Source organism: Nicotiana tomentosiformis, chromosome 6 (genome assembly GCF_000390325.3).
Source record: "Nicotiana tomentosiformis chromosome 6, ASM39032v3, whole genome shotgun sequence".
In the NCBI taxonomy this organism is placed as follows: Eukaryota; Viridiplantae; Streptophyta; class Magnoliopsida; order Solanales; family Solanaceae; genus Nicotiana; species Nicotiana tomentosiformis.
Window position 1 is genome coordinate 116,510,177 of NC_090817.1, and position 130,165 is coordinate 116,640,341.

Sequence of the window (130,165 nt, forward strand, 5' to 3'; positions counted from 1 at the left end):
AGTATTTTTAGTAATTTGAGATAATTTTTAATTATGTGGAAAATTAATTAATTATTGATTTAATAGGAGATTAACCATGTAATTAAGGATTTGTTGATAATTAGTAGGTGGGAAAAAAGCCTCCCCCCCCCCCCCCCCACACATGTGGCAGCAAGTGGAAAAAGATCTAATAGTGACTCTTGACTTTAGGCAATTAAGTTACGAAGACACATGGACAATATTCTTAGTCATTCCTTGCAAACACGTAGAAAGGGAAGTTTATATGAGTCATCCTTACACTTTATCTTCAATTGAATCAAGAATTTATTTGGGGGGAGTTATAGAAAGGGAAAATCAAAGGACGAAAAGGTGAGGGATTTTGAAATTCATACGAGACTCCATATTGTAATTGCAATGGGAGTTCTTGGATTAGCAAAGGAATTCATACGAAATTATACTGCGTAATAGCAACGGGATTTTAGGATTCGAAGAGAGTACGGTGCAATCTTTCTCAAGAATATCATACGGATTTTCCCCTACTTCGATCTGCCGTTACGTGTTATCACAATTAACGGGTGTTAAAGGGATTGTCAAGAGAATCGGTTCAGGTATGTTAAGGCTATCCTTTCTTCTTTTTTTGGCATGATCCATACGAAAAAACAAAACGAGTAAACGCACAATTTTCATAAACGACTCTATTCATAGAAGTACTAGAGGTGTCTATATTCTTGATTACCCATGTGAATTATTATTATATCTTCTGTTCATGGGTTTAAGAAAAATACGTATTTGATAAAGTTTATCCGAAAGGTATATTGATCTTATAACGTTCCGAGAAATCTTATTAACGTATTTCTTATGCATTGCATTCATTTAAACATGTACATTGACCCATGACCAGATGGCGTTATATACGCGTATATATATATATATATATATATATATATATATATATATATATATATATATATATATATATATATGGGACATGGGAAAGGGTTACGGCTTTATATACGCACCACCACCTCATCAGTTGGTATACGTTGATGATTTGACCACAGTGGCCAAGAAGATATGATGGGATGCCCTTAGAGGTTTGATGATGTTATGTACGCATATACCTATGCATGGTATGACATTTATATGCATATACATGGTATTGTAAATATTAATGATTCACAGAGGTATTTAGACTTACATGTTGAGTCTTTTACTCCATGTTTCTCTCATGTCTATTATTTACTGATTTTCATTCCTTACATACTCGGTACATTATTTGTACTGACGTCCCTGTTGCCTGGGGATGGTGCGTTTCATGCTCGCAGGTCCCGATAGCCAGGTCAAGAGTCCTCCAAGTAGGTTATCAGCTCAGCGGAAGGTGTTGGTGCGCTCCAATTGCTCCGTAGTTTCTATTTGGTCAATATGATTAAGATATGTATTGATTGGTATGGCGGGGCTCTGTCCCGACCTTTATGACAATTATGTATTCTTAGAGGCTTGTAGACAGATATCATGTATATGAAAGATTGTATGGCCTTGTCGGCCTATGTTCAGTGTACGAGTGCTCATTGTGGCCTTATAAGCCTGTATGTCAAATGTATAAGTTTTTATATCAGATTGGGTCGTCTTATATTGAGTATTCTCTTATGTTTATTATGGTTAGCCCATGACGACCTGTTTGGCCCATTTTCCAATGACAGTACAATAAGAATGACATGTAATGTTGGTACTTAGTTGAGTAAGGTACCGAGTTCCCGTCATGGCCCATCGGTTTGGGTCGTGACAAAAGTGGTATTAGAGCAGTTATGTCCTAAGGAGTCTACAAGCCATGTCTAGTAGAGTTTTGTTTATGGGTGTGATATGCACCACACTTAAAAGTAGGAGGCTACAGGGCATTTAGGACTGTCACTCTTTCTTCTTACTCTAGATCGTGTGGTAGAGCTCAGTTGTAAGAACACAATTTCCTAAACTCTATCTTATTCATAATACGACGATGCATGCATCCATAAAGACAGTTGATAAGAAATTAAATGAGGTCATAGAAGAGTTAAGTCAGAGGAACTCGATTTTGCATCATGCTTATGATGAGTAATGTAAGGTCTTCAGTAGAACATGAATATGAGAAATTGAATGTAACTGTGGAAGAATTAAGTCAGAGGAACTCGATTTCATCATGCTTATGATGAGTAAATGTAAGGTCTTCAATAGATCATGTGTGTACTAAGATGTGTAAGCCTCTTGATTAGGAATCTTAAGGCAAGAATATCTATCCACCCCTATGGTGAAAGGCAATGAGAGATTCAGAAGATAGATACAAGTTTGAACAAGTAAAAGAAGCAAGATGAAGAAGAGTACGAGGTGCCCAGTTAATGAAGACTATCAGTATTTACGATTCAGGCAGAGGAATATAAGCCTTTTGAGTTACCTTCAACAATAACAGAGATATGTACAATTGGCCACACTCATCTCATTTATGCCCTATGGAAGCTAACAGAAGTAGTATAAGAGAAGGCAGGATATCAGGATCTAGCTGGGGTTAGTGTAACCAAAATAGTGGATGGATTGTTAGCGTTAGCTGACATTTCCAAAGGATATTGCAAATGTGCTAATATATCTCCTTGTGAGATGCCCAGATGGTGCACTCTAAAATAGTACAACTAGATATGAGTACTACAAAGATAGGCACTGGAATCCTGAAGGGATAAATATTATCTTAGTGTGACTCCCGTCCCTAGTAGAGAGAGAATATTAGGTAACCCGAAGAGCCAGTGGATGGAGCAAGGGGGCTAAAAGCAAAAGAATGTCTTGTTCGAGTTTTCAGAATAAAGTTATAGACATAAATGTTAGCGAGAAATAAGAAGAGAGTTAATGAAGCATTATGAGTAAGATGTGATATATGTATGACAACGGTAGATCAAAAAGATGACAGTATTACAAAGTCTATAGTCAAGTGAAGGAAAGGATGAGAGGTGACAGGCCTTGATACAACAAAAGAGTATAGGCCATAAAGTCATATCCTCATTTCGAGAAATAAGTTTGTGACTCCAACGCGACTACCAAAAGGAAAAGTTAGACCCTAGAGTAATAAGAAATCAGCATGGACTGATGAACAAGATAAACTAAACATGAACTAGGGACTAAGTAATAGTCGGCATCATGAGAATTTCAGAGATTGCATTCCATCTATAATAGAATGGACGACAGAAGAATACCCTTTAAAGGTCATTTAGGAAGACGCTTCCCTAAAGCAAGCAAGGCGAGCAAAGTTAAGCTTAAGGGACTGTATGTGCCAGTTTCACTAAGTGTCACCCTCGCGAGTAAGGAATTTCATTATCCTTGGTACAAAAGGATTACCGCGAAGCGAGTAAGGATCATCGATGATGTCGAAAGATGCCAAAGAGGAAGAGGTAAAAACATCTATACATAGATTATCGTAGCACTAAATCTTTGTACTCCCCTAAAGGGGGGAATATGGAGTGATGTGGCATTAAGTCAGAATTAAGTGGTTCTAGTAACTATGGAATAGTAAAGGAAGAATGCGATAAAAATAAGAAAGGAATGAGATTGCACTTATCCAAATCCTACAGATATGCTATGATTCTAGAACATTATGCAAACACGACGTCAAGGAGAGAAAGTAAGGGTTCCTGCCTGAGATGTTATTGATAAAGAAGGAGCATGTGCAAGACGTAAGTTAAGATAAAGGAGATAACCCAAGAAGATTACGCAGAATATTGATATGAGAATGGGCCAACGAGTAGTTAGTAGTTGATCCAGGAAGAGCCTAGTTATTGCTAAACAAGAGGACACAGACAAATAAACAGATTGTGTAAGATGAACATAGTGAACCCCAACATGGGGAATTCAATCTCGCAGATATGATATCGTGATCCTTGAGATATATTCAGATAGGAGTTGGAGTAGTTAAAGGTAAATAAAAAAGAATTCCACTGGGAAGACAATCAAAATATTATTTCAGAAGCAACCCTACAAGCACAAGGGCGTGGAAATAAGTAACTACGGATAATTATAGGCAGGAAAGAACATCAAAAATTCTGTCAAGTATGTGATGTGATAAGCTTGTAACTTTACAAGAGCCAGAAGGTCTCCCTAAATACTACAACGAAAGACTAGCTGAGGAAATAAGGAAGAAGGTTTCAACCTAAGCACAGTGACCCAAAGAGGAAATGGTCTTGTAACAACAGTCTCAGAACAACATTGTATGCACTCCATAAGAAAGTGGTACCTAGAATGTCTAATGAGCGGGAAATGAAACCAAAAGTAATATTCGAGATCATATGAGTTGCACGAAAACTCCGGCATGCGTGGGAACTAAGATAAGCTAAATATGCATGCAACAAGGGGCAGGAAGACCAGGGCAGGAAGACCAGGAAAGGTAATAGCTTACGTACAAAAGGAGTTATTCGATCAATGATCCAGAGTTAGTTACGTTATGAACGCAATTAAGAGTCCGGAGTATTATTCATGCAACATATATATTGACATTCATACAGTCGTAGAAGACTCCGGTATAAGTTAAAAGAAAGAATTGAACCCAGGGCATAGACAAAGGATTGAATTGTTAGAAGATTGTATCATGGATATTCCACAGCGCCCATGAAAGGCTAAAGTAATACTCCCTCCGTTTCAATTTATGTGAACCCATTTGACTGAGCACGGAGTTTAAGAAAAGAGAGAAGACTTTTGAACTTGTGGTGTAAAATGAGGCACATATATTTTGTGTGGCTATAAATCATTGCATAAAGGTAAATTATTTCCAAATAAGGAAAGTGGTCATTCTTTTTGGCATGGACTAAAAAGGAAATAGGTTCACATAAATTGAAACGGAGGGAGTAACTAATACCAGGAGCCGCAAATCGGAAGATAGCTTAAGCCTACATAAAGGCTGGTCAGAAGGAAGAGGAAACTAAAGAGTTTAATCAACTAAGTAAATTAAGAGTCTGATTATTGGACCCAAAAAATAACACGAATCGTGATTGAGAACATAGCATAATCACTTTTAATATCAGAGGTACAAGAGAGATAGTATAACAACCATATTCTATAACCGCTCTACGATAAAGCCAGTTAGAAGAGTACCAGCCTCATAAGAAGTCAGTATGAAGCTTTCACCGGATCGTGTATGCACCAGAGGTGCCAGTATTATAATAGAGCTTCAAGTCGTAAATGTGAATTATACCTATGTGGAAGAGAGGTCATGAAATAAATAGAAGATGTGATATGAGATTTTAAGATAAGTAAGGTAAAGGTGAACAACGTACAAGATACTCAAGTGTAGAAGGTTGTGAATAGTCCATACTTCGGATAAAAAGCTAGAAGCGCGGGGATTCAGTATCCAGGAATGATAGCAATGTCGTCAGTGGCACAACTTCCAGCCTATGGTTTCTAGGTATCGAGAAGCCTAATTAAGAGGGTAAAGAAGAGTTAGAGACGATGTGATGTCTCACTTGATGTTCCAGGATGACATAAGGAAATCTATGATGCAAGCAAGTTGAAGAAGGTTCTAATAGTATAAATAGATATATATAGGTCGCAAGATAAAGTATGGTAAAACGACAAGGTTTTAGGAAGAGAGGAGTAAGGAAAAAAAAAAGGGGGCGAGTGAGAAGGTGACGAGAATGAATAAGTCCTCAGGATTAAGCCCATGAAAATAAGAGAGCTAATGGTTTCTCTAAGTTATCGAAAGCTCAGTATAGCTTTAATGAACTCAAGGGAGTCTAAGACTAATAGCATTTAGAAGAGATGGAATGTTGCCCTAGTAGTAGAATGAGGATGTAATTGTGAGAAATGAAGGATGACGTTTGGGCCTTCGTTTGAGTTATGATTTGAAGAAAAAAGGGGATTTCATGAGTTGTACGGGATTAGAATAACCCCCATAAGATGAATCATGTTGGGATGCTATGAAATATGATTATGGAAGCATGGTATCGCCCTAGCGGTAGTGTTACATAAGAGGTCAAGTTATCAGTGGTAGATTATAGATCAACATTAAGGTGAATCAACAATGGATGGATAAAAGTTACCAAGTATAAGATGAGATTAGGCCATCATTCTTAAGATGAAAAGTAATGAAGAAGCATTAAAGGGCTTAGATTTATACATATAGGATAAGCAACGAGAGTAACCTGGAGCTTGGTAGCAGACCTCAGTAACGATAAATCGAAGTAAGAGTTATGGTATAGTATTGTCACGCCCCGAACCTAGGAGCGAGACAAGCATTCGGTGCCTCACCTAACCTGGCGTACCAAATTGCGACTAAGGGACTCTGAACACATAATGTCATACTTTGGCCATGGGGCCACCTTGCAAGACAATTTGCGAAGCAAAATATAAAACTGAATGGAAACTAGCGCTAACTAAACATCAATATAAAGCTAGGCTGAAAAGGCCGTCATAGCTACTACAGCTGACAAACCACCAAATTATACATACCAGGCCTACAAACCCAACATACTGCACTAACCAACAGGATATGTCTACAAGCCTCTACTGATAGATATATTGTGATCGGAACAGGGCCCCGACCTACCCATATTATATATATAAATACATACATAAGATGCACACAAAAACCTAGACCCGATAACTCCGAAGGTTGTGGAGCTTACCGATCAGGCTAAACTCTGGAAACACCTACTGAGGAGGTCTACTCGTCTGTCTATCTGAACCTGCATGCATGAAATGCAGCGTCCCCGGAAAAGGGACGTCAGTACGAAATAATGTACCGAGTATGTAAGGCAATAACATAACTGAAAATCGAAACTGAACTGATAATATAATAACTGGAAGTAACTGGGAGTCAAAGATGATCTGGAGATATACTTACCTGCTGATACTGACTCAACTCCTTCAATATAGTAAGTAAAATAATTGTACGGCCTTATAAGGCTTGGTATATATAACTGCTCTGCCATAGTAGGCTCGCTCATAGGCGCTCGGCCATACTAGGCTATGTATCTCGACCATGCTGGGCTCGCTCATAGGCGCTCGGCCATAGTAGGCTCGGTATATAACTTTCCATCTGATCAGAGGTTGCCCAATAGGGGCCTGCCCATCGATTATAGCTCGATGGTAATGAAAATACTGTAATACTGTATATATAGGCTTGCTTCTCTCTTGACTGGAAGAAAACAATACTAAAATTGAATATAAAGTCTCGATAAGGAATAATATTGTAACTTATGAGACTAGAATAGTGTGAATAAATTCATGAATATGAACTTCTCTTTTTGTCTCATTACTAACACATGTAGCTACGAGATCATGCCAAAATGAAGGAAGGCTTAGCCTTAATATACCTTATCACAATCTTTCCAATCACCAAGTTGAACTCACCTCTTCGCACCTTAATCTTATTTGTTGGATAACTCAGCTCTTATCTTGGTTCTTCAAACTCTAGGTTTTACCTCCAATTGGAACTTGAAAGGGAGAGAAAATCAATTAGGGTTTGTGGGAAATTTTGGGAGGATTCTTTGCAGAGCTTATGTCTGGTTATTATGCTCTATTTTAAGTCTAATATATGAAGAAAATAGGCCCTTAAAAGGCCTCTTTGGATGACCCGAAATGGCCCATTTTTTTGGGCTCTCATTTAAGCAAGTAGGTGACACACCTACTTGTCACCTAGCAGCTTGCGCAGTATCGCACAAATGCCCATATCTTTCTACTCCGATGTCGTATTGACAAATGGTTTAATGCGTTGGAAAATAGACTCATAGATCTTTAATTTGATGGGTGGAACACCCCATAACTCTAAGTATATTGGGAGAAAATTGCAGTTACATTTGACCCAAAGTTTCAGTAAAACTTATGAATGTAACTTGTGATGACTTTCATCGACTTTTGTTCCACAACTCGCTTGACTTCAAAACATAACACACGGATGTCATACGACTAATATAAATCATAACATAATCTCCTTATCATGTTAAGCACCCTAGTCTCACCCCAAAGGTATATGTTATAACATTCCCAACTTGTCGACTTTCGACGAAACATTATTTTCTTCAATTGCTTTAGCTTCTGAACCGTCCAACCCTCTTTGTACTTGTTGTTCATGATCTTCAATATTTGTAACCTCAGAGGTAACATGATTAAATTACTTTATATACTTTTAAATATTATCTCATTTTTGGTCCTACATTAGTTTGCTTACGATGCATTTTTACGTACGAAAATATAGGGTGTAACAAGTATGACCTACCTAAATGCAGTAAAGTTATACGGATGGATAACCGGGTCTATGAAATAAGATATAGCAATATCCATAAGTCCAACAAAGTACCAAGCGAAGAACTTCAGTATACCCATAGATGCCCAGAGGGACACCTTATCAAGCTATGTATATGTTTACAAAGTGAGGCCTAGAGATTGGCTAAAAGCCTGAGGAAAAAGGAGAGAAGAATCGCATAGGCTTACAAGGTCAGAGTCGTACAGGCTGCATGACAGAAGGTAGCAACAGTTAGGAGATTGGAAGAATTCCGACCACAAGTCATGGTGTGAGAAAGAGGCCTAAAGGGTGGAATGCCCTGGCCTTTGGATTTATTCACAGAACAGTTGCCTAGATGGCAAGGAGAGTACTAAAGTGTTCAGAAGACATAAGTTATGAAAATAATAAATGCATCAGTCAATATTTGAGGACGAATGTTCCAAAGGGGGGAATGATGTTACGCCCCGCAGTATTACGTCGATGTTACGCTCCACAGTATTATATTACGATGATGTTATACCCTGTAGTATTATACGTTGAATTTGTCGTAAGATAATTGATATCAGTTCAAGGACAAGAATATTTGGAGATTATAAGTATTATGATATTTCAAACAAGTGATATGTAAATTCGTGAAGGTGAAAGGGTAAACGAATCAAAGAAAATGAGTTTCGTTGAAGGTTGTCAATTTGGGATATAATTCGATCCGAGCGATAATACCCGGTATTTATGGACTTGTGCCATACAAGGTACCACATGACCATGATAGTATGAAGTATAAAGTGTGTTAAAAATGAGTAGTATTTTTTAGTAATTTGAGATAATTCTTAATTATATGGGAAATTAGTTAATTATTAGTTTAATGGGAGATTAACCATGTAATTAAGGACTTGTGAATAATTAGTAGGTGGGGACAAAGCCCTCCCCCCCCCCTCCATGGCAGCAAGTGGAGAAAGATCTAATAGTGACTCTTGACTTTAGGCAATTAATTTAGGAAGACACATGGACAATATTCTTAGACATCCCTTGCAAACATGTAGAAAGGGAAGTTTATATGAGTCATCCTTACATTTTATCTTTAATTGATATCAAGAATTCATTTGGGAGGAGTTAAAGAAAGGGAAAAGCCAAGGATGAAAAGGTGAGGGATTTTGAAATTCCTACGAGACTACATATTGTAATAGCAACGGGAGTTCTTGGATTAGCAAAGGAATTCATACGAAATTATATTGCGTAATAGCAACGGGATTTTGCGATTCTAAGAGAGTACGGTGCAATCTTTCTCAAGAATATCATACAAATTTTTCCCTATTTCGATCTGCCATTACGTGTTGTCGCAATCAACGGGTGTTAAAGGGATTGCCAAGAGAATCGGTTCAGGTATGTTAAGGCTATCCCTTCTTTCTTTTTGGCATGGCCATACGATACAAACAAAACGGGTAAATGTACAATTTTCATAAATGACTCTATTCATAGAAGTAGTAGGGTGTCTATATTCTTGATTCCCCGTGTGAATTATTATTATATCTTCTGTTCATGGGTCTCAGAAAAATACGTATTTGATAAAGTTTATCCGAAAGGTATATTGATCTTATAACGTTTCGAGAAATCTTATTAATGTATTTCTTATGCATTGCATTCATTTATACATGTACATTGACCCATGACCAGATGACGTTATATACGCGTATATATATGTATATAGGACATGGGAAAAGGTTACAGCGTTATATACGTACCACTACCTGATCAGCTCGTATACGTTGATGATTTGCCCACAGTGGCCTAGAAGATATGATGGGATGCCCTCAGAGGCTTGATGATGTTATTTACGCATATACCTATGCATGGTATATCATTTATACGCATATACATGGCATTGTAAATACTAATGATTCACACAGTTATTCAGACTTACATGTTGAGTCTTTTACTCTACGTTTCTCTCATGTCTATTATTTACTAATTTGCATTCCTTACACACTCTGTACATTATTTGTATTGACATCCCTTTTGCCTGGGGACACTGTATTTCATGCCCGCAGGTCCCGATAGCCAGGTCGAGAGTCCTCCAAGTAGGCTATCAGCTCAGCGGAAGGTGTCGGTGTGCTCCAATTTCTCCGGAGTTACTATTTGGTCTATATGATTAAGATATGTATTGATTGGTATGGCGGGGCTCTGTCCCGATCTTTATGACAATTATGTATTCTTAGAGGCTTGTAGACAGATGTCATGTATATGAAAGATTGTATGGCCTTGTCGGCCTATGTTCAGTGTACGAGTGCTCATTGTGGCCTTATAGGGCCGTATGTCAAATGTATAAGTTTTTATATCAGATTGGGTCGTCTTATATTGAGTATCCCCTTATGTTTATTCTAATTAGCCCATAACGGATCGTTTGACCCATTTGCCAATGACAGTACGATAAGAATGACATGTAATATTGGTACTCGGTTGAGTAAGGCAGCGGGTGCCCGTCGCGGACCATCGGTTTGGGTCGTGACAACACCTAACACCGAGGTATTAAAACATTCCAAAAATCGAGATTTTTACCATTTTCAAGTTAGAGCTCGGCCTAGAGACGATTTTGAAGAGGTTTTTCATCCCAACTTCATTGGTTAGAAGATTTTAACTTGTTTTATTATATTTTCATAAACACTTATTGATTTTAACCTTTATTCTAGAATTTATTTTGTGAAAATTAGGGATTTGGGTAAAAATAGAGGATTGTGTAAAATTGAGATTTAGACCTCAAATTGAGGTAGGATTTTAAAACTAATCGCATAATCGGGATCGGGGGTGAATGGGTAATTGGATTTTGATCTGAACCTCGAATTTTGACCAAGCGAGCCCAGAGTTGACTTTTGTTGACTTTTCCAAAATCACTAAAGATTGAATCTTTTTCACTAGTAGGTAGTTTCTAAAGCCTATTTTGAATTATTTGAACTATATTTGGTTAGATTTGATTGGTTTGGAAGCTAATTCTAAAGAAAAAGTCGTGGTTGTGCCTTGATTTGGTTGTGGAGTGAGGTAAGTATCGTGGTTAACCTTGACTTGAGAGATTATGACTTGTTAGTCTATTTACTGCGTGTATTATGTGTGGTTATGACGTATATATGAGGTGACGAGTATATATGCGTTGTTATTGGGTTAAAGCATGCGGGTGGAAATTATTTCTTTGTACTAGGTTGTCTCATTGACTATATTTTCCATGATAAGATAGATTAATGCTTCCTTAATTATTTGTCTCATTTTTATTATTTATTTTGAAGATGTTGGAAATTTTGGAAGTTGAGTTTGTTATCATGGCACTATAATTGATGTGAGTTGCTTCGCGCCTTGCATTGTAATTTTGAATTGTATTGTTGCTTGGTGAGTAAGAGTGAAAAGCACGAAGGGTGTTGTCGTGCCTTATTTTTATTCATTATCATTTATTGAGAGGTTGTGAGGATTAAAGCACGAAAGGTTATGTCGTGCATTTGATTACTTATCATCATTTATCATATTATGAGAGGTTGGGAGTAAAAGCACGAAGGGTGATGTCGTGCTATTTTATTTATGATATTACATGGTGAGGATGAGAGTAAAAGCACGAAGGGTTATGCCGTGCCATTTTTATTTCATTGCCTTATTTAAATTCAAGATTGGTGATTTACTTGGTTACATTGTTGCTTATTTCAAAAGATGTTATTTGGTGATTTCGTACTTGTCGTTCTTATGATATTTCCCCTTTCGTAAGTCCCCTCCCAATTAATATTTTAATTATTCTACTTGTTATTTGGTTGCTTTATGTATATATCTATTCATGATTTTATGTAGATGTCTTGTCATAGCCTTGACACTACCTCGTCGAGGTTAGGCTCGACACTACTTCTTGTGCATATATTGGTCTTGATCCCAACGGCGTCTAGTGGTGTTCTACTCAAATTCAGCTACATTCGGAGACTTGAAGTATAGTTGCACAACGTCCGCATGTCACGGCCCCAAATTTCCTCCGTAGGATATCGTGACAACACCTATTCTCTAAGACTAGGTAAGCCTAATAATATGCGGAATCATTAAATGAGAGATTAAAACTTGAATATCCCAATAATTTCATAAATAGAATCTACCAAAACTCAATACGTACAATCCCAAAACTTGGTGAGATATAAGTCACAAGCTCTAGATACAGTACCGAACAATCCTATACATCACTGTCTATAAAATATGTAAAGAAATAAGGAAGGACATGGTAAAAGGGGACTCTGAGGCCTGCGAACGCGGGCAGATGTACCTTGAAGTCTCCAAAAAAATAAGCAACTCAGCTCGCTAATACCGGGGCTGATAGGATATACCCGGATCTGCATAAAAACATGTGCAAAAGTGTAGTATGAGTACACCATAATGGTACCCAGTAAGTGCCAAGCCTAACCTTGGTAGAATAGTGACGAGGCCAGGTCAAGGCCCTACTAGAGATAATAAGAAATAGGACAGAAAACATAATGATATAATGATAAAGACAAAGAAAGTGAAACAATAAAGAATTTATGGAAAGTTAACAATACGGAATCAAGGCAGTTAATGCAACACGAAAGGAAGACAGGGATTTTACATGTTCAGGAAACAACAACCAAACAAATATAGTAAATAGAGAAAAGATCAACAGGGGCACTCCCGAGGTACCGCCTCGTAGTCCCAAATCATAAAAGTAACTCACAATCTTTCCTTGTATCACCGCGGGGGCCTTTACATTTAGTTTTAAAAATTATTTTTTCCGAAATAACACCTCGCGTTTTAGCCCACCTTATCATACCGCATGGCTTATAGTAGTTCCCCTATTAGCCACACGTATCAAGTCCACCTTATCTCACCACATCCGTTTTAACACCCAGACTTTATACCACCGCATGTGTATCAATAATAACAACGGTATGATAGAAACTTCGTGTAAATAGCAACAACAGTACGGCAGAAACCTCGTGCAAACAACCAAACAATCACCTCAACAATAACACAAACGCCAAACATAACAACTAAGTAAAATGACATTTCACAACGTATACCTTCCCTCAGTAGAAACCACGGTATTTGCAACTTAACATCAAAATCAACAGCAAGTTATTTCAAGTAAAGAATTCTACAGTTAAAAAATAAATACGAAATTAAGAAAGCAAGTAATTCAACTAAACATGAAGTGCAAATTGCAAATAAGAGATAAGACAATTAGACATGTGAAGTTAGGTAAACATGATGACTATAACCTGCTAAAGTAACTCAAATAAGGCATGAAAAGGAAACTACGTAGCTATATCCGTAATTTTAACATTTAGCACATGTACGCACTCATCACCTTGCGTACACGGCCTCCACATATCATAATTATCACAACAATACCAAATCCTAAGAGAAATTTTTCCCACACAAGGTTAGACAAGTCACTTACCTCAAACCACACTAAATCAATCAACTAGAAGGTCTTTCCCTCAATTTTCCGACTCTGAACGGCTCGAATCTAGCCAATACAATTTCATACTATAAATATAATTATAGGAAACTAATTTAAATAATAAAATTATGATCTTAGCAAACAATTTTGACCTGGGCCTGTGCCTCAGAACCCGACCAAATTATAAAATTCGAACACCCATTCGATATCGAGTCCAACCATATAAGAATTATCCAAATCCGATCTCATTTCGCCTTTCAAAACCCAAACATTTAGCATAAGGAGATTCTACCATTTTTCCCAAATTTTAAACTCCAAAACACTAATTAAAAGATGTAATTAACAGTAGATTCATTGGGATTAATCAAAAACTAGTCAAGAATCCTTACCCCAACAATTCTTCTGAAAATCCCGCAAAGGTTTGCCTCAAATCGAGCTCTCAAAATATCAAAATGAAAATGAATCAAAACCCTTGAAAAAAACCCTTTTTCTGCCCTGTAACGTCGTACCTGCGACCACACTGCCGCATCTGCGGCTACGCACCTGCGGAAAAACCATCCTAGGTGCGGACTTCACTTAATCACCAAGAATTTGCTTCTGCGGAAAAAGGCACGCACCTGCGCATGCGCACCTACGGCTCACGCGTCGCACCTGTGCTTATGGACGCACCCGCGATCCTTTCCATCGCAGAAGCGAAGCCGTTTCTGCGGAACCGTTTTCGCACCTGTGAGCCCAGGCCTGGGCAGCCTTCTCCTCTTCTGCTCTCCCCCACATGCACACACGAGTCCGCACCTGCGGTCATTTTCTCCGCAGGTGCGATGACACCAGAAGCCGGGAATTTTCAGAAATTGCACAAGTCCAAAAATGATCTGATATCGATCCGAATCACACCCGGGGGCCCCGGGACCCTGTTCGAATATACCAAGCAGCTCCAAAACACCTAACGGACCTACTCAAGACCAAAAACCACATCTAACAACAAGAATTCAACGAATCGCAACCCAAATTCAAGCCTATGAACTATGAACTTCCAAATTTTGAAACCAACGCCGATTCATACCAAAATAACTCTGATTGATACCAAATTTTGCACATAAATCATAATTGACATTACTGACCTATTTCAACTTCCGGAATCGAAATCCGATCCCGATATCAAAAAGTCCACTCCCGGACAAACTTTTCAAAATCTTCCAACTTTCGTCAATTTACGCTGAAATGACCTAAGTACCTCCAAAAAAATATCTGAATAAGCTCCTAAGTCCAAAATTACCCTACGGAGCTATTGGAATCGTTAAAACTCCATTCCAGAGTCATCTTCACACAAGTCAAACTACGGTCAACTCCAACGACTTCAACTTCCAACTTAGGGACTCTATGTGTCTCATTTCTCTCTGAAACTCACCCGAAACCAAAACCAAATACTCCGGCGAGTCACGTAACCACAGTATAACATAGAGGAAGCATAACTTAGGGGATCGGGGCTAAAATACTCAAAACGACCGGATGGGACATTACATTGCATCCCTAAAGTCTGTTTCTTTATCTATCCTACTATTTATCTAGTTTTAAACATTTGTATTTGCTTCAAACCATATATGTAGTAATCTAGTTGCTCATGTATTTGTGATTCCGGATTCTGTGAGATATTTAGATATCGTCATATGTATTTTATTATTCCATTTCAGACTATTTCGATTATTTTTATTAATGTTTTATTTTGAATTGTTAAAATTAGTTAAATAATTTAGCTTGTATTGGCTTGCCTAGCAAGTGAAATGATAGGCGCTATCACGGTCCCGGGGGTGAGTTTCCGGGTCATGATATTTTGTCCACTATAAACACTATTTTAAAGGATAAAAAAGGTGAACGTCATTTTAATAAGGGTTTTTGTGCTTTTAATATAGCATAGATATAAATATAGATAGATAATAGAACCTAGATATAGAGCCAGATTTACAAAGGGATTTAAAAATTTGAACTTGTGATCTAAAATAATTTTTGAACTTCTTTGCCATTATAAGCAGATTCAGAAATTAACAAACATATGAATTTTATTTACCTTATTTGCGCAATATTATTTTTCAACGAAAGGGATTGAATTGAACCCCTTGGCTGTAAATCCGCCACTTGATATAAGTTTACAAATAATCAATGACGGATCTAGATGTGTTGTTATTGGGTTCCCGATAACCTAGTAACTTTTGTATAAATGTTATATTTCTATTAAAAAATCCACTAAAAATTTATAAATATCTATTTGTGAATCTAGTTATTATTGTATATTACATTTGAAATTATAGTAGGAACTCATAACTTCAAATCTTGAATCCGCCTTTGCAAATGACTTTGAATGGAGTTGATCTTAAACTTTTGACCTTTAGGGCAAGCCACCTGATCAATGGGAAAACTTCAAGAAGAATACCATATAATTTCAGTAACTATCTGTCGTGAGTAGGGATGGCAAACGGTGTGGTGCGATGCGGTTGCCGTACAAACCCGCATAAACCCTCAAAAATTTCAACCTGCCCAGCCCCACCCTGCATAGCATTTGCACCCGTATCCACCCGTCCCACACCCACACCCACACCCACGTCCACCTGCCCTGCATAATTTTTTTATTTTTTTTTTCATTTTGCTAGTTTGTTTTAATTAATTTTGTTGCTGGATTTTCGATTTCATCAATCAACTGAATTGTTCAATTAGATTTGAGGATTTTGGAATTCATGATTGGATTACAATTCTGGTTGGCTGCTAGTATTTAGTTGTATGATTTTTTAAGTGACAAAAATTAAAATATTGTTTTTTGTGTAACAAACCTTCATTAGATGATTAAGTGATAAATGTTAATAATTTAATCATAAAAATATTTGCATAAACTACATTTTATATTCCCTTAAATGTCTAACTTTTTTATTTTATTCAAAATTTCTAACTTAATTAACATTTCACTAATTAAAAGGTGTACTTGAAAAAAAAAAGAAATTATAAATGATTTAGTTTGTTTTTACGAAGTATCAAATATTTAAACAAATATTCTGCTATTTAAGCTTTGTCGCAGACCTTGCTCATGAGTCATGTCTTAGTGGGTAATACAATAGGCCAAATCTAGTAAATTTGTGCAAACCCGTGAAAACCCGCAACCGACCCGCAACCGCATCGGCCTTTTAAAAAATTATTTCAACCCGTCCCGCACTGCGTAGCTTTAAATCCGCTCAGCCCCGCCCCGCATAGCCTTAAACCCGCCCCCGCACCGCCCCATTTGCCCTTCCTAGTCGTGAGCAATAATCTTGAACTCTATGCGATGCCTTGAAGTGGTGAGAATGCATATTATAAGTTCCATATTTGCAGTGGAGTGAACTGAGTAGGATCAATAATGCCCTTAAAGTTTGCGAAGAGGTGCGTAATTGCCATCGTCTGTTAAATGAATAATCTAATTAGGCGAATTAGTCATATAATGATTCTCAATTATTTACCGTTAAAATTAAGGATATTTTTGGACATTGTGACGGTAAGGGCGAGCCTAGTCCATAGTGATAACGAAAGGCAAATGCCTTAAATTTGCACACTTAAGGGGCAATTTTGGCACTTTACCATAAAGTAAAACAAAGAAGAAACAATAATAATTCGAAATTCTCTCTGTTTAATTTAAACTCAACTACCACAATATATAAATTAGTAGTAGATTTTTTGAAACCGTAGCTAAAGACAGGGACAGGAGAGGCCGTACAGCATAGGATGGTGCAGGCGCAACAGGAAGAGGGGTTAGAAGGGAACAAACCAAAGAATGTCAAATTATTTAACCATCATTACACTATCATTCATTCTCGATATACGAACTCTTACACACATATGTCCAAATCTTGCATGTTGGATTTTGATGTTCCGAAACAAGTTTATTTGTCAGATGTGTATAGAGACGTATGTGCGTAGATGTAGAGCTCTATTTTGTGGGATAGTGACTAGTGATTTAAGCTATGTAATTTTTTTTTTGACGCCTTGTTTTCACCTCCTTCTGCACCCCTACGTACTATCCTTGAAATGGGGGGATACGGGGTTCGGGGATGTGTGGGCTTTGGCCTTTGAGACTTCTGTTCTTCTTACCTTTCTTGTTCATAAATATTTGCAGACGGGGGCTTTTTAGTAGCTCGAGACACTTTTTTGCATGAATAAAGTTGTTTGATTTTTGGGGACCCCTTTGTAAAAAGGCTGAATAATGCAACTTTGATAACAATGCTTCATCCTTTTTCGTCTTTCCCATGGTCAAATTTTCTAAAAAAAATTCACACTTTTTTTCTAATTCTAGTTCTAGCTCAATAATTGTAGGGTGATGTTTAAACTTTCTTACGAATTGTTGAATTTGATAACCAACACAATGTTATATGCCATTAAAGGCGAATCTGAGATTTGAAGGTTATGGTCTTTGTTCAAAAGTAATATTAGTTTTTATATATTATACAAAAATTTTAAGACAAATATAAAGTTTGAACCAAAACTGAGTTTTACATCATTTAACTCTGACATCCACATATCCGCTCCTGTATGCAACTAAGTACCATAGCAGCGTATTAAAAAATTATATATGTGTATGCATACATTAGATGAGTTTGAGAAACGAATTTACAATCTACACTAAGTATTTGCATAAAATATGACCTCAAATACCCAAATTCTGACCCTCTATTTTTATTGTGTATTCATTTTTGCCTTTTTCGATATCAAATTTCAAAGACTTACAAAAGTCAGATATTTTTTTTTCCAAAACGAATAGTGTTTAGAGTGTTAGGATATTGACGGTAAAAAGCTAGCATGATTATGAGCAGACAATTAGTTACTACTAGCTTACAAATGCACTACTTTAATTTCCCAAAGTAGATTTAGGTAATAGTAGTTGATCTTAGCAGTTTTGCTTTTTGAATCTAAGGTCCAAAATTATATTGGGGTTTTGCATGTCTTGTCACGTTAATTTTTGTTTGCTACCTTGTATTAGTGCAAATAATTTAAGTTGACAACTTGGAATCTTTACCCCTCTACTAATTAAGGTGATTATCAAACACATCTTTTGACTTTTACACCCATTCAATAAATGTTTCCTAACTTTTAATCTGGACATGTATCTTCAAATGCCAGAAAGCATATCGATTATTGAAATCTAATTAAATCCAATGGACCACTGATTTGTCTATATCAGAGTTTGCATGAATCTGGTTGAAAAATTGTCGCAATAAAAACTGCAAATGACAGTAATATCATTAATAACAATTGCAACACTTTAACATTTACTGTCTGTAAGTTGGACATGGAGCAATTACGAACAACTTTTATAGTTGATTTGTTTGTTAAATAATACCAGTCCAAAAAAAATAATTCACTTCGTTAAAAGCCTCTTAAACTAAACAACTCAAAAATAATACTTTGAGGCTTATTCCTACTCTACATGCAGCTCAAATTTAGTTTTCTGCTATAACGAAAAAGAGCATATATGTGATTTTTAATGATTATTTAGCAATTTACTCTCTATCTTATCACTTAGCTTAATAATCGATCGTGTTAAGTTAAAATGGAGTAATTTATTTTAAAATAGGAAGAGTAGAAAGAGACAATAAAAGGTGGGGTATAAGTGCAAACAGAAAGAAAACAAAACCACAATACAGTAGTGCTAGTATTTGTAGTATCTCTCTCTTACAAAGAAACGCATAATATAAGGCGTGATTTTCGCAGGTGAATCAATGCCAAGGATATCATTCTTTCATCAGATACATATATACAAATTCATAGGTATGTGGTGAGAGAGTGAGAGAAAGCAAAAGACATATGGACTAAAGATAAAATAAGAAGATATATTGAAAGAACAAGACACAGTTAGATGCAAGCGACTTGTCAATGGACAGAAATGTTAAAAATAGCGAATACTGTCCAACTGGGGTCGTCCATGTATAACACATAATCGATATATCTTTGAATTCATTGACGGAAAGAATTTACATTATTAGTGTCATTTATACTATAAGTTGTCATTTTTATGGGATTACCTATTAGTACCATAGAAAGGGAGCCTTCAAGCAACAAAAAGAATTTTTCGTTTGTCCTATAGGTCATGAATTCGAGCCAAGGAATTAGCCATTTATACTTGCATTAGGGTAGACTGTCTACGTCACACTCATTGAGGTGCGGCTCTTCCTCGGACCTGTGTGAATGCGGGATACCTTGTTATAACGATCCGACCGATCGTTTTGAGCATTTATACTTCGCTTGATAGTTTTCGGGCATGAGTAGCTCCGTATGATGTATTATGACTTATGTGAATCGTCGATTTTGGTTTTCAGGTTATTCGGAATTGATTTGGAAGAAAGATTCTCAGCTAGAAGCTTTAAATTTGAAAGGGTTGACCAAGTTTGACTTTTTAATATTTGACCCCGGATTAGATTTTTGATGGTTCTGTTAGCTCCGTTGGGCGATTTTGGATTTAGGAGCGCGTCCGGATTGTAGTTTGTAGATCAATAGTAGAGTTTAGCTCGAGATGGCGAAAGTTGAAATTTGAAAAGATTGACCGGGAGTTGACTTTTTGATATCGGGGTCGGATTCTGATTCCGAAAGTTGGATCAGGTCCGTAACATCGAATGTGACTTGTGTGCAAAATTTGATGTCAATCGGACTTGATTTGGTAGGTTTTGGCGTCGTTTGTGGAATTCAAAAATTTCTAAGTTCATTAGGCTTGAATCCGTGTGTAATTCGTATTTTTGGTTTTGTTGAAGGTGATTTGAAAGTTCGACTAAGTTCATATGATGTTATGGGACGCGTTGGTATGTTTGGTTGAGGTTCCGAGGGTCTCGGGTGAGTTTCGGGTGGTTAACGGTTCATTTTTCGCCTTGGTGAGATAGCTTATCTCCTGTTGTATTTTGGTTCTGGTTTCCTCTTACGCGTTCGCGAGAGGGGCCTCGCGTTCGCGAAGAGTGTTTCTAAGATTATGAATTTTTGTTCTACGCGTTCGCGAAGGTGAGGACGCAAACGCGAAGGGTAGGGCAGTGTGTGCATCGCGAACGTGTGAGTGGCGTCGCGTTCACGAAGAGGAGTAAGGTTGTTGGGGACCCCAAGTCCTTAGTCTACGCGTTCGCGAGGTGAGGCTCACGTTCGCGAAGGTTTGAGCTGGTAAGGCATCACATTCGTGAAGCAGTTGTCGCGTTCGCGAAGAGTAAAGCGGAGAGGCAGTCTGAGTTGGTCTACGCGAACGCTAGAGGACGGCCGCATTCGCGAAGAAGAAATCTGGGCAGGCACTGTTAAATTCAAAAATCGAGGGTTTGAGCTCATTTTTCATATTTTGAGCTAGAGATCACGGATTTTGGCGATTCTTGAAGGGATTTTAGCGGAGTTGATTGGGGTAAATGTTTCTCACTTGGTTTTGGTTAAATTTCGTGATTATATCTTGATTTTTATCATCTAAATTGTGATTTGGGGTGAAAAATTGGGAAAAAAGTGGAAGAGTTCTTGAGATGGAATTTTGAGGTTTTGAAGAGGATTTTGTTGTCGGATCTTGGTAAATTTAGTATGAATAGACTCGTGAGTGAATGGGTTGTCGGATTTTGGGAGTTTTATCAGGTTCCGTGGTGCGGGCCCGGGTGTGATTTTTGGCCGGATTTGGGATTTGATTTAGGATTCGATCTTTATCATTTGGAAATTATTTTCTTGGGCTTTATTTGATGTATTTGAGTTGCTTTTGGCTAGTTTTGAGCCGTTGGGAGGTCGCTACGCGCGTGATGGCATCCTTGGAACATCGCTTGGCTTGCTCGGTATTAGAATTGGCTTGTTCGAGGTAAGTAACTCTTCTAAACTTAGTGCTGAGGGTATGAAACCCTAAATTTCGTGTTGTGTGATTGGTATTGAGAAGACACACACGCTAGGTGACGGGCGTGTGGGCATGCACCCTGTGAATTGTGACTCTGTTGTTTCCATGGCACTGTATAGTGGCCCTATCTTGTTGATATCTGTGTTTTCACCATGTGATAAAGTAACTGAGCTGTCAATCATGCTAGATACCATGTTTAGGCTTTATGCTGATATTGTTAGGACCCATAGTGGTCGTTACTTGCTGTCATCTCACTGATTTTATTGATATTTCATACTCAGTCATATTCATGCATTCATATTATATCTCAATCTCAGTTGTTATTTATTGATACATCATATCATTGTTTCCGGTTAGCTTTCATGACATTGAGAGCCCGTGGGTGAGACTGGAGATATTGATGACTGAGTGAGGCCAATCATGCTAGATACCATGTTTAGGCTTTATGCTGATATTGTTAGGACCCATAGTGGTCGTTACTTGCTGTCATCTCACTGATTTTATTGATATTTCATACTCAGTCATATTCATGCATTCATATTATATCTCAATCTCAGTTGTTATTTATTGATACATCATATCATTGTTTCCGGTTAGCTTTCATGACATTGAGAGCCCGTGGGTGAGACTGGAGATATTGATGACTGAGTGAGGCCAAGAGCCTGATTATGAGTGACAGTTATGGGATTGGGCTGCACGCTGCAATGGTTATATTGATGATTATGATAACGCTTGGGCTGTAGGAGCCCCTCCAGAATCTGTAACACACCCCCAGTAAACGCGGATGATATTATTGAGAGATGGATTTCCCTGGACATGGATTTGTCCGAAGTATTTGATACTTGGAGATGGATTTCTCCACAGGGCTGGATTGCCCTTTTTCCTTGGTACTGGTTGACTTATAGTCAGTGTTGTATATGTTCCGGGATGGATTTTCCTGGGCCATATGGGCCATATACAGTACCGAGTGGTTGAGCGTGATGAGTGGAAAGTGTGAAACAGTGAGATTGAGTACTCTGAAAGTGTGAGTACATGATTCATCTCTGAGATACATGGCATTTGCATGCACACATGACATACATACACAGAGATGCATTTTTTCTCATGCAATATGGTATCACGTTATTCATGACTTATTATACATTGATATGTGGGCATAGAGAGGGATTTTATACTTGTTATTTGGAGAGAAAAATGAAATATTTTATTTATTGTGGAAAGGCTATTTGGAAAAAAAAAGATTACAGTTTTCAAACTTGCTCGTATTTTTGCCATTTTTGGTAAAAGATTTGGATTTTCTCACTGAGATACTTGAAAGCATGACCATTTTTTGGAACTGTAAACGAGCTGAGCACTCTTACTACTTCAGAGATACCTTTTATTACTTGTATTATGTTGTTATGAACTGTTATAGAATACGGGTATTGGACCCGACTTTGTGATAGCTCGTCACTGCTTTCAACCTAAGGTTAGGTTTGTTACTTACTCAGTACATGGGGTCGGTTGTACTGATACTACACTTCCGCACATTGCGTGCAGATGTTGGCTGTTGTTATTGCTGTGCTCGATGGTTGCCGGATTTGAAGATGTACCTGCATCCCGGTTGTAGCTGCCTCTTGTTCGTGGTAGCCTTAGATCTATAAAACTCTGTTTATGTACTTTTCAAACAGACTATGTATTTATTTCATTTCCGCTTTGTAAACTCTACTCTTATAAGCTCATGATTTGTACTACCAGTCCTTGGGGAATGTATAAGATTTAGATAAATCGTTTACTTAATTGTCTTATTAATATTAGTGAAATTAGATGGTTCTTAGTTGGCTTATCTAGCAGGTTGGGTTAGGTGCCATCACGACTGGTGAATTTTAGGTCGTGACACTTGTGCGCACGAGGCTGCCTTTTTTTTTTTTTACCTATTAGTACTAGCTAGTAATTAATAAACAATTTATCGGTAACTACTTTAAAAATGACTTAGTTATTTAAATATTTCTTAATCGTCACTATAATTATATAAGTAGAACTTATAGAGGGGGTACGTACAAATAGATGTGTATTCAAACCATATTGCAGAAGCAGTCCAGTCTGCAACAACTGCTCCAAAGTCTGAAAACGAAAGAATGGGATTTTGATTTTACTGTAGTATATAGTATTATTACCCAAGTCTCTCTCTCTCAGCTCTCTCTTTCCTCATTGATTAAAGACAAACAGAGAAAGGGACCAAATATCATTCAATGATTTTCCAATCCATTGCTTTATGATTGACGCCTCGCTGACCTGACACACTGACCACTTTCCCCTTAACCTACCCACTCAACCCACCCCCAACCTCTTCACTGTTTCACTGACTCGTTAAGCCACTGTCCTCTGTAGTCGTTCTGTATCATGCACATTTATTCATTCTCATGTATAGAATATGCGTACAATATATTCATACGTGTATTTATTCCCTGTATGCATGAATTATCCCATACAGATACAGGCATTACTGTGGAGTATTTCACATCTGGCTAGGTAGAGAGGGCCCATGCATGGGCGGAGCTACGGGTGGGAATTTATGTGTACCTATTTGATTGACACAGAGTTTTAAAAAAAAAACTTTTGCATTTGTGATGTAAATCAGACACATATATTTTGTGTGTCATAAATCAATGCATAAAGGTAAATAGTTTTTTTAATATGAAAAGGGACTGTTCTTTTTGGCATGCACAGATTAAAAAGGAAATAGATTCACATAAATTAAAATGAAAGGAGTATTAGATGTTAAATCCCTTTACTTTTTCTATTTTTAAATTTATTAGTGAAAATCATGCCTTCACCACTAAGAACCTCGTTAAGCTTTGAAGTACTACGTGTCTTGTAGCACCACTAGCAGTCAACAAAGCGGATCAAAATTTGGAATACAAGGGTTCAAATTCGACGGAAAATACTAGGTGATATATTAATTTCTATATGCTTAAGTGTTGATGGACAGGGTTACTGATATATACGTGTCGTATTAGGAGGTAACATATAGTATTCAATTAATATACGTAGTTGATATTATACGCACAAGCAAGCGGAGCAATAGGGATGTTATTTAAAAATAGGACAATGTTACTGTGTATGAGGAGCAGACAATGGATGGCAGTGGTGAGTGATAGAGACCATACTTCCTCTCATTACTGCATAGTCTGTGTCACCCCTTCCTAAAATCAGTGCTGTCTTTGTCTGCCCGGCATTCAAGGCGGGCTCTCTCTCTATCTTACCCCATACTATATGTTACTACCTACTTAGTAATTTATTACTATATCAATATGTACTTCTGTTTTTTCACTTTCTTCATTCGTCTTTCTGTTTGTCCTCATCTTCTCACACTGTACCCTTCTGCTTCCCCACCCACTGGAGCAAAGGTGAGCTCACAACCATAACAGAAAAAGGGGATAAAGAAAAATTTAGTGAAGGAACCATATTTTAAGTTGAATTATGCATTTGCATGTGTACAAGATTGTATACCTATAATAACTAAAAGTGCTGCAGCTCAGAGCTCCTCTTTTATAAGAAAAACAAAAAAAAGGTATTTAAATGTAGTTTGATGGTTATAACAGGTAATTAATTTATCATACTTTTTAGGTTACTAGTCCTTGCTTACTCCATCTGTAGATAGTTTTTTAAATAACTTTGACCTGCAAATAACACAGGGAATGGTTACATCAAGATGCAATTCTGTATTTGGCTTACTGGCAACTTGACTTCTACTAGCAATTGTGTTAGACATTATGCTCCACTAATAGAGGACTGTATTGGCGGTAAGAGATGTGAATCCGCTTGTCTAATAGATTTTTTAAGTGCCCAAGTTTATTTATGGCATGAAACAATTCTCGGTATGGGTCTAGCTTATTGATACGTATAAAAAAAACTCTACTTGAATCCATTTAACTTTTTTATCGACAAACCCGTGCTCGAAAATCAAAATGTATTGGAGAATCAATGAACCTTGAATCTGAAATTTTGCCAGGAATCAGTCCACAAATGCATACAGCCCAATTTTGATGTTTGGTAACTGATGGGCAGCCCATGCCGAGGGAGAGACCATGGGCTTTTTGTCAATTTTCTGATTTCCTTAAACTGCAGGGGGAGAAATTCAAAAATAGCCAGATTTATAAGTGGTAATTGAAAAATAGTCATAATTTTTAAAGTAATCGAAATTTAGCCACTTTTCATGTAAAGATAAATCTGAACGAAAATATTGTTCAAAATCCGAAAAATATTCCAGCATAATATACTGGAGTTCCAGTATAATATATCGGTCCAGCATAATATGCTGGAAGTTCATACACAGGTGCTCCAATCTCCAGTATATTATGCTGGAACTTTCCGCGTGTTGGAGTTCCAACATAATATGCTGGAAGTTCATACACAGGTGCACCAATCTCCAGTATATTATGCTGGACCGGTCCGTGTTGCAGTAAAATAGTGGCTATTTTTCAATGACTTTATAAACGGTGGCTATTTTTGAACTACCAGACTGAAAACTGGCTAGCCCGTGCTATTTTTACAATTGATGGGCAAGTTACACATTGGCGGGCGGTCAAAAATAAATTTCATTCGCTAGCCAATTATACAATATATATATATATATATATATATATATATATATATATATATATATATTTCCAGCTGGATATTGATATCCTTAACATGTTTGAAGGATGCTCTTAAGACCAATTGGCTAATTATCTATAATTTGGATGGCCACAACTTTTTAGTACAGATCACTAGTGTCACTCTTTCAGCAGTAAGGGACACGGTGTGTAATTTATGGGCCAAATCCAAGATTGATACAGCTTATTGGGTCTCTATTGGGCCATCGTTATGTCTCTCCACAACAATGATTGCGTTCGAATAAGGCTTAACTGGACTTGAAACTCTTAGGCTCCCAGGTTAAGAATTGCGGAAATGACGCCCTCCAAAAATTTTATTAGCTCATGTTATCCTCATTGACCCGAAATAGTAAAGAAATTCAAAAATAACCAGATTTACAAGTGGTAATTGACAAATAGCCACAGTTTCAAAAGTAATCGAAATTTAGTCACTTTTTATGTAAAGATAAATCTGAACGAAAACACTGTTCAAAATCCAGAAAATACTCTAACATAATATACTGGAGTTCCAGTATAATATACTGGAACTCCAGCATATTATACGGGAGTTCCAGTATACTATACCAGTTCAGCATAATATGCTGGAAGTTCATACACATGTGCTCAAATCTCCAGTATATTATGCTGGAACTTTCCGCGTGTTGGAGTTCCAGCATAATACGCTGGAAGTTCATACACAGGTGCACCAATCTCCAGTATATTATGATGGACCGGTCCGTGTTGCAGCAAAATAGTGGCTATTTTTCAATGACTTTGCAAACGCTAACTATTTTTTAATTACCAGTCCGAAAACTAGTTAGCCCGAAATAGCCTTTAGGCCCAATTTATTGACAAGTTGTAGCCACTTTTCTCAATACATAGATTTTTCTCCTCTTGGACCCCTGATTTTTCTCTACCCAAGGTATAGTTCCCTTCCCAATGTAATTTTTTTTTTCTTTCTACATCTCTCAAGGTATAGTTCCCTTCCCCAGAACTTTTTCTTTTCCCCACACATTTTACTTTTCTCTCTCTTTCATTTGTATTTATATTTTATTTATTTATTTAGTAGTTAGCAAGTGGGTTTTACAAAGACACTTGTATAAACCTGGACATGCATTTTTCCACCAGCACAATTCATTTAACATCCTCCCATTTCCTTATATTCATTTCTTTTCTTATTGATTCATTTTGTAATTTTGAGCTATTACTTTAAAAAATGGAGAAACACAATAATTTTGCTTCTTATTATTATGTACAAATGTTTGCTTCTTCGTCTTATTTTTGTTTATGTGATTGCTTGTTCTTTATCATCTTCTTTTTCGGGTTCTAATGATGTTTTATAAGTACATGTCTTTTGAAGTAGGTATTGGTGGTAGTTAAAATTTTAACGGTGTTCGGAAGATACAATGTAATTTCATATAAAAGTTTTATATACACTGCGTATAAAAATTATATATGCACCGTTATATATATATATATATATATATATATATATATATATATATATATAATTACATTATTTATAATAATATTATTATAAAAATTATATATAGATTGTTTTACAATGTATAAAAATTATATATACACTATTACATTGTATAAATTTTGTATATAAAGTGTATCCTGTAATTTTTAGTGTATATTATAAAAATTATATATAAACTGTTATAAAATGTATAAAAATTATATATATATATATATATATATATATATATATATATATATATATATATATATATATATATATATACTATACATTGTATAAATTTTGTATATAAAGTATATCCTCTATATTTTAGTGTATCCCTAATGTATCGTTAGTGTATATTCGTGGCTCTGACTTCTTTGCAGCGACCTTACAAATTTATGTATAATGTATATATGTTATATAATAGGTGTATATGCACGATTATATAATTTCTAAACATAATTTATACAATGTAAATGTTGTTGGTCGTTTAATGGTGTTTTACTGGCCATTTTGGAGTGAACTCCATAAGTCTTTTGGGTTGAATTTTTGTGCATTTGTTATGAAAAAGTGAAGGGTGAAGTGTATTTGTGCAGGTAGTTATTGCTGCTATGGATTCTAAAGGTCTTTGTATATGAGATGTATAATTAGTGTATCTCATATACAATAAATTCATATTTAGTGTATCTTTTGTATAATTTGTGTATCTGTATACATTTTGAGTTTTTATAAAGTATACACTAACTATATATATATATATATATATATATATATATATATATATATATATATACAAATTATATATATAATTTATACATGATTGATACATATTGTGCAAATGTATAAAAATTGTATATAACCCATTATATGTGTATAGAAGATGTATATTTACAGTTATACAGTATTTTAAAAGTTTTATATATAGTATTTTCTGAGTTTGACAATGTAATCTTAGTGTATTCCGAGCGTGTTGTATATTTTAAGTGTATAAAAAATATATATATTGTTCAACAATGTATAAAAAAGAGTCTATATACTCTATACTAGTGTATAATATGTATAGTACGTGTACAATCTATACATCATCTTCTTCCTCTTCTTGTTATATCATGGGTGTTTTTGCTAATGCAGTATTATATTTTTCTAGATTGGATCACTAAAAATATAATTTTTTTTTGTAAAAGATAAAAAGGGAATTGTAATTTGTGTATAATAGGAAGAAGTTTGGTGGTTATGGAGAAGACAGTTGGGTTTCTCTTTTTTGATGAATTTTTTTTTTGTTTTTCTCTTTTGAAAAATATTTTATTTTTTTGAATTCATCAGCTCTTTGGACTTTTGACCGAATTGTTCTGTTTGTGTAATTGAAAAAAACTTATTTGATTGAAATAGTTTTATACTTTACATTGCTTTGGCCTAAAGATATATTTTTTATTACTGTAAATGAGATTTCTAAGATCAAAAATCACTTGAAATACTTGACATGAGTATAGAATGTGACTAGTGAGATTTTTATTTCACTGGCTAGCTATTATAATTAGTTTTTAGGTTCAACTTGCATAATAGATTTGTGGGCTAGAAATTGTCAAAAGTTTTAGCCGAACGGCTAAAAGTGAAATTGCCTCTTAAGAATTTTACCACGGGTAAAATACAAAATTGATTGGTCGGTCGAAACTAATTGCATTCGCTAGTCAAAAAATATATAATATATATATATATATACAAAAATATATTTTATCGGTTATTATTTTCGGGACCAGCTAAATATACACATTTCTCTTTTACCATTACTGTTGCTTATCTTGTTGAATCTCACCAGATGAAATAAGAAGAAGAATTAGCCACTTCATCTTTGGGGAGTTTCTTATAGTTTAACAAAAGGGTTGTTGCTCTTATTTTCAGGTCACCTCAACTTTCGTCGGAAGCAATATCCTTTTTTAAAAAAAATTTATATTGAAAGATCATCACTGCCAATATCCTTGGTTTCAATATTAATTATTAACCGTATATAGCTAAGTAGCATCTTGAGCCTTTGTTTAATGAGTTTCAGTTTTATGTAATGATAGTGAAAATTTTGTTTACATAATGATGTTATTAAAAATCAATTACATATAACTCTAATTAATATCGCTAATCGGCAACCTAGAGTAAATTGTAAGTTACTCGTTATAACATATCAAGTTACACTAGTAGTACAACTTAAATCTTTACTTAATTTTCGGAAATATATATGGATGGTTGATCTAATAATATTGTGAAATAATATGTATCATTCAAAACGTAAAACAACTTTTATGTAACTGATACCCTAAAATGGTGTCACAAGGTACATGGTTATGGCGTACAACAAGAATATTTGAATAAAACTAAACTTTTAAACTGATAGAATATAAAAGACCAACTCGTAAACAAAAACTATATATGTCACGCCTTTTGACCTATAAAAACATGATGAAAAAGATCCAATACTCCAACCAACATTTCACAATCATCATGTCACCAACATAAATCATTAGAAAAATATTATCAAATGAGATCCGTTCCATAGAAACTAACGATTATCAACGTCCATCAGACGACAACATTCAGGAATTCTCACAATACAGAGACAGCACAAAGACAAAAAAGAATCTGCCATACAAAACAAAAGCCTAAGAAATGACCTTCGCAATGACGAAGAATCCAAGAAAACAGCTAAACTACAAAGGGGAAACAACATACTTTCCTATTTTGACTAAAATGGATGAAGACAATGTTCTGCTTGGATTATCATAGAAAACGAAAAACCAGCAATAATGCGTTTAAAAGGATTTCGATATCTAAAGACAAACCAACTAGTCGGTATTAAAGTTTTGTCGTTGTTGATACACTTACATTAGAGATTGTATGTTAGTATAAGGATATGTATTAGATACTGTTGTTATTGTTATTATTTTACTTGCACTTAGTTTTAAGTTGTATGCGTCTTAGACATGTTAATGGCACAACCGGAAAAGTCACGATTTCAATAAGTATCATTTTTTAGGATTATTAAGGTAACAATTGTAAAAGAAAATTAAGCGGCTGTAAGTGTTAAAACATTGGAAGTGTCGAACAACTTTTTTGTTTTCTCCTTTGTGTTTTATTGTTGTCAAGAATTATTATATAAATTCTATAATTAGTATCCAGGATAGCACTAGACTGGCTAATGGACACTCAGGTTAACATGAAATCATCGTTTCTTTTGTCTCAACTCAAAATTTAGCTTGTTGACACTTGACAGATAAAACGAAAACAAAGCAAAAGACAAAAGATTCATACATTATATATACTGAATACAACAGCTTCTATTTTGTGTGTCAAGGCATCAAGCAAAGATAGAAGAGTACTGAGCTTTTCTTATTCATATCTATTTGGAAGTTGAAACAGAAATGGATTTGAATACAAGTATTAAATCTGAGATGGCGAGCCCTGGAAAAAGAAGCATATCCATGGTGGATTATGACATTCCAGAGACGACGAAACGTGTGAAAAGACGGAGAAGGTCTCCCCCTGCAATTGAACTGAATGAGAACATTGGCCAACAAGGTGAAAAACAGAAGATGGACTCATCTAAAGTTGATCAAAATATTGCTCAGACACCTACTGTGAAGAGAAGTTCAAGATTCAGAGGAGTTAGCAAGTAGTACTAAATTAAAAATGTTAAGGACATTTTCTGGTCCCTTTTCCCCCTTTTGAGTTATATAGGTTTAAGAAACTAATTCTTGATTACCTTGGATTTTAGGCATCGATGGACGGGGCGTTATGAGGCTCATTTGTGGGACAAGAGTTCTTGGAATGTAACTCAGAAAAAGAAAGGAAAACAAGTATATCTTGGTGAGTACTGCACTTGGTGCTATAGATCAATATTTGATTCAAGAATTGAATTTTGGGTGATAAAAAAATTTACTTGTATGTTATGTTTTAAATTGTGCAGGAGCATATGATGAAGAAGAATCTGCAGCAAGAGCATATGATTTGGCTGCAATCAAGTACTGGGGTACATCAACTTTCACTAATTTTCCGGTATGATCACCTCAGCTGACTCAAAACTTGTGTATACTTGCTATTTTCATAGTCCTTTTGCTTTTAATTCTTTCTATTTGATTGAAAATTCTGTCTTAAACTCTTTCCTACAGATATCTGATTATGAGAAAGAAATTGAAATAATGCAAACTGTGACTAAGGAGGAGTACTTAGCCTCTTTAAGAAGGTATTTGTTCAACTTGATTTTCAATCAGATAAAGACAATCTTTTCATCAAAAACACAAAACTTACCGTAGTTTTTTGCTGTTCTAATGCAGGAGAAGCAGTGGTTTCGCCCGGGGTGTATCTAAATACAGAGGAGTAGCAAGGTAAATAAATTCATTTCACCTTGATAATCAAGGCCACTGTTCTAAAACTTTACTATATGTTGATCATAATTAGTAACAAAAGATTTTGCATTGATATAACTTGCAGGCATCATCACAATGGCAGATGGGAAGCAAGAATAGGTAGAGTTTTCGGGAACAAATACCTCTACTTAGGTACTTACAGTAAGTACTTTCACCCCATAATTTTGAGAACTGATCAAATCAAGACTGTTAAAACAGGCTGCCAACTCGAATCTTGTGTTTGTTTTTTGTAGGCACTCAAGAGGAAGCAGCTCGAGCTTATGACATTGCTGCAATTGAATACAGAGGGATTAATGCTGTGACTAACTTTGACTTAAGCACCTATATTAGATGGCTAAAACCAGGTGCCAATTCTCAGATGTCATTCCAAGACATAAGATCAGAAAATCAGGCTATACAAATGAACACTAACGATATGATTAACCCGATAAATGATCCTAAATTCCCCTTCAGCTCCAATTATTTTACCACAACTAGAGAAACTCTGCCGCCTATTCCTCAGAGCCAAGAACCTATTGAAAGAAAAATGCCCTTAAGTCCGTGCAACAAGTCGTCTTCCCCTACAGCTCTCAGCCTTCTGCTTCGCTCCTCCATGTATCGTGAGCTTGTGGAGAAGAATTCTACCACTACTGCTAGTGAAAAGGAAGGGCCAAACATGAAGAATAAAATACAAACAAACACAGAAGATGAGTTTGTGTTTTACACAAGTGATAAGTTGCCTCCATTGGAGTCTTTGGAGAAGGGTACTTCTTCTCGTCTGTGTGATAGAGCAGGGCAGTCCTTTTGGAATGCGATGCCTTAAATTACTTAACAGTTTAACAATTTGCAGTGAAGAATAACTGAAACTTGGTAGTCATCTAGGAATAGATGAGAAGTAGTTTCATCATAGGAGATAGGACTGTACATAAAATGAACAGAGAGTGAAAATCTCTCTTTTTGCAAAGAAATCAGATCTATCAAATGCTTTTGGACTTGAGAGATACAAAGTTGCAATTTCAAAGAATGGATTACGAGTATTGGCCTGCATTCAACAATAATTGAGTTTTAATTATATGCACTAATGGTGTAAAAGATATTTGCACAACTAAGTAACTTAAAAGGCAATTTTACGTGATCTCCCATAATTAACATTTATTGATAACCTTGAATATTGTATTGCGATCGGGAAGCTATTTGCAGGTTTCAAACTATTGGTAGCACTGCTTGAAATATCATTGTTCAACAACTCTCATTCTATTCGTAGACTTTATTGCTGAATCGTGATTCATGAATAACATAGAAAAAGATACCCCACTACACAACTAAAGAGGAACCATCGACCTCTAATAATTATCAAGATACAGGCTAATGACAGGGGCCTATTCCCTTTTCTATCTAAAGACAACAGATGTTCCTAAAGAAACTACAAACACAAAATAGAGCTTGTTGTCTGTATGTTTTCACTACTAGAAGGCTGAAGGTATCTAGGATTTTCAGATCATAGTAAACATATGAATAGAGAAAAATTTATGTGACACGAGCTGTTCAAGTGGGAAAGAGTTCAAACAGCTAGCAGCAGGCTTAGCCTGGCTGTATCATGCCTTCTTCTTTTTGGACTTGAGCATTACATATCCAATAAACATGCTCAGCAAGCAGATGAGTGCCATTCCAGCAAATACAGGAATAAGAATCGCATACTCTTGAGGTAGAAAATAGTTGTGCACAAAATGATCAGTATCAACCAATGGCTGAAAGAGAAAAAGCATATATCAACCCCATATAATAACGTAGGTCGCAAAAAGTCACTACATCAGGGCAAGATAGAAGAACTGACCAGAATGATGACCCAGAAGGTATAATATGTGAAAATAAACAAACTAGTTACTGTCAAAAGCAGCCCAATCGTTCTGTCTGCTAATTCCATCGTGACTCTTTTGCTTGTGCAGACTCTAAATGTGGAATGCCAAATTAAATTACAAAGAAAAACACGGAGGCAAAACAAAATCACTGCCCTAGGCAGAAGTATGTAAATGAATTCCAAAGAAATGAAAGCAGGAAAAGCAAACAGAGAGAAGGGGGAGGGAATGCACATGGAACACTCAAGATGTGACATTACACGACCAAACGTTATGCATCATTCAAGACAATACAGATGACATACATTCTTTCTCAAGAACAGAACTGTAAGACCAACTCAGTAGCTGAAAAGTTGAATATCCCTCTGATGTACCAAAGAATACAATGATTGCTGATGAAAAAGCACTACTAATCCACTATATGTTTAGCTACCTTATAATTTCCAACTATTTACCTGGTTTTATTGCACCAATGCACAATATATGACTTAATTACCCTTGGTATCTATACAATCATATATTTCCAAGAAAACTGCCAAAACCACATAGCAGTCCTCTATCCAGACCACACAAAAATTTTAACAACAAAGAGGAGAGGAGTGACGTTTCAATAACAAAATGTTCCCAATAAAAACAAATCTGGAAAGAAACATACCAGCTCCAGGAGAAAAAGGGATAGAACTGAAGAAACCCGAAAATATTAGACCTAGTTTATATTTCTCAGAATGTAATGGTTTGTCTACCAAGGTGCACATCTATGCTTTTATAATGCTGGTAGCCTAAAGCATGATGGTGCTACCTCTTAATATCTGTGAGAGTATAAGGTGTATTTACATCAGCATATCATGCTAATAGGTATGTGTTTCCTTCTGGTACCATCACCGTATATTTTGCAAACAAATATTTGACCCAAACACGTGAATCTTGTTTCAATAATCTCCAAAGTCGCACATACACATCCAAATGTGTGACCTAGTGGTCAATGAAGTGGCTCGGACACCACGGTTATAAAAAGAATCGCACATACAGTAGTTTCATTTGAAGCAACACTTAAGGAGATTAGGGGGCACTTAAAGAGATTGACAGTCTACTCTATGATCCTCTATGCTAGCTACACAAATAAGGAGGAAATTATCGGATATTAAAGCTAAAATAATTACATAAACGCTGGACATCAGCATACAGCTGTAAAATAAATTCAGATTGCACTTACCTACGCGATTAGCCTGAAAACTGAGAAACAAACAACGTAAATGCTACAAATTAATCAGAAAATTCAAAGGCGCAAATATATGCATTGAAGAGGTTTTCGCTGATAGGCAAAAAACATTATACACACAAACATCGATTATCCCCATAAACGAACTTCAATTCCTTAATTTTCACGGTAAGTTCCAATATTTCACATTTAAGGGAGAAATTACCTTGAATTTTTTATTATTTGGCGTTAAATACTTTCGTTTCAGAGCACGAAGATCGTTATCATCTTCCAAATCGACATTGATTCCTTTGTGCTTCCATTAGTTTCATTAGTTCTCTCTTGAGAGCTTCAGAGAGGAGAATCCTGAATAAATGGGCCATCAGCTTTTTCTCATATGGGCCAAAATGAAGACAGAAATGGGCCCCGTAAGGGCTGGTGTTCTTAGCCGAATGATCCAAATTGGCGGTATTTAAAAAATGGCCCCTTGAGCCGTACTTAGTGTGTTTACCGAATTGGTAGAGTTTATGCTATATTTAAAAGTGTTAGCCGAATGATCTAAATTGGTGGTATTTAAAAAATGGCTCCTTGACCCGTACTCGGTGTGTTTACTGGGATTGTTTATCAAAGTCTATCAGGTTGACATGATTTTGCTTTTCAGTAATTTCTCTACCGGATTAATATAATTTATACTATATTTACTCTATCTATTTATTAAGTTTTTCATCGAAGTCTACTCGATTGGCATAATTTTTGTGTGTTGTTTCAACAAAATATTCTTTGAATTCACAACTTCAATTTCGATCAAAACACTCCAAATCTGTTCCAAATGATCTCAAATTTAAAATAAACCTTCTAAATACCAACACAAAAAATTCTCAATCACCAATTTAGCCAAGTAACACCAAATCAAAAAAGATCCACTTTATCTTCTACAACACTTTTGTATACGGTCGAAATAGATTTCGACCTTCATACGTTCGATCGAGTTCGAATGGTAAGCAACCGGAGTGGGATTTTGGGACGAGTTCCGAAGACAGTACAAACGAGTTTCGAGTCCGAAGGCTGATCGAGGAGTCGGCTCGATACTATTATCGAGCCCATAACCAAATCGATCTGCATGGCAACATAAGGATGGTCAGAAATGCGCTACACCCACCCCGAAGGTCGAACTCAAGCCAAAGCTGAGGGCTCGACCCAATAACGAGTTCGAGCCAGTATCGAGCTCGCAGACAAGAGCCGTTACAACCGCACTAAGGGAGAGAATCTTGGCGGGAATCGAAAAAGAGACAATTCATCATGGGACCTCCACTATATGTTTTATTTTATTATAAATAAAGTAGGATCCCCCTACTATAAAAGGATGAATCCTTGTAAGCATAGAGGCAGCTCAGACATTGTAACAAAAAGATCACTTCTCATATTGAAAGATATCACCTTGTGCTTGTTTTACTTTATCTTATTCATTCTTTTTGCTCACTATTCTTATAGTCAAGAATATACATATTTCTATTTCTCCATACGATTTATATCAAATTGTAACGCATAACGTTATCTGATTTTTCGGATAAACAGTTTGGTGCCCACCGTGGGGCTAAGGATAACAATGGTTATTTGATACGAATCTGAAAAAACATGCCATTGTGTTTTGCGCTTGTCTCCAAAAATATCTTAAATTTCGGATTAGCTATGACTAACCATCAATCAAATGGCTTCACCAATCGACAACGGGGCCGATCTTCAAGACGAAAATAACAACTTGACACCCGGTATTGAAAACCACTTATAAACGCCGTTGGAGCTCGAATCGGAGCGCCAATAGACATCAATTCGCATATAGCCATTGAGGCGAACCTACATGCTGAACCCGAGAATATCATCCATGGTGGCACTCGGTCTGCGGCTCGAGATACCCACAACGTCGAGGAAAATGGCATTAGCTTGCGTGTGATTTTCGAAATGTTGCAAGCCCAATAGGCAGCAATAGCTCAGTTGCAAAGCCAAACCCAGCTACAAAGCAGGCCGGAGCCCAATCCGCCTTAAGAAATCACCCGCAGAACGGAGCCAGCCATAGTGAAATCAAATGAGCAAGAATCGGGGACTACTCCCGAAATTGCTAAATTGCTCGAGAAACTCACAAAGCGAGTCAAAGCCAATGATAAAAAAGTAGAAACTTATAACTCTAGGGTCGATCAGATCCCGGGAGTTCCACCAATGATAAAAGGGTTGGATTCGAAAAAAATTGTGCAAAAACCTTTTCCCTCGAGCGCAGCCCCAAAACCAATACCCAAAAAATTCCGTATGCCCGAAATTTCCAAATATAACGGAACGACTGATCCCAACGAGCACGTCACTTCTTACACATGCGCCATCAAGGGCAATGATTTAGAAGACGATGAAATCAAATCTGTGCTGTTAAAAAAATTCGGAGAGACCCTCTCGTAAGGGGCAATGATTTGGCGTCACAACCTACCACCAAATTACATCGACTCATTCGCCATGTTAGCAGATTCTTTTGTGAAAGCACATGTCGGCGCCATAAAAGTCACAACAAGGAAATCGGACCTCTTCAAGGTAAAGCAAAAGGATAACGAGATGCTGGGGTAGTTCATATCTCATTTTCAAATGGAACGAATGGACTTACTATCAGTCACAGACGATTGGGCTGTTCAAGCTTTCACTCAAGGTTTGAACGAACGAAGTTCGACGGTCTCACGGCGATTAAAGCATAACCTGATCGAATACCCAGCCATTACGTAGGCCGACGTGCACAATCGGTATCAATCAAAAATTAGGGTCGAAGATGATCAATTGGGGCCTGAACCTGTTGTTCGAAGGGATACTAATCGAGAACGAGGTCCGATCGGGGATCGATACCAACCGTACAACGGAAGCCACAGAGTCAGTGAATCGAGACATAACCTCAGGCAAAATAACAAAAGAAATGATCGAGGTTAAGGGTCCCGGGGGCTGATGAACAGAAGTAGGTTCGATAGGCCTGCCGAATCTAAGGAAGCACCTCAGTTATCGGAGTATAACTTCAGCATTGATGCATCCGCCATCGTATCGGCTATCGGACGCATAAAAGACACTAAATGGCCTCGACCCATGCAGACAGATCCTGCCCAAAGGAATCCCAACCAAAGGTGTGAATATCATGGCACCCATGGCCACAAGACGAAAGATTGCAGGTAACTAAGAGAGGAAGTAGCCCGGTTATTCAACAAAGGGCACCTTCGAGAATTTTTGAGCGATAGGGCGAAGAACCATTTTGAAAATAGGGATCTCGTCAAGCACATCGGATAAGAAGAACCACAACATCATTCACATGATCATCGGCAGAGCCGATACCCCTCAGGGACCAGTGCTTGAACGCACTAAGACATCAATTGTGAGAGAAAAGTGATCTCGAACTCAAGATTACACACCCATAGGAACGTTGTCCTTCAATGATGAAGATGCAGAAGGAGTCATACAACCTCATAACGATGCACTGGTAATATCCGTACTCAAGAATAAAACTAAAATTAAGCGTGTGTTGATTGATCCAGGTAGTTCGGCCAACATCATCAGATTGAGGGTCGTAAAACAGCTCGGCATGTAGGACCAGATCATACCCGCAACCTTGGTTATAAACGGATTCAATATGGCATGTGAAACCACCAAAGGCGAGATAAATCTACCAATAAACGTGGCCGGGACCATCCAAAAAATGAGGTTTCATGTAATCGAAGGCGACATGAGATACAACACCCTTTTCGGAAGGCCATGGATCCACAACATGAGAGTTGTACCTTCGACCCTACACCAGGTCCTCAAATTCCCAACATCGAGAGGAGTCAAAATGGTGTACGGAGAACAACCAACCGTGAGAGAAATATTCGCCGTCGAGGAAGTGAAACCAATATCCTCATCTTCGCCAGCAAAGGGATCAGGCTCAGAAGGGGAACGAGATACCAAATAGCAATCACAGACATCGGCTTTGACCCAACCAGATAACCAGAAGATCGAAGAGGATGATGATCAGAGGATCCATCGATCCTTCATGATTCCCGATGACTCCGACGCCACCAAATCAATGATTGAGGAACTGGAGCAAGTCATACTAATCGAACACTGGCCCGAACGGAAGGTATACCTGGGAACGAGGTTGAACCCCGAACTCAGGAAGAAACTTATTCAATTTCTTATCGATAACATTGATTTCTTTGCCTGGTCCCATTTAGATATAACAGGGATCCCACCGGACATAACGACGCATCGGCTAAGCTTGGACCCTAGGTTCAGACCGGTAAAGCAAAAGAGAAGACCCCAGTCCGAGATAAAGCACGTATTCTTAAAGAACGAGGTAACCAAACTCCTCAAGATAGGATCCATTCGGGAGGTAAAATATCCTGAATGGCTAGATAATGTAGTTGTAGTGCCTAAAAAGGGAACAAACTTAGAATGTGTGTGGACTATAAGGATTTGAACAAAGCATGCCCCAAAGATTCTTTTTCGCTGCCCAACATCAATCGCATGATCGATGCCATGGCCGGCCACGAGATCCTCACTTTTCTCGATGCCTACTCCGGGTATAATCAAATCCAGATGATCCCGGAAGACCAGGAAAAAACTTCATTTATCACCAAACATGGAACATATTGTTATAATGTGATGCCCTTCGGGTAAAGAATGCAGGGGCTACTTACCAACGCCCAGTGAATAAAATGTTTGAAGAACAAATAGGTAAATCAATGGAAGTTTATATTGATGATATGCTAGTTAAGTCCCTGCGCGCAGAGGACCATTTGACCCATTTGCAGGAAACGTTCGAGATTTTGAGGAAATACAACATGAAGCTCAACCCCGAAAAATGTGCTTTCGGGGTCGGTTCGGGCAAGTTCCTCAGCTTCATGGTGCCAAATCGGGGAATCGAGATTAACCCCAATAAAATCAAGGTCATCGAAGACATCACCATCATGGACAGCGTAAAAGTTGTACAAAGGCTAACGGGACGAATTGCGGCCTTAGGCCGATTCATTTCGAGATCATCAGATCGAAGTCACAAATTTTTCTCCCTACTAAAAAAGAAGAATGATTTCGCTTGGACCCTGGAATGCCAACAGGCATTGAAGGAACTAAAACAATATTTGTCGAGCCCATCACTACTTCACACTCCAAAAACAGACAAAAAACTTATCTTATACTTAGCAGTATCAGAAATCGCAGTAAGATGTGTCCTAGTTCGGGAAGAGCAAGGTACGCAATTTTTCATTTATTATATAAGTCGAACCTTAGGAGAAGCAGAAGCTAGATATCCGCACCTAGAAAAATTGGCACTTGCACTGATAAGCACCTCTAGAAAGTTACGACCGTACTTTCAATCTCACCACATATGTGTATTAACAACTTACCCACTTCGTAATATTTTGCACAAGCCCGAACTATCAGGCCGGTTGGCCAAATGGGCCGTTAAACTCAGTGGGTACGATATCGAATATCAACCCTGTGCGACCATCAAGTCTCAAATTTTAACAGACTTTGTGGCCGATTTCACGCCAACCCTCGTACCCGAAGTCGAAAAAGAAATCCTGCTGAAATCGGGTACGTCCTCGAGGGTATGGACCCTTTTTACGGATGGGGCTTCGAACGTAAAGGGGTCCGGGCTAGGCATAGTTTTAAAGCCACCCACAGGTAACATTATTAGGCAATCTATTAAAACTACCAGGTTGACTAACAACGAGGTCGAGTATGAGGCCATGATTGCAGGTCTCGAGCTAGCTAAAAACTTGGGAGCAGAAGTCATTGAAGCCAATTGTGACTCTTTCCTGGTGTAAGTCAAGTAAACAAAACCTTTGAAGTTTGAGAAGATATGCAATGGTATTTGGACAAACTACATGTCACTTTGCACCATTTCAAATAATGGACTTTACAGCATGTTCCACAAGAGCAAAATAGTGAGGCTGATGCATTTGCGAATTTAGGATCGTCGGTCGAGGAAGGTGACTTGAGCTCGGGGACTGTCGTTCAACTCTCAAGATCCATGATCGAAGAAGGTCACGCCGAGATAAATTCTACAAGCTTAACCTGGGATTGGAGAAATAAGTATATTGAATACTTAAAGAGCAAAAAGCTCCCATCGGACCTAAAGATTCAAGGTCCCTACGGACTAAAGCTGCTCGATTCACGTTGGCTTCAGATGGAACGCTATACCGAAGGACATTCGATGGACCATTGGCAGTATGCTTGGGTCCGGGAGATACCAATTACATCCTACGCAAAGTGCACGAGGGCACTTGTGGGAATCACTCTGACGCCGATACATTAGTCCGAAAAATAATCAGAGCAGGGTATTAATGGATCGATATGGGCAAAAATGCGAAGGAATTTATTCGAAAATATGACAAATGTCAAAGGTTTGCACCAATGATCCATCAACCCGGAGAGCAACTTCACTCAGTCCTATCCCCATGGCCGTTCATGAAGTGAGGAATGAATATCGCCGGCCCTCTGCCATTGACCCCAAGTAAAGCCAAATTTATTTTATTTATGACTGATTATTTCTCTAAATGGGTTGAAGTGCAGGCGTTCGATAAAATAAGAGAGAGAGAAGTTATAGACTTTATCTGGGATCATATCGTATGCCGATTAGGGATACCCGCCGAAATAGTATGTGACAATGGAAAACAATTCGTTGGCAGCAAAGTGACGAAATTCTTCGAAGATCATAAAATAAGAAGGATATTATCAACACTGTACCACCCCAGTGGGAACGGACATGCCGAATCAAAGAACAAAACTATCATTCAAAACCTAAAAAAGAGGTTGAACGACACTAAATGAAAGTGGAGAGAAATCCTACCCGAAGTCCTTTAGGAATATCGAACAACGTCAAAATCTAGTACATGGGCAACCCCGTTCTCCTTAGTATATGGGTCCGAAGCATTGATACTAGTCGAAGTCGGCGAACCCAATGCCAGATTTTAATACACGACAGAAGAATCAAATAACGAGGCTATGAACACTAGCCTCGAATTATCGGACGAAAAATGAGAAGTTGCTCTCGTCCAATTGGCCGCCCAAAATCAATGAATCGAAAGATACTATAATCAAAGAATCAAGCTCCACCATTTTAAGCCTGGGGACTTAGTGCTAAGGAAAGTCATCCTGAATACTCGAAATCCGAATGAAGGAAAACTAAGACCTAACTGGGAAGGACCATACCAGGTTCTCGAGAATGACGGAAAGGGATCATACAAGCTCGGCATTATAAACGGCAAACAGCTATCAAGCAATCGGAATGTGTCACATCTAAAATGATACTACTGCTAAGGTACGACCCTTCCATATTCATTTATATTTCAAAATTGACCCCTGCAGAAGTCCGAACATGAGCTAAGATGGATCCTTCGCCATAGATCTGAAAGCACGCGTTGCACTCTTTTTCCCTTAGACCGGTTTTATCCCAAATGGGTTTTTTGGCAAGGTTTTTAACGAGGTAACCAAAGATCGTGTTGCACTTACAACAGTATCCGAGGCGCCCTCAATTATATCAAGTTCTGATGCAAGAAAGTTATTTCGCAACAACGGGGTTCCAGTAGGAAAAGTTGTAAGAGCCAAATGGTCAAAACGAACCATGCTCATGTAGTTGCCCCGAACCCAGGCGCGAAACATGAACACATGTATAGTGACTTGCAAAGAAAGTTCTCCTCTTTACCGACATCTTATATCCAAGAAAAAATCCTATATTTGAAGATTTATTACACAAACAGAGTTAAGATAAATTCGACCACTAAGCCTACAGGCTACTTTATTACTATTACACCTACGGGCTGTATTACTTCGAGTTCGAATCATTCACTCGACTACTAAGCCCACGGGCTACTTTATTTCGAGTTCGAGCAAGCACTCACTCGACCATTACACCTATAGGCTACATTACTTCGAGTTTGAATCATTCACTTGACTACTAAGCCTACGGGCTACTTTCATTTCGAGTTCAAGCAAGCACTCACTCGACCATTACACCTACGAGCTACTTTTATTTCGAGTTCAAGCAAGCACTCACTCGACCATTACACCTACGGGCCACTTTATCTTGAGTTCGAATCATTCACTCGACTACTAAGCCCACTTGCTACTTTATTTTGAGTTCGAACAAGCACTCACTCGACCATTATGCCTACGGGCTACATTACTTCTAGTTCGAATCATTCACTCGACTACTAAGCTCACGGGCTACTTTATTTTGAGTTCGAGCAAGCATTGGCTTCGACTTCTATGTACGCCGAGCGCTCATGGAGCGATTTTTCAAAGGGCCAATGGGAGGCCAAAATTATGGTAATCTCCTTTCCCACATCATTGATAGTTCGAACTGTTTTCCATACACTCAAATCAATTTTCCTGTGTATAGGTCTGGGAAAGGATGCAGTTTTGAGACCCCTGTCCGGCGAGGAGGAAACTTTGGCCCCAGTTTCTAAACCGGCGAAGGACAATAAGAGAAAAGGGCCTCTACTTCTGAAAAACCAAAATCGAAGGCTCGTAAGTCGAGGAAGAATACTATCCCTTTAACCTTAGAATCAGTTCGGCATCTAAGGGATGAAGATGAGGAAGAATAAGAAGAAGACGGGTTCGTACTGGTGGCCCGAGTAAAGAAAACCATCGATGCCCCACAGGCAGCTGGATCGATGATGGTTTACAAGGCTCCGCCTCGAACTGAGGGTATATCGGAGAAAGATTCGAGCAAAGTCCCAAAGCCGTTGGAGATCGAGGATATCTCCAATCGAAGTCAGCGGATGGTGGATATGTTTGGAGGGGCCATCCCTGAATCTCTTCGAACCAAAGAGAACACCCCAAGCGACTCTTGGGGCAGTAGTAATCGGAGACTCACCTACTTTCCTTGCTTTTTCCGAAGGCGCGATTCGGAAAGCCCAAGCTTTGGGGGCCCTCGAGGTAGATGTATCTCATGAGGGAGAAGACATTTTTTGTGATTTGTTTACCGATGCCGAGGACATTGCTGGCACTAGTGATGCATCAGATCTTTTCCTCGGAGTGCAGTAGGCTTTGAATCGAGTAATCCTTAACTTACTTCGTTGGTATTACCTTTATGATTATTTTTCTTTTCTAACTTCGTTTCTTCTTTCTTTGCAGGCCACAACAATTCATCGAGAAGCAAGTTCTCGGTCTCGAGCCGAGTTGCATCGATACGAGGCCGACCTTCAACGGGTCATGGAGGAGAGGAACGCCCTTAAAATCCTTTTAGGGCAAATGGGAGAGGAAATCAAAGACCTCCGAGCTGAGTTGGCCAAGGCTCACCAAGATCAGACCGATCGTCCGAGCAGGTAATGATACTATTAAAAGCCTATGGGCTCGATATCGGAATGATGACTAATATTTTGGTCTCACAGCTGCAACAAAAACTTGAGATGATCGGGAAACTCCGTGAGGAGGTTGATGTGATAAAGGCGGAGTCCTTGAAGTGGAAATAAATTATGGGCCGCTTTGCTGCAAAAAAAGAGGCTATTCGAGCCCAATTATCATCAGCCGAAAACCAACTTCAGAGAATGAAGGAGAAAAGTTCGGTTCAGGTAAGAAGAATAGAGGAGTTCGAGGCTCGGTTGGCCTCCGAACTTGTCAAGGCTAAATCTGATGCTGAAAAGGCAAAGGCCGATGCGGATGCATTCGTGGTCGTCTATCGGGCCGATGCTGAAGCTTCTCAGGCATAAGCAAGAGAGGCAGCCGAAACCGCCAACACTCGAGCACATTAGGTTGCTGAACTTGCTAAGTGCCGATCTCGGAGGGATACCCTCGAGAAGATCCATGCTCGAGGTTTGGATTTCACCGAAGAGATAAAAAGGGCTAAAGAGCTCGAAGCCGATACTGAAGTCTTGGCTTTCGATGATGATGATGGTGACGCTGATGATGATGGTAATGATGGTAGCAAGAGTGGGTCCGAGAGCAGGGATGTGCCCGATGGAGAAGAGACTGCCCCCATAGATAACCAAGAAACTTAGCCCTTAGTTTTCATTTTGATTTTTTGTGTAGGGTCCTGTTCGTACATTGTAAACATTCTTGTATATATATATATAAAGATCTTTTCTTTTCTAGACTTTCATCTGTTTTATTCTCTGCCTCGTGAAAATTTTGTTTCATTCATGCATTATGAAGATTTTCATAAGGTTTTAGGCAATTTGATCGTATTTGGACCTTGTAGCCTTTATAACCGAGTGAGTGCTTGCTCAAACTCAAAATAAGATAGCCCGTAGGCTTAGTAGTCGAGTGAGTGATTGCTCAAACTTGAAGTAATATAGCCCGTAGGCTTATTAGTTGAGTGAGTGATTCGAACTCGAAGTAATATAGCCCATAGGCTTAATGATCGAGTGAGTGATTTGAACTCGAAGTAATGTAGCTCGTAGGCTTAGTAGTCGAGTGAGTGCTTGCTCGAACTCGAAGTGATGTAGCCCGTAGACTTTATTAGTCGAGTGAGTGATTCGAACTCGAAGTAATGTAGCTCGTAGGCTTAATGATCGAGTGAGTGATTCGAACTCGAAATAATTTAGCCTGTAGGCTTAATGGCCAAGTGAGTATTTGCTCAAACTCGAAATAAGAGTAGCCCGTAGGCTTAGTAGTTGAGTGAGTGCTTGCTCGAACTTGAAGTGATGTAGCACATAGGCTTAATGGTCGAGTGAGTATTTGCTCGAACTCGAAATAAGAGCAGCCCGTAGGCTTAGTAGTCGAGTGAGTGCTTGCTCGAATTCGAAGTGATGTAGCCCGTAGGCTTTATGGTCAAGTGAGTATTTGCTCGAACTCGAAATAAGAGTAGCCCGTAGGCTTAGTAGTCGAGTGAGTGCTTGCTCGAACTCGAAGTGATGTAGCCCGTAGGCTTTATTAGTCGAGTGAGTGATTCGAACTCAAAGTAATATAGCCCGTAGGCTTAATGATCGAGTGAGTAATTCGAACTTGAAGTAATGTAGCCCATAGGCTTAATGGTCAAGTGGCAGTCCCCGATTTGTGGGGTAATCATCGGCCCTTAAGCGTGTTTACGTAATAGATCATGAAATAGAGGATGGGTTGTGAGACATGAGATATGGGCAAAGAAGTTTCTTTTCATGTCGTTATACATGTGTTTATATTTTGTACCAGTGATCGAGCAATCTACATGAGCATGGTTCGTTTTGACCATTTGGCTCTTACAATATTTTCTATCGGAACCCTGTTGTTATGAAGTAACTTTCTTGCATCGAACTTGATATATTTGAGGGTAATGCCCCACCAGTATTCAAGGTTGATTGTAAAGAGGTATCGGATACTGTTAAATTGTTCTAAGTTAGCACGATCAATGGTTGCCTCATTAAAAACCTTACTGAAAAACCCATTTGGGATAAAATCAGTCTAAGGGAAAAAGAGTGCAACGCATGCTTTCAGACCTAAGGCTTCATGTTGAATGATCCATCATTGTTCTTGATTGAACTCCTGCAAGGGTTAGTTTCAAAATATAAATGAACATGGGAGGGTCGTACCTTAGTAGTAGTATCATTTTAGGTGTGACATGTTCCAATTTCTTGGTAGTTGTTTGCCATTTATAATACCAAGTTTGTAGGATCCTTTACCGACGTTTTCGAGTACTTTATACGATCCTTCCCAGTTCGGACCCAGTTTTTCTTCGTTTGGATTTCGGGTGCTGAGGGTGACTTTCCTTAGCACCAAGTCCCCGATTTTAAAATGGCAAAGATTGGTTCTTCGATTATAGTATCTTTCGATCTGCTACTTTTAGGCGGCCAATTGGACGAGAGCGGCTTATCATTTTTCATCCAATAATTCGAGGTTAGTATTCATAGCCTCGTGATTTGACTCTTCTGTTGTATATAGATACGTGGCACTGGGTTCCCCGACTTCGACTGGAATCAAGGCTTCGAAGCCATATACTAAGGAGAACGGGGTTGCCCCCGTACTAGATTTTGGTGTTATTTGATATGCCCAAAGAACTTCGGGTAGGATTTCTCTCCATTTTCCCTTAGCGTTGTTCAACTTTTTCTTTAGGCTTTGAATGATAGTCTTGTTCAATGATTCGGCCTGTCCGTTCCCACTATGGTGATACGGTGTCGATAATATCCTTTTTATTTTGTGGTCTTCGAGGAATTTCGTCACTTTGCTGCCGATAAATTATTTCCCATTGTCACACACAATTTCGGCGGGTATCCCAAATCGACATATGATATGATCCCAGATGAAGTCTATAACCTCTTTCTCTCTTCCTTTCTCAAATGCCTGTGCTTCAACTCATTTAGATAAATATTCAGTCATAAATAAAATAAACTTAGCTTTACATGGGGCCGATGGAGAGGGCCGACGATATCCATTCCCTATTTCATGAATGTCCATGGGGATAGGACTGAGTGAAGTTGCTCTCCGGGCCGATGGATCATCGGTGCAAACCTTTGACATTTGTCACATTTTCGAACAAACTCCTTTGCATCTTTGTCCATATCGATCCAATAATATCCTGCTCTGATTATTTTCGGACTAATTAATCGGCAGCAGAATGATTTCCACAAGTACCCTCGTGAATCTCACGTATGATGTAGTCAGTGTCTCTTGGACCTAAACATACTGCCAATGGTCCATTGAATGTCCTTCGGTATAGTGTTCCATCTGCAGTCAATGTGAATCAAGCAATTTTGATTCGCAGTGCCCTCAAATATTTACGGTCCGATGTGAGTTTTCCGTTCACCAAGTATTCAATATACTTATTCCTCCAATCCTAGGTTAAGCTTGTAGAATTTATCTCGGCATGGCCTTCTTCGATCACGTACCTCGAGATTTGAATGACAGTCCCCGAGTTGATCTCATCTTTCTCGACTGATGATCCTAAATTTGCAAGTGCATCGGCCTCACTGTTTTATTCTCTAGGATATGTTGTAAAGTCCATTCTTTAAAGCGGTGCAAAGTTACCTGTAGTTTGTCCAAATACCTTTGCATTCTATCCTCTCAAACTTCGAAGGTTTTGTTTACTTGATTTACCAACAGTAAAGAGTCACACTTGGCTTCAATGACTATTGCTCCGAAGCTTTTAGCTAACTCGAAACATGCAATCATGGCCTCATACTCGGCCTCGTTGTTAGTTAATCTAGTAGTTTTGATAGATTGCCTAATAGTGCTACCCGTGGGTAGCTTTAAAACGATGCCTAGCCCCGACCCTTTTAGGTTCGAAGCCCCGTTTGTGAAAATGGTCCATACCCTCGATGATGTACCCGATTTCAACAAGAGTTCTTTTTTGACTTCAAGTACGAGGGTTGGCGTGAAATCGGCCACAAAGTCCGCTAAAATTTGAGACTTGATGGCCGTCCGGGGTTGATATTCGATATCATACCCACTGAGTTTGGCGACCAATTTGGCCAATTGGCCTGATAGTTCGAGCTTGTGTAAAATATTACGAAGTAGGTAAGTAGTTAATACGCATATGAGGTGACATTGAAAGTATGGTCTTAACTTTCTAGAGGCGCTTATCAGTGCTAGTGCCAATTTCTCTAAGTGTGGATATCTAGTTTCTACTTCCCCTAAAGTTCGACTTACATAATAAATGGGAAATTGCGTACCTTGCTCTTCTCGAACTAGGACACCACTTACCGTGATTTCCGATACTGTCAAGTATAAGCAAAGTTTCTCGTTTGCATTTGGAGTGTGCATCAGTGGTGGGCTCGATAGGTATCGTTTCAATTTCTCTAATGTCTGTTGGCATTCCGGGGTCCAGGCGAAATCGTTCTTCTTTTTTAGCAGAGAGAAAAATATGTGACTTCGATTCGACGACCTTGAAATTAATTGGCCTAAGGCAGCAATCCGTCCTGTTAGCCTCTACACGGCTTTTACACTGTCCACGACAGTGATGTCTTCGATGGCCTTGATTTTATTGGGGTTGATCTCGATCCCTCGATTCGATACCATGAAGCCAAGAAACTTGACCGAACCGACCCCGAAAGCACATTTCTCGGGGTTGAGCTTCATGTTGTATTTCTTTAAAATCTTGAATGTTTCCTGCAAATGAGCCAAATGGTCCTATGCGCGCAGGGACTTAACTAGCATGTCATCAATATAAACTTCCATTGATTTACCTATTTGTTCCTCGAACATTTTATTTACTAAGCGTTGGTAAGTAGCTCCTGCAATTTTTAGCTCGAAGGGCATTACATTATAACAATAGGTTCCATACTTGGTGATAAACGAAGTCTTTTCTCGATCCTCCGGGTTTATTTGGATTTGATTGTACCCGGGATAGGCATCAAGAAAAGTAAGGATCTCGTGGCCGGCCGTGGCATCGATCATGCGATCAATGTTAGGCAGTGGAAAAGAATCTTTGGGGAACACCTTATTTAAATCTTTATAATCTACACACATTCTAAGTTTGTTCCCTTTTTTGGGACTACAACTACATTGGCTAACCATTCGGGATATTTCACCTCCCGAATGGACCCTATTTTAAGAAGTTTAGTTACATCGTCCTTTATGAATGTGTGCTTTACCTCGGACTTGGGTCTTCTCTTTTGCTTCACCGGTTTGAACCTAGGGTCCAGGCTTAGCCGATGTGTCGTTATATCCGGTGGGATCCCTGTTATATCTAAATGGGACCAAGCAAAATAATTTATGTAATCGATAAGAAATTGAATAAGCCTTTTCCTGAGTTTGGGGGTTAATCCCGTTCCCAGGTATACCTTTCGTTCGGGAAAATGCTCGATTAGTATGACTTGCTCCAGCTCTTCAATCGTTGATTGGGCAGCGTCGGAATCATCGGGGACCACGAAGGATCGAGGGATCCTTTGATCATCATCTTCGTCAATCTTCTGATTTTCTAGTTGGGTCGAAGCTGACGTTTGTGATTGCTATTTGGCATCTAGTTCCCCTTTTGAGTTCGACCCCTTTGTTGACGAAAGTGAGGATATCGGAATTGCTTTTTCGACGGCAAACATTTCTCTCGCAGCCGGTTGTTCTCCATACACTGTTTTGACTCCTTCCAATGTTGGGAATTTAAGAACCTGGTGGAGGGTCGAAGGTACAACTCTCATATTGTGGATCCATAGTCTTCCAAAAAGGGCGTTGTACCACATGTCGCCTTCTATTACTTGGAACTTCGTTTCTTTGATGGTCCCAGCCACATTTATCAGCAGAATTATCTCGCCTTTGGTAGTTTCACATGCCATATTGAATCCGTTTAGAACCAGGGTCGCGGGTACGACCTGGTCCTGTAGACCGATTTGTTTTACAACCTTCGATCTAATAATGTTGGCCGAGCTACCTATATTAATTAACACACGCTTAACTTTAGTTTTATTCATAAGTACAAATATTACCAATGCATCGTTGTGAGGTTTCATGACTCCTTCTACATCTTCATCATTAAAGGACAAGGTTCCTATGGGTGCGTAATCCTGAGTTCAAGGTCACTTTTCTCTCATAACCGACGTCTTATGAGTTTAAGTATCGGCCCCTAAGGGGTATCGACGCCACCGATGATCATGTGGATGATATGCTGTGGTTCTTCCTGTTCGTTTTGTTTACCGAAATCCCTATTTTTGAAATAGGTTTTGGCCTTGTCGCTTAAAAATTCTTGAAGGTGCCCTTTATTGAATAACAAGGTTATCTCCTCTCTTAGTTGCCTGCAATCTTTCGTTCTGTGGCCATGGGTGCCATGATATTCGCACATTTGATTGGGGTTCCTCTGGGCAGGATCGGGCGGCATGGGTCAAGGCCATTTAGTGTCTTTGATGCGTCCGATAGCCGACATGATGGCGGATGCATTGATGCTGAAGTTATACTCCGATAACTGTGGTGCTTCCTTAGGTCCGGTAGGCCTGTCAAATCCATTTCTGTTCATCAGCCCCCGAGACCCTTGACCTCTATCACTTCTTTTATTTCTTTGTCTGGGGTTACGTCTCGATTCATTGATCCTGTGGTTTCCACTATATGGTCGGTATCGATCCCTGATCGGATTGACATCCCTTCTAGCAGCGGGTTCAGAACCCAACCGATCATCTTCGACTCTAATTTTCGGCTAGTACCGATTGTGCACGTCGGCCCAAGTAATAGATGGGTACTCGATCAGGTTATGCTTCAACCACCGTGAAGCCATTGAACTTCGTTCGTTCAAACCTTGAGTGAAAGCCTGAACAACCCAATCGTCTGTGACTGGTAGCAGATCCATCTGTTCCATTTGAAGACGAGATACAAACTCCTTTAGCATCTCGTTATCCCTTTGTCTTACTTTGAACAGGTCCGACTTCCTGGTCTCGACCTTTATGGCCCCAGCGTGTGCTTTTTACGAAGGAATCTGCAAGCATAGCAAAAGAATCGATAGAATTAGATAGTAAATTATGATACCATATCTCGAGCTGCAAATCGAGTGCCACCATAAATGTTATTTTCAGGTTCAGAATGTAGATTTGCCTCAATGGCCACATGTAGATTAACGTCTAATGGCACTTCGACTCTAGCTCCAACGGCGTCGACAAACAGCCTTTCGATCCTGGGCGTCAAGTTGTTGTTCTCACCTTGAAGACCGGTTTCGTTGTCGATAGGTAAGGCCATTTAATTGATAGCTCGTCGTTGTTAATCCGAAATCAAAGACACTTCCAGAAACAAGCGTAAAATGGCGTGTTTTGCGGATTCGTATCAAATAACCACTGCTATCCTTAGCCCCACAGTGGACGCCAAACTGTTTACCCAAAAAATGGGTAGAGTTAAATTTGTACGTAGTTCTAAGGGTATGTGGTATAACTTGACACAAATCGTAAGAATGAATAGAAATATCAAGTGTTGACTATAGAGAATCAAAAATAAGCAAAGTTGGAAAGAAGATGATTTATGGATTAAGCAAGATGAATCAATCTATGAAGCTAAAAAAGGATAACTCTTCAATATATGAGTGTATGATATCTCAGTTACAATGTATGCAAAACTTGCTCCTTTACATAAATAATAACCATCCCCTTTATAGTGGAGGGATCCTACTTTAGATATAATTAAAAATATATAGTGGGAGATCCATGATAAATCAGCTTTTCCATAATTCCTGCCATGATTCTCTCCTCTAGTGCGGTTGCAACGGCTCTTGTCTATGAGCTCGATATTGACTCGAGCTTGATATCGAGTCGAGCTCTCGATCTTGACTCGAGCTCGATTCTGACTCAGATCCTTGTATTGATTCGGGGTCAGTGTTAGTCGGTCTCTGCCTCATAAGCTCGATAACTTCACTTCACATCATAGTTCGATTTGGATTCGAGCTCGATAATGATAACGAGCTCGACATTGATCGGTTCCTAGGGCTCGAAGCTTGATGACCTGACTTCGGACCTCAACCTGATATTATGAAGACGCTCTTCGATCCAATGCATTACCATTTCGACCAGTTCGTACGAAGGACTAACCGGTTTTGATCGTATACACTATCGTTATTTACTTTCGCTTCTTAATTCCTTCTTTTATTTTCTCCTAAAATTATTTCTATTTCATTTCTCATATGCACTTTTATTAGTTAATGTTCATAGGATTATATTTAGGATGATAATTTTTTGGTTTAGTTGGAGTAGCTAACTGATTAAACATATGTTATTGATAGTTTGTGTCCACAAAGCAAAGATCTCCATCTCAATTAATAGGGGAAAAAGAAGAAAAACATCATAATAATGTTTTCTAAGTCGAGATAAATCTCAATTTTCAAACATCTCTGTAAAACTAAATAACAAATAATCTTTATAGGTATGCAACTGTATCAAACATGTTCAAGCGCTTCAGCTTTTAACAAAGATGATCAAAGAAATTTCAAGTTCTTAGTTTGTGAAAGTTTTGATAAGAAAGAGTTCATTTAGAAGTAAACAAAAATTAAGAGAAGAGTAAAAAGTAATTATCCAATTATTGCACCGTCAAGTGAAATAAGGACAGATGAGGAGATATAATACTTCTATTTAAGTGAGTCAATTATTTCATTAATAATTTCGTACTACTATGATTTTTTGACTTCATTCAATTTTTAAAGATTTTCTTAACTTGACAACTGTTGAAGAATTTAGATGAGTTAGTTTGATTCGGCACAGAGTTTAAGAAAAAAGAAGAAGAAGACTTTTAAAATTTGTGGTCTTAAAAATTTAAGGGGGTAAAAGATTTGTGGTTAAAAGCTTTATGTGGTCATGCCATTTGTGTGATTATAAAAACTTTTCATTAAGGGTAAAATGGGTAAACTGAAGAGTTTAAAGTTGAATTATTTCCAAATTTAGAAATGTGTCATTTATTTTGGAACAGACTAAAAAAGAAAGTAGCTCATCTAATTTGAAACGGAGTGAGTATTAATTATTACCACCCGAACAAAACTTCTTTCATCGCAGAAATAAAGAATAATTATGGATATGATTTTAACTTTTTTTGGTAATAGGCTTTAATCTTTCTCAAAACTGTCGAATATCTTGCTAACCAATTTTTGTTTTAATGAAATTAGTTAGTTCTTTTTACTTAATGTTTATTTTGTTATACAATTCTGTTTTGGAAATTAGTGAAGCACATGACGAATATCTAAAAAATATTGATCTTTTTATGGCAATTATTTATTATTTTCTTCATTACCGCGAGCGCGGTTAAATTAACTATATATGCAGACCAAAAATACTATTCTAAAGTTGTAGTGCACTTGAACGTGTCACACAATCCCATCGCTCTCTCATCAAATCAAATGATAAAATATTAAGATCTGGTTTCTATTGTCCAAAAATTCCTTCCTCAATTTTCGCCCAATTTCTCAAATTTTGGCGCAATTTTCCACCCTTTTTACCCACCAAATAACTACTACCTTATAATTTTCCCGGACAAAATTCTCCAAACCCCAAATTCTAGGGTTTTCATATTACTATTGTAATCCAGTTTTTTCCCCTTGGAAACGCATACCTTTAGGTTTGGATTCTGAATTTTTGGGCGAATTTTGATCAGAATTCGAAGAAATAAGAGAAAGAGATGAGCTTTCAAGATCTAGAATCGGGTCGATCATTGGGTTCCCGTCGTGGCTATGTGAATGGGAAGCAAAACCCGACCCAAGCCGTGGCCTCAGGAATATTCCAGATAAACACCGCCGTCTCCACGTTTCAGAGGCTGGTTAATACCCTAGGTACACCTAAGGATACCCCCGATTTACGCGACAAGTTGTGAGTTCTTTCGACATTTCGTTAACATTTTGATTAAATTAAGTTTTTTGTTCCATGATTTTGATAAAATTTTGATAATTGAGGTACATTTAATATTGAATTTTGGGCTTATTAGCCTTTTAAGAATTCTTTGCAAGTGTGTACGTCAAAAAATAGAATTAGATTTTTACGAGTTTACTTTATGCTTCTTTTGTTATGACGTTCTGCAATTGCAACTTTTTTTTTTTGGAGATAAAATTAGTCAAAATGATACTCCTTTAGTGCTATTTTGCTGGTGATTTAGTCTTCATTGGCTTATTTGGGAATTTTGTGTGATATAGGATGAATTTATTTATCAGCTTCTGCAGAGAGGCAGCTGTATGCTTGACATTATATAGTTCAAAGCAACTTGTCTAAAATATCTTACGTGCATGACAAATGGCAGTGACTATAAATAAAATAGTAAAAAGAAATGGCAATGTCGCACTTATCTGTGAAATGTTTTGAAGGACTATCTCGGCATGAGAAATATACAGCCTGGAAAGAGAGTTTTGGAACTTTGAGTAGGAGAAGAGCAAAGAACAAACCTGGTATATGTTGAGAGTGGCATTACATGATGACTAGGATACCATAGTTAGAAGTTAACTGTAGTCAGGGTAGGATCAGTTAATTATTAACAGAATTAGTTAGTCGGTTAATGAGTACAGCTGGCATTGTATATATGTACTACTTGGATGATTAATGAGAAGTAGTTCTTCATTTTACCCAATTACATTTCAGCTTACAGCATACGCTCTCTTCTTCATCCTCTCTAGTTCGTAATCTCCATTTACAGAAAAGCTCAATCCCAGACTCCCAGTAGTATCTGGAGAAGATGGGCTGAAGATCCAGTTTAAGAGTATATACGAGAATGATGAACTTACTGTACATAGAAGTGATGGACCTCTATCTTGGGTTTTCATCAAGAAAACTTGCGTAGAACAATTTTTTTTTTTTTGAGAAGAACTTGCGTAGAACAATTTGCAGGTGTTGGATACACTTTTAATGATAAATGACAATGTCAACCTCTAAATTGAAAGATGAACAAAATGCTTATGTTCTAAGAGATAGTACAAAAAGAAGTTTTCCGTTTAAAAAGCATGAAAACATAAAAATCATTAAGGGTTCGTGAAAACAAAAAGATGTTGTATGGGGCTGAGTGTTGGCTAATCAAGATCGCTCATATGTCCAGAAGATGAAGGTAGCAGAGATGAGAGGATGTTGAGATAGATGTGCGGGCACACCAGGTTAGATAGGATCAAAGATGAGGTTATTCACGACAAGGTGGGTGTGGTCTCTATTGAGGACAAGATGCGGGAAGTGCGGCTTAAGTGGTTTGGTAATGTGAGGAGGAGGAGCACAGACGCCCTGGTGAGGAGGTGTGAGAGGTTGACATTGGAGGGCCTACGGAGAGGTAGGAGTAGGCCAAAGAAGAGGTGGAGCGAGGTGATTAGGCAAGACATGGCACAGCTTCAGCTGACCGAGGACATGACCCTTGATAGGAAGGTATGGAGGTCGAGGATTAGGGTAGTAGAGTAGGTAGTCTAGAGTGTTCATAATAGTAGTATTGACATGCAGTCTTGCTTTCTGTCGATAGTAGGTTTTTATGACTAACCGTTGTTTTCTTTCATTGTTGATCACCTTATTGTCTTGTTGTTTTTATTCTGCTTTTATATGGTTTTTTGGTACTGTCCCTTCTTGTCTATATTTTCATTAATGTGGTTCTTATGCTTTCTTGAGCTGAGGGTCTATTGGAAACAACATCTCTATTCTCACAAGGTAGGGGTAAGGTCTGTGTACACACTACCCTCCCCAGACCCCACGGTGTGGGATAATACTGGGTATGTTGTTGTTGTTGTTGTTGTTGTTTGTTCATGTTGCTCCGAAAGTGGCAGATGTGCTTCACTCCAGTAAAGCATGCAAGTTGAGTAATTAATTTTAAGCAGCAACAATGATTTGCCCGTAGCTACAATAACAAAATAGTTTTTCTCAGAAGGATAATAACAGTAATAGTTAAATTGTGTCTCTACAAAATCCATAAACCTTATTAAGCTTGAATATATATAAAGGCAATAAATATGCTACTATTTGCTGCTATTAGCTGATCTGAATAATTGTTTCATATTTTGCATATGTGCCTTTTGTCCTAGCAGCCTCCTTTCAGAAATCATTTCTGTAATTGGGTGAATAGGTAGTATACCCCAGCGAGGTTTGCAAACCAATTCCTTTAGATTGAACAGGGTGAATATACCTCGCAAGTTTCCCAGGGTGAGTAGTGGACTAAGTTATGGGTTGGTAACAAGGAAAAAGAAGCATTGAGAGGTGGGATTAATGCAATTAATTGATCTTTGGGGTCTGCTATTATGCGTTCAATCATTATTAAGCGCATAATAGATACTAGCTTTGCAGTCCAATGTCTGTGATCCGAACTTTGTGCTGCAGCAACAATAATAGTGTGTTAATGAGATGAAAGGTGGTTCAGTGGAATAAAAATAAATTAATTTTTTTTGGTACTTGTACTGATTTTCTCAACTGCAGGCACAAAACAAGGCTGCATATTGGGCAGTTAGTGAAAGATACATCTGCAAAACTTAAACAAGCCAGCGAAACAGATCATCGAGTTGAAGTCAGTGTAAGTTTCAAGAAGTGATCTCCTTATTTCTCTGTGTTTGTCTTGGTGGGTCTGCGCTTTGATATGTATGTGCAAAACATTAATTCATCTCCTCTCTTCGCAAATTATCCATATTTTAAACATTTGCTAGCCTTATGTGTATTTCTCGCTCTTCTTCTGTCAGACTTCTCTCTTTTGCTTATAACTGTGAATTTGTTTTTTTGTTGCACTCAGGCTAGCAAGAAAATTACAGATGCTAAACTTGCTAAAGATTTTCAAGCTGTATTAAAGGAGTTTCAGAAAGCTCAACGCCTTGCAGCTGAGAGGGAGACAGCATACACACCTTTTGTTCCCCAAGCAGTTCAACCTTCTATGTAAGTGATGGTTATATTTACCGGAATTTTCATACAGTAACCAAGCTAGAAATATGAAAAAGTACATTAAAAGAAACTTGTATCTTGATAACTGATCTTGCTCTTTGATATTGTGAAATAAAACTTTTTACCTTCATTTCACCTCTCATTTCTAGTTCATCATTCTTTTGGTAAACAGTTACTCAGACGGTGAGATAGATGTTACTTCAGATAAAGGTCCAGAACAGCAAGCTCTCTTGGATTCTAGAAGGTGAAGTCTGATATTTTTACTCCTTTATGCTTGCTCGTAATAATCATTATTGTTGTAGTGGTGATGGTTCAATTAATTGCTAAAAGTTCACCAGAAGTTTGCTGTCAAGTTTTTGATGCACAAGGAATTGAAATTGGACTTTGAATTTGGACTAAAGTTGACATATGGTCTAGTGTAAATTAGATGGAGGATTTTTTGGTGTGTAGAGAACTCATTTCAATGTTTGGGATTAGGGGTTGGGATTTTTGGTGATTCACATTGTGCAACACGGTGTAAGGTGGCGTAAATTTTCTTAGTGTTGGTTTTCTCCCAAGACAAATTGTCCAAAAGAGCTGTTGCACATGATTGAGTCGAACTCAGATTCTTCTGAAACAAACCTAACTCTTTTGAAAATACACTAAAGGCAAGTTGATGTTAATGTAATTATGACGTTTTTCCAAATGTGGGCTTGTTATCGATTGTTAGCCGGAATGTGAATGTGAATGTGACTCCTATACTTTTTGTGAGAAGACAAGCTATGATTATTCTGACATCTGCAGGATTCAAGGGATTACATTTGTCATATACAACAATGAATCGAAGTCAGAGGAGATAACTGTAATTCACCCTTAAAATGGGCACTGACATGCAGAGTTATTTGCTTGCATGACAACAGAGTTAAACTTCCAATTTTTTCATCTGCTAAAGTTACAATTCCTTGATCTCAGACACCTCAAATGAAAGTATGCTTGTGATGCAAATGTCATATAAGATCAATGATTTTACCTCGTTAACACATACAACATGCATATATATAATTTTTTTTATATATATATGTATATATATAAAATTGTAATTTCTGGCTTGCTGATTCTTAGTTTCTGTTTTATCCTCCATGTACTTGTGCTGCAGACAGGAGGTTTTGCTTTTGGACAATGAAATTTCCTTTAATGAAGCTATTATAGAGGAACGGGAGCAGGGAATACAAGAAGTACAACAACAGATAGGTGAAGTGAATGAGATTTTTAAGGATCTTGCCGTGCTTGTTCATGAGCAAGGAGCCATGATCGGTATAAATTCCTCTCCTTCATCTTAGCATTCAGGTACCAAGGGGGAACACATTTTGATGTTTGCAATTCTTTTGCAGATGATATTGGTTCCAACATTGAGAATTCTCATGCTGCAACTGCACAAGGGAGATCACAACTTGCTAAAGCTGCAAAGACCCAAAGATCAAATTCATCTCTGGTAAATCTTACACATCTCACACTTCTTTATCCAGAAGATAAAAATCTGGGTTTGGTGTGCTTGAATATGCTGTACTTTAGTGTGGGGCCTGTCTGTTACTCTTTCCTTCCCCAAAAAATGGCACTACTATTTATTTGGAGCATAATATTTTTTTCTTTTACTAAGATTTTTTCAACTAATTTAGAAGTCTCGTTGACCAAGAAAATGTAATCTATAGTACCATTTTTGTACTCTCTAAGTATGTAGTTTTATTTACCAAAAATTAATGTATTGACCCTCATATCTTGTACCTTTATATTCTTTTTGGGACGGAGGGAGTAGTATTTCTTTCGGTGTTTTACTTGATAAAGGTTTTGTGGATTTTTGAGGAATTTGATTAGGAACACTGGTGGTTTAAATGTAAAAAAGGTATATAATGAACAAGACCACTCAGACAGTGGTCGACTTTGAAATTTTATCATTATTTTGTTATAACAAGTCAGATCATGTAATTAGCTTGTGGAGAGGAGGAATTTGTGGAAGAGCTTAGTGGTTAGGTTATGTGCTTAAAATTTTGGGGGTGGGTGGTGAGGGATGGGAAGTGCAGGAATTTGATAAAATTTCAACTTCTTTTGTGAAGCTTTTATTATTTAATGTGCAGTCACTCCAATTATTCTGCTTCCCTCTCACTTTGTGCGCATCAGTATTATTGTTCCACCTTATTTTCCCCGAACTAAACAATTTATTGTCTTTATGATTTCCTGACATAGTGTACTTTCTGCAGACCTGCCTACTCCTGGTGATTTTCGGAATCGTGCTCCTTATTGTTATCATAGTACTTGCAGCCTGATTTGAAGACTTTGAGATATAGAGAAGGATACTAAACTCTGTTCAGCAGTGGAGTGATCTTTGTGACTCAAGTTGTTTGCAGGCATACCTGCGTTCGGTTGTGCTGCCTCAAATCTTTGGTCATAGGAGAAAGTTTACTGTCAAATGAAGTGTTGTTTAATCTGGGGGAGGGGGAGGCAGGGTTTGTGTTCAATATTGTAAATTTGGTGCTTGGTGTGTTACTGCCTTGTAATGGCAGTATGGCAGGTGTGTGAATAAAAATAGATTCTTTGGAGGGTCTGCTTTTCTACTTGCATTCTATTATTTGACAAAAGCGTATGACGTTTTATTCTTTATGATACTAGTATGGTGAATAGATAATTTGTCTTGTTTGTTTTTTGCCTGTCTAAATCTTGTGTGGTAGGTTTGTACTTCTGGTTCTGTTCCGAGGTAGTTTTCAAAAAGTTACAACCTAAGCCAAAACTTTTTACTTGCTGTCTTGGAGTTGTTTTTCAGTTATCACTTCCCAAAGGTATTTGTACTGGAAAATATCATAATTGCTTGGATATATGCTTACCAGTTAAAGGGAGTAGCTAATTAAAATTCTACGGTAGTATTAGGATGTACAACTTGGGTATACTATGCTCCTCAATTCGCTGATCTTGAGATTGTTGGTCTGTTGAATCTAAAGTAATGTCTTAGACTAGAAAGTTTTTGAAATATGTATCTGCAAAATGTTTATAATCAATCTGTCTTCCTCTTTATTGTAACACCAAAGTGTTATAGCTGGAATTCGAATTTGGGATCTCTGGGTTGTTACTTGTTACTAACATATTTCAAGAACTAATCTATCCCCTTGGGTACAAGATGTTACGTTCCTTTTCATGGAAACTCCAAGCTGCCACCTCCTCTCCCAGAATTCAAATAAAAAGGGAACATATAAATGGAAATGGATTCTACAGGTTCAGTTAGATTCCATCTCTAGACGAGTATTCCTAGAATCAATTGTTATACAGTCAGACCTCTCTATAATAACATCGCTATATAACAACCATTTACTATCAAAGTTAAGTTTTTTTTGGAATCAATTTCCATGTATTATAATATACTCTTCGTTATAACAGCCAAAAAAATCTGGAACAAACGAGATTATTATAGAGGGGTTTGATTGTATGTCATGCACAGACTGGGAATGTACACTGGACCTTACAAATTTTCATGACAGAAGCAGCGAGTAGTCAGATTTCATACAAGAAATAAAAACCCAAATGAGAGTTTTGGTGTACAAATTATTCTGCAGAAAAGAAATGCGGCAATACTCAAATGAAGTTGTTTGAAGCAAATAATTATTGAGAACTAAAAAGGCAAAATTTTCAAAAAGGGAAGGAACCAGTAGCAGTAACTGTTGTAGGTCACCTAACATCTCACGAATATGGTCAATTCACAAGAGGGACACCTGTAGCTTTTCTTAAAACTACTTACGACTGTTTCAAGTCATCTCTCATCACAAGCTGTGTTACCAGAATTATAAATAGATGCAACAATGATAACAAGTGCTGATACAATAGCAGACAGAAAAGTAACAGCAGATACGACTAACTCTATCAATTCATAATAGCTGAACAAGTCAACAACTTTTAATGCCAAAGCAAAAAATCATAAAGAAGCAGGTCTATCTGCTGATTAACAAAACAGCAAATCTTTCCAAGAAATGACTCAATTTAAAGAGGGTAGGGGTATAATTAAACCCAATGCAAGAAGACTACAGGATCACAACTTCACAAAGGAATTGGCCATTTTTGGCTTAAAAAACAACCAGCAATACAAATACCAATACTGAGGCATGTACTACAAAACAGGTGCCACTAAGCGATATCCAAAATTCACATACAACAAGAAACCTTTTCTTTGTAAGGAGTGTTCATCAACTATAAGCATAGACACAGTTTATTTTTTTGACTAAAAAGGGGCTGCACCTGAGATCATCTTAATCACAAGCTGCCTACGTACCCCAAAACAAATCCTAATTAAAGAGGGATCAAGCCCACACGTAGTTCTTTACATATACAGTATTCAATTGTATTGTTTTTTAACTAAGAAGGGGCTGCACCTGATCATCTTGGTCGCAGGCTGCCTACGTACCCCAAACAATTCCTAAAGGGGGATCAAGCCCACACGTAGTTCTTTTACATATACAATAAATCAATTTTCTAATATGAATCAGCTATCTATTGTTAGTTATAGCTAGGAGCCTTTCACGAATTCCGTTCTCTACTTCCTTCAGATTCAGCAGGTGCATTCTGATTATTGCATCAATGTTCTATAACCAAATCGCGAATGTGTGGCTGTGTCTTGAATGCTGTCTTTCGATGGGGTCTGCGCAAAAGAGACATGTAACCACTTTGCTTCTTCCTCGTCTTTGTTGCAGTTTGGACATTGTTGGCTGACTTCAGAAAAGAATGATTCAAGAGCATGTCCGCCGTCCAACGCAAACTCGGATTCTTGACCAGACAACTTCTCACAAAATCTTTTGCCTCTGCTGACAGTTTCTCATTCTCAAAACTTGGTTCCTCAGACCCGATTCGGCTTAACACATCATCAACCTTTGCATCAGAATTGGATGATTCCCAGAGGGGTTTCCCAGTGATCAACTCGTAGACAGTGCAGCCAAGAGCCCAAATATCCGCTTCTGGACCGTACTCCTGCTTAAGCACGGATTCAGGTGCCATGTACCTTTTAGTTCCTCTCAAACCCTGTTTTTGTGTCCAGCTATCTTCCAAAGTCATAGCAAGCCCGAAATCAGCGATCTTGGCAATCTCTGTTGTATCATCATCAGTAGGAGTAACAAGTAGAATGTTGTGAGGCTTTAAGTCGCAGTGAATAATTCCGGAGCCATGAATACGACTAAGCCCTAAAACGACGTTTTTGGTGTGTTTTTTAACTTCAACCTCTGGCATTCCTTTCCCTGAACAATTCAAGCGATCAGCCAAACTTCCACCGGAAGCATATTCTAACAATAAGTTGTAGAGGAGTACACCGTCTTCTAGCGTGACTTTAACACCGAAAGAGCGAATAATGTGAGGAGAGTCTTCAAACATGCGGAGAAATTCCCTCTCTAATTGAAGCGATTCAGAACGGCTGAACATACAAGATTTTACCGCAATCAGTGGTGGAATTAGACAATGATCAACAGTACCGGCGTTATCAATATTATCAGTGGAAGCTAAGGAAACAAAGCCAAATCCTCCTTTCCCCAATGTTCTCCCTCTCTTCCACATAACTTCTACTTCTTCTTCTCCTTCCGCCATTAGAACTAATTAGGTTACTTCGAATGTTATGTGAATATCCTCTGTCTCTCTCGCCTCTGCTGCGCAGTGTAGTTTTTGTAGTAAAAGTTTTGTTTCCTATTTGGCTACTAGTCTGATTTACCCTATTTTATTCGGTCTCCTCTCCTATTCCTAAACGGAGTAGTACAAATTTTTAGTATGTGATTTCAATTTTATATTTATTGTTGCATAAATTATTCTAGAAATAATGTTTAAATTAATAAATAAAAATCCTGAAGAAATTTTATATAGAAATGGAATTTATCCTCTATTATAACTCGTAAACACTTTTTTTTGTTGTAAAATTGTTACCTTTTTAGGTACGTCCATCTATGTAAATTAATTAAGTTGTCCTCAACTTAACCACGGGATATACACCAATAAAAATGCTGATATTTTATTTCAAATGAGACTAATCAAGTTCATTCAACGAAATTTGTTATTTCTACTTTAAGGAAGACTAAAGAGCAACAATTAGAGGAGATATAGCAATTCTTTTTCGTTAATAGGACTATTCTGAATATTTTGTCAATTCCTATTTTTATACATTACTAGACGTAAAATATTCTTAACTCAAAGTTCAATGGTTATTCTTACTCTTTGAGATAATTACCTATTTTTCCATTACAAATTGCTAATTAACGTACTCTTTCAGTAATACATTTTTAACATAACCACATTCATATCATTCTAGTTGTAAGTATTGTATAGCAATCTATGAAGGTATTTCATCTTTTTATGTCTTAGGAGATGTCTTGCCTTGTTCTATTTCATTATACATATCTAATTCCACATTCATCCAAGAAACAGATCAGATATGGCCAGCAATACGTAACGGTTATTATCAGTTAAACAATACTGCATATTTGGAAAATCTAAGGCCGTATTAATACATTGGAGATAAGCATCACTGCAGGATAATATCAACAATAAGCAAGGCAAAACTGAATTTGAAACTAAAAGCTAAGCAGCAATTGAAAGAACCAGTCCAAGGAACAATCTATTGAACACGTTACACGCCAAGAAACTTTTGTGATGAATTAACTGCATAGAATGGCATTCCAAAGCTCACTCATGCAGTTGCGAGTTGAGAATGAACCTGTGATATTCACTAGTTTAGACATTTGCAGCTAGAAGACTACTAAACTTTCTCAGTATTGCAACAATGCTTTACTGTTCCAGCAGCAGTGATCTCAAGTCGTGCCATAACCCTGGATTGAACAATAATGACGAACAGTTCTGGAATGTAAAGGCAAAATATACAAATATAACTTCGGGGAACACTTAATTAGTGATGATAAATCATCTGACATATCACAATAAAGGAAGATATAAATTCTCTGCTACCCTGTGTGGCATTTAACACATTTTAATTTCTCTAATTTCATCCATTTAGGGGAAAAATGGAAAAGAAGTTAGCAGATCAAGGGCATAAGGAATGTGCTATTCTACAAGACTGTGCTATTTGTTGGGAAAACGTGTCAGGCTAACAGAAGAAAAAAAATATTTAAAAGAGAAAATTAATAAATTGCATAAGACAAGACAAAAGAAGATTTACATGGTTCGGCAATTTTTACCTACTCCACGGCCACACAAAGAATATCTCTTTACTAATTGAAGAGAGAAAGAAGAAGTTGAGGGATGATATACAAATGAAAATGCACACCCCTTTTATAGGCATTTGATGCCCTGCCGACGTAAGCGCTTACATCATAGGAATGCCGATGTAAGCGCTTATATCATACGAATGCCGATGTAAGCGCTTACATCATAAGTTCATCTCTTTTTGACTTTTCTTTCTTTTGTTTTGTCTACTTTTTTTTCCCACATAAAACAACAGGTTTGCTACTATCAATCTCCCCCTCAAACCTATGTTACATCAAGAAAGAAATAAAAAAAAAAGATTTGCTATTCTCTGGTGGCGCCTTCACGCTATTAGTCTTGAAGGCTAACTAAGGCAGTGCACAACCTTAGTTTGTCAACACCGACAACTTTGGTCAATATGTCTGACTAGTTCTTTGATCCTGGTATCTTCTGTAAGGAAAGAGTTTCTTCACTTATCAACTGTCGGATATGATGATACCTCAACTGGATATGCTTCGATCTTGCATGAAACACTGGATTCTTGGCAAGATGAATTGCACTCTGGCTATCGCTGAAAAGCTCAAAATTGTCCTGCTCTTTACCTAGCTCTTTAAGAAAATTCTTAAGCCAAATCATCTCTTTTCCAACTTTTGAGATTACCGTGCACTTTGTTTCAGTGGTAGATAGAGCAATACTTTTCTGAAGTCTGGACATCCAGCTAACAGCAGTACTGCCCAAGGTGAACACGTAGCCTGTGGTACTTTTTCGACTATCCAGATCGCCGCCTAAATTTGCATCAGCAAAACCTTATAAGATAATATTGCTCCTTTTAAAACAAAGTGTCACACTTGAGGTGCATTTGAGATATTGCAATATCCATTTTACACCTTTCCAATGTTCCTTTCCTGGATTTGACATATTTCTACTGACAACTCCAACTGCATGGGCGATGTCAGGTCTAGTGCAAACCATAACATACATCAAACTTCCTACTGCTGAACCATATTCAACTTTTCACATCTACTTCTTTTCTTCATCTTTCTTAGGTGATTGGTCCTTCGACAGATTAAGATGGCTTCCGAGTGGAGTGCTTCTAGTCTTTGTATCATGAAGACTAAACCTGCTTAGAACGTTCTGTATGTACTTTTCTTGAGATAATTTTAAGGTTCCTTCAGGCCTGTTTCTTCTAATCCTCATCCGAAGTATTTGCTTAGCTGGTCCTAAGTCTTTCATTTCAAACTCCTCTGCCAGTTGTTGCTTAATCCTGTTAATCTCATTTATGCTAGATCCTGCAATTAGCATATCATCAGCGTACAACAGTAGAATGATATAGGATTTATCATGATTTTTGATATAACAACAATGGTCCATCTCACATCGCGTGAAACCATTATTATGCATGAATCTATCAAATTTCTTGTACCATTGTCGGGGTGCTTGTTTCAAACCATGCAAGCTCTTCTTCAACTTACACACAAGTTTTTCTTTACCAGAAACTTGAAAACCTTCAGGTTTCTTCATGTAGATGTCTTCTTCAAGGTCACCATGCAAGAAAGCAGTTTTAACATCTAGCTGATCCAAATGTAAATTTTTTGCAACTATGATACTTAGCACCAATCTGATAGTAGTTAATTTGACTACAGGAGAGAAGATCTCGGTGTAGTCAATCCATTCCTTCTGCTGAAAGCCTTTTACTACTAATCGTGCTTTGTATCTCTTCTTACCATCATGCTCTTCCTTGATCCTGTATACCCACTTATTTTGCAACGCCTCTTTCCTTTTGGTAAATCTGTAAGTATCCATGTTTTATTCTTTTAAAGAGAATTCATCTCTTCTTTCATGGCTAGCTTCCACTTATCAGAGCTTACCACCTGCATTGCTTCAACAAAATGCTCTGGTTCTCCAGCATCAGTCAGAAGTAAATAGTGGAGAGAGAGAGAGAGAGAGAGAGAGAGAGAGAGAGAGAGAGAGAGAGAGAGAGAGAGAGAGAGAGAGAGTTAACCTATCTGGAGCATTCGTGACTCTTTTAGATCTCCTTAATGTAGGTTCAGAATTAACTGATCCCGAATTTGATTCAAGTGCTGACTCCAGATCTGGTTCTCCATCTGATTCTATCTCTGGTTCCGGTTCTGGTTCTGATCCAGATTCGACTTCTTGTTCTTCATCTTTAATTTCAGAATCAGTTGTAATCCCTCTACCCACTTCATTTTAAAAGATTTCTTCTAACTCAACTGTTTCAGATGTCTGTTTGCTGGTGCCGGTTGGTTCTACTTCAAGCTTATTTTTGTACATCACATTTTCATTAAATGTGACATTCCAGTGTATTAGGATCTTTCTATTCTGATCATCCCAAAATCGATAACCAAAATTATCATCACCATAGCCAATAAAGAAATATTTCTTGGCTTTAGGATCAAACTTATCTCTATCATTAGAGTTTACATGCACATAAGCAACACAACAAAAATTTTTCAGATATGAGAGAGTTACCTACTTTCCTGTCCATACCTCCTCAGGAATTTCAAAATTCAGTGGTACAGAGGGTCCCATGTTTATTAGGTAAGCTTCCGTGTTAACAGCCTCAGCCCAAAAATACTTCGGCAATCTAGAATGTATTCTCATACTTCTGGCTCGTTCATTCAGGGTTCTGTTTATCCTCTCAGCAACGCTATTTTGTTCCGGTGTTCCAGGAATTGTCTTGGTCATTCTGATCCCATTCTCAGAGCAGAATGCTTTAAACTCTTGTCTATCATACTCTCCTCCATTATCAAACTTCAGATATTTTAATTTTAGACTTGTCTGATTTTCAACTTCAGCTTTCCATCTTTTAAAGGTAACAAACACGTCAGATTTATTTTTCAGAAAATAAACCTATACCTTTCTTGTGGAATCATCAATGACGGTGACATAATAGCGTGAGCCTCCCAGAGAAGTTATAGGAGTTGGTCCCCACAGATCCGTATGCACTAGTTTCAGCTTCTCTTTCTTTGGCGTCCTTCCCGCCTTTGAGAAACTAACTCTCTTTTGTTTCCCGTAAATACAATCTTCGCACAAACCTAATTCAACATGCTTCAGGTTTTTCTTTGGATACTAACAACTTTATTCTCTTCTCACTCATATGCTCCAGCCTCTGGTGCCATAATATTGTATCACGACTATGATTAACTATTGCTATAATATCTTTCTGTATTGCAGTTGTATACAGTGTTCCCTTCTTGAAGCCTCGTGCCACAACCAAATTTTCTTGGGTTATCTTCCACGATCCATTACTGAATGTTGTTGTATATCCTTCACTGTCAATCTGACCCATAGATATCAGATTTTTCTTTAGGCCAGGAACATGTCAGACATTTTGCAATTTCCATAGCGTGCCTTGTGAAGTCTTTATATGAACTTCACCATTCCCGACAATGTCCAGAGGTTCACAGACTGCTAGATAAACTTTTCCAAATTTTCCAGCAATATAATTATGCAATAATCTTTTACATGATGTAGAGTGAAAGGATGCACCTGAGTCCAGAATTCAAGATTCGACTGGACTGTCTGCATAACAAATTAGTGCATCACCAACTTATTCATCCTTGTATTGATCGTTCTTCTTCTTCTTTGGCTCTCTACACTGACTACTGTACTAATACCATACTTTTCTAACAGAATTACACTCTCTGTGCTCTGATACCAATTTTTGGAAAATGTGTCAGGCTAATAGAAGGAAAAAATATTTGAAAGAGAAAAGCAATAAATTGCACAAGACAAGACAAGAGAAGATTTACGTGGTTCGACAATTTTTGCCTACTCCACGGCTATACAAAAAATATCTCTTTATTAATTGAAGATAGAAAGAAGAAGTTGAGGGATGATGTGCAAATGAAAATGCATACCCATTTTATAGGTATTTGAATGCCCTGCCGACGTAAGCGCTTACATCATAGGAATGCCGATATAAGCGCTTACATCATACGAACGACGATGTAAGCTCTTACATCATAAGTTCATCTCTTTTTGACTTTTCTTTCTTTTGTTTTGTCTACTTTTCTTTTTTTTCACATACAACAATAGGTTTGCTACTATCTTGTCTACTTTTTTTTTTTTTTTTCACATACAACAATAGGTTTGCCTGCGTGAAACCTACGGGGGAGAATCCTAGAGAACTCATCAATGCATTTTGTGACATGAAACCAGTTTCAGGCAATTTATTAGACTGCTGAGAAGTGGCAGGAACAATATATTCCCGATAGATATTACCATCTCGTCAGCATTAAATTTTCTTGTAACAACAACAATAATCCCTTAATGTTGGTATAATAGTCAGGTAAACATTTTGGTACTCAAATAATGTTACTATGAAACTTCAAACCTCACAAACAGTTTTATTAAGGGCTTTAAAATTCCCATGTGTCAAGATAACATCTTTATCGGGTACTATTTTGTTATGTCTTGCTGACTAGTTTTAGACCTTCAAAGACCATTTGTGATCACTGGAAATGAGCTTTTATGGAAAACATAACTTTAACTATCACTTGAATTAATGCATACCGAAGTTTCCTCTAGCCTATCTACCAGAATGTTTAATTAATCCATTCATCAACTATGATAGCAGTGATAAAGGCCAGAGTTACAGTGTGAGGCTGTTTCTGCCAACTATTTGCTTAAGAATCTCCTTGCGTTCATTATTGTCTAAAATATTTCTGGAAGTTTGTTCTTAAACTTATTATTTTTCTAATAGTTTCCCCTGATGTTTTCAGATTCTTCTTTATCACAAAAAATGAATCTACTAGGAAGCCAGTTGTTCTAAATTGGTTGACAAATGACCGGGCACTAACATGGAAACTAGAAGTGCAGCAGATCAATCATGCTAACAAACTCAAATGCTGAGTAGCGTTTATAAATCTGCAACAGAATTTGCAGTTTGAAAATCGACTAGCACTTAACATTAATTAATGAAACAGAATAGAACTCTGTCAAATTTACTAAGGTATGTACTAGTACTACCAGTAGCGAAGTTAGGAATTTACTCAATGGTATTCAAATTTGAAAGAAGTGAAAAAATATTCCGACAAAGGGTGTTCAATATGTGTTATATACCTCTAAAACGTAATATTTTTTCTATATACACCGTGCAATTTTTCGACAAAGAGTGATCAAGTGTTGTAACCATGTGGCTTCGACACTGTGTACTCCAAACTGATGCCACTCATAAATGACCAAAAAAAAGCTTACAACGCCCTTTTTTGTAAGGAGCATTGATCAACTATGACCATATAAAGAAACTTACTTTTATTAAACTAAAAAGGGGCTGCACCTGAGATCATCTTGATCACAGGCTGCCTACGTACCCCTAAAAAATCCTTAGGAGGGATCAAGCCCACACGTAGTTCTTTACATATACAGTATTCAATTGTATTTTCTTAAACTAAAAAGGGGCTGCACCTGAGTTCATCTTGGTCACAGGCTGCCTACGTACCCCACTAACAAATCCTAAAGAGGGATCAAGCCTACACGTAGTTCTTTTACATATATTACAAATCAATTATCAATCTGAGTATCTACTTTCAGTATCGCCAGCAGCCTTCCGCGAGTTCCCTTGTCTAATTTCTTCAGATTCCCTTCTCTGATTATTGCATCAATGTCCTATGATCAGATCACGCTTATGTGGTTGTGTCTTGAATGCTATCTTGTGCTGCGGTCTGCGTAAGATGATCTTTAGCTTTTTAGCTGTCTTTGTTGCAGGCTGGACTTTATCTGCTACTTTGGAGGAATTCAGAAACGGATGGTTCAATAGCATGTCGGCGGCTGTCCAACGTGAACTGGGATTCTTGATTGCTGTCTTCTGCTGCGGTCTGCGTAAAATAATCTTTAGCTTCTTAGTTGTCTTTGTTGCAGTCTGGACATTGTCTGCTACTTTGGATGAATTCAGAAACGGATGGTTCAATAGCATCTCCGCTGTCCAACGTGATCTTGGATTCTTGACTAGACACCTCTTCAAAAAATCTTGTGCTTCGTTCGACAACTTTGCATTCTGAAACATTGGTTCCTCAAACCCGATTCTGTATAAAACATTCGAATCTTGACTATCTTCATCTGATTCCCACAGCGGTGTCCCCGTCATCAACTCGTAGACAGTGCAACCGAGAGCCCATATATCAACTTCTGTTCCGTACTTTTCGTCAACCACGGATTCTGGTGCCAAATACCTTTCAGTTCCTCTCAGTCCCTGATTTCCTGTTCTGCTCTGTTCCAAAGTCATAGAAAGTCCGAAATCCGCAATCTTGGCAGTTTCATCAGTGCCCGCAAGAAGAATGTTATCGGGCTTGATGTCGCAATGAATAACTCCTCTGTTGTGTATGTGAATGAGACCTAAAACAATGTTCGTCGTGTGTTTTCTAACTTCAAATTCTGACAGTCCTTTCCCTGAGTTGTAGTTGTGAAGACGATCTGCTAAGCTTCCTCCGGAGGCATATTCGAGTAGTAAGTTGTAAACGGCGACGCCATCTTGTAGTTCAATATTAGGTCTGAAACAGTGAATAATGAAAGGCGAGTCCGCAAACATGCTGAGGAATGCCTCTTCATATTGCAACGATTGAGAGCGATGGAGTAAGCAAGTTTTCACGGCGATGAGAGGTGGAAGACGCTCTAACGTGGGAGGTTGATTATCGGACGATGAAGCTAAAGAAACAACCCCATATCCACCTTTACCCAGTATTCTCACTCTCTTCCACAAGACTGAAGCCATTTCTGAAAGTAATTTGTGAACGTCTGCTGCTGCTGCTTCGTACTCTTATGTTACAAGGTGAAGTTGAGGAGTATTACGACGTCCCAATCCTTTATTAAGTAGGATTCTGACTTTTGTTTCCTATTTTTACTTTCCATATTTCTGTTACAGCTAGCCCTATTCATTTTTTTTATTTTCTCAAAAGATGACCCTAGTCATTCACGTATTTAAATTCCTTTCCTCTCCAGTCTCCAGCAAAAATTCAAAAAAGAGAACTACTAACTTTTTATTTATTAATTTCCAAAACCGTCCTTTTAAAAAAAAAATATAAACGTATATAAACGAGAAGAAAAGTCATGTTAACACATAATTAGAAGTCATATGTTAACACATTAGTATAATTAGGCCTATTTTATGAAATTTTGGATGAACTGTTAATTTCTATTATTTTTTGTTTAATCTTCTTCTCGCTTTTACACAATAATTTGTAAGTAATAATTATTTTCAAATTAATATTCGATTTACCACAAGACATGCACCTTAAATTTTGTTGTGTAAGCAATAAAAATGCAAATATTTTATTTAAAATGAGACTAGGGTCATTTAACGAATTTAATTATTTCTAATCTAAGGAAGACGAATGAACAAAAAATAAAACAAATATAACAAGTTTCTTCTATTAATAGGCTGAATGCTATGTCAATTCCTATGGTTATACATTCTAGAATTAGACTTGTTTACCCGAAAAACGGATAGAGTTGAATTTGTACGTAGTTCTAAGGATATGTGGTGAAGAAGAAGATGGCTCGTAAGCCGAACAAGAATGCCATTCCTTTAACCGTAGAATCAGTTATGCGTCTGAGGGATGAAGAAGAAGAAGAAGAAAAGAGAACGATGGGTCTGCTCTGGCAGCCCGAACAAAGAAGACCACCGACGTTCCACAGGCAGTTGGATCGATGGTGGTTCATAAGGATCCGCCTCGATCTGAGGATATATCGGAGAGAGATTCGAGCAGAGTCCCTGAGTTGCTGGAGATCGAAGATGTTTCCCATCGAAGCCGACGGGTGGGGGATATGTCTGAAGGGGCTCTTCCCGAACCAAAGAGAATGCCCCAGATGACTCATTTGGGGCAGTAGCAATCGAAGGCTCGCCTACCTTCCCTGCTTTTTTCCGCAGGGGCAATTCGGGAAGCCCAAGCTTTGGGGGCCCTCGAATTAGATAGGCCTCATGATGGAGAGGATCCTTTTCGTGACCTGTTCATCGGCGTGGAAGACACTGCCGGTACAAGTGACGCATCAGTTCTTTTTCATGGAGGGCAGCAAGCTTTGAATCAGGTAGGCCTTAAATCATATAACGTTACCTTTAAGTTTGCTTTTCTTTTCTGAATTCGTTTCTTCTTTCTTTGCAGGCCGCGACAGTTCATCGAGAATCATGTTCTTAGTCCCGAACCGAGCTGCGTCGATACGTGGCCGAGCTTCAACGGGTTACGATTACGGAGGAGAGGAACTCCTTAAAGCTCCTTTTGGGCCAAAAGAGAGAGGAAACAAAAGACCTCCAAGCTGAGTTGGTCAGGGCTCACCAAGATCAGATCGATCTATCCGAAGAGGTAATAATGCTTTTAAAATCCTATGAGCTTGATACCGGAACGATGGCTAATCTTTCGGTCTCACAGCTGTAGCAAAAAATCGAGATGATCGGAAAGCTCCGTGAAAAAGTCGATGTGATAAGAGCGGAGTCTTTGAAGTGGAAAGAAGGAATGGACCGCTTTGGTGCAGAGAAAGAAACCGCTCGAGGCCAATTGTCATCGGCCGAAAACCAACTTCAAAAAATGAAGGAGAAACGCTCGCTACAAGCAAGAAGAATAGAAGAGCTCGAGGCTCGGTTGGCCTCTGTACTTGCCAAGGCCGAATCTGATGCTGAAAAGGCAAAGGCCGATGCGGATGCACTCGTGACCGTCTATCGGGCCGATGCTGAAGCTTCCCAGGTCCAAGCACGAGAGGCAGTCGATACCGCCGATACTCGAGCACATTGGGTCGCCGAACTTGCTAAATGTCGATCTCGGAGGGAGACCCTCGAGGAGATCCATGCTCGAGGTTTCGACCTCACTGAAGAGATAAAAAGGGCCAGAGAACTCGAAGCCGATGATGAAGCTTTGGTTTCCGATGATGATGATGATAACAATGATGATGACGATAGGAGTAAGAGCGGATCCGAGAATCGGGGAGAATGGGGGGGAGCCTGATAGAGAAGAGACCGCTCCTGGGGATGACCAGGAATCTTAGTCCTTAATTTTTATGTTGTAATCAATCATGTAAACAATTTTTGTATATAAAAATATCCCTTTTTTTTGCCGACTTGCTTATGTTTTGTTTCCTGTCTTGTGAAGACTTTATCCATGCCTTATGAATATTTTCATAAGGATTTAAACAACTTAATCAAATTTGAACTTCGTAACCTCTATAACCGAGCGAGCGCTTACTCAAACTTGAAATAAGGTAGCTCGTAGGCATGATGGTCGAGTGAGTGCTTGCTCGAACTCGAGATAAAAGTAGCCCATAGGCTTAGTAGTCGAGTGAATGATTCGAACTCGAAGTAATGTAGTCCGTAGGCGTAATGGTCGAGTGAGTGTTTGCTCGAACTCGAAATAAAAGTAGCCCGTAGGCTTAGTAGTCGAGTGAATGATTCGAACTCGAAGTAATGTATCCAGTGGGCGTAATGGTCGAGTGAGTGCTTGCTCGAACTCGAAATAAAAGTAGCCCGTATGCTTAGTAGTCGAGTGAATAATTCGAACTCGAAATAATATAGCCCGTAGGCGTAATGGTAGAGTGAGTGCTTACTCGAACTCGATCCTATTAGCACAATAAATCTCGAAATAAAGGAAGTTTTCTTGGATAAAAGATATCGGTAAAGAAGAGAACTTTCTTTGCAAGTCAATATACATGTGTTCACGTTTTGCGTCAGGGCTCAGGCCAACTATACGAGCATGGTTTGTTTTGACCATCTGGCTCTTACAACTTTTCCTATTGGAACCTTGTTGACATGAAATAACTTTCTTGCATCAGAACTTGATATATTTGAGGGCTAATGCCCCCCAGTATTTGAGGTCGATTGTAAAGAGGCCTCGGATACTGTCGTATTGTTTCCAAGTACAGCACGATCATTGGTTGCCTCATTAAAAACCTTGCCGAAAAACCCATTTGGGATAAAACCGGCCTAAGGGAAAAAGAGCGCAACGCGTGCTTTCAGACCCAAGGCTTCATATTGAAGGATCCATCTTAGCTCCTGATCGGAGTTCTGCAGGGGTTAGTTTTGAAATGTAAACGAATATGAGAGGGTCGTACCTTAGAAGTAGTATCGTTTTAGATGCGACACATTCCAATTTCTTGATAGTTGTTTGCCATTTATAATGCCGAGCTTGTATGATCCCTTTCCGACGTTTTCGAGAACCTGATATGGTCCTTCCCAATTCGGTCCTAGTTTTTCTTCGTTTGGATTTCGGGTATTGAGGGTGACTTTCCTTAGCACTAAGTCCCCGGGCTTCAAAAGGCGGAGCTTGGTTCTTCCATTATAGTATCTTTCGATTCGTTTCTTTTGGGCGGGCAATTGGATGCGGGCAGTTTCTCATTTTTCGTTCGATAACTCGAGACTAGTGTTCATTGCCTCGTTATTTGATTCTTTTGTTGTATATCGAAATCTGGCACTGGGTTCGCCGACTTCGACAAGTATCAAGGCTTCAGAGCCATATACTAAGGAGAACGGGGTTGCCCCCGTACTAGATTTTGATGTTGTTCGATATGCCCAAAGGACTTCGGGTAGGACTTCTCTCCATTTTCCTTTAGCGACGTTCAACCTCTTCTTTAGGTTTTGAATGATAGTTTTGTTCATTGATTCTGCCTGTCCTTTCCTACTGGGGTGATATGGCGTTGATAATATCCTTCTTATTTTGTGGTCTTCGAAAAATTTTGTGACTTTGCTGCCGACAAATTATTTTCCATTGTCACACACTATTTCGGCGGGTATCCCGAATCGACATACGATATGATTCCAGATAAAATATATAACTTATTTCTCTCTTACTTTCTCAAACGCCTGTGCTTCAACCCATTTAGAGAAATAGTCAGTCATAAATAAAATAAATTTAGCTTTACCTGGGATCGATGGCAGAGGGCCGACGATATCCATTCCCTATTTCATGAATGGCCATGTGGATAGTACTGAGTGAAGTTGCTCTCCGGGTTAATGGATCATTGGTGCAAACCTTTGACATTTGTCACATTTTCGAACAAATTCTTTTGCATCTTTGCCCATATCGATCCAATAATACCCTGCCCTGATTATTTTCGTACTAATGAATCGGCACCAGAGTGATTCCCACAAGTACCCTCGTACACCTCACATAAGATGTAATCGGTATCTCCCGGACCTAAGCATACTGCCAATGGTCCATCGAATGTCCTTCGGTATAGCGTTCCATCTGAAGCCAACATGAATCGAGCAACTTTGGTTCGTAGAGCCCTTGAATCTTTAGGGTCCGATGTGAGCTTTCCGCTCTTTAAGTATTCAATATACTTGTTTCTCCAATCCCAAGTTAAGCTCGTAGAATTTATCTTGACATGACCTTCTTCGATCACGGATCTCGAGAGTTGAACGACAGTCCCCGAGCTCAATTCACCTTCCTCGACCGATGATCCCAAATTCGCAAGTGCATCAGCCTCACTGTTTTTCTCTTGTGGAACATGCTGTAAAGTCCATTGTTTGAAATGGTGCAAAGTGACATGTAGTTTGTCCAAATACCTTTGCATTCTATCTTCTCGAACTTCAAAGGTTTTGTTTACTTGATTTACCACCAGCAAAGAGTCACACTTGGCTTCAATGACTTCTGCTCCCAAGCTTTTAGCTAGCTCGAGACCTGCAATCATGGCCTCATACTCGGCCTCATTGTTAGTCAACCTGGTAGCTTTAATAGATTGCCTAATAGTGTTACCCGTGGGTGGCTTTAAAACTATCCCTAGCCCGGACCCCTTCACGTTCGAAGCCCCGGCCGTAAAAAAGGTCCATACCCCCGATGACGTACCCGATTTCAACAAGAGTTCTTTTTCGACTTCGGGTATGAGAGTTGGCGTGAAATAGGCCACGAAGTCTGCTAAAATTTGAGACTTGATGGCCGTACGGGGTTGATATTCGATATCGAACCCACTGAGTTCGACGACCCATTTGGCCAATCGGCATGATAGTTCGAGCTTGTGCAAAATATTTTGAAGAGGGTAAGTGGTTAATACGCATATGGGGTGACATTGAAAGTATGGTCTTAATTTTTTAGAGGCGCTTATCAGTGCAAGTGCCAATTTTTCTAAGTGCGAATATCTAGTTTATGCTTCTCCTAAGGCCCGACTTATATAATAAACGGAAAATTGCGTACCTTGCTCTTCTCGAACTAGGATACCGCTTACTGCGATTTTGGATACTGCCAAGTACAAACAAAGTTTTTCGTCTATTTTTGGAGTATGAAGTAATGGTGGGCTCGATAGATATCGTTTTAATTCCTCTAATGCCTGTTGGCTTTCCGGGTCCAAGCGAAATCGTTCTTCTTTTTGAGTAGAGAGAAAAATTTGTGACTTCGATCTGACGATCTCGAAATGAATCGGCCTAAGGTTGCAATCCATCCCGTTAGCCTCTGTATGACTTTCACGCTGTCCACGATGGTGATGTCCTCAATGGCCTTGATTTTATCAAGGTTAATCTCGATTCCTTGATTTGACACCATGAAGCCGAGGAACTTACCCGAACCAACCCCGAAAGCACATTTTTCGGGGTTGAGCTTCATGTTGTATTTCCTCAAAATCTCGAACATTTCCTGTAAATGGGTCAAATGGTCCTCTGCGCGCAGGGACTTAACTAACATGTCATCAATATAAACTTCCATTGATTTACCTATATGTTCTTCGAACATTTTATTTACTAGGTGTTGGTAAGTAGCTCCTATATTTTTTAGCCCGAATGGCATCACATTATAACAATATGTTCCATATTTGGTGACAAATGAAGTCTTTTACTGGTCTTCCGGGTTCATTTGGATTTGATTATACCCGGAATAGGCATCGATAAAAGTAAGGATCTCGTGGCTGGCCGTGGCATCGATCATGCGATCAATGTTGGGCAGCAGTAAGGAATCTTTGGGGCATGCTTTGTTCAAATCCTTATAATCCACACACATTCTAAGTTTGTTCCCTTTTTAGGCACTACAACTACGTTAGATAACCATTCAGGATATTTCACCTCCCGAATGGACCCTATCTTGAGAAGTTTAGTTACCCTGTCCTTTATGAATGCGTGCTTTACCTCGAACTGGGGTCTTCTCTTTTGCTTTACCGGTCTGAACCTAGGGTCCAAGCTTAGCAGATGCGTCGTTATGTCCGGTGGGATCCCTGTTATATCTAAATGTGACCAGGAAAAGCAATCAATGTTATTGATAAGAAATTGAATAAGTTTCTTCCTGAGTTAGGGGATCAACCCCGTTCCCAAGTATACCTTCTGTTCGGGCCAGTGCTCGATTAGTGTGACTTGCTCAAATTCCTCAATCGTTGATTTGGTAACGTCGGAATCATCGGGAATCACGAAGGATCGATGGATCCTCTGATCATCATCTTTTTCGGTCTTCTGGTTATCTGGTCGGGTCAAAGCCGATGTCTGTGATTTCTATTTGGTATCTCATTCCCTTTCTGAGCCTGACCCCTTTATTGGCGAAGGCGAGAATATTGGTTTCACTTTCTCGATGACGAACATTTCTCTTGCGGCTGGTTGTTCTCTGTACACGGTTTTTGACTCCTCTCGATGTTGGGAATTTAAGGACCTGGTGTAGGGTCGAAGGTACAACTCTCATGTTGTGGATCCACGGCCTTCCAAAAAGGGCGTTGTATTTCATGTCGCCTTCGATCACGTGGAACTTTGTTTCCTAGATGGTCTCGACCACGTTTATCGGTAGAATTATCTCGCCTTTGGTGGTTTCACAAGCCATATTGAATCCATTTAGAACTAGGGTTGCGGGTACGATCTGGTCCTGCAGTCCGAGTTGTTCTACGACCTTCAATCTGATGATGTTGGCTGAGCTACCTGGATCAATCAACACACACTTAACTTTAGTTTTATTCATGAGTACGGATATTACCAGTGCATCGTTATGAGGTTGTATGACTCCTTCTGCATCTTCATCATTGAAGGACAAAGTTCCTATGGGTGTGTAATCTTGAGTTCGAGATCGCTTTTCTCTCACAATCGATGTCTTAGTGCGTTTAAGCACCTGTACCTGAGAGGTATCGGCGCCGCCGATGATCATGTGAATGACGTGTTGCGGTTCTTCTTGTTCGTTTTCCTTGCCGAAATCCCTATTTTTAAAATGGTTCTTTGCCCTATCGCTTAAAAATTCTCGAAGGTGCCCTTTGTTGAATAACCGGGCTACTTCCTCTCTTAGTTGCCTGCAATCTTCCGTTCTGTGGCCATGGGTGCCATGATATTTGCACATTTGATTGGGATTCCTCTAGGCAGGATCAGTCTGCATGTGTCGAGTCCATTTAGTGTCTTTGATGCGTCCGAAAACCGAAATGATGGTGGATGCATCAATGCTGAAGTTATATTCCGATAACCAAGGCGTTTCCTTAAATCCGACAGGCCTATCGAACTTACTTCTGTTCATCAGCCCTCGAGACCCTTGACCTCGATCACTTCTCTTGTTATTTTGTCCGAGGTTATGTCTCAATTCGCTGATTCTGCGGTTTCCATTGTATGGTCGGTATCGATCCCCGATCGGACATTGTTCTCGATTAATATCCCTTCGAACAACGGATTCAGACCTCAATTGGTCATCTTCGACCCTAATTTTTGATTGGTACCGATTGTGCACGTCGGCCCACGTGATGTTTGGGTATTCGATCAGGTTATGCTTTAACCGCCGTGAAGCCGTCGAACTTCGTTCGTTCAAACCTTGAGTGAAAGCCTGAATAACCCAATCGTTTGTGACTGGTGGCAGGTCCATTTGTTCCCTTTGAAAATGAGATACGAACTCCCTCAGCATCTCGTTATCTTTTTGTCTTACCTTGAAGATGTCCGATTTCCTTGTTCTGATTTTTATGGCGCTGACATGTGCTTTCACAAAAGAATCTGCTAACATGGCGAACGAGTCGATGGAATTTTGTGGTAGGTTGTGATACCAAATCATTGCTCCCTTCGAGAGGGTTTCTCCGAATATTTTTAACAACACAGATTAGATTTCATCGTCTTCCAAATCATTTCCCTTGATATCACATGTGTAAGAAGTGACGTGCTCGTTGGAATCGGTCGTTCCGTTATATTTGGGAATTTCGGGCAAACGAAATTTTGTGGGGATTGGTTTCGGGACTGCGCTCGAGGGAAACGGTTTTTGCACGAATTATTTTTGAATCCAACCCTTTTATCATTGGTCTGATCAACCCTAGTGTTATAAGTTTCTACTTTTTTTTCGTTGGCTTTGACTCGCTTTGTGAGTTCCTCGAGTAATTTAGCAATTTCGGGAGTAGTCCTCGATTCTTGCTCATTTGACTTCGCTATAGCTGGCTCCATTCTGTGGGTGACTTTTGTTCCTTAAGCTTTTAGGATCACATATTTCAAAAGTCTTCTTTTTTTCTATAACTTTGTGCCAAGTCAAACTAAATTATCTAAATTGAAACGGAGGGAGTAATTTCTAGCTAGTAAATCTTTTCTTTTTACTTCAAATGTTGATTTTAAGCAACAAATTTTATAATGAATTATTTATCGCCTAGTAGTTTCAGCTTAATTATTACCTCACATTATACAACTTAGAATCTTTCATGGTTAAGCAAATAAAATGCAATTATTTTAATGAGACTAATATAGAGTCATTTAAGGAGTTTAATTATTTCTATTTTAAGGAAGAACTATAGAGCGAAACTCAAAGCATACATATAACAACTATCTTGAGTTAATGATTATTCTAAATCGAGCCTCAACTCCTAATTTCATATATATTACGAGAGTTAAAAATTCTTAACTAAAAGCTCAAAAAGCTAAGTGGTGCAAAATCAGGTTAATTTACCCTAAAAACGGATAACAATTAAATTTATATGTGATTTTAAGGATATACGAATTAATTCAATACAAATGATAAATGACGTTAGATTAAACAGATCACGTAATAAATTGTCAAACCAATAAGAAGAGTGATCCCGGACTCAGTAACGTCTTAATGAAATGCCTGCCTTCGATCCCGGGCTCACACTAATGAAGAACTGATGAATAAATGTAAAAACTTTAAAAAATAGAGAAACTAAGAGTATATTGCCTTGATATGCGTGTTACAATGTATCCCTATGAATAATAATCTCCCCCTTTATATAATAGGTGAGTTTTATCCTAAATACAATTCTAAAAAAGGTAAAAATCTTTCATTTTGCCGATCACCGATACGAGCTGAGATTCGCGCCGTGATATCCGGTTAGGCACGGACGTCACGGCCCTTTGTTAGTCGTGCGCATCTACTTGGTAATATTCTCCAAAGTCTTCAATCTTCAGATTGTCCCTCGAGGATATCCCCGAGGGCAGGTGCCTTTCCCGATCCCTAATACGTAGGGTTCTTCGTTCTGACTCCGATATAATACGACCATGTTCCTGCTCCGATTGGCTCACCGAGAATATGAGTCATGGAGCGGGCTCAGTTTTACCTGTATACAGATAGTCCCCTCATTTCTCAGAGAGTATACTTGCCGAAAATATGGGAAACGACAGATGACTCCGGTTCCTTCCTTCGTACGTTTTGATGGGGAGGCAAAACGTCCCATCAATCGCGTCGTTCTGACTTTGGACATGTATCGTTCTCCGACAGGTTGCCTTCGAATGTGAAGCATCAGATGTTTCTCTATAAAAGCATCCTTCCTTTGTCCTTTTTCTACTTTCCGATCAAACCGCTATCTTCGAGCCATCAACCATTATCAGAATCTTCATCAAATCTTCAAATCTTCATCCTGTTCTTCAATCTTCATAGCAATTTCCAGATTTCTACCAAAATTTCTTCAAATCTTCATACCCTGTTCTTCATCTTCAAAACCCATCTTTCCGAAACTTAATGTTTATTCTCCAAATTTCTAACTTTCTCTCAAATGATAATGGCAAAAATATCGAAAACCGTTCCTCAAGAAGTTTTCTCTTCATCTTCTCAGCTGGCCGCTGGTACATAAGCGGTCGCCCCCGAGATGGTGGCCCTCGAAACGACTTCTCCTGTTGCGGCTGTTAATGCATCGCCCCCTGAGCCTCCTTTGTCGGCGTTTATCCCGGGGACTGCTCAATTGCTGATGACTTCAAGGTCGAGAATCCTTCGCACAAACATGATCGGTGAGAAGTGGTCTCGAGATATACATGTTCCGTGATCGAGGACGTTCTTCCCATAGTCCATAAAGACTGCGATTGGGAAGGTAAGGACGTAGTAGTCCCCAGGCTTAATGACGCCTTTACTACCTATGTGAACGGTTACTTAAGTGTTTACATTTATCCTTTCACGCTGGGACCGGTGGATCCGATCATCCTGGATTTTTGCAAGAGGTACGAAGTGTGCCTCGGGAAAATCCATTCGTCAATGTGGAGGATTATGACCCTCCTTCATTACTTTGTGAACAAGACCAAATCTCGTCGATTCACAATCGACCATCTGCTCCGATTATACAGTCCCCTGATGTTCCGAGGGGGACTGATCAAGCTTACACGCTGGGCCATCAAAGCACCCTTCTCTAGTATCGACGAGGACCGAGACCGAGGCTTGCAGGGATGCTTCGTCCGAGTGAAGACCGAGGATTTGATTCCCTCAGAATACATGCCATTCCCTGAGAAGTGGAATGCGTCTCGTAAGTGTAACTCCATCAAAAAGATTTCTTCCTTTATTTCGATCTTCTCATTCGTGTTTGTGACTGTGCAATTGTTGCCTGGGTTTCGAATGCGGTCCCTCGGTTAAAGGAGTGGATCAAGGGCATTTTTACTCAGATGTCCTACTTCGAGCACACATATCACAGACTCTCAAAGGGCCGATGGGAAGCCCGTTCTCATGGTAAGGTCCCTTTCCGAATAGTCATCATCATGTCTCCATCTTATATTATACTAACCCCTTCTCTTTATCATTGTAGGTTTGCCTAAGGCCATCAAACTTAGGCCTTCGGAAGGGGATGCAGATCTGCCCCCGCCCATTGATCCCTCTGTTGCTTCCACAGAGGGAAAGAAGAAAAGAAAAAGAAAACCCTCGGGCTCCCCGAGCTTCGGGGCGAAAAAACTGAAGAAGCGGGTGCTCCGCAAGCCCAGGAGGGGATCCAATTCCCGTGTGCCTACCTATGACTCCCTCCTTCGGCTTAAGGATGAGTCGGAGGATAAATCTGTCTTCGTAACTCACGGGATGACCACCTATCCCGGGGATTGGGATGCATCTGAGGGGGAGACTCGCGAGATCGACCCCTTCCAACTCAGAAAGCCGACGCGGATCCCCGGGGTAAAACTTCCCAGGATGCCGGTTCTGCACCGAAGGAAGTTCCTGACGTGATTGAGATCTAGGGGGTGACCTCTTACACCAAGTCTATGCTCGAAGAAGCATACGCGAGGAAGGAGAAATATAACGAAGGGGCTCATGGCGTGGACGATCCCCTTCGTTCCCTTTTTGACGACATGGACTCGTCCGTCTTGGAAGACTTTTCTGGGCTGGGCGACCTAGAAGTTTCGAGAAAGGATCCGTCATCAGAAGTCGGAGGGCTAAACATGATCCCAAAGTTAGTCAACCAGTTCCTCTCCCCTAGTGCGGACCCCGACCGTAAGAGGTCGATAATCATCAGTGTCCTAGAGGATGCCCAGGTTCTTTATGCTCCCGTGGGAGTAGCGAGCCACCTTCGATGCCCGGTGACCGAAGAAGACCAAGCAAAAATGAATAAGGTGGACGTGCCTTGCTTGTTCAACGAGGCGCAGCAGGTACTGAATTGGGTAAGGCATCATTACGCTTTTTTGACCTTTGACTTAGTCCTTGATATTTCTCATATATTCTTTCTTTTACCCTTTTGCATGCCTCAGCACTCCATCACAAAAGCTTTCTTTGATACCTGATTAAGACTATCTATCTTGAGGCTGAGGTCAAGGAGCTTGCCGAGAAAAGAGACATGTATAAGCTTCTCAGCGAGCAACACGAAGGGATCGTCACGAACCTCCAGACCGAGCTAGATGTGGCACAAAAAGAGCATGCCGACTTGGTGAAAAAGGTAAAGGTTTTCTAAGTTAGCTATGAAGACTTATCCTTGGAGACTAACGACCAAACCTCGCAACTTCATTAGAAGATTGACTAGATCGACCAACTCCGAGCTGAAATGAATGAGTTCCAAGCCATGGCCGGTGTTTGGAAGAGAAAAATGGATCGACTGGTTTTGGGGAGGGAGACCACCGAGGCACAATTGGCATTGGGGAGGTTCAACTCCGAGTGGAAAAAGTGAAAGCCTATGCTCGAGCTTGACAAAATGAGGACCTTCAAGCACAACTGGGTTCGGCCATTGACGAATGGGATGCCCTACGTAATGAGCTTGAAATGGAGAGGTCCAAGTCGGAAGCAACCTTGGCTGATGTTGAAGAGATGGTAGCTCAGTATATGGCTGATGTTGAAGCAGCCGAGGCATGCCTGAAGACTATTGCTGAGTACGTGAGGCGGCTATCCCATAGGGAGACCCTTGAGGAGATCCATACCCGAGGCTTCGACCTGTCAGTCGAGCTTGAGGATGAGAAAAGACTTAAGGTCGAGGCCAAGAAGCTAGTCGAACCAGACGATGAAGAAGGATCTGAAAACTCCGGAGAACCCGAAGATGAAGAAGGCCCCGATGGTTCTGGTGATGAGTCGGGTCCTGGAGAAGATCATGCATAGATGCCTTAGGATTTTTTGTATTTGTTTTTGTATCTTGTACATTTATTTTGTTGAGGCCGTGTTCATTGGCCTTTGTAAAGACATTTCAGGGCCCTTTTGGCAATCTTGAAGTCTATTACTTTTAGCATCCTAATGGAAAAAATTTTAAATGCCTTAGCACAGAATCAAACATAATAATAAGTTAGTTTTCGGAGGTCCGAACAAGTCTCGTCCTCGATACAAGTTTTTCTTGAAACTTATGGGGGCTTAGAGTGACCAGAAGCTTTCCCCAAGATGCTCTTTTAAATGTTTTTAGACCATATCTTTGCCGAGGATGGCCTTTGAACAGGTTTGGAATTTTATTGAAGGCCTTATGTTTTGATTACGGGCTTCGAACGTCTCCGACCATTTTTAGGGTGGCCGTAGCCTTTTAGGTTAGGGCACTGCCTAATAGGTTTTGTGCCTTCGAATTTTGATTACCCGAGCCGTCCGAACTTATCAAGGACGGCAATCCCCGAGTGGGGTTAGCCCTTTGGGCTCGGACAGGGGTGGCCCTTGGGCTCGATAGTTCTCGTGTAGGAATAGCCCTTGGGCTCGATACTTTTAAGAAGCAAAGAGTGTTTGTTAGCAAGGTAAAAACTTTCTTTCATTTCTGTGTGTAACGTAAAAGATTGCATAAAATCTCGTGTTGTGGCCGGGGTGACCTACGCAGGCACGATTCATTTGACCGTTTGGCCCTTACAATGAATCCTAATCACCGAGCCTAGACTGTTTGATGACAGAGTTTCCTTCCTTACTAAAAATCATGACCCGAGGGTAATGGCTCCCAGTATTCGAGGTCGATCATCAAGTGGACTCGAATACTGTTGATGCGACCATTGACTCCGATTTAAAACTGGTCTTTGACTCTAAGTTAGCACGATTTATTGTTGCCTCGTTAAAAACCTTGCCGGAAAACCTATTTGGGAGAAATCCGGTTCAAGCTAAAAAGAGTGCAACGCATGCTTTCAAGCCTAATCAGCTACATTCTCCTTTGGCCGTTGCCTACAAGTGTTAGCCAAATAAAATAAATAAAAGAAAATGAATGGTGTCCTACCTTAACAGTAGTATCGTTTTAAGTGGGTCACATTTTAGTTGTTTGGTAGCTGTGTTCCATTTCCCGTTTCGAGTTTGTACGAACCTTTACCGGTAATACCGATGACTCAATACAGACCTTCCTAGTTTGGTCCTAGCTTCCCTTCATTCGGGTTCCGAGTGTTCTGTGTTACTATTCTTAATACCAAGTCCCCGATGTTAAAGTGTTGGAGTATGGCTCTTCGGTTGTAATATATTTCTATTCGCTATTTTTGGGCGGCCAGCCGGACTAGAGTGGCCTCGCACCTTTCATCCAGTAGTTCTAGGCTCATGCTCGTGGCCTCGTTGTTTGACTCTTCGATTGCATATCAGAACCTGAGGCTCAATTCTCCCACCTCGATCGATATTAGTGCTTCAGCACCGTAGACTAACGAAAACGGGGTGACCTCAGTACTGGATTTTGAAGTCGTGCGATATGCCCACAAGACTTCACACATGATTTCCTTCCACTTCCCTTTAGCATCGGTCAATCTTTTCTTAAAGTTTTGAAGGATTGTTTTGTTTGTCGACTCTGCCTACCCGTTCCCACTAGGGTGATAGGGTGTTGACAATATCTTCTTGATCTTATGGTCCTCAAAAAATTTGCTGACCTTGCTTACGATGAACTGCTTCCCGTTATCACATACTATCTCGCCCAGTATACCGAACTAGCATATTTTGTGGTCCCAAATAAAGTCGATGACTTTGTTTTCTCGGAGCTTCTCGAACGCTTGAGATTCAACCCATTTAGAGAAATAGTCAGTCATAAATAGTATAAATTGAGCCTTACCGGGTACCCATGGTAGGGGAGCGACAATGTACATTCCCCATTTCATGAACGGCCATGGTGATAGGACCGAGTGTAGAAACTCCCCGGGTTGGTGGGTCAATGGTGCGTACCTCTAATAACCATCATATTTTCGCACGAACTCCTTCGCATCTTTCTCCAAGTCGATCCAGTATTAACCAGCTCTGATTATCTTACGAACCAACGATTCTGTCCCCAAATGGTTCCCACAGGTGCCTTCGCGAACATCCCTCAAAACGTATTCGGTGTCTCCCGATCCCAAACATATGGCGAGTGGGCCATCGAATGTTCTTCTAAATATGGTATTATCTTCGTACAGAGTAAACCTGACCGCCTTCATGCGCAGATCTCTCAATTCTTTGCGATCTGAGGGCAGCTTCTCGGTCTTTAGGTAATCTATATACTTATTTCTCTAGTCCCAGGTTAAACTTGTCGAGTTTATCTCAGCATGGAATTCTTTCACTACCGATTTTATGAGTTGTACGATCATCCCCAAGCTGAATTCATCATCATCAACCGACGACCCCAAGTTAGCCAGAGCATCGGCTTCACTATTTTGATCCCGGGGTACGTGTTGTAAGGCCCACTCCTTGAATCGATATAGCGTCACCTGTAGTTTATCTAAGTATCTTCGCATTCGTTCCTCTTTCATTTCGAATGTTTAATTAACTTGATTTACCACGAGGAGGGAATCACATTTGACTTCGATCACTTCGGCCCCCAGGCTTTCAGCCAATTCGAGACCTGCGATCATGGCCTCATATTCGGCCTCATTGCTAGTCAATTTCACAGTTCTAATAGCTTGCCTAACTACGTTAGCCGTGGGCGGCTTCAACACGATGCCGAGTCCGGACCCCTTTGCATTTGAGGCACCATCCGTAAAGAGGGTCCAGATTCCCGAGGAGGTCCCCGAGGTTAACAACAATTCCTTTTCGAATTTGGGTATTAAGGCCGGCATGAAGTCAGCCACGAAGTCTACTAAAATTTGAGATTTGATGGCTGTTCGGGGTCGATATTCGATATCGTACCCGCTAATTTTCATGACCTATTTGTCTAATCATTATGAGAGCTTGGATTTGTGCATTATGTTCCTCAATGGGTAAGTAGTTATGACACATATGGGATGGTATTGAAAATATGTCTTTAACTTCCTAGAGGCGCTTAGTAAAGCGAGCGCCAATTTCTCCAGGTAAGGATACTTTGTTTCGGCCTCGCCTAGAGTCTTGCTAACATAATATATAGGAAATTGCGTACCTTCTTCTTTCTGGACTAAGACTCCACTTACTGCTATCTCGGATAGTGCTAAGTATAGGTACAATTGCTCGTCTGCCTTCGGAGTATGAAGCAAATGTGGACTCGAAAGGTACCATTTGATGTTCTTCCAAAGCTTGCTGGCATTCCGAGGTCCACGAAAAGTTATTCTTCTTCTTCAGCAATGAGAAGAACCTAGGGCGGCTATACGCTCGGTTAACCTTTGAATGACCTTGATTTCTACAACTTTGATTTTTTCGGGATTGATCTCGATTTCCCGGTTGGACACCATGAATCCAAGGAACTTCTTGGACCCGACCCTAAATGTGCATTTCTCTGGGTTCGGCTTCATATTGTATTTCTTCAGTATGTTGAAGGTTTCCTGCAAATATTCCAAATGGTCCTCTGCTCGCAGGGACTTAACTAATATGTCGTCAATGTAAACCTCCATTGATTTTCCTATTTGTTCTTCGAACATCCGGTTTACTAGGCATTGGTAAGTGGCACCGACATTTTTTAGTCCGAACGACATTACGTTATAACAATAGGTACCGTATTTAGTGATGAAGGAAGTTTTTTCTTGATCGCCCTGGTCCATCCGAATTTGGTTGTACCCGGAATAGGCATCGAGAAAGCTGAGTATCTCATGGCCGGCAGTCGCATCGATCATGCGATCAATGTTATGCAAAGGAAAAGAGTCTTTAGGGAATGCCTTGTTCAAGTCTTTATAGTATACGCACATTCTTAATTTATTTACCTTTTTAGGCACTACTACTACGTTTACCAACCAATCCGGGTACTTAACTTCCCGAATGGTACCTATTTTAAGGAGTTTGGATACTTCATCTTTGATGAATGCATGCTTGACTTCAGACTGAGGCCTCATCTTCTGTTTAACCGAGTTTAACTTCGGGTCCAAGAGGGGGTATTTCTGGCAGGATCCCTGTCATATCAAGGTGGGACCAAGCGAAACAATCTATGTTAGCTATAAGGAATTCAATGGGTTTTTTCCTAAGCTCAAGAGTTTGCCCTGTGCCTAGGTATACCTTCAGATCGAGTAAGTGCTCGGTCAATCTGAATTGTTCTAGCTCCTCAACCATTGACTTGGTGGTATCGGAATCGTCAGGGGCTATGAACGACCTAGGGACTCCGTAATCATCATCCTCGCTTGTCTCTTACTTTTCTGGTTCGGTCGGGGCCGGTGTCGGTGATTGCTATTTGGTTTCTTCCTTGGTAACCGAACTCAGATTCTTTAATGTCGAGAGTACATATATTAGGGTCACCTCATTGACTGTGGAAATTTCTTTTATGACCGACTGTTATCCGTAAACAGTCTTGATCCCTCCAAGTGTGGGGAATTTCAACGCCTGATGTAGTGTTGAGGGTACTTCCCTCATGTTGTGAATCCACGGCCTTCCAAATAAAGCATTGTATCTCATATCTCCTTCGATCACATAGAACTTTGTTTCCTGAACGGTTTCGGTGGTGTTTACCGGCAAGGTTATCTCCCCTTTAGTAGTCTTGCATGCCATGTTAAATCCGTTTAAAACTCGGACTACATGCACTATTTGGTCTTGTAGACCCAGTTGTTCCACAATCCTCAATCTGATGATATTGGCCGAGCTACCTGGATCAATTAACATACGCTTAACTCGAGATTTATTTATGAGTACATATATTACCAGTGCATCATTATGTGGTTGCACGATGCCTTCAGCGTCCTCGTCGTTGAAAGATACGGTTCCCTCCGGTACATAATCTCGAGTCCGTTTTCCCATTCTAATGGACACCTTAGTGCACTTTAACATTGGCCCTTGGGGGACATCAACTCCACCAATGATCATGTTAATGACATGCTGAGATTCCTCTTGCTTGATCTGCTTGTTGGAGTTCCTATTCCTGAAGTGATTTTTGGCTCGATCACTCAGAAATTCTCGGAGATATCCGTTATTAAATAACCGGGCTACTTCTTCTGTCAGTTGTCGGCAGTCTTTGGTTATGTGACTGTGAGTGCTATGATACTTACACATTAAGTTGGGGTCCTTTTGGGCAGGATCAGATTGCAATGGTCGAGGCCACTTAGTATCTTTGATGCATCCGATGGCTGATACGATACCGACAGCGTCGACGCTGAAGTTGTACTCCGATAACTTTGGGGCCTCCTTAGACCCGATGGTTCTGTCGAAACCGTTTTTACTCATGAGTCCCCGGTTATTATGACCTTGATCGCTCTTTCTTTCACTCCTTGTAGGGTTGCGGCCGATCCCATTAACCCTTCGATCTCCATTGTATGGATGATACCGATCTCTATTCGGTCTTGGTTCATGATTGATGGCTCTTTTGGATCTGTCACTAGTTCTGACGGGATAAACGGATCTGGAAGAGGCCCCGAGCTGATCGTCTTCGACCCTAATTTTTGATTGGTACCTGTTATAGACGTCGACCCAAGTTACCGCCGGGTGTTCTATCAAATTTTGTTTCAACTGCTGCGAAGCCAATGAGCTTTGGGGATTGAGTCCTTAGGTGAATGCCTGAACGGCCCAATCATCTGTGACCGGAGGCAGATCCATCTGTTCCATTTGAAACCTCGACACAAATTCCCTGAGCATCTCGTTATCTCTTTGCTTTACTTTGAAAAGGTCTAACTTCCTGGTCTCAACCTTGATGGTCCCGGTGTGCGCTTTTATAGAGGCATCTGTAAGCATAACAAACGAGTCAATAGAATTATGGGGTATGTTGTGATACCATATCATAGCTCCTTTTGAAAAGGTCTCTCCGAACGTTTTCAGCAGAACGGATTCAATTTCTTCACCTTCCAAGTCATTCCCATTGATGGCATATGTGTAGGAGGTCACATGTTCATTTGGATCAGTTGTTCCATTACACTTCGGAATTTCGGGCATACAGAACTTCTTTGGGATCGACTTCGGAGCTACGCTTGAAGAGAAAGGCTTTTGGATAAATTTCTTGGAATCAAGGCCCTTCAGTATCGGTGGTACTCCTGGTATTTGATCGACCTTGGAGTTATAGGTCTCCACTTTTTTGTCGTTGACTTCAATATTTTTTTCTCCTAATTTTACCCGTTTTGTCAGTTCCTCAAGCATCTTTGTTATCTCGGGGTTGGTCCCGGGTTCTGCTTCACCCGACCTTTCTGTGGCCGGTTCATTTCTGCGAGCATTTTTCCGGGATGGTTCAGGCTCAACTCTGCTGGGGGCGCGGCTTTGATTCTGCAACTGGGCTATTTCTGCGAGTGCATGTTGAGCCTGTAACATTTCGAAAACCACCCGCAAGTTGATCCCATCACCTTCGCCGTCGTGTGTACTCCGGGATATCGACCGGGCTCCCCCACAAATGCTGTTTTCGGGGTTAGTAGGCAAGTTTGCTTCGATAGCCACGTGTGAGTTAGCATCGATTAGATCCGCAACTGGAACTCCGTTAGGGTCAATAGAGGGCACCTCATTGCTGGGCACCACGTTGTTGTTCCATGGTGGCCGGACTCAGCATCAACATTCAAATGGGCAAATTGAGAGTTTGATATTTTTAATTTGACCTGAAATTAAAAGCTCAAAGAACAAGGGTAAAATAGAGTGCGTTATGAAAATTTGTATCAATTTGCCACTATTATCCTTAGCCTCATAGTGGGCGCCAAACTATTTACCCTAAAAAATGGATAATAATTAAATTTATATGTGGTTTAAAGGATATGCGAATTAATTCAATAAAAATTATAAATGGCGTTAGATTAAACAGATAAAGGACGTAACAAATTATCAAATCAACAAGGAGAGTGATCTCGGACTCAGTAACGTCTTAATCAAATGCCTGCCTTTGATCCCGGGCTCACACTAGTGAAGAACTGATGAACAAAAGTAAGATCTTTGAATAACAGAGAAAATAAGAGTATATTGCCTTGATATGCGTGTTACAATGTGTCCCTATGAATAATAATCTTTTTCCTTTATATAGTATGAGAGTTTTACCCTAAGTACAATTCTAAAAAAGGTAAAAAATTTCCGTTTCGCCGATCACCGATACGAGCCGAGATTCGCGCCGAGATATCCGATTAGGCACGAATAACACATCCCTTTGTTAGTTGTGCGCAACTACTTGGTAATATTCTCCGAAGTCTTCAATCTTCAGATCGGCCCTCAAGGATATGGCTCTGATATCTCCGAGGGCAGGAGCCTTGCCCGAGCCCTAATACGAGGGGTTTTTCGTCCTGACTCCGATACAATACAATCATGTTCCTGCTCCGATTGACTCACCGGGAAGACGAGTTATGCAGCGGGCTCGATTTTACCCGTATACACCTTTACAAGGAGGAAGAATGCAAAGCAATTCTTAAAAAAATAATTGCAAGAAAAATCATTTCAGACGATTAACCTTAATCATGCTCGATGATGAACTCAACTCATCTCAATTACTTGATTCATAAGGTACGATATTGAAGTTAGGATTCTTCTCTATCTCTCAAATGACTAAGCGCATGATCAACTAGAGAAGAAAGTATTCATTAGGTATATATATATATAAAGGAACGTTCTTGTAGGGGGTGGAGGTTTTCTCTTTTTCATTTCATTCTTTTAAAAATTAATACGACTGCAATAATCAAGAAACTATTGAAATCTGAACGTGTGACTTGTACTACTGCCATGAATTTGTAGTTTCATGGTCAATTACTAAAATGCATATTGAGGATAACACAACCATAATTTATTATATGGGAGAGAGTTGCAGTATGAATTTAAAAAAATAAAATTATTAGAAATTGAAATACAAAAACTCATTTGATTTATAAACAAATCCCGCACCGGTTAATTGCAAAGGAAATCCCGGTAGTGCTGGAGATGGTGGAATTCTAAGGGATCACCTCGGTCAATTGATCATGGCCATCACTGTTTATCTAGGTGTGACCACCAATAATTATGCGGAGGCACATGCTATTAAAATTAGATTGAGATAGTGTATTGGTCATGGCTTCAATAGGCTAACAATTGAATCTGACTCTCTACTTGTGATACAAAAAAAAGAAAGAATTGCACCTCCTGGTAGATCAAGGGTGGATATCCAAGCTATGCTAAGTGATGGTTCATTCCAATTTAATCGCATCTTCAGGGAAGGAAATATTCCAGCAGACCTTTTAGCCAATCGATCTTGCTGAACATGACAAGAAAATTGCTTTCTTCATTGAGGCTATAAGCTTACCAAGGAAGACTACAGCCACAATATAGAATGGTGAGAGGAGTCGTCCTAATTTTAAAATTAGGGTGAGGAAAAACACCTTCATATTCGACCCGTTTTGGTGGTACTAAAATTTTAAATTATATTTCTTATCTCATAACCCAATATGATTTATCGATATTCCACTAATGTAATATTGGTAAATTTACTAGTATCCGATATTTACATCAAATCATTTTTGCCTCTAATGTTTCCGGTGCAATAAGCACTAGGTATTCAACCTGCATGTTTGTAATTTGTTAAATTTTCCTTCCCGCTAAATTTTATGTGTTACTTTTTATTTTTGCGCACACCTAAAAAGATACTAATTAAAAGGAGAATATGACTAAATTAACATTATTTTCGTTCATTTCAAAGTAACACTACAAATTGATTTTATCACATTAATCTCTCTCCATATTTATTCTCTTATTTTCTAAAATGGAATATACTTTCCTATTTACTTGTCATTTTCGTTAAAATTCGTTGTTCCAAGATACTTGAAATTTTAGAATATCGAAAAAGAATTGATTAATTTATTCAATTTACCCTTATTACTCTAATAAATGTTCTAGAAAGAACTAAAATGATTGAAAGGTCAATTTAGTCAAAACAACTCATATTATTGACAAGTAATGCTAAATTGACAAGTAAATAGGACCAAAGTGAGTAATAAAAATTACTCTATCTGCTTATCTTAGCATTTTCGTTTAATCTTCAATAAAATATGCTTTTATAGGATTGTCATATCATGTTGAAAACCACGACACTATAATTAACTTATTAGTATGTAAAAGGTCCAATTTTTATTTCTTAAACCAGACTAGTGCAATTGATTATAGATTTTGGAAGTGGTCCAGTAATGAGTAAAAATTCCTCCATTCATGCAAAATCCTTCTGGAATTTTTCTTGTGAGACTATTATCCCAAGCGACTAAGTCCGAAACACTTGGTAGATTCGAAATCTGCTGAGGGATTGAACCACTTAAGTTATTGAAACTGAGATTAATTATCTTCGTTCAGAGTCCTAGCTGAGATGGTATATATGATGCATGTGAGATGATTATTAGGCAATAATAGTTTTTCAAGCTGAGTTTTTCGTGCAGAACTCAAAAGGTACATCCCCTGTAAAGGCATTTGTGCTGAAATCCAGTACTTGAAGTTGATCAAAATTTGCCAATAGTTATCGAGGGACACTGGAACAGGACCAGTAACTCTATTAAATGGTACATGTAAATATATAATATTTTGTATATGGCTTACTACAGAAGCAATAAAATCACCAGAAAGTTCATTTACACCAAGGTTCAGGCTGAAAAGTGAAGAGCATGAAACAAAGGCTGAAGGAAGCCCACCATTTAATCGATTAGTTGAAAGATCAAGCTCCTCCCGTTTGGGTTCGCAATGAAGGGTCCATCCCATATCTAATATGACCATTAATTTGGCTTCTTAACAAATTTGTCGACTAAGTTTTCATGACATTTGCCATGACATCATATCCACTATAACAAATTTGTGGACCAAGTTTTCATGACATTTGCCATGACATCATATCCACTATAACAAATTTGTGGACCAAGTTTTTATGACATTTGACATGACATCATATCCACTTTTAGGCCAAGGATATTTTGCTATAAATAGAGAAGCTTTTCCTCATTTGAAAACACACCAAAATAAGAGAGACGCAATAGAAGTTAGAGAGAGTAATCCACAGATTGTAGTTTGTGAGATAAATAGTGAGTGTGAGTAATATTGTAGTGAGGTGTTTAAATAAAGAGTGTTATTTATTTTAAAATTGTAGCAGTCTCTTGACACTACTAAGTTGTAATATTAGTGGTAATATTGCTCCGCTCGGATATTATATGTTACCTCGTTAAAAGAGTTGGTGTCGTTGTTACTCTCTTGTGTTATTATTATTTGCCGTGGATATTATTTCTGGACGGGATTATTATTTTTTCCCCTACAACGTGGTATCAGAGCGATGTCAAATAATGGTACGCTGTCTTTTCAGTACCTCCGTCTCACAAAAGATAATTATGAAAAATGGTGTCTACGTATGAAAGCCATTCTTGGCTCCCAGGATGTGTGAGAAATCGTAGATAGAGGGTATACAAAACCCGATAATGAGGAAACTATGCCTCAAAATGAAAAAGATGTCTTGGCAAAGATAAGGAAGAAAGATCAACAAACCCTCATGCTCCCCACCAATGTTTGGATGATGCCATGTTTGAGAAAGTGACAGATGTTACCACCTCAAAGGAAGCTTGGGAGATTTTACAAAATTCTCTTCAAGGAGTTGACAAGGTGAGGAAGGTAAAACTTCAAACTCTAAGGGCTGACTTTGAAGTTTTAAAAATAAAATAATTCGAATGCATTTCAGATTATTATTCAAAAGTGAAGGATGTTGTAAATCAATTAAGAAGATACGGGGAGGACATACAAGATATCCGTGTGATAGAAAAGATCCTTCGAACTTTAACACCTAAATTTGATTTTATGGTGTGTGCTATTGAGGAGTCGAAAGATTTAGACTCTATGCTGGTAGAGCAATTGGAGGGTTCTTTACAGGCCCACGAAAAAAATATTAAAAGAAGACAAGAAGTGCCACTGAAGCAACTTATTAAAACTCAGGCATCCTTTAAGGATTATGGAGGTGAAAAGAGCTATCGAGAAAACGGACGAGGCCGAGGCCGTGGCGGTTATGGAAGAGAAAGAAGTAATGGTAACAACTTCAACAATGAAGTTAAAATCCACCAAACATTCAGAGGTCATGGTCGTGGAAAAAGAAGAGGGAGAAGACGTGGCTACTACCAAGAAAATAATAGACAAAGGTATAACAAATCAAAAATTGAGTGTTATAATTCTCATAAATTTGGCCATTACTCTTGGGAATGTCGTGGCAATGTTGAAGAAAAATCTAACTTTGTTGACGGCAAGAAAGAAGAATATGAGTCAACATTGTTGATGACACTCAAGAAAAAAGACATGGATGATTCCAGCTCGTGGTATTTGGACAATGGAGCAAGCAATGATATGTGTGGATGCAAAGAGAAGTTTGTGGAGTTCAATAACGGTGAGAGGTGATGTGTCTTTTGGAGATACCTCAAAGATTCAAATCGAAGGGATATGTATGATTCTAATCTCTTGTAAAGATGGTAGTCACAAGCTAATTCAAGATGTTTATTATGTGCCAAAATTAAAAAGTAATATTTTGAGTTTGGGACAACTTCTTGAAAAGGAATATGACATCCACATGTAAAATATGCATCTTTGGCTTATAGATTCAGGTAGAATTCTAATTGCTAAAGTGCATATGGCAAAGAATAGATTATTTCTCTGAATCTTAAAACAATTGATGCAAAGTGTTTGAAGGCTAATGTGCGAGATGAATTATGGTGTTGGCACATACGATTTTGACACTTGAATTTTGAAGCACTCAAATCAATGGAAGAAAAGAACATGGTACATGGGATACCATCAATCAACCATCCCAATCAATTGTGCGAAACTTATCTTCTTGGAAAACATGCAAGGAGGAGTTTTCCAAAGGTGGCCATGTCAAGATCAACTAAACCGCTTTAGCTTGTTCACACTGATATGTGTGGACCAATCAATTCACCTTCTTTTGGTAAAAGATACTTTCTACTTTTCATTGATGACTTTAGTAGAAAGACTTGGGTTTATTTCTTGAACCAAAAATCTGAAGCTTTTGCTGCCTTTAAAAATTCAAAATACTTGTGAAAAAAGAAAGTAGCTATGAAATAAAAGCTTTAAGGTCAAATAGAGGAGGCGAATTCAGTTCAAAAGAATTTAATGACTTCTGTCAGTCTCATGAAATTCATCGTCCTCTAATGGTACCTTATTCACCCCAACAAAATGGAGTTGCAGAGAGAAATAATCGAACGATTCTTAATATGGCTAGATGTATGTTAAAAGCTAAAAGTATGCCCAAGGAATTTTGGGCAGTAGCTGTATCTTGTGCAGTTTATTTGAACAATAGGTCTCCAACAAGGAATGTTAGAGATCAAACCCCTCAAGAAGCATGGAGTGGAAGAAAGCCAAGTGTCAAGCACTTGAGAATATTTGGGAGCATAGCGTATGCTCATGTGCCACATTAAGGGAGAGCGAAGCTTGATGATCGAAGTGTCAAGCATATATTTGTTGGCTATGATACGAGTTCAAAAGGCTACAAGTTGTACAACCCAAGTAGCGGCAAAATGATAGTGAGTCGTGATGTTGAATTTGATGAAGAATTGGCATGGAATTGGGAAGCTCAGGAAGAAACTTTATATGATTTCTTCCATACTTTGGCGATGAAGAAGAACCAGAGACCGTGGAACTTGTGCAGGATACAACTCTACCTCCTTTTCCAACCAATGTTGCATCTCCTTCTTCTCAACAAAGTTCAAATGAGCAACCACAAAGGACAAGGAGTATTCAAGAGCTCTATGATGACACGAAAGAAGTTACTAATTTTGATTTTTTATATTGTCTCTTTGGTGATAGTGAACCAATGAACTTTGATGAAGCTGTTATAGACAAAAGGTGAAGACAAGCCATGGAGGAGGAGATTGAGTCAATAGAGAAGAAGAACACATGAGAGTTAACAACTCTTCCCAAGGGTTATTGCGCAATTGGAGTAAAATTAGTATACAAGAAAAAGAAGAATGCTAATGGAGATGTGGAGAGATACAAGGCACGACTTGTGGCTAAAGGCTACAAGCAAAGGCAAGGCATTTACTATGGTGAATTCGCACCTGTTGCCCACAAGGAGACGATTCGTTTGCTGATCTCTTTGGTGGCGCAAATGAAGTGGAAGATCCATCAATTAGACGTCAAGTTAGCCTTCTTGAATGGCTATCTTGAAGAAGAAATCTATGTTGAACAATTGATATTCGTGGTCAAAAGCCATGAAGATAAAGTGTTGCGGTTGAAGAAAGCTTTATATGGATTAAAGCAAGCCCCACGAGCATGGAATAGTTGCATCGACATGTATTTTCAAGACAATGGATTTACTTGTTGTCTCTATGAATATGATCTTTACCTTAAAGTTCATACTAATAGAGATATATTACTTGCTTGTCTTTATGTTGATGATCTTATTTTTACGGGTAATAACCCAAGTTTGTTTGAAGCTTTTAAGAAAGATATGTCCCGTGAGTTTGAGATGACAGATGTAGGGCTCATGTCATACTACCTGGGCCTAGAAGTGAAGCATATGGAGGATGGAATTTTTATCTCTCAAGAAAGCTATACAAAAGAGATATTGAAGAAGTTCAACATGCTCGATTGCAACCCCGTGAACACACCGATAGAAAGTGGGACAAAATTATCCAAGTTTGATGAAGGAGCAAAAGTGGATCCCACATTTTTCAAAAGTCTTGTGGGAAATTTGAGGTACTTGACTTGTACCAGGCCAGATATACTCTTTGCAGTTGGAGTAGTAAGCTGCTTCATGGAAGCTCCTACCTCTACTCATTTGAAAGTCACTAGAAGAATTCTTCGTTACCTAAAAAGTACGATTGACTTTGGGTTATTTTATTCTTATTCTAGTGATTTCAAGATTATGGGATTTTGTGATAGTGATTATGGGGGAGATATTGATGATAGAAAAAGCACAACTGGTTTTGTGTTTTCTTGGGTGATTCTGTTATTTCTTGGAGTTCAAAGAAACAATCCATTGTTACTCTCTCGACTTGTGAAGCTGAATATATAACAGCAACATCTTGTATATGTCATGCTATTTGGCTGAGAAGATTATTGAAGGAGCTCAATTTGCCACAAATTGAAACTACAGAGATTTGTATTGACAATACATCCGCACATGCACTTGCCAAGAATCCGGTGTATCATGATCGAAGCAAGCATATAGATACAAAGTATCACTTCATCAGAGAATACATTGCCAAGAAGGAGGTAGAACTCAAATATTTGAAGTCTCATGATCAAGTTGCGGACATTTTTACAAAACCTCTCAAGCTTGAAGATTTTTAGAGATTGAAATCAAGACTTGGAATGAAGAAGAAAAATCAAAATTAAGGGGGAGATTTGAAGTGTCCATCCCATGTGTAATATGGCCATTAATTTGGCTTCTTAACAAATTTGTGGATTAAGTTTTTATGACATTTGCCATAAAATCATATCCACTATAACAAATTTGTAGACCAAGGTTTTATGACATTTTCCATGACATCATATCCACTATTAAGCCAAGGATTTCTTGCTATAAATAGAGGAGCTTTTTCTCATTTGAAAATACACCAAAATAAGAGAGCAGTAATAGAAGTTAGAGAGAGTAATCCATAGATTATAGTTTGTGAGATAAATACTGAGTGTGGATAATATTGTAGTGAGGTGTTTAAATAAAGAGTGTTATTTTTTTCAAAATTATAGTGGTCTCTTGACACTACTAAGTTGTAATATTAGTGATAATATTGCTCTGCTCGGGTATTGTATTTTATCTCGTTAAAAGAGTTGGTGTCGTTGTTACTCTCCTGTGTTATAATTATTTATCGTGGATATTATTTCTGGGTGGGATTATTATTTTTTCCCAACACACAATTCAGGTCACTTTCCTGGCTTCTATTTTTTTTATTATAAAAAACTGTGTTGCTTCTTATCAGTTTATTTTGCTTCAACATCATGTTACTGTGAGGCTTTATGTCGCAGTGAATGATTCCCATGCCGTGAATGCGACTGGGCCTTAAAACAATATTTTTGGTGTATTTTTTAGCTTCAACCTCAGGCATTACTTTCCATGAATAATTCAAATGATCAACCAAATTTCCACCGGAAGCATATTCTAACAATAAGTTATAGAGGAGCACACCTTTTTCTAGGGTGACTTTAATACTAAAAGAGCGAATACTGTGAGGAGAGTCTTCAAACATGTGAAGAAATTCCCTCTTTACTTGGAGCGATTAAGAACGGCTCAACATACAAGACTTTACCGCAATCAGTGATGGAATTAGACTATGATCAACAGTACCAACGTTATCAGTATTATCAGTTGAAGCTAAGGAAACAAAGACAAATCCTCCTTTCCCCAAAGTCCTGCCTCTCTTCTTCATAACTTCTACTTCTTCTTCGTCGGCCATTACAGAACTAGAAGTAGAACTAAAACTAGGTCGTTGTTCTACAGTTTATTTATTAGAATAATTTGCGATTTTCTTTTGTGCTGCTGCTCAGTGTAGATGTTGATGCATTATATTTTAGTCATATAATAAAACCTTTATTTCCTAATTTCTGTTTACCTTATCCATTCCCTACCACTTAACTTCCATTTCAAATTCATTTTGTCTCCTTTCCTATTCCTAATTGGATTACGTAAATTATTCTACAAGTAATAATTTATTAATACGCAGTAAGTTTTCTCAAAAAGATGAATCCTCACACCCCCAAAAAAGAAAAGAAATTTTAAAAAGATGAAACACTTTCAACTATTTTTTTAGTATGATAGAATTGTTTCCTTTTTAGATTTGTCTACATAGTTGATCCGTTCTCAATTTTATCACTTATATACACCTTAATTATTTTCATTGTTTAAACTATAAAAATATACATAGAAATGGAATTTAGCCTCTCTTATATTCCACTAGTAATTTAGGATGGTGAAATTGTTGTTCAATTGGAAGAGGAGGATATTGCAGCTGAAACAGAGAAATGTAATTTCGCCTTAATTTCGTATGTGGTTGGCAATACCCCTTCAATTGGAACTATGGAGCGGCTCATAGCCAGCTGTCAGTGGAACTTTGTGACAAAACCTAAAGTACTCCTTCACAATGATGGATACGTTGTTATTCGTTTTGCTAGTACGAATGACAAATATGCAGTCTTATTCTCTAGGCCTTACACATTGTACAATCAACCTATCAAACTAAGAGCATGGTCTATAAATTTTGATTTCAATGAGGAAGTACTAAGGACCATTCCCATGTGGGTAAAACTCCCAAACTTTCCTTTGAACTATTGGAGTGAAAGAGCCCTAAGCAAAATTGGGAGTGGATTAGGGAAGCCAATACATGCTAATGAGTGTACCTCTAAAGCTGAGAGGATATCCTATGCAACGATCTTGATTGAGATGAGTAACTAGGCCTCTTCCTGGCACTATTAAAGTATGTGATCCTACAGAAAAGATTATTGATCAGCCATTAGCGTATGACTCGAAGCCACAGTGTTGTCCTGTATGCTGTCAGATTGGTCACAATTGCAAGATGAACAAAACTCTGCAACCAAATGGACAGAAAATACATCCCAAACAAGATAACCTGAAGCAGAAATGGAAGATCTCTCGTATTCTGGATCCCACAGTTGATACTCATATAGATGCACATGGCAGGTTCATTGATAATCTTGTTCAGTCACCAAAAGAAATAGCAAAATAATAGATAACAACTGGAGAATGGGAGAGGGCTAGTGGAAAATCTATAGTGAAAGCAAGCAAAACTAAACAACTAGACCACATGGTAGCTATAGCAAATTGCTTCACACTATTGCATGAGACCACACACTTACCAATCCAGAGCAACGCTAGTATGCAGGAGAAGGGGCAGAGCAGTGGTTCTATGGAGAATGAGCAGAACACTCATAAAACCAATAGACGAATTTTATAGCCTGGAATGTTAGAGGAATAAATCTTTACGAATTTTATAGCCCGGAATGTTAGAGGAATAAATAAGATTTATAAGCATAAAGAGCTTAAAACCTTTTGTAAAGAGAATAAAGTAGTTTTGATAGTAGTTATAGAAAATAGATTGAGAATAAAATACTCCAAAAACTATATAAAAAATAGTAGCAGGATGGGAATGGATTGGAACCTATAATACTGATCCACGAGGTAGACTGTGGGTGCTGTGGGATCCAAGGTCTGTGGAATTCACTATTGCAGGAATACACACACTGGTCATTCATGGTCATGTCAAGATGTTGGAGCTCAACACATGATTTCAGCTTAGTGCATTTTATGGACTGCATACCATTAATGATAGGAAGGAATTGTGGCAAGAGCTACAGATTATTACTGCTCAAATGTCAGGGCCTGGGGTGATGATGTGATACTTTAATTCAATCCTCTCTATAGATGACAGACTATATGGCAACCCTATCCAAGAGGTTGAGGTGGCTGGCTTCAAGGAATTCCTACAGCAATCTGATATGATGGAATCGGAATTAGCGGGAAAGTTTTACACTTGGACAAATCACCAAATACATAGTAAGATTGACAGAATATTGTTGAATGCAGACTGGGTTTGTAAGTGGCCCAACTTGGAAGGGATCATTATGGATCCTCATTTCTCTGATCATTGCCCATTGAGGATCAATTTTGAGACTGTAATGGAAACACGAACCAAGCCTTTCAAGTTCTTCAATTACCGAGCTGGTCATTATGAATTCAAGCAGGCTATGGAAACTTGTTGGAAAAAGCCTAGCAACCTGCACTCTATGCAAATGGTCTGGCTGAAATTCAAACAGTTGAAGGTTGTAATGAAAAGGCTAGCAAAGAGGGAGCCTGGCAAGGTAGAAGATACAATAGCACAGATAAAGGCAAAGCTGAAAGATATACAAATACAAATGAGAGATCCTGCCAGGAGTATGGAACTTGGTGCAAGATGAAGCAACAACAAAAGAAGAGCTTGAGAAATGGTTGATGGTAGAGGAAAATATAGCCAAGAAAAACTTTAGAGTGTAGTGGATGAAACTAGGAGACACTAACACAACCTATTTCAATGCATGCCTAAAGAACAAGCAATCACAAAACTAAATCAGGAACTTGAAGGACTCTACAGGACAGCTGCTGCAAAATGCTGGTGATATACAGGAAGAAATACTTAGGTTCTATAAGGGATTGCTTGGTCAAGCTGCCCATCAACTCCTAGTGGTGCATCAAGATATAATGCAAAATGGCAAGGTGGTAACAAGGGATCAACAACTAAATCTTATCAGGCCAATCACTAAAGAAGAATTGACTGAGGTTGTAAAGGGTATTGGTGATCAGAAAGCTCCAGGGTGTGATGACTTCAATGTATTCTTCTACAAGAGGACATGACTAGTCATAAGTGAGGAGGTAAAAAAAACTGAGATAGAATTCTTCAATTCAAGAAGTATGTACAGACCGCACAACAATCACATTAATCCCTAAGGTTAACACCCATATACCATAAAGGAATACATACCAATTTCCTATTGTACTGTGCTATACAAGATTATTTCCAAAGTGCTAACAACCAGAATGCAAGGGATAATGAACCATCTGATTAATAGCTGCCAAATTGCCTTTGTTCCTGGAAGGTTAATTGGGGATAACATCATCATGGACCATGAACTAGTTAAAGACTATGGGAGGAAGAACATCTCACCTAGATGCATGCTCAAAATTGACATGCAGAAAGCCTATGATTCCCTAGAATGGCCATACTTGCAGCAAATTTTGAGGATGATTGGATTCCCAGAAACATTTGTTGCTTGGATAATGGAGTGCATCACTTAGGTGTGCCCCTAAATACCAAAAGACTGTCGATTCTGCAATGTGAACCCCTTATTGATAAGATGCTGGAAAAAATAACCTCGTGGATAACTAAATTCCTCTCAAATGTTGGCAGAACACAGATGATCAAGAGTGGATATATACCATTCAAACTTTCTGGGCTCAGGTTTTCATCCTTCCAAAAAAGCTTATCCAGTTTATAGAGACAATTTTCAGAAGGTTCCTATGGACATGCACTGCTCAATTCACAAGACAGTCCTTTATTGTATTTGATAAAATATGTGCTCCTAAGGCAGATGGTGGTCTTAATCAGTTGCATATTAATTGTTGGAACCAAGCAACTATAGGGAAGCTATTGTGGCATGTATGCAAGAGAAAGGAGAAGTTCTGGGTCATTTGGGTCCCCACACACTACATAAAAGGGAGACCAGATTGGAGTATTAATCCTAAGAATGCATCATGGGTGGTACAACAGATTTTCGAGGTGAGACACTACCTAGAAGAGGCATGTTACACCCACAATGATATCCCACAACTGAACAACTACTCAGTTAAATAGGTGTATCACAGGTTACTAGGGGAATTCCCAAAGGTGTCGTGGAGGAAGATTATATGCAATAATCAAGGATCTCCTAAGTGGATTTTCATTCTGAGGCTAGATATGTATGGAAGGTTGGACACTAAAGACATATTTTTTCAATGGGGAATACCACTGATCTACTATGCCCTTTTTGTAATAAAGAACATGAAACCACTCAACATCTCTTATTTGGATGTGAGAGAACTGATGGCATTTGGAAGAAGATACTGTTGTGGCAGAACATCAACAAAACCATCATGTTGTGGAACGATGAAGTCCAGTGGGCTATCAATATGTACAAACGGAGAAGTGCAGGTGCTAGTGTTTATCGTATGTGGCAAGAGAGGAATAATAGAATATTCCAAAAGCAAATAAGGCCAACAAAGATTATTATTCGACTGATAGTGCAGGAGGTCTACTTTGGAGCAAGTTTGTCAACTAAATTAGGAGCTTACATAAGGAAGTTGAACTACTATTGTAACAAATCAGCCGATCATTTTGAATGTTGTAGCCCCGTTTCCCTAATTACTACTCCTTTTGTTCTTTACAGTTGTTATATGACTTACCGGGTTAGTTGGTTTGGGTCCGAAGAGATTTCAGAGTGAATTGAGACACTTAGTCTCATAATGTAAAGATTAAGTTGGAAAAGTTGACCGGATATTGACTTATGTGCAAACAACCCCAGATTTGAATTTTGATGATTCCGTTAGCTCCGTTGGAAAATTTTGGACTTAGGAGCGTGTCCGGATTGTGAATTAGAGGTCTGTAGTTGGATTAATCTTGAAATGGCGAAAGTTGAATTTTGGGAAGTTTGACTGGGAGTGGACTTTTTGATATCGGGGTCAAATTCCAATTTTCGGAAGTTAAAGTAGGTCCGTGGTGTCAATTGTGACTTGTGTATAAAATTTGAGGTCAATCGGACGTGATTTGATAGGTTTCGGCGTAGGGTGTTGAGTTTGGAAGTTTCAAGTTCATTAGGCTTGAATCTATGTGCGATTTGTAATTTGATGTTATTTGAGGTGATTTGATGGTTCGATTAGGTTCGTATGATGTTTTAAGACTTGTTGGTATATTTGGTTGAGGTCCCAGGGGCCTCGGGTTGATTTCGGGTGGTTAACGGACCAAGGTTTGAAGTTAAAGAATTGCTGAAGATTTGCAACTGCTGGTATAATCGCACCTGCGGATTGGGTACCGCAGATGCAAGCTCGCAGAAATGAGGAACGGGCCGTAGAAGCGGTCAAGAAGGAAGCTAGCATAGGTCGCATGTGCGGGGTCCTTTCTGCACCTGCGTGTCCGCAGATGCTGGTGTTGGATCGCAGAAGCGCATGGGCGCTTGGTGAGGCATCTTCCCAGAGCGGACGACCCTTCGCAGAAGCGTGTCTGTAGAAGCGGACTGGGCACCGCAGAAGTGTGAAAGGCCGCAGATGCGGTCAAGTGAACCGCAGAAGCAGTTTTGCTGGGCAGAATTAAAAATATAAGGGTTCACGATTTCTTTCATTTCCAAACATTCTGAGCTCAGACTAAGGCGATTTTTGAGAGGGTTTTTGAGGGAATTCTTGAGATAAGTCCCTTGTGCTTTTTTTGATCAATAATCTTGTATCCCTATTGATTTTACCACCTAATTTGGGTGTTTTTGAGGTGTAATTTTGGAGTTTGAGGCTAGGGATTTGGAGAGTTGATTTTGGGTATTTGGGTGACGATTGGGTGTTAGATTTTGATAAAAATTGTATGGTTGGACTCGTGGTTGGACGGGCTTTCGAATTTTGTGAGTTTTGTTGGATTCTAAGATGTGGACCCGGGGGGTGGGGGAGGGGGAGGGGAGGGGGCAGTTTTAAACCAACTTCGGATTTTGAATTATAACTTAGTAATTTCTTGTAGAATTGATTCTTTTAGCCCGTATTGATTGTATTGTACTGTTTGTGGCTAGCTTTGGGTCATTTAGAGGATGATTTGCGAGGCAAAGACATATTGGAGTAAGGATTTGCTCGGATTAAGGTAAGTAAAACTTGTTTCTGAGGGTTCGAAACCCCGAATTATATGTTATGTGATTGGTATTGAGGTAACACATATGCCAAGTGACGGGACCCATAGTGGTCATTTCTTGTTGTTGTCTTACTGATTTCATTGATATTTCGTACTCAGTCATATTCATTCATTTTGATATCATATCTCAGTCTCTGTTCTTATTTATTGATACATCATATCATTGTTTTAGGGCTAGTTTCATGACACTGTGAGCCCGTAAGAGAGAGACTGGAGAGATTGATGACTGAGCGAGGCCGAGGGCCTGACTACGAGTGACATTTATGGGATCGGGCTGCACACCCCCCAGTGAGCACGGTTGGTTATACTGAGGGATGGATCTTCTCTGGACATGGATCTTGTCTGACGCATTATATACCTGGATATGGATCTTCTCCACAGGCTAGATTTGTCCCTACTCAGTACTGGGTGACCGATGGTCAGTGATGTATATATTTCGGGATAGATCTTCCATGGGCCGTATGAGCCATGTACAATACTGAGTGATTGAGCATTTGAGAGTGTGAGCACATGAGGCGGTCATCATGGTGTGTCACATACAACATGTGCATTGGCGTGTAGAAGTCGAGGAGTTATATCCTTCATATCATTCAAATTTGATCCATTTTACTGTTTTGAGATATCTATCGAATTTGAAAGCATGCCTAAGTTTCTGCACTGTTATTTTCTATATTGAACTGTTCCCATTGAGTTCGTCACTACTTTCAGTCCAAAGTTTGGATTTTTTACTTATTGAGTTGGTTGTACTCATGCTACACCTTTCTCCTCGTGTGCAGATCCAGGTGCTTCCAGTTACGGCGGATGCTGAGTGAGGAGTCGAGATCTCGGAGACTATCAAGGTAGCTGCATGGCATTCGCAAGCCCTAACTCTCCTTCATTATCTTTATTTGTATTTCAGTTCTTATTCCTCATACATTGTAGTAGGTTGTATCCTGGTATAGATGCTCATGTACTCGGTGACACCCTGGTTTTGGGAGAGATTTGTATTGCGTTGTGGTTTTATTTTGGTTTTTAAAGAGTTTTTAGTAAATGTTAACTGCTTCCATTTAATTTTCAATGTTTTTATTTGGTTGAACTGGTTGAGGAGTTGGCTTGACTTATTCCATGATAGGAACCATCACGATGGTTGGTTTTGGGTCGTGTCAAGTTGGCATTAGAGCCTAGGTTACACAGGTCTCACATGTCATGAGCAGGTTTAGTAGAGTCTTGAGGATCAGTACGGACACGTCTGTACTTATCTTCGAGAGGTTGCTGAACCCTTAGGAAATTTCACATTCTTGCATTCTTGTCGTGCAGATTTATTGATTACGGTAACTAAACTTCTGTTATTCTATTCTCTCATAGATGGTGAGGACACGTACTACTGGGCAGGATGGACAACCACTAGTACCAGCAGCTAGGGCCATGAGAGGTCGAGGTCGTGGTAGAGGCCGCGGTAGGGGCAGGGGTGCAACTCGTACAACAGCTAGGGAAGCACCTGTAGACCCACCAGTCGCTCCAACTCAGGAGCAGGTACCCGATACAGTTGAGCCAGTGGGGCCAGCTCAGGCACCAGCTGTGCCAATTGTGATACAAAGCCTTCAGGAGGCTTTGGCCCAGATATTGACAGTTTGCACTGGCCTTGCTCAGATGGCTTCAGCTCAGGCTACACCTACCACTTCTCAGGTCGGGGGAGGTACTCATACCCCTGTTGCCCGTACTCTAGGGAAGGTAGTGAAGGGACTTCAGATACCGGGGGTACTACCATCCCAACCAGTTGCAGCTGCTCAGGCCCCGACAATCCTTGTTATGGCTGATGATGAGCAGATGAGACTTGAGAGATTTGGGAGGCTTCGACCTCCATCATTTAGCGGTGTTGAGTCAGAGGATGCTCAAGGATTTCTAGATAAGTGCGAGCGGATGCTTCGGGCAACGGGTATTCTGGAGACCAGTGGGGTCTTGTTCACTACTTTTCAGTTTTCTGGGACTGCCTTCAGATGGTGGGAGGCTTATGAGAGGCGCAGGACGGTCAGTGCAGCACCACTTACATGGTAGGAGTTCTCCGTTCTCTTCTTGGAGAAGTTCGTGCCGTAGTCTCGCATAGAGAAGCTGCGCAAACAGTTTGAGCAGCTTCGTTAGGATGGCATGTCTATGATGCAGTACGAGATGAGGATTTTTGAGTTGGATCGTCACATAGTTTGGCTGGTCTCCACTCATAGAGAGAGGATTCAGAGGTTCATCGATGGCCTCACAAATCAGTTACGGTTGCTTATGACTAGGGAGAGGGTATCTGGTGCTACTTTTGATGCGGTTGTCGATATTGCTCGGCAGATAGAGATGGTCTGCAGCCAGGAGCGGGTTGAGAGAGAGGCCAAAAGGCCTTGGGGGTCATGAGGTTTTAGTGTTATTCCTTCTGGAGGTCAGTTCCACCACGGCAGGGGTCGTCCTTATAGGTATGCTCAGACGGCTAATCCAGTTCACTGTGGTGTATCATCCGACCATAGTTCATACAATACACATCAGGGCCAGTCATCTCTCCGTGCCCTTCCAGCTCAGAGTTCGGCCCATGCACCTTCAGTTTAGGGCTCATCGGCACCGGGCTCTTCTACCGGGTATTCTGGTTCTCGGGGCTCCCTCCTGTCCTCACTGCCATTCGTAGGGAGGGGTTGTTTCGAGTGTGGAGATATGGGTCACATCAAGACATCAAGAGGTATTGTCCCCGTCTTACGGGAGGTCCAGCTCAGCAGAGGAGTCAGCGTATGCCTTCAGCACCTGCCCAGCCAGCTCGGGGTCACCCTAGAGGGGGAGACCGATCAGGTGGTGGTCAGGCCCGATTCTATGCTATTCCTACCAGACTAGATGCGATTGCTTCAGACGCATTTGTAACGACCCAACCGGTCGTTTTGACTTTTAGAATCCCGTTACCCTAAATAAAACTTCCCGTATATGTTTTAAATAATTTATGACTTGTGGGGATGGTTGGTTCGGGATTTGGAAGTGTTTGGGTTGAAATCGAAACACTTGGTTCCTTAAGTTGGCTTTAAAAGATCAAGTTTGACTTTGGTCAACATTTTGAGCAAACAGACTCGGATCAGTGTTTTGACAGTTTCGGTGGGTCCGTATCGTGATTTGAGACATGGGCATATGCCCGGAATCAAATTTCGAGGTACCTAGCCCGAGATATGGAATTTTGATAAAAAATTAAAATGTTTAAGTTCAAATAGTGATCGGATGTCTAATTATGTGAAAACGGCCCCGGAATAGAATTTTGATGATTCTAACAGCTCTGTATGGTGATTTTGGACTTAGGAGCGTATTTGGAAGTCCGTAGTTAAATTAGGCTTGACATGGCTAAAAACAAGAATTTAAGTTTGGAAATTTGACTGAGGAGTTGATTTTTCGATACCGGAGTCGGAATCCAGTTCCAAAAATTCTCATAGCTCTGTTATGTCATTTATGACTTGTGTGTAAAATTTGAGGTCAATCGGAGTTGATTTGATAGGTTTCGACATCGAATGTAGAAGTTGGAAATTTTAAGTTTCATTAAACTTGAATGGGAGCATAATTCGTGGTTTTAGCGTCGTTTTATATGATTTGAGGTTTCAAATACGTTCGTATGATGTTTTAGGACTTGTTGGTATATTTGGTTGAGATCCCGAGAGCCTCGGGTGAGTTTCGGATGGTTAACGGATCAAAAGTTGGACTTAAAACAGCTGCTGCAATATTTCCTTTCTGCTGGAAATTCTGGCCCAAAATCGAGCTACCAAGATCGAGGTCGGGGATCGATGCAGAGGATCGAGGCAGAGGATCGAGGCTGTGGATCGAGGCTGTGGATCGAGGCTGAGGATCGAGGCTGTGGATCGAGGCTGAGGATCGAGGCTGTGGATCAAGGCTGTGGATCGAGGCTGCCTGGGCAGAATTATAAAAGAGGGCATTCGTCCCATTCGCTATTTTTAACAAATTGGAGTTTGAGCAGAGGCGATTTTTGATAGAATTTCAAGGAAAAGACATTGGGATAAGTGATTCTAACTTGGATTTGGTCTATAAACATAAATATATCATTGTTTTCACCATTTAATTAGTGTTTTGAGATTGAGATTTGGAATTTTTTTTAAATCTCATAGAAACGAATTTTTGAAATTTCGGTATCGATTCGGAGTCGGATTTGAGTGAAACTGTTATGGTTGGACTCGTAATTGAATGGGTTGTCGAATTTTATAACTTTCGCCGAATTTCGAGATGTGGGCCCCACAGACGAATTCTTAATTAATTTCAGGATTTTTATTAAAAATGTAGTATTTTCCTATAGAATTGATTCCTATAATTTTAGTGATTGTATCGAATTATTTTGGATAGATTCGAGCTAGACAGAATTGGATAATCGTGAAAAAGGCCTTATAGTGGATTAAATTGGAGCAAGACGAGGTAAGTCTCTTGTCTAATCTTGTGAGGGGAAAATTATTCCATAGGGATTAAACTGAATAATTATTGCTAATTGCGGGGGCTACGTACGCACGAGGTGACGAGAGTCCGTACGTAGATACTATTAATACTAAAGTCCGGGTAGTTTAGGACTCAAAGCATGAATTACTTGTGTAAATTGTATTCTTTGTTTAATTAATATTAATTGATATATATATATATATATATATATATATATGAAAATATTGCGAATTTTCAGATAAAGATATTAAAGGATGGAAACCTTATATGCTTGATTTTATGTTTAAATTAATTAATTATTAAAAGAAATTATTCTTCCTCCCGAATTTGTCTTATAATAAATATACTCTTCTTCCGGAGGTACATAAGAAAATGTCCTCCTTTCTTGTGGAGCGGGCCGAATGCCTCGGCAGGATAAATGCATCTATGGATCGCGCTGCACGTCCCTCGGCAGTGTGCACGAAACTCTGGATCGGGCCGTACGACCTCGGCAGAAATCGTGCTTAATAATAATAATTATTACACGATACTTGGACAGTTTATTACAGCTTGTAAAGCTATTTGATAAATTAGAAATTTATTGAAATTGAATTGCAGCTTGTAAAGCTATTTGATAAATTTGAAATTTATTGACAATTGAATTGCAGCATGTAAAGTTATTTGATAAAATGGAATTTTTATTGAAATTGAAGGATTTAATTAATAGATTAGAAATTGTTGCATATGAAGGAATTTGATTGATAAATTGGAAATTTATTGGAATTGAAGAAATTTAATCACTTTTGCTGGTTCAATAAAATTATTGTTAACTCTATGAATCACGTTGATATAAATATTTCTATTTTCATGATTATTTAATATTATTGACCCATAGTGAGTGTCAAAGTCGGCTATCTCGTCTCTACCACTTCGAGATTAGGCTTGATACTTACTGGGTACACATTGTTTTCGTACTCATACTGCACTTGCTGCACATTTTATTGTGCAGGTACATATATATATATATATATATATATATATATATATATATATATATATATATATATATATATATATATATATATATATATATATATATATAGCGGCCTTGTGGGCACAGAGGTGTGGTTAATAATTGTGCGGACATAGGTTAGCTGCATTCTATATTACGATCCGCAACTAACAGAGTCTCCTTTAGAGTTATTATATTTTCCTGTCTAATTTGTATTCTAGACAGATGCTGTATTTTATTTTAATTCCCTAGTAAATGCTCATGCACTTGTGACACCGGATTTTGGGATGATTATGGGTTGCACTTTATTGAAAATCTTTAAAGATATTAGTACGTATTTGGTAAATGTCATCTTCTGCTATTTAATTGAGGGGAACAACTATGACTTCAAAAATATTAAAATGTGAATTTATTTAGTATTTATTGTTGGCTTGTCTGACAGCAGTGTCCGGCGCCATCACGACCTATAGGTGAAATTAGGTCGTGACAACATGGTATCAGAGAACTAGGTTCATGTAGGTCTCACGAGTCATGAGTAAGTCTAGTAGAGTCTTGCAGATCGGTACGGAGACGTCTGTGCTTATCTTCTAGAGGCTACAAGGCTGTTAGGAAAACTTCCCTTCTTGATTCCTCATTGTGCGATTCGATTCCTTTGATGCTTATGCCTACATTTCCTTCCTATTCAATATTATGCGATGTGAAGCGCTTGTTATAAAATGGGGATCGAGGAAAATTTTAATGGTACTACAGATGTAGTACATGATACTTCTCCTTGTGTAATTAATTGGGCTATTGTCATCGCCTTGCGAAAGGCCGCTCTGTCATTTCAAATTAAGTATCAGTACTACCTCAGGTTTTGAGATTTGGCATTGGTTGTTATGATGATTCGTGCGTTGTTATCGCACAGTGTTTATGAAATGGGAAAACAATGCTTGTCTATGTGTCAGGGCAGTAAACGACTTGAAAGAAGGTTTTCTCAGTACATGATTCAGAGGTTCCATGTTTTAATTCCAGCGGAGAAAAGGCAATCGGACTATGAATGTTCATGTTTAGGGTTGATGGAGTAATGAAGCTTGATATTTTCGAGTGTGGTAGAGTTCTCAATTTTAATGTGGTGTCATCGCCTTGTAAAATGCGTTAAGGTTATTCGGTGTTATAGTTTTCTTCAACTCGCCTTCACGACGGGGTGTTAGGAATTGGTATAAGGGAAGCAGTCGTTAGAGATCGCGATGTGCAATGATTCAGTATCGAAGCAGCGTTCCTAGTATTGATGTCTCGAGAAGGATGATCATCAGAAAGGTTTAAAGCTGGTAACGAGCTATTAGTTCAAGTGCTACAGAGACAGATTTTGAGTTAGGGCAATAACTGGACAGCGAAGGATGAGAAAGGACATATGGAAGGTGTCTTGTGGGTGTTAGGTTCCGAAAAGGGCAAGTGTAAGAAAACAGAAGCAGAGTAGTTGCTTAAAGGAGATGGTTGACTAAAGTGGCAGAGTGGCAAGGTAGCATACAGGTTCTGTGGTAGGATAGCCACACGCCTTGGGGGGAAATTTGAGTGATTTGGGATTCATGGTGGACAGTGACTAGGTCTACGGACTTAGTTTAGAATATTGGTTGCTATATTGAGGAAGATTGGATACAACAGGAGGGAGTTTCTTGATAAGAAGAAGGATACAACATGACTTTGGATTGGAATGTATTATCGCACCTTTAGATGACGTCCATAAGGAGTGAACGGACTGGTGTAACTGGTGAATGAGCTCAGACTTAGGATGATCTACTGATTTCGTAGTAATTGCACCCAGTGCAGCGATGTTGGAATATGTCGGCATGTAATTTCCACAGGTGGGTTATCTCCTGTAAGCAGGTTAGCAGTCGCGTGGTGTTGATGAAGCTTCTGCGAAGAATTATACTGGCTACCCGGTAAGAGATTTAATATGTAAATGTGGCTAGTGGTTCGGAGTGTTTATTAATGGTTAATAGAAGGATTTTGAGAAAATTTGGCGAGTTGCGTGTGCAGGATCATGTCAACGATGAAGAAAGAATCTCGATGAATTCCAGAACTTTGTAATTTGTAGCTTCAAGCTAAGTGGGAGAGCCCCACTGTCTATGATTGGATTGTGTAGTGTCAACTTGTACGGTTTTTGGTTATCGGTGTATTGGTGGGTCATTACAACTAAGGAAAGAAAACATCGGTGGTAATTTGAGCAAAGGATTTGGGGAGTGTGTGCCATATTTGGCCTTATCAATTCATATTTAGGTTTGTGGGAAGACTCAGAGTTTATACTTCGTGTAGATGTAATGCACAGGGAGAGTGAGACAGTCGGGTGTTTCCTTGAGAAAGTGTCCATGTGCTAGCATGGACTTGGAGTTGATCATTTATGGGAACAAGTCAGAGCAAGTGACTCTCAATAACGGTCCTAGTGGATTCAAAAAATTAAAGTGTGGTGTCTAAGGATCTCGAGTCTATAGTATGGTTGAGTATCGAGCTTTTGCAGCAGATTATAAAACGGGGCTTGGAGTATTCTGCGTTATCTTCAGGGTGTGGTGTAGCATTAGAGAAACGGAAGAAAATAATTTCGGATTCATAAAAGAAATATCAGAATGGGTGTACCAGTTGATGATGTAAAAAGTGCGCACAAGAAGGGAAATGAGATAATTAGTGGGTTTTGAAATAGCGTGGTCTCGTGAAATACGGTCACTTGGGATGAGTGTGGATTTGACTTCGTGATGTAATGAATGGATCTATTATTATTTCTAAGACAAGCTGAGAGTAAATTGAGAAAAGATAGATCGGCTAACAATGGCTGAATCAGCACAATGGTGGCAATGATCAGTTCCTTCAATGCATAAAATTATGCATGTGAATTGTGGTGGTACGTGCGAGGCTTGACGACCGCCGTAATTGATTTTATTTGGAGGAATTCAAGTATTATGACATGTTATGTGTAGAGGGATCCCAGAAGAGTTATGGTGGTTTAGACCACTACTTGAGGCCGGTAGTTTCTACGGATATGGGAATTCAGTCACATGTTGCAATGGTTCTCTTGAAATGAGTTAAGAAGAAGGTTTCTATATGATGAAGTGTTTACCCTATTAGTGGTTCGGGAGTTATGATGGAATTCTTGTACTCATGCGCATTGGCGTGGTTAAGTGCACTAAGTAGCATGTGATTCGAAAGTTGAGGATTTAAGATTTCGGTTAGGTGTTGACAAGGATGTCATGAGCTCGGATGAGCAGGAAAGGGATTTAGATGTTTAAAGTAAAATGGTATTGTTTTTGGCATCATCTAAGGTCGATGTCAGGTGTAAGAGACCTTGCATATTGATTTGTGGATTCTTGGTATGCTTTACAACATTAGTGTAACCGGTAACATGGATGTGCAGACTTGTTACTTGGTGTGAAAGGTCGTGGGAGCGTGTCTCACGAAAAGATTGTGTAAGAGTGACATGTAGTCACTTGATTGAGTGAAGATTGAAACCAAGTATGAAGATTGTGGTAATATCGTTGATTAGAGAATTTATTCCTGGAGGGTGCTCGGTTTATTTGGTTGTGGACTGTGGAAGTTTGTTCTGATTATGGTGGCTATTCTTGTGTGTTATGGGAAAAAGGGTATTATGGATCCTTGAAAGGTTATTAGCCTAGTACAGTGTGATCAGAATTGGCTTGAGGTCTGTGGATGGATTTAAATATGAATACAGGCTCTATATCAGGCCGGACGTGTTCATTTCAGCATAAAAGCTCCCTATGGAGGAGTATTCGGACGTTGGATGTCGTTTCATCATCGGTTATTTCATGTAATACTATATTGTGCCGTGTGAGTTATGAAACGGCTTGATAAATTTCTTATGTGATGAGGTTCCGTGTAGCGATGGTGTTATGTGAGCAGGATGGCTCTCGAGATTCAGATCATATATCGCACCTTAGTTGTGCTTGAGTTTTGTAGCGTATGGCACTGTCAGTCCTTCCAGGGATGATATTATGCACTGAGCGTGCTTGTGTCCGATATTCGGATATTTTGTAGTAATGAGCATTCTAGCTAGGTAAGTATTTTCTTATAGATTCTTTTTGTGCGGATAGGGTGGCACGCCGCCACGAATATGTTGTTTGGATCGGGTTGCACGTCGTAACGGTATCATGTGTGGATCAGGTTGCACGCCGCAACAATGTGATGTTGAGTACAGTCCCCTATATTCTATTTTATGTGTTTGTGTCCCATTTTCTGAGGAATATTCATGACACCTTTTCAGTTGTCTAATTAGTCATGTGGGTTGAGTAATTCTTTCCAGAGTTCATTTTTCTTGTGTATCGCAATCAAGTCTGTAGCTTATTAGCTCATTGTGGTGTCATATGAGGCTTTTTGATGGTGTCTGAGGTGGTTTATTGCCTGAGCAACTTATACTTGGTGAGACGAGATTATTGGATTCGGGATCAGTGCGATCGGATTATATGAAGTGTAATAAAGAGCAAATACCATTATTTAGTTATAATGAGGCAATGGTTCTTGTCAGAAGGAGAAACTCAATAATTGTTGACTCGGCAGTTGGTTATGAATTTCTACACATTTCTTCCATCGTGGAAGTATTTCAAGAGTTGGAACAGGACTTATATGCATCTTAAGGTGTGTTGTGAACATCAGATTCGTGGAATTTTGGCTATTGTTATCGGAGGATGTTATTATAGTCATGTGAATGATGCAGTGCATGGTCTAAATTCAACAAACGTATGCAATCCTGTATTGGTGCATCGTGTAGTGATTGATACGACATTCATAGGTTAGAAACATGCATGGTGGAGAATTCTGGATGTTAGAATTGGGCTCTAAGGCTTATTTGCCTAAATAAAGGGGAGAATTTTCAGATTGGCTCGAGTTAATGTGCTCAACTAGGTGTGGTAGCACGGGTAGGTGCATGAGGTGTTAAACAATGATTTTGGATAACTCCGGAAAACTCCTTAGCACGTTCGAGGACGAACGTATATTTAAGTGGGAGAGAATGGAACGACCCAACCGGTTGTTTTGACTTTTAGAACCCCGTTACCCTAAATAAAACTTCCCGTCTATTCTTTAAATGATTTATGACTTGTGGGGATGGTTGGTTCGGGATTTGGAAGTGTTTGGGTTGAAATCGGAACACTTGGTTCCTTAAGTTGGCTTTAAAAGGCCAAGTTTGACTTTGGCCAATATTTTGAGCAAACAGACTCGGATCAGTGTTTTGACAGTTTCGGTGGGTCCGTATCGTGATTGGGACATGGGCGTATGCCTGGAATCAAATTCCGAGGTCCCTAGCTCGAGATATGGAATTTTGATGAAAAATTAAAATGTTTAAGTTCAAATAGTGTCCGGATGTCTAATTATGTGAAAACGACCCCGGAATATAATTTTGATGATTCCAACAGCTCCATATGGTGATTTTGGACTTAGGAACGTGTTCGAAATTTTATTTGGAAGTCCGTAGTTAAATTAAGCTTGACATGGCTAAAAACAAGAATTTAAGTTTGGAAATTTAACCGAGGAGTTGACTTTTCGATACCGGAGTCGGAATCCAGTTCTGAAAATTTTCATAGCTCTGTTATGTCATTTATGCCTTGTGTGTAAAATTTGAGGTCAATCGGAGTTGATTTGATAGGTTTCGACATCGAATGTAAATGTTGGAAATTTTAAGTTTCATTAAACTTGAATGGGAGCATAATTCGTGGTTTTAGCGTCGTTTTATGTTATTTAAGGTTTCAAATACGTTCGTATGATGTTTTAGGACTTGTTGGTATATTTGGTTGAGGTACCGAGGGACTCGGGTGAGTTTCGGATGGTTAACGGATCAAAAGTTGGACTTAAAACAGCTGCTGCAATTTTTCCTTTCTCCTGGAAATTCTGGCCCAAAATCGAGCTCCCAAGATTGAGGCCGAGGATCGATGCAGAGGATCGAGGCAGAGGATCGAGGCTGTGGATCGAGGCTAAGGATAGAGGTTGTGGATCGAGGCTGTGGATCGAGGCTGCCTGGGCAGAATTATAAAAGAGGGCATTCGTCCCATTCGCCATTTTTAACAAATTGTAGTTTGAGCAGAGGCGATTTTTGATAGATTTTCAAAGAAAATACATTGGGGGTAAGTGATTCTAACTTGTATTTGGTCTATAAACATAAATATATCATTGTTTTCACCATTTAATTAGTGTTTTGAGATTGAGATTTGGAAAAATTTTGAAATCTCATAGAAACAAATTTTTGAGATTTCGGTATCGATTCGGAGTCGGATTTGAGTGAAACTGGTATGGTTAGACTCGTAATTGAATGGGTTGTCGGATTTCATAACTTTTGCCGGATTCTTAGATGTGGGCTCCACAAACGAATTCTTAATTAATTTCGAAATTTTTATTAAAAATGTAGTATTTTCTTATAGAATTGATTCCTATAATTTTTAGTGATTGTATCGAATTATTTTGGCTAGATTCGAGCCAGACATAGTTGGATAATCATGAAAAAGGTCTTATATTGGATTAAATTGGAGCAAGACAAGGTAAGTCTCTTGTCTAATCTTGTGAGGGGAAAATTACTCCATAGGGATTAAATTAAATAATTGTTGCTAATTGCGGGGGCTACGTACGCACGAGGTGACGAGAGTCCGTACGTAGATACTATTAATGCTAAAGTCCGGGTAGTTTAGGACTCAAAGCATGAATTACTTGTGTAAATTATATTCTTTGTTTAATTAATATTAATTGATATATATATATATATATATATATATATATATATATATATATATATGTGAAAATATTGTGAATTTTCAGATAAAGATATTAAAGGATGGAAACTTTATATGCTTGATTTTATGTTTAAATTAATTAATTATTAAAAGAAATTGTTCTTCCTCCCGAATTTGTCTTATAATAAATATACTCTCCTTCCGGAGGCACATAAGAAAATGTCCTCCTTTCTTGTGGAGCGGGCCGAACGCCTCGGCAGTATAGATGCATCTATGGATCGCGCCGCACGTCCCTCGGCAGTGTAGACAAAACTCTGGATCGGGCCGTACGACCTCGGCAGAAATCGCACTTAATAATAATAATTATTACAAGATACTTGGATATTTTATTACAACTTGTAAAGCTATTTGATAAATTGAAAATTTATTGAAATTGAATTGCAGCTTGTAAAGCTATTTGATAAATTTATTGACAATTGAATTACAGTATGTAAAGTTATTTGATAAAATGGAATCTTTTATTAAAATTGAAGGATTTAATTAATAGATTAGAAATTGTTGCATTTGAAGGATTTTGATTGATAAATTAAAAATTTATTGGAATTGAAGAAATTTAATCACTTTTGCTGGTTCAATAAAATTATTGTTAATTCTGTGAATCACGTTGATATAAATATTTCTATTTTCATGATTGTTTAGTATTATTGACCCATAGTGAGTGTCAAAGTCGGCTATCTCGTCTCTACCACTTCGAGATTAGGCTTGATACTTACTGGGTACACGTTGTTTTCGTACTCATACTGCACTTGCTGCACATTTTATTGTGCAGGTACATATATGTATAGCGGCATTGTGGGCGTATATATATATATATTGTGGGCACAGAGGTGTGGTTAATAATTGTGCGGACATAGGTTAATTGCATTCTATATTACGATCCGTAGCTAACAGAGTCTCCTTCAGAGTTATTATATTTTTTTGTCTAATTTGTATTCTAGACAGATGCTATATTTTATTTTAATTTCCTAGTAAATGCTCATGCACTTGTGACACCGGATTTTGGGATGATTATGGGTTGCACTTTATTGGAAAATTTTAAAGATATTAGTACGTATTTGGTAAATGTCATCTTCTGCTATTTAATTGAGGGGAACAACTATGACTTCAAAAATATTAAAATGAGAATTTATTTAGTATTTATTGTTGGCTTGTCTGACAGCGGTGTCCGGCGCCATCACGACCTATAGGTGAAATTGGGTCGTGACAACATTGATCACAGGTATTGTGTCAGTTTTCCACAGGGAGGCCTCTATAATATTTGACCCTGGTTCAACTTATTCGTATGTCTCATCATATTTTGCTCATTATCTCGATATGCCCCGTGAGTCCTTAGTTTCGTCTATTCATGTCTCTATGCCGGTGGGCGATACTATTATTGAGGATTAGTACAGAGACGTTTGTACTTATCTTCGAGAGGTTGCCGAATCCTTAGGAAATTTCACATTCTTGCATTCTTGTCGTGCGGATTTGTTGATTCCAGTAACTAAACTTCTATTATTCTATTCTCTCATAGATTGTGAGGACACGTACTACTGGGCAGGATGGACAGCTACCAGTACCAGCAGCTAGGGCCACGAGAGGTCGAGGTCGTGGTAGAGGCCGCGGTAGGGGCATGGGTGCAGCTCGTACTACATCTAGTGCAGCACCTGCAGACCCACCAGTCGCTCCAACTCAGGAGAAGGTACCCGATACAGTTGAGCTAGTGGGGCTAGCTCAGGCATCAGCTGTGCCAATTGTAATACAAGGCCTTCAGGAGGCTTTGGCCCAGATATTGACAGTTTGCACTGGCCTTGCTCAGGTGGCTTCAGCTCAGGCTGCGCCTGCCACTTCTCAGGCTGGGGGAGGTACTCATACCCCTGTTGCCCGTACTCTAGGGCAGGTAGTGCAGGGACTTCAGATACCGGGGGTACTACCATCCCAGCCGGTTGCAACTGCTCAGGCCCCGGCAGTCCTTGTTATGGCTGATGATGAGCAGATGAGACTTGAGAGATTTGGGAGGCTTCGACCTCCATCATTTAGCAGTGTTGAGTCAGAGGATGCTCAGGGATTTCTAGATAAGTGCGAGCGGATGCTTCGGGCAACGGGTATTCTGGAGACCAGTGGGGTTTTGTTCACTACTTTTCAGTTTTCTGGGACTGCCTTCAGATGGTAGGAGGCTTATAAGAGGCGCAGGAAGGTCGGTGTAGCACCACTCATATGGTAGGCGTTCTCCGTTCTCTTCTTGGAGAAATTCGTGCCGTAGTCTCGCAGAGAGGAGCTGCGCAGACAGTTTGAGCAGTTTCGTCAGGATGGCATGTCTGTGATGTAGTACGAGATTAGGTTTTTTAAGTTGGCTCGTCACACAGTTTGGCTGGTTTCCACTCATAGAGAGAGGATTCGGAGGTTCATCGATGGCCTCACAGATCAGTTGCGGTTCCGTATGACTAGAGAGAGGGTATCTGGTGCTACTTTTGATGCGTTTGTCGATATTTCTTGGCAAATAAATATGGTCTGCAGCTAGGAGCGGGTTGAGAGGGAGGCCAAAAGGCCTCGAGGGTCAGGAGGTTTTAGTGGTGTTCCTTCTGGAGGTCAGTTCCACCACGGCAGGGGTCATCCTTATAGGTATGCTCAGACGACTTGTCCAGTTCACCATGGTGCATCATCCGGCCATGGTTCATACAATACATATTAGGGCCAGTCATCTCTCTGTGCCCTTCCAGCTCAGAGTTCAGCCCATGCACCTTCAGTTTAGGGCTCATCGACACCGGGCTCTTCTAGCGGGTATTCTGGTTCTTAGAGCTCCCTCCAGTCCCCACCGCCATTCGTAGGGAGGGGTTGTTTTGAGTGTGGAGATATGGGTCACATCAAGAGATATTGTCCCCGCCTTACGGGAGGTCCATCTCATTAGAGAAGTCAGCGTACGACTTCAACACCCACCCAGCCAGCTCGGGGTGAAGCTCAGTCAGCTAGGGGTCACCCTAGAGGGGGAGGCCGATCAGGTGGCGGTCAAACCCGATTCTATGCTACTCCTACCAGACCTGATGCGATTGCTTCAGACGCATTGATCAGAGGTATTGTGTCAGTTTTCCACAGGGAGGCCTATGTATTATTTGACCCTGGTTCAACTTATTTGTATGTCTCATCATATTTTGCTCATTATCTGGATATGCCCCGTGTGTCCATAGTTTTGTCTGTTCATGTCTCTACGCCGGTGAGCGATTCTATTATTGTGGACCATGTATATTAGTCGTGTGTAGTGACCATTGGGAGTCTGGAGACTAGAGTTGATCTCTTGTTGCTTAGTATGGTTGATTTTGACGTGATCTTGGGTATGGATTAGTTGTCTCCACGTCATATTGTTCTAAATTGTCATGCTAAGACTGTGACGTTAGCGATGCCGGGGTTGCCGAGGATTGAGTGGAGAGGTTCTCTAGACTTTGTCCCCAGTAGAGTGATTTCATACTTGAAGGCCCAGCAGATAGTTGGGAAGGGTTGTTTATCTTATTTGGCCTTTGTGAGGGATGTTAGTGCTGATACTTCCACTATTGATTCTGTTCCAGTGGTGCGGGAGTTTCCGGATGTATTTCTTGCAGACTTGCCGAGCATGCGGCTGACAAGGATATTGAATTCGGTATCAACTTGGTGCCGGGCACTCAGCCTATTTCTATTCCACCATATCGCATGACAATAGTTGAGTTGAAGGAATTGAAGGAGTAGCTTCAGGAATCCTTGATAAGGGGTTTATTCGGCCTAGCGTGTCACCTTGGGGTGCACCAGTTCTGTTTGTGAAGAAGAAGGATGGTACTATGAGGATGTGCATTGATTATAGGAAGTTGAACAAAGTTACAATCAAGAACAAGTATCCTTTGCCATATGTTGATGATCTGTTTGACTAGCTTCAGGGAGAGAGGGTGTTCTCCAAGATTGATTTGAGGTCTGGGTATCACCAGTTGAAGATTCGGGACTCGGATATTCTAAAGATAGCCTTCAGGACCCGTTATGGTCATTATGAGTTCCTTGTGATGTCTTTTGGGTTGACCAACGCCCCAACAATGTTCATGCATCTGATGAACAATGTGTTTCATCCTTATCTCTACTCATTTGTTATAGTATTCATTGATGATTTCCTAGTGTACTCTCGTAGCCAGGAGGAGCATGCCCAACATATGAGGATTGTGTTGCAGCGGTTGAGGGAGGAGAAGCTTTATGCCAAGTTCTCCAAGTATGAGTTTTGGCTCAGCTCAGTGGCATTCTTGGGACATGTGGTGTCCAGTGAGGGTATTCAGGTGGATCCGAAGAAGATAGCGACAATTCAGAGTTGGCCCAGACCGTCCTCAGCTACAGAGATTCAGAGTTTTCTCGACTTGGTCGGTTATTATCATTGCTTTGTGGAGGGTTTCTCATTTATTGCATCTCCCTTGACCAAATTGATCCAAATGGGTGCTCCATTCTGGTGGTCAGATGAGTGCGAGGAGAGCTTTCAGAAGCTCAAGACTGCCTTGACCACATCTCTAATTCTTGTTTTGCCATCAGCTTCAGGCTCTTATATAGTGTATTGTGATGCTTCTCGGATCAACATTGGGTATGTGTTGATGCAGGAGGGTAGAGTGATTGCTTATGCTTCACGTCAGTTGAAGCCTCACGAGAGTAACTGCCCTGTTCATGATTTGGAGTTAGCTGCCATCGTTCATGCATTGAAGATTTGGAGGCATTATCTCTACGGTGTGTCTTGTGAGGTGTTTGCGGATCATCAGAGTCTCCAGCACAAAAGGATCTAAATTTGAGGCAGCAGAGATGGTTGGAGCTGCTAAAGGACTATGATATCACTATTCTGTATCATCCCTAAAAGGCTAATGTGGTGGCCGATGCCTTGAGTAGAAAGGCAGTGAGTATGGGTAGTCTTGCATTCATTCCCGTTGGATCGAGACTTCTTGCAGTTGATGTTCAGGCTTTGGCAAACCAGTTCGTGAGATTGGATATTTCGGAGCCCAGCCGGGTTCTAGCTTGTGTGGCTTCTTGGTCTTCCTTATATGATCGAATCAGAGAGCGCTAGTATGATGATCCCCATTTGCTTGTCCTTAAGGACACGGTTCAGCACGGTGATGCCAGAGATGTGACTATTGGGGATGATGGGGTATTGAGGATGTAGGGTCGGATTTGTGTGCCCAATATGGATGGGCTACGTGAGTTGATTCTTGAGGAGGCCCACAGTTTGCGGTATTCCATTCATCCGTGTGCCACGAAGATGTATCAGGACTTGAGGCAGCACTATTGGTGGAGGAGAATGAAGAAGGATATAGTGGGGTTTGTAGCTCGGTGCCTCAACTGCCAGCAGGTGAAGTATGAGCGTCAGAGACAGGGTGGATTGCTTCAGAGGTTAGAGATTCTAGAGTAGAAGTGGGAGCGGATGACCATAGATTTCGTAGTTGTGCACCCACAGACTTTGAGGAAGTTCGATGTTATTTGGGTGATTGTGGATCAACTGACCAAGTCCGCGCACTTCATTGCAGTTGGTACTACTTATTCTTCAGAGCAGTTGGCTGAGATTTACATCCGAGAGATCGTCTGCCTTCACGGTGTGCCAGTGTCCATCATTTCAGATCGAGGCACGCAGTTTACATCACAGTTCTGGATAGCAGTACAGCGAGAGTTGGTCACCCAGGTTGAGTTGAGCATAGACTTTCACCCTCAGACGAACGGGCAGTCCGAGCGCACTATTCAGATATTGGAGGACATGCTACGTGCTTGTGTCATTGATTTTGGGGTTTCTTGGGATCAGTTTCTACCACTCGCGGAGTTTGCCTATAACAACAGCTACCGGTCAAGCATTTAGATATCTCCGTATGAGGCTTTATATGGGATACAGTGTAGATCTCCGGTGGGTTGGTTCAAGCCCTTGGGAGGCTAGGCTATTGGGTACTGACTTTGTTCCAGATGCATTGGACAAGGTTAAATAGATTCAGGAGTAGCTTCGCACGGCGCAGTCCAGACAGAAGAGTTATGCCAACAAGAAGGTCTGTGATGTTGCTTACATGGTTAGGGATAAGGGTCTGCTGAAGATTTCACCCATGAAGGGTGTTATGAGATTCGGGAAGAAAGGAAAATTGAGCCCTCGGATCATTGGGCCTTTTGAGGTACTTCAAAGGATTGGAGAGGTGTCTTATAAACTTGCCTTGCCACCTATCTTGTCGAGTGTTCATCCAATATTTCATGTTTCTATGCTCCGGAAGTATGTCGGTGATCCGTCTCATGTTTTGGATTTCAGCACAACTCAGTTGGATGTGATTTGACTTATGATGTAGAGCCGGTGGCTATTTTTGATCGGCAGGTTCGAAAGTTGAGGTCAAAGGATATAGCATCAGTATAGGTGTAGTGGAGAGGTCAGCCCATTGAGGAGGCTACTTTGGAGACCGAGTGGGAGCGGAGCAGATATCCACACCTATTTGGGACTCCAGGTATGTTTCTAGACCCGTTCGAGGACGAACGTTTGTTTAAAAGGAGGAGGATGTAACGACCCGGCCTGTCATTTTGAGTGTTGTAGCCTCGTTCCCCTAATTAATGCCCCTTTTGTGCTTTACAATTGTTATATGACTTACCAGGTTAGTTGATTCGGGTCCGGAGAGATTTCGGAGTGAATTGAGACACTTAGTCTCATAATAGAAAGCTTAAGTTGGAAAAGTTGACCGGATGTTGATTATGTGTAAACGACCCCATATTTGAATTTTGATGGTTCCGTTAGATTCGTTGGGGGATTTTGGACTTAGGAGCGTGTCCAGATTGTGAATTTGAGGTATGTAGTTGAATTAGGCTTAAAATGGGTAAAGTTGAATTTTTGGTGAGTTTGACCGGGAGTAAACTTTTTGATATTAGGGTCGGATTCTAATTTTCGGAAGTTGGAGTAGGTCCGTGGTGTCAATTGTGACTTGTGTGCAAAATTTGAGGTCCCTCAGACGTGATTTGATAGGTTTCGGCGTAAGGTGTTGAGTTTGGAAGTTTCAAAGTTCATTAGGCTTGAATCTATGTGTGATTTGTGTTTTGATGTTTTTTGAGGTGATTTGATGGTTCTACTAAGTTTGTATGATGTTTTAAGACTTGTTGGTATGTTTGGTTGAGGTCCCGGGGGCCTCAGGTTGATTTCAGGTGGTTAACGGACCAAGGTTTGAAGTTGAAGAATTGCTAAAGATTTGCAATTGCTGGTGTAATCGCACCTGCGGATTGGGAACCGCAGATGCGAGCTCGCAGAAGCGAGGAAGGGGCCGTAAAAGTGGTCAAGAAGGAAGCTGACAGAGGTCGCATGTACGAGGTCCTTTCCGCACCTGCGTGTCCGCAGATGCGGGCGTTGGATCGTAGAAGCGCATGGGCACTTGGTGAGGCAGTTTCGCAGAAGCGGACGACCCTTCATAGAAGCGTGTCCGCAGAAGCGGACTGGGCGCCGCAGAAGCGGTTTTACTGGGCAGAATTAAAAACATAAGGGTTCGCGATTTTCTTCATTTTAAAACATTTTGAGCTCGTACTAAGGCGATTTTTGAGAGGGTTTTTAGGGGATTCTTGAGGTAATTCCCTTGTTCTTGTTTTTGATCAATAATCTTATATCCCCATTGATTTTCCCACCTAATTTGGGTGTTTTTGAGGTGTAATTTTGGAGTTTGAGACTAGGAATTTGGAGAGATGATTTTGGGGATTTGGGTGACGATTGGGTGTTGGATCTTTATAAAACTTGTATGGTTGGACTCGTGGTTGGATGGGCTTTCAGATTTTGTGAGTTTTGTTGGTGTCACGACCCAAAATTCATAAAGTTCTTGATGGCGCTGGACACCACTGTCAGGCAAGCCTACAATAAGTACTTGATTGGGTTCTCATTTTGCTACTTTTGAAAACATATTTTTCCTTCAATTTAAATCATAAAAGATGAAGTTTACAAGATAAATAATAATATCTTTAAAATTTCCAATACAGCACAACCCATAATTCTCCCAAAATCCGGTGTCACAAGTGCATGAACAATAACTAGGAATGTAAAATAAAATACAACAGTTGTCCGAAAAAAAAATTGGACAGGAAAAATGTAAGTACTCTGAGGGAGACTCTGTTGGCTGCGGATCGTCGTATATAATGCAGTTCACCTAAGTCCCTGCCATAATCGCGCCTCTGCGCCCACAAGGCCGCTAAACATATGTGTACCTGCATAAAAATGTGCAACAAGTGTAGCATGAGTACGTAAATCAACGCGTACCCAGTAAGTATCCCACCTAACCCCGAAGAGGTAGTAATGAGGGGTCAACTTCGACACTTACTATGGGCTATAAATAAATGGAATAATATCATTAAATTAGACATGAATTAATTAATACGGTTACAAGCCCATTATTCTGAAGTAAGTAAATAATTATTTCATAATTAAGGAATCTCTAAATTTTATCTCCCATTATTTAACGATTATATCTCCGGCCAATGAGGCCATATCAAATTATCAGTTTATCTCAAACTAGGGAGGCAATATCGTTATTTATAAATTTCAAGGCAAGCAATACAAGCATGCGCAAGTCATGCCGAGGTCGTACGACCCGATCCAATAATTATTAAAATTGTGCACTGCCAGAGGGTCGAATGTCGCGAACCATTGATGCATCTATTTAATCTACCGAGGCGTTCGGCCCGTTCCACAAAAGATAACACATTCAAATAATAAATCAAGAATTCATCAAGGGGCAATTAGCCAAGAAAAAAAGGCAATTTCGCTTTTAAAAGTCAAGAAAACAATGTCTAGCCTTCTAGAAATTTATTAACAAAGTTCGATATGATTTAAGCATTTTAAATTGACAACAAGATTGCAAATATTTCAAGTAAAGCATGCTTTTGGGTCCTAGACTACCCGAACTTAAGCATAATAGTAGCTACGCACGGACTCCCGTCACCTCGTTGGTACGTAACCCCCACAAATAAGAGCACACATTGATTTATCTCACCTATGGGGTAAATTCCCTCTTACAAGGTTAGAAAAGAGGCTTACATTGCTCCGAAGTTCCATAACCGGCTTCCGAGCCCTTCAAACAACTTGAATCGATGCACAACACTCCAAAACTAGCCAATAATTATGCAAAACCATTAATATATACTCAAATACTCAATATAATCTAATTTATAACAATTTCTAACCCCGATCGAAAAGTCGATAAAAATTACCCTCGGGCCCACGTGCCCGGATTCCAAAATTTTTCGAAGATACCTTTACCCATAACCTCACGAACTCAAATATATAGTTTATTCTCAATTCCATTCCCAATTTCGTGGTCAAAATCCAAAAATATCAAATTCTAGGTCTTCTACCAAAATCCCACAATTTATACTAATTTTCATGTTCCAACCCATGTATAATTCATGTACTTAATTCATAATGGGAAGAAACCACTTACCTAGAATTGCTTGATGAAAATCTCCCCTTGAAACTCTCAAAAATCGTCCAAACCAAATAAAAATGGGAGAAAAATGGGCCAAGTCCCGTTTATAAAAACCCTTCTGCCCAGCGACATTTCCGCACCTGCGGAACAGTAGCCGCACCTGTGGCTTCGCAAGTGCGGCCAAAAACCTCGCACCTGCGCATTCCCTCTGCCTAGCACTATCCGCACCTGCGCCTTTCCTTCCGCATCTGCGCCTTCGCAAGTGGGGACATACCCTCGCACCTGCGTTCCTAGACCCTTCTCTCACTCTCGTACCTGCGACGCACCTCCGCTTCCGTGCCTCGCAGGTGCAGACAATCTTTCGCACCAGCGATCATTGCCCAGCTTCGTCCAAACCGCACCTGCGACAACTGGCTCGCACCTGCGACCTCTCACTTGCGGCCCTTATTGTGCAGGTGCGATCACACCAGATATCAGCTGCCTCATCTTTCTTCCAAGTTCAAACTCGATCCGTTAACAATCCAGAATCCACCCGAGGCCTCGGAACCTCAACCAATTATACCAACACGTCCCAAAACACATTACGAACTTAGTCGAGCCTTCAAATCACACCAAACAACGTCGAATTCATGAATCGCACCCTATTCCAAGCTTAATAAACTTTGAAAATTCAACTTCTACAATCGATGCCGAAACCTATCAAATCACGTCCGATTGACCTCAAAATTTTCATACAAGTCACATTTGACATTACAGACCTTCTTCAACTTCCGGAATCGGAATCTGACCCCGATATCAAAAAGTACACTTTCGGTCAAACCTCTCAAAAACCTTCAATTTCCTAACTTTCGCCAAACGACTCTAAAATGACCTACGGACCTCCAAATCCATTTTCGGACGCGCTCCTAATACCGGAATCACCATATGGAGCTATTCTCAGACTCGAAATTCCAAATGGACATCTATAACATTGAAATACACTTCAACCCAAATTTATGTAATTCTTCCAAATTGCTAACTTTCACAATAGGTGCCGAAATGCTCACGGGGTATCCAAAATCCGATCCGAACATACGCCCAAGTCCGAAATCATCATACGATCCTGCTGGAACTTTCAAATCCTGATTCTGAGACTGTTTACTCTAAAATCCAGTCTTAGTCAATTCTTTCATCTTAAGGCTTTCGAAATAAGAATCTTCTTTCCAAAACAACTCCAAACTTCCCGAAATTCAATTCCGACCCTACGCACAAGTCATAATACCTGAAGTGAAGCTGTTTATGGCCTCAAACTGCCGAACGACGCACTAGAGCTCAAAATGACCGGTCGGGTCATTATAGTTGGATTCCGAGACGTGGGCCCGAGGGGGAGGGGCGGTTTGAATCAACTTCAGATTTTGAATTATACCTTAGTAATTTCTTGTAGAATTGATTTTTTTAGCCCGTATTGATTGTATTGTACTGTTTATGGCTAGATTCGGGTCATTCGGAGGCTGATTTGCGAGGCAAAGGCGTATTGAAGTAGGGATTTGCTCGGATTGAGGTAAGCAACACTTCTAAACTTGATTCTGAGGGTTCGAAACCCCGAATTATATGTTATGTTATTGGTATTGAGGTGACGCATATGCCAAGTGACGGGCGTGCACCGTGAGAATAGTGACCTGGTCGATTCCATGGCACTGTATAGTGGTTCTATCTTGTTGATATCCGTATTTTCATTATATGATAAAGTAATCGAGATGTCAATAATGCTAGATATCATGTTTAGGCTTTATGACGGTACTATTAGGACCCATCGTGGTCGTTTGTTGCTGTTGTCTTACTGATTTCATTGATATTTCGTACTCAGTCATATTCATTCATTTTGATATTATATCGCAGTCTCTATTGTTATTTATTGATACATCATATCATTATTTTCAAGCTAGTTTCATGACATTGTGAGCCCATGAGAGAGAGACTGGGGAGATTGATGAGTGAGCGAGGCCGAGGGCCTGATTACGAGTGACATTTATGGGATCGGGCTACACACCGCAGCGGTTATACTGATTTATGATAACGCTTGGGCTGAAGGAGCCCCTCCGAAGTCTGCACACACCCCAAGTGAGCGCGGTTGATTATATTGAGGGATGGATCTTTCCTGGACATGGATCTTGTCCGAAGCATTATATACCTGGATATGGATCTTCTCCACGGGCTGGATTTGGCCTACTTAGTACTGGGTGACCGATGGTCAGTGATGTATATATTCCGGGATGGATCTTTCCTGGGCCGTATGGCCATATACAGTACTGAGTGATTGAGCATTTGAGAGTGTGAGCACATGAGGCAGTCAGCATGGTGTGTCACATACAATATGTGCATTGGCATGTAGAAGTAGAGGAGTTATATCCTTCATATCATTCAAATTTGATCCATTTTGCTGTTTTGAGATATCTATCGAACTTGAAAGCATGTCTACGTTTCTGCACTGTTATTTTCTATATTGAACTGTGCCGGTTGAGTTTGTCACTACTTTCAGTCCAAAGTTTGAATTTGTTATTTATTGAGTTGGTTGTACTCACGCTACACCCTGCTCCTTGTGTGCAGATCCAGGTGCTTCTGGTTACGGCGGCTGCTCAGTGAGGAGTCGAGATCTCGAAGACTATCGAGGTAGCTGCATGGCATTCACAGGCTTTGACTCTCCTACATTATCTTTATTTGTATTTCAATTCTTATTCCTCAGACATTGTAGTAGGCTGTATCCTGGTATAGATGCTCATATACTCGGTGACATCCTGGTTTTAGGAGAGATTTGTATTGTGTTGTGGTTTTATTTTGGTTTTTAAAGGGGTTTTCTTAAATATTAACTGCTTCCGTTTAATTTTCAAAGTTTTTATTTGGTTGAACTGGTTGAGGAGTTGGCTTGTCTAGTTCCACGATAGGCGCCATCACGATAGTTGATTTTAGGTCGTGACAACTATCCTATATAGACTGTGTATTTGTCCGAACTTCAATAGTTGTAGGATTGAAGAAACTAGATGAACTTGAGGCAGGTAGTACTGGAGCTTGCATGCTCAACCTATTGTTGTTTTCTTATGTAGTTATTTAGATTGTAAATAACCACAATTTTGATATAAAATCCGATAATTTGATTTTAAAAAA

General features: G+C 39.4%; 4 protein-coding genes and 1 pseudogene across 5 annotated transcripts; 2 read left to right on the forward strand and 3 right to left on the reverse strand.

Annotated features, from left to right (window-relative positions):
• The first annotated feature begins 30,943 nt into the window (after positions 1 to 30,943).
• On the forward strand, positions 30,944 to 32,778 carry LOC138894640 (AP2-like ethylene-responsive transcription factor At1g79700). The gene is made up of 7 exons (XM_070179353.1): positions 30,944 to 31,222; positions 31,325 to 31,416; positions 31,517 to 31,605; positions 31,719 to 31,792; positions 31,884 to 31,934; positions 32,041 to 32,117; positions 32,210 to 32,778. The coding sequence occupies exons 1-7, from the start codon at positions 30,972 to 30,974 to the stop codon at positions 32,776 to 32,778; spliced, it is 1,203 nt and encodes a 400-aa protein (XP_070035454.1). The 5' UTR covers positions 30,944 to 30,971.
• Positions 32,779 to 33,186: 408 nt separating this feature from the next.
• LOC104106902 (dolichol-phosphate mannose synthase subunit 2-like) lies at positions 33,187 to 35,393 on the reverse strand. Of its 2 annotated transcripts, none has more exons than XM_009615561.4 (3): positions 35,236 to 35,393; positions 33,790 to 33,904; positions 33,187 to 33,703 (listed from the first exon to the last, which is right to left on the reverse strand). In XM_009615561.4, exons 2-3 carry the CDS (start codon positions 33,877 to 33,879, stop codon positions 33,551 to 33,553), a joined length of 243 nt encoding a protein of 80 aa, XP_009613856.1. In that variant the 5' UTR covers positions 33,880 to 33,904; positions 35,236 to 35,393; the 3' UTR covers positions 33,187 to 33,550. The 2 variants fall into 2 exon arrangements, with proteins under 2 accessions (XP_009613856.1, XP_018629897.1); XM_018774381.3 differs by lacking the exon at positions 35,236 to 35,393 and adding an exon at positions 34,467 to 35,225.
• Positions 35,394 to 53,646: 18,253 nt separating this feature from the next.
• On the forward strand, positions 53,647 to 59,850 carry LOC104106903 (syntaxin-22-like). The gene is made up of 7 exons (XM_009615562.4): positions 53,647 to 54,166; positions 56,723 to 56,816; positions 57,030 to 57,169; positions 57,348 to 57,419; positions 58,311 to 58,468; positions 58,546 to 58,646; positions 59,410 to 59,850. Exons 1-7 carry the CDS (start codon positions 53,979 to 53,981, stop codon positions 59,473 to 59,475), a joined length of 819 nt encoding a protein of 272 aa, XP_009613857.1. The 5' UTR covers positions 53,647 to 53,978; the 3' UTR covers positions 59,476 to 59,850.
• A 1,667-nt stretch (positions 59,851 to 61,517) lies between these two features.
• LOC104106904 (mitogen-activated protein kinase kinase kinase 20-like) lies at positions 61,518 to 64,407 on the reverse strand. Its single transcript, XM_070177715.1, has one exon. It carries the CDS (start codon positions 62,759 to 62,761, stop codon positions 61,766 to 61,768), a length of 996 nt encoding a protein of 331 aa, XP_070033816.1. The 5' UTR covers positions 62,762 to 64,407; the 3' UTR covers positions 61,518 to 61,765.
• A 5,385-nt stretch (positions 64,408 to 69,792) lies between these two features.
• LOC104106905 (mitogen-activated protein kinase kinase kinase 20-like) lies at positions 69,793 to 99,464 on the reverse strand (annotated as a pseudogene).
• Positions 99,465 to 130,165: the final 30,701 nt, after the last annotated feature.

Excerpts from the sequence above, each read along its gene's own strand:
- LOC138894640 (XM_070179353.1), top strand. The coding sequence starts at position 30,972 with ATGGATTTGAATACAAGTATTAAATCTGAGATGGCGAGCCCTGGAAAA. Across the intron at positions 31,223-31,324 it reads AGATTCAGAGGAGTTAGCAA|GCATCGATGGACGGGGCGTT; the intron begins GTAGTACTAAAT and ends CTTGGATTTTAG. Across the intron at positions 31,417-31,516 it reads AGGAAAACAAGTATATCTTG|GAGCATATGATGAAGAAGAA; the intron begins GTGAGTACTGCA and ends TAAATTGTGCAG.
- LOC104106902 (XM_009615561.4), bottom strand. The coding sequence starts at position 33,879 with ATGGAATTAGCAGACAGAACGATTGGGCTGCTTTTGACAGTAACTAGT. Across the intron at positions 33,704-33,789 it reads CCTTCTGGGTCATCATTCTG|CCATTGGTTGATACTGATCA; the intron begins GTCAGTTCTTCT and ends TTTCTCTTTCAG.
- LOC104106903 (XM_009615562.4), top strand. The coding sequence starts at position 53,979 with ATGAGCTTTCAAGATCTAGAATCGGGTCGATCATTGGGTTCCCGTCGT. Across the intron at positions 54,167-56,722 it reads CCCGATTTACGCGACAAGTT|GCACAAAACAAGGCTGCATA; the intron begins GTGAGTTCTTTC and ends TCTCAACTGCAG. Across the intron at positions 57,170-57,347 it reads CAAGCAGTTCAACCTTCTAT|TTACTCAGACGGTGAGATAG; the intron begins GTAAGTGATGGT and ends TTTGGTAAACAG.
- LOC104106904 (XM_070177715.1), bottom strand. The coding sequence starts at position 62,761 with ATGGCGGAAGGAGAAGAAGAAGTAGAAGTTATGTGGAAGAGAGGGAGA.